This window comes from Taudactylus pleione, unplaced genomic scaffold (genome assembly GCF_031769625.1).
Source record: "Taudactylus pleione unplaced genomic scaffold, aTauple2 ptg000195l, whole genome shotgun sequence".
Taxonomy (NCBI): Eukaryota; Metazoa; Chordata; class Amphibia; order Anura; family Myobatrachidae; genus Taudactylus; species Taudactylus pleione.
In genome coordinates this window covers 680,483-824,661 of record NW_028284597.1, presented here as the reverse complement: position 1 = coordinate 824,661, position 144,179 = coordinate 680,483, and positions in this window count along the sequence as shown.

Genomic DNA, 144,179 nt, shown 5'->3' with positions numbered 1-144,179 from the left:
ATTCGGACTTGTTCCAGGTTGCGGAGGAGAAGCAAGAAGGCTGGTTGTTCCCTAGAGAGGTAAATATATATGTGTTGTTTTGTGTGGTTTTCTCAGGCCTGTTGCTAGGAAACTAGAATGCCGGGCTGCTGCTCCACAAGGTCTTCCTACCTGACTGTTCTGTCTCCACCTCCCTGTGCTGAATGGATCCTGCATCGCTTAAAGTTACAGCTAGCCCTTTACTCAATGCCGGCTATAGCGTTTGGTGTGGCTTCCGGTTCCAGTGAGAGGTTATCCTTCTGTGTGTTCCAGATCCTCATGTTCAGTGTCTGTGATCTCCCTTCAAGTTACATCTAAGCAGTGGCTGTCACTTACTAGCGTGTGTGTGATTTACCTGCAAGTGACAACAGAGCAGTACCTGCCACACCTCAGTGTCCGTGTGTAGCCCCAGCAAGTAAGCAGTGTCAGCTGTACTTCAGTATTCTGAACTTTTGTTCATTCATTCCAGCACTCTCAGCATTCTCTGTGTCTGTGTGGCCAATCAGCTAATAACACCCAGCTGTCTGTACTTTTTTCAGTGCTATGTGCACAATCTCCAATTTACAACTCTTCAATTTCAGTTGCAATTCATTGTCTGGCAATTCATTGTCAAGCAAGCAATAACTTTAACAGCAATTCCTGATATCCCTCAGTGCATACCAGCTATTCAGGCTGCAACTATCCAAGTGCATACCAGTCCTCAAGACTGCAACTAGTCAAGTGCATACCAGCTATCCAGGCTGCAACCACCCAAGAGCATACCAGTCCTCAAGACTGCAACTTGCCAAGTGCATACCTGCTATTCAGGCTGCAACTAGCCAAATGCATACCAGTCCTCAATACTGCAACTAGTCAAGTGCATACCAGCTATTAAGGCTGCAACTAGTCAAGTGCATACCAGTCCTCAAGACTGCAACCTGCCAAGTACATTTCAACTAGGAGCCATCTTGTCCTCACAATTCCTTATCAATTGACTATTTTATCAATTGACTCTTGATCAACTCAATACATCTTAATGAGCTTCCTCTTCCTGATAATGGTTCCACAGTGAATCTTCTCAGAGGTTCATAACACACCATTTACCGTTACACGGCTCTAAAAACCCTTTCAGACAGCCGGAAAACCATGTCTGATCTGGGAAAAACACCGGTAAATCCCTGGGTAAAATGCCTGGGATTTTTGACCTGGGTTGACCTTTTCAACAGAAAAATTATCCGGGTTGACACAGCCCATGCTGGAAAGTTACTGGGTCATTTTGTCTGTCTGAAAGGGGTATTATTTGTCTTTTTTTGGTCTAGATAGGAGCTGCTTTCTTACATTTGCATATTATATTAATCACTGTAACCCTCTGTTATATAAGAATGTACAGTAGTTCACTGTCAGGATATTTTGGAAATGTAAATAAATAACAAAACCAGCACTAAGTCCCCTGGTAGTTCACCAGGTGTAAAAACATTGTATGTGTTTGTCTGTGTGCTTATTATATTGTGTGCTAGAAATTAAACATTTTTGAGTGATGGCCTAGGTTAATGGTGATTGCAGTTAGAAAAAAGAAGCAGGTATTGTCAGAGATGCAGATGTCTAAATGAAGGGAAGGGTGTAGAACCTCCCAAAAAATTAATAAAAAACAGATAAGATTGTGCATGTGTCTCCCCAGGTGGACAAAAAGGGTTCATATGTCTGAAATGTTCATACTCAAGCTAGTTTATTAAAAACACATCAGTTTAGGGTGATTTGGAGACTTAAAGATTCAGAGGCTGATGCAAGGTTGAATGGAACTTCACAAAGAAGCACAATTGAAGTAAGAAAAATATTGGACCCTCTTGTGGGTGCTCTAGAAGCATTGTGAGTTAAAGATTACAGGTGGAAAAAACAAACAATGCAAACTGTACTAAAAAAGCACCTATAGCTAAGGGTCTGATTCAGAGATGGACACAATGTCAATGTTTACACAGTTGAGCAATTATTGTTGGTCTGTGCATGCGTCTGAGTTGCACTGCTCATGCATTAAGTTTAGAGATGAGCGGGTTCCGGTTCTCCGAGAAACTGGCCCACCCGAACATAGTGGATCTGAGTCAGGCTCGGGTTTTACCGCCTGACTTGGAGTCCAACACGAGGCAAAACATCATCCTCCCGCTGTGAGATTCTCGCGGGTTGTGGATTGTCCCTTCCCACGGTGATTGGCACCATTTCTTTGCTGTGTCCCAGACTGTCAGGCTGTGCTGTGCTCTGTCCAAGGGGTACTGTGTGACAAGGAAGCTGTTGTTCAATCAGGGGCTTTGTGTCCAATCCAGGGGTGTGCTGTCACTTTGCTCTGGCAGTGCTGTTGTCCAAAACAGGGGTGTGCTGTCACTGTGCTCTGTCCAGGGGGCTGTTAAACAGAGGTGTGCTGTGCTCTTCCCAGGGTAGGGGGCTTTTCAATCAGGAGTTGTGTGTCCAATCCAGGGATGTGCTGTCACTGTGCTCTGGCAGCACTGTTGTCCAAAACAGGGGTGTGCTGTCTCTATGCTCTGTCCAGGGGGCTTTTAAACAGGGATGTGCTTTGCTCTGCCCATGGGGGGTGTTCAATCAGGGGCTGTGTGTCTAATTCAGAGGTGTGCTGTCCACGGGCTGTTAAAGAAAATTAACTGAAAGTAAAAATATATTTTTTTAAATAATAATTAAAGTAAAATGTAAAGTAAAAAAGATTTTTTTGTTGTTGTACCCCAGTGTATCCATATAAGCAACGTGATGCTGTATGCTATACTCCCCCCCCCAGTGTACCCATATATAAGTACTGTGATGCTGCTGGCCATAGCACAGTGTAATATTCATACAAATATTGTGATGCTGCCATCCGTACTGCAGTGTAAAATTCATAAAGTATTGTGAGTGATGCTGTAGGTTCATCATACCGCAGAGTAACATTCAAACAAGTTGTCACAAGCCCCTGCATTGTGAGCATGGGATGAGGTGAACACTGGGCGATCGTTTGCTGAACTCCTCCTACCAGCTGTTCATCATCCCTGCTCCGATCTGGATTGGCACCTGTAGCTATTTCCTGCTGGTGCGAAGGCTGCTCTGATGCCGGTGATAGCATTTCACGTTTTTCCGGTTCTGGCTTGGTCTCCTGTTTTCAGTAGAGTACCCAGTTCTTCTGTTTGCTTATTATTTGTGCCGTTTGTGTCATCCAGGCGGCATGGTCTGCAAACCAACCTCCTGCTGCTTGTGTCAATCCGGTGGCACTGGCTGCACTCCTGCGTCCAGAGTATGCAATCAAGCATCCTGCTGCTTGTGTCAACCTGGCGGTACAGGCTGCACTCCTGCGTCAAGAGTACGCAATCAAGCTTACTGTTGCTTGTGTCAACCTGGCAACACAGGCTGCACTCCTGCATCCAGAGTACGCAATCAAGCGTCCTCCTGCTTGTGTCAACCTGGCAGCACCAGCCCCAAAGGCCACAACTAGCCAAGGCTTTCCAGCCCTCAAGGCTGCTACACAGCCCAAAGGCTGCATCTTGTTCAATGGCCCAAAGGCCACAACTTGCCAAGGCTTTCCAGCCCTCAAGGCTGCTACATGGCCCAAAGGCTGCATCTTGTTCTATGGCCTAAAGGCCACAGCTAGCCAAGACTTTCCAGCCCTCAAGGATGCTACAAGGCCTCAGCTTGCCAAGCATTCTAGCCCTCAAGGCTGTTGTGGTACCGTGGAGGTACCTTTATCCATAACACAAGTATTGTGAGAAACCTCCTTCCACCATTTGTGTGCCCTCTGCAAATGAGGGGGTGAGCAGCACAAGTCAACATACTGACATGTAAATTGAGGATGCTGCTTTGGAAGTACACCAGGAAGAGGAGGATATTTGTGTAGCTGACGATAATAAGGATGTTGATGATGAGGATGTTGTTGATGAGGATGTTGTTTATGTAAATCAGGCACCAGTGGCAACAGTTGTTGCCCATGATATTGAAAAACCCATTGTCATGCCTGGGCATGAGACAAAAAAATCCAATTCTTATATGTGGAATTATGTCTACCCAAATCCAGATGACAATTGTCGAGCTATCTGTTCCCTTTTTAAAGCCAGAGTAAGCAGAGGTAGGGACCTTAACCATCTAGGAACCTCCTCCCTGTTACATCATTTGCAGGGAGTTCATGGAAAATGTTTGGGACAATCAGAAACTGGTGCTAAAAAAATCACAACAGTCAGTCCAGCATCAGTTAGCTCCCTTCCCTCAGCTAGATCCCAGCACCTGCAATATCCACCGCCAACACCTTCATCATTAATATCCTTACTAATTATTGGAGGGAGTTCTGCATCCAGGATAAGGCTAGGTGACTTCTCCCTTATCCAATATTCCTCAGAAGAATCCTTGAGCGCTAGGCTAGTACTAGTTCAGCCAGCTATGTGCAGCCATCTACTATACCAGGACCCTATTGTCAAGCTTGTGAGTGTCCATTAAGGGTGTATTCCATAAACCGCTGCTGTTACTTTACCCACATTGACACTCACCATCAATGACTAGTATGCTTGTATACTTTATTCACTCTTTGTGATATTTGGAAATTATATTTCTTTGTTTATTTAATAAATTCATTATTGCTTTTATCTCTCAGTCGATTTTATATTATGTTCAGCGCCCAGGTCACTATACACTGTATTTCGAAATTTGCATTGTTGGGAGAAGGGTACCCCTAGTAGTGACTACAGGCAGCGGATCCAGTTTGCGCTCAGAGCCCACCATTTGTTCCATTTACCATTAATATACTGTAGTGTCCAAATAATTAACACATAGGACTGCAGCAAGTGTTGAAAATGGTAACACTTTATCTTAATCAATAGACATTTTCACATAAATACCAAACATATATTGAAGTAGCTATAACAGAAAATACAGAGTAATACAAAACACTAAGTAAATATTTTAAGAGATTGGTTGTTAAAAGTCCCGGATATATTAACATGTCAGTTCTCTTATATATTTATTGTCATTCATCCGGAATGAAAAAGATGTAAGGTGAACATTAAAGTTTATTTATCATAGATAATAAAATGTCAATACCTTATACAGGTGAATCAGGTAATCTGTGTTGGCGTTCCAGCCAAGATAGATACTGACTTTGGCCCTCATTCAGAGCCGCTCGTAAGCGGCAGTACGCTCGTTCTGAGCGATGTTCGCACATCTGCGCATGCGTATGGTTTTTAGTAAGCATGCGCAAACCAGTCAGTGCGGCCGAAAATCGTTTGTTCGCTATATAGCGAGGGCCTGCAAATTTGAGTGACAGAATGAGGCGTATGTGGGTGGTAACGGGAAGGTGCTTGAAAACGGGGAGTGGAGATCAGAATGCAGGCGTGCTTAAAGGTCAAAGTGGGCGTTTTATGGGTGTGCATAATTAAAACAGCAGCGTCATTGACCACGTCACTTGGTTGATTTATAGTCAGAACTGCTCGCAAAACTGTGGTAGGAAAAACCAACCATAAGAATAGCGAGCAGTTCAGACGCTGTTCGATGTACTCGATTAATCAAATAAATAGCGGACATGACATATGATGCGAGTGGCCAGGGGGCGTTTTTAACAAAATTTCGACCGCAAGCTTTGCTCGCTCGTTCAGACTTATAGGCGTGAACAGACCGCAAAGAGCGAACGGGTCATTTGAATAGCCACCCCTTTTTATTAAACGAACGACCGCAAATAGCGAGCGGCTCTGAATGAGGGCCTTTGTCCGGCGTTTGTGGATGGTAATGTACTCTCCACTCCAGCTTCCACATGTCCTGTCAGTGTAATTCACCACCGCCTGGGCATTCGGAATTGCAGTGTGTTGTGACTCTCATATACTCACTAGTAATGAGGAGATGGACGCTTCTATCTGCTTCAGCTCATACTGAGCAGATCGCGGTGGTGCTGCAGGTGGTCTGGCTAGGCACGGGGGTGGTCACTGCTGGGTTTTTCCGGGGAAAGGGTACTATGAATGAGCTTACCATTCCAGGTATTCCGGATAGTACTATTAGGTAAAAAGTAGCTATCTCTGACATCAATGCGTTTCGTCTCAATTCAAACAGAGACCACACGTAACACCACTGCGATCTGCTCAGTAAGAGCTGAAGGCTGATACCCAGCATAGTATAATCAACTTTCTGTCTACCTTAGGATTTTTTTCCTTTTTGAAGTTTACACTAAACGTCGTATACTTGCGGCTGGTTCTCCTTAAAGCCGATTTCTGATTAAATCAGCAAAAGCGCCGGGAGTGTGGTAGTTAATTCTACCTTTGTGTTGTTGTAATGTTTCATAGATGACCTATATTTTTTTAAACTGCCGTGCATTTGTGCCGCTGCTCTGTTGCTTACTTTAGCCAGCCAGCTTGCTGCAGCCTTTGGCCTATATTGGTGAAAAGTAGTGAAAACATTATTGTGAGCTGTGACTCTGTGAGGTGGTTAATAATGTCTGAATATGCCTGAAAATTATTGTTATTAAGGTTAGTAATACTGTAGGAACAAAAACAGGCCCAAATTATGTGGTTTTAGCTGTTTTTATAATTTTTGGATAAAAATACAGATCAAAACCAAAACCAAAACATGCAAGGGCGGTTTTGCAAAACCAAAACCAGATCAAAAACACGAAGGAGGTACAGATCTAAAACCAAAACCAAAACACGGGGTCGGCGCACATCTCTAGTTAAGTTTCATTACCGATGTCATCTCAGTAAGGATATATTTCACAAAGTGACTGACAGATGGGAACAATTTGTGGGAAGCAACTGGGAGGTGGAAACATAAAAGCTGGCATGTCGTGTTTTCAGGGCATTTCTCTGCCTGTGACTGCTATCCCAAATGCAGTCAAAATTGCTCTGGCTTCTCAGTTCTCTCGGCCATTCTGAGTGAATACATGGCTACTCAGAAGTCTGATAATCGAGTAATCTGCGATCAAGCTGTACAGTATCTTTGCTTGCAGTTGTTTTATATTTGTGAAGCCACCAGTGGGCATCTTAATACGAATCCTGGAGGCTGCAACAATTTAACATTTTAGCACAACTGCTGCGTACAAATTCACAGCATTGATGGCATCAGCGTACATCAGGCTCTAAATCATTACATTATATTATCTAGCATTATTGAAATTATTATTACTCAGTCTATTCACATGCTGAATATTTCATAGTATTTAATAGAGCAATAAAAATCCATGGCAACAATTATGTTTAAGTTTATGTCTTAAAAATTTTGTTTACAATTTATTTCTGTTAAATTATAGTTAGAACACATCTATAAGAGCCACAGGTAAATACTGCAGGCATAGGGACTATCAGGGTATTTCTAGAGAGGAGGGGGCCCGTGTGCAGTCTCCATCATGGGCCCCCTCCTCTCTGTCCAGCGGCTAGCAGTGCACTGAGCACAGCGCTACCTGCTCCGCACTGATAGACTTTATAGTGCATGCGCAGGTCACCAGAAAAATGACCACGGTGGCCAATTTCCCTGTACTGTCCATTTTCCAGTTGTTCTACAGCACTGACACTGGTGCTGACGTGGGACTCCAGAGAGGTAAGTATCATATGGGTGCAAGATGTGCGGTGCGGGACCCCTCTGGACCCAGGGGCCCATGTGCACCGCACACCCTGCACCAATTACAAATATGCCCCTGGGGATCATTGACTGCTATACTTACATTTCAGACCTACAACAGCAATGAAAAATAGAACAAAATAGCATGTCCAATTTTTCTACATATCAGCGTAAATGGGTGACTCTGAGGTTTATTAGCACCTGATTGGTTGATATTACATGTTAGTACCTCCACAAATGTACTATTTGTAAATAAGGATTGATTGAAGGCCACATGGGCCTGGAGCTGGAAATGTTCAACAGCCTATTGAGAGAAGGGGTTGGGCCTGGCATGCAGCACTCAGGATCCTGGCAGTCAGAATCCCAACACTTGCATCCCGACCAGTAACCTAACCCTCACCCTCCCTCCTGCTTCGTAAACCAAACCTAACCTCCCCGCATGGTGTAAATGTAACCCTCCCCCCCTAGTGCCTAACCCTCATCTTAGTGCGTAACTCTAACCCCTAACCCTCTCCCTAACCCCACTACTTACCATCAGGATGCCGGATTCTGACAGGTGTTGGGATTCTGGCACCAGCTTTCTAAGCACCAGCATCCCGACTGTCTTATTATAACTACATCCCATGAGAAGCTGTAAAGCTGTGTGGGTGTAGCCAGTGCTACTGTATGTGGTCATGTACACCCTCTGCACTATAAAAAATTGCATTCTTTTGTGAGGAAAATAAAAATACAAGTTTAATATTTATGATTTATGGCTGTGTGCCCAGGTGGATGGCTTGTCTCCTCACTGTGCATACATGCTTGGCACTAGGACCCAGAGTCTTCAGGGGTGTCCGACCTCCAACCTGATGTGCTACTGCACATGTGACTGCAGCTATCTCTACTGTGCAGAGTGACATGGTGGAAGACAAGAGTCTCCTATTTAGCTCATATGAGAGTCCTGATTATTACCTGCTATAATGCTGTTCCAGCATCCCTGCACTGCTACCCAATTGCACCATACACTTACCGGCTGGTGAGCTGTATTGAACCCCGCTTCACTCAAGCTCCTCTTGATTAACAGTGTGCATGTAACATATAATACTTATTTATTATACTTTAATAAACCAACACCATTGGTTAAATAACTGGGCTGGTCAAAGTTTGAGTCAACCATTGGTGTGTGCCTACATAACTCTGCAATGTCAACACCTGCAAACTCATCCTTTCCAACACCATCACCATGCTGTCAAGACTGATGGGCCTATTTTTATGTGGTGGCCTGGGTCTGTAGTTCTATATGCCCCATTGCTAATCAGGCCCTGTTTGTGAGAATGTGTTTTAAAACCGAGGGGATTGTTGCAGCAAAGTATGGAAAACAAACAGTTTAAAAGTACAATAGGTGAGTATGTTCCAGCAAATCTTTTAAAGATGTTTCTGTGTGAAGCTTATTTTGCAGATCCTAGTAAGAGAAAGCATGTTTTTCAATTACTGCCCAAAGCTAAGCACCAGTGACCCAACTATGAAAAAAGTCTTCAATCAAACGGATAAAACAAATAATTTCTGGTTGACATAATGCAACAATAATAAAAGAAAAGCTTTATCTTTTTCAGAATGTCTGACATTTTACAAATCTTCTACAGAAACTTCAAGGCTGGTGTTATATAATTCTCAGAGCAGAGGAACATGGAAAATATACATATATTGTGCTAGTGAATACTTGCTGAAGACAATAGTTGCTAATGCAAGCTTCGAAATCAGATGTCTCTGCATGGAGAGTGAGTAATAAGGGGATGACAAATCCCGAAGTGAGTGGAAGATATTGTTGAACTGATTAGCAAACGTGGGTTTAGTTATAGAGGGAGCACATTTTAGTCTCCATCAAACTCCCAAGAGGCTTTGTAAGATCACAGTCATGTCATGATCATTTTATTTAAAGAATGAACCTTTTTTGTGCATCTTCTATGATCACTAAGGGGGACTAAAGTGAGAGTTTTTGAAGTGGAGATGTTGCCCATAGCAACCCATCCGTTTCTAGCTCTTAACTTCTAGAAGGTGCTAGATAAATGTTAAATAGAATCTGATTGGTTGCTATGGGCAACATCTCCACTTCTAAAAACCCACTCTTTAGTAAATATACCCTTTAGAATACATTGACACTTTGGAATTAATTTTCTAAGCGGTGGCTTGCAAAGCAGACGTGTTTAAGAAGGAAATTTAAAACGGCAATACCATTCAAAGTAAACCATGCCACACTTTTATTTGAACAATATTGCCATTTTAAAAGTTCTGCTTATACTGTACATGCAAAGAAGCTGTGGAGAGGTGTGAAGAGTGTCATGCAGGTGTAGTTGTGCACTTACCTCCTTCCACCCATTCTCATTTTCAGGCTGCTGATGTATTGCAAATGGACCTGGAATGTATTAGTTGACTCTATAAGGAAGAATAATATGTGAGTAATGGGCAGTCACATCCTGTTAAGACATAGGCAACATGGAGGAGACCACCAATTCCTGTTTCCAGATCTAGTGAATGGTCTTCACTGACACAATTTCCTCAAATCCTGGTTTTCATCTATAAGTGCACTCACACTAGAGGGAAACCATTGTCAGTAGCAACCACCTGATGACCCAACCAGTCCCTGAGTCTGTTCTAGCACCCACATGCATCAGACAGAACAAACCTACAAGAAAACAAACATGTAATGTAAACTTTTCTTACTATGGCCACTCTAGTCACCTTGATGGATGTGTTACTCTATCTCAGCTCCTGTAAGGAACAAACATATGAGCCCTCTCTCACGTCAGCACTACATCTATGTAACAGGATAGAGTATTCCACCCACACTAGCCTAACTAACAACACACAGGCTCTACAACTGACCCCTTAGTGTGGAACACAACTGCCGGATATGTGTGTGCACTATCCATTATAAGACAACCTATGCTTACAAAGCAAATAACAGCATCATACAACAATACAGTATAATACAACAGACATATAACCAGTGTTATAAGTCTAGGAGGGGTTATATAGAAAAATATTTTTTTCCTACAGAAACAGTATGTATTTTCAATTCACTGTACATATATTATATACATATAAGGAGCCAGGGTGGAGTGCATTTATATGGCACATGTCAGAGTAAGTGCAAGAAAACCCAAACACATTGCTGAGTGTGCGGAAGTGAGAGTGAATGTAAGGACTGCATCAGCAGAACAGGGAATCCTGAGGAGAGGAGTGAATCCGCTAGGAGCCCTCCCTTGGATGTCTCTGGAAGGGCAGTGACAAGCAAAACAAGTCTGCCCCTGTGCTGGAGAGCTGTCTAATGCTGGCCATACACCTGCACGATTTTGGGCCGATTGCCCGATTTTCGATGAGTCATAAGATGGATCTTGTGAAAAACATGTATTATTTTAGGAAGATAAGATCCAATGCGCACTCCCGCAGCTCCTATAATCGGATCGTATGATCAGATGTGCAGCACATATGTTCCATTGTATCGTGTGCAGATCGTGCAGCAATTCAAGTAATTTCCATGACTGTTTCCCTTATGAGCCTGTGAGACACAGGATCGATCTTACGACAGATCCTGTGCTAAGAAAAACAACAAACATGCTGCTGGGACTGCTGGTCGTGTAGGTGTATGCCCAGGTAGGATTGCAGGAGATGCTGTCCAGTGCTGAACGGTTGTGTGCAGGAAATGGGGAGAGATCTGTAATATTAATACCCTAATTATTAGAAGGGCAGGAGAAAATAGTTGTTATACCACAGTTCATCCCTTGCAGTCTCATTACCTTGGATCTATATTTCAAATAATTATTACCAGCCATCTTCAAGAAAAGAATGATACAATTCATTACTATTTTTCAGTTAAGTCTAAATGGTATATACCTGCCATTAGGAGATCAGAGTGGTAGTAAATTTGAGTTGCGATTCTGATATCTTGAGGAGATTCGCGTAAATCTGAGTCGCGGTTTTGATCTTTTCGCGGTTCGGAATTTGGATTTTAAATCCGAATTTCAGGGTTTTAGATTGCATAAATTACATGATTTTAGCTGTTTTAAAAACTTTTCATCTATTTTTTTTAATCCGGATCCACAACCAAAACACTTGCAAAAACAAAAACTAAAACACAAAGATGAATCCAGATCCGAAACTAAAACACGGGGGTCATTGCGCATCTCTACTTTAAAGATTTTAAGTAATAGTTATAGGGAGACTTACTGTAGCTAAGTGCATATACAGTATATTTAAACTTGATTAGGAATTATCGTCAAATAGTTGCAGTACCTATTATAAGAGATGGATGAGTATGATACTGGTATAGGCGGGAGTAGGGGATTTTATTATAGTATATAATAGAGAACAGAGGGAGAGAATAAGACTCCTGTAGATACCTGAGACTAGACAAGTACACAAGGAATCCAGGGAAGGAAGAGAGACAAAAAGGGTTGCGTGAGTAAGAACATATAAAAAGGGGAGATAGAGAGCGTGATTGGTTTAATATTATTGGATATGACTTAATAGGGAATTTTGCCAAATTATTTCTGTTATATTACTTTATAAGTTAGTTGCCCTTTGAATAACACATATTTACTGTATGGAACTATAAGTTTTGTTTGTCTATATTGACTGTTGTCCATCAATCAGTATAAATGGTTGGATGTTGCACTATCCAGAAAGCAGTTCTTAAGGCTTAATGCTTATACGTATTATTAATATTTGGTATGAACACTGTGTATTCTAGTTACCAATACCAATTTGGATGAGTACCTTCAAAACCCTAGGGAGTACCCAGACCAATCCCTGGTGGATCATTGCCAACCGAGAGGCCTGGCTGCAGGGAATGAGTAAAGAGGAGATGGAATGTAGGACTATCAGAAGCCTACATTTATCGGGTCCTCTGAATTCTGGGAGGACTTGTGACTGGGGACAGAGGGCCTGATTCTGCTTTGGGAATAGAGCAAGATAAAACAAGTACTGTAACTGTGAACCTGGACAACCCACACTGTAATGCATGGGATGCAAATGCATAATATTTTTGGCATGTAGGGTAAATATTGGCTGCTTTTGCATGTAGCCCACAAATACTGCACAGCTTTATTTTTACACTGCAATTTAGATGTCAGTTTGGACACGGCCCTCCCAAATCTTAATCTCTCTGCACATTTTAAATCTGCCCCACCTGCAGTGCAGCATGGTTCTACCAAGATGAGTAATTACTTGCTATATCTTACTCTATTCCCAAAGCTGAATCAGGCCCAGAGTAACCCTGGATGTAGTGGTGTGCTGTGTCTAACGCACATTGTACAGAAAGAAGTCACCACCTATCAGGGCATGGCCTGCCTAATGTCTGGGTGGCAAGCCTAATGCTAACCACACCCTGTTGTTATACTACGGAGAGGACCGGGGAACAGTTCTCACAGACCCCCAGAGCCTAATTATGTCAGGAGCGATAATCACACAACACCCATCCACACATTCACACAGGGCCTGCTTGTAACCTGTAGTGTCATGTGGTGATTGCACCAGGTTCTATTGCACTAGTCTACAAGGGGCCTTATGCCCTCACAACTACCTGGGCCTTGAGCCTGACTATAGAATGCTTAAGGGCCTAATGCCAGATCAATTTTGTCCATGACCTAGTGCCCAGCTAGCAAGGTACTATGCCTACAATCATCTCTTGGGCTTAGTGCCCACTCTGTAACATTGACCTACTGTAGTGCCTGAGTAACAAAGGAGAAGAGGTCAATAGACTTTCTTCAATATTAGGGTATTATGCCTAATGTCACCACAGGCCTGGTGCACAGATAATGTATATCCCCATGGGCTTAGTGCTCCATTAAACAATGAGGCCGGTACTCTGGTTGTCCAGTATTATTAATATTCAACAGGTACCACACAGGGACCTTACACAAACAGCTGGCTCTGCAGGACACAGAGGGGATTCCCTTGTGCTGACCCTTCCCTGTAGCTCTCAGCAATAATCCTCCTTGTGACCAGCAATGGATCATCTATTGATCTCTTAGATTTTTGATCCCAGAGTCTTCACCAAGCGGGAAAAATAGTAGTACGCATTAGCTCTTTTTGGAGGGGCCCCTTGTGGTATTGGAGGCCCATCTTCTTTTTCTATTGCTGCAGCATCTTCTGTCTCTCATCCGCTGTGTTCTTTCTACTTTTCTTTTGTGCATTGTCTTCTTTCCTCTCGTGATTTGGGAGGTCTTCTCTCTACCCTCCACCACCATATTATACCTTCCCCACTCACAGCAGTTAATACAAGGTGGATGGGAGGGGGAGGGTGGTGGTGGGGTAGTTGAGCTATAAAATGGAAAGTCATGATTGGCTCATCGCAACTGCTACTGTGTGACCAGCCACCAAACATTTGCTCCTCTTTCTTCACCTGTAATAGATGTTTGCATGCACGTTGCTTGGGAAGATCTGTACAAACATTATGGGGTCTATTTACTAAGCAGTTTTAGGAGACAGAGTGAAAAGTGATAAGAAAGCGATAAGGTGCCAGCCAATCAGCTCCCAACTGTCATTTTTCAAAGTGCCTGTGAGATGACAGTTGGGAGCTGATTGGCTGTCACCTTATCACTTTCTTAACACTTTTCACTCTGTCTCCTAAAACTGCTTAGTAAATAGACCCCTATTTCAGTTATCCTGCAGAAATACCTCACACCATGATGCAGTTTCAGATTTTGGGCCTGATTCACTACCATACGCAACTGTGAATGCAATAGCGATTATGCAGGCAGTTCAAACGCGATAGTATGCTAATCCTTTGCGATCGCTATTCCCTCCCAGTATAACATAAGGATGCCCACTTTACTTAACACACATCCGGTATGTTTAGCAAGACTGTGAAACCATCGGTACAATTGAGTACCATTGTAGCCTCATGCACACATGCACAAGCCCTGACCTTACTCAGAAATTGCTAACAACCATGCACGCTATCAGGCCTCAGGCTACGTAAGCCATCGCAGTGGATGATTTATGCACGCCCCTGCAATGGCGTTGAAACGTACTGGCACGCCTGCGTTCAACCGACCACTCCCCCGTTACCACCCACAAACGGAACTTCCTGTCAATCACTCTGCCATGGGTCTGCCTAGTAATTGCTATGACAGTCTCGATCGCAATGGTTAGTTTGCGCAAGTGCACTGCGATGCGTACGCATGTGCAGTACACAACAATAGACCGATTGCGTGCGTAATCGCAGTTGAGTATGGTAGTGAATTAGGCACACAGTGTTTGTTATAAAAGTGCTTATTTCTATTAGCCTGTATAGGCTGCCCCATCACATACAGGTACTACACAAAGGCTGCATTAACAGAACTATTGTCTCACTAAATACCTACTTCTTCTGATTCAGTCCAGTCATTTTCTTGCAATTCATATATCCATATTTCCCATAGCACAAAACTACACATCTGCCTCCTGCTGTTCATCTGATTGACATCTCTCCCAATTAATATTATTTTTATCTTAATTTTGAAATGTGCTAATACAAGTGAGTCTACTGTTTGCTGTTTTATCTACAATGTTTGAGGATTAGGGGTTTGCAAACAAACATATACTGCATCAGTTTGATGGTGCATACACACGTAACGATTTTTCTAATGATTTGTTGTCAACGACATTGTTATCGTTAAGTCGTTCAAAAAATCGTTCAGTTTCTGAGTTATAACTATGAATGAAAATCACAAATGTGCGCTCCCGTTTGTAGTTTATAGTTTTCGTTCATCGTTCCTTCTGACTGTCCAACGTTCAGAAAATCGTTCTTGTTTGACAGAATGAACGATGAATGATGGCCGCTCCCTGAACTGATTTTCTATTTCAACTTCATTTTACATTTTTTTTTGTTCATCGTTCATCGTTCAGGAAAACGTTGAAAAAATCGTCCATTATATATTAAAAAATCATTCATTCAACTGGGAGGGTTAGTGCGCTGGATATATTGTGTTTGTGTTTACCTATTACTGAGGGAGGATAGACACCCCCTCATTCAGCAGCACATCCCACCTCACAGCAGTATCTCCAGTGCACAGTGTTTCACTTGTTCTATATTAAAAAATTGTTAACTTTTTCAAGGGAAAATGTGAACGAAAATTGTTAACGAAAATCGTCGGTTACCAAAATCGTTACGTGTGTATGCACCGATGGTATTTATCCTCCAAATTGCCAAATAGTAATGGGTATAATTACTAAAGTACAGGTTTTTAGAACTGGAGATGTTGCCCATAGCAACCATTCAGATTCTAGCTATTATCTTCTATAAAGTGCTAGATAAATGTTAATTAGAATCTGATTGGTTGCTATGGGCAACATCTCCACTTCTAAAAACCCGCACTTTAGTAAATGTACCCCTGAGACTGGCGGTTTACCCCTGAAAAGGCATTCGATGTGTGGACGATTGCAAACAGTGTAAAACCTACTTAGTAATTTTCGCCCTTCCTCTCACTCATGAGATTTAGTAGCACACTGACAACAACCTGGCAGCTCAGTCACTCTTTTTTTTTTTTATTTCACTGTGTTTCCATGTCCATAGAGCTGCCCAGCAGTGTTAATTGTTTTCCCCAAATCAATAGCAATCCCGAAGTTTTTAATCAAGTGGTTGAATCATTTGTCATCAATTTAATAATGCTTGTTTTTAAACGTTTACTACGATTTTATTATCGTAATTGCAGTGGGATCTTTCAATATTCAGCATAATCACATAGTGTTAGCAAATGACAATTAGCCACTCAAATAAAGATGTGAGGAAAAGTCAATTCCGCTACTGGAGATTCCAGGTACATCGAACCACACAAATAAAAAAATTTAATAAATACAAGAAATGCAAGTCGATTTGGAATACACCTAACAACTCAGGGTAGGGTATCCAAATGACTAACTACACAGAGCTGTAACTAGGGTGATGCGACGTGCGATCCGAGTCCACCTGAACCGCGGCTCGGGTTTTCCTACCTGACTCGGATCCCACTGCAAGGCCGAACGCCATTCTCCTGACGTTGGATTCTAGCGAGAGTTCGCCTCTACATAAGGTGCCAAGTCCGGGCCATTTCGCTCCCACGCTCCGCACACTGCGCACTGCTCTGCTTATACTCACTGGCTGTGTACAGAGACTCACAGGTGGCTGTGCTGGTAAAATGACTGTACTATAGGGGGTCACATTGCATGCTGATGTATGCTGTGCTATACTCTGCTAATTAAAGTGACTGTGTTCAGACTTACAAGTGGCTGTGCTGGCAAAGTGACTGTGTATAGGGGGCACACTGCACGTTGATGTATGCTGCAAAATACTCTGCTGATTAAAGTGGTTGTGTCCAGAAACTCACAAGTGGCTGTGCATACAGAAAAAAAGTTTAAAAAAGTAAAAAAAACTTTCAAGAAAGTTAAAAGTTTAAAGTAAAAAAAAATTAAAAACATATTTTTGGATGCTGTACCCCACTGTGTATACAGACACCGTGACTCATTGGGCTGTACCCCACTGTGTATACAATTGCTGTGACTCCTAGGGCAGTAGCCCCACTGCATATACTATTACTGTGACTCTGTTGGCCGTAGCCCACTGTGTATACAAGCACAGTGACTCCATGGGCTGTAGCCCGCTGTGCTTACAAGCACTGTAACTCCTTGAGCCATAGCCCTCTGTGTATACAAGCACTGTGACTCCTTGTGCCTTAACCCTCTGTGTATACAAGCACCGTGACTCCTTCCCTCTGTGTATACAAGCACCGTGACTCCTTCCCTCTGTGTATACAAGAACTGTGACTCCTTCCCTCTGTTTATATAAGAACTGTGACTCCTTGGTCCTTATCCCTCTGTGTATACAAGCATGTGACTCCATGGGCCTTAGCACTCTGTGTATACAAGTACTGTGACTCTTTGGGCAGTACCCACTGCATATACAAGCACTGTGACTCTTCAGGCTGTAGCCCACTGTGTATACAAGAACTGTGACTCATTGGGCTGTAGCCCACTGTGCATTCATAGCACACAAGTACTGTGACAAGTTAATGCAAGAAGAGTTAAAAAAAAGTAAAAAAAGTTAATAAAAGTAAAAAAAAACTGGTGTTTTGTGCTGTACCCCATTGTGTACTGTATACAAGTACTGTGACTCTGCAGACCTTAGCCCTCTGTGTATAAAAGCACCGTAACTCCTTGGACTTTAACCCTCTGTGTATACTAGCACTGTGACTCCTTGGGCCTTAGTCCTCTGTATACAAGTACTGTGATTCATTGGGCCTTAGCCCTCTGTATATACCAGCACTGTAACTCCTTGGGCCTTAGCTTTCTGTGTATACAAGCACCGTGACTCCTTGGGCCTTAGCCCTCTGTGTATAAAAGCACTGACTCCTTGGGCAGTAGCCCTCTGTGTTTACAAGCACTGTGACTCCTTGGGCTGTAGCCCTCTGTGCTTACAAGCACTGTAACTCCTTGGGCCTTAGCCCTCTGTGTATACAAGCACCGTGACTCCTTGGGCCTTAACCCTCTGTGTATACAAGCACCGTGACTCCTTCCCTTTGTGTATACAAGAACTGTAACTCCTTCCCTCTGTGTATACAAGAACTGTGACTCCTTTGTCCTTATCCCTCTGTGTATACAAGCATGTGACTCCTTGGGCCTTAGCCCTCTGTGTTTACAAGCACTGTGACTCCTTGGGCGGTAGCCCACTGTGCAAACAAGTACTGTGACTCTGCTGGCCATACCCCACTGTGTATACTAGCACTGTGATTCCTTGGGCCTAGCCCACTGTGTATACAAGTCCTGTGACTCTGCTGCCCATACCCCACTGGGTGGGTGGGAGGTACCAAGTACAATTCTATTTTGCACTACCTTTCATTTCTGCCACTGCTGTCTTTGGCAATGTTTCATAGATGTGCTTTAAACTGCAGTGTCTGTGCCGCTGCTCTGTCACTTAGTAACCAGCCAGCTCACTGCAGCCTTTGGCCAATAATGGTGAAATCAATATTGTAAGCTGTGAGGTGGTCTAAATTGACTATAAATGACTGGAAATTAATGTTATTGATGTTAATAATACTATAGGAACAAAAAAAGCCCTCATTATGTGATTTTAGCTTTTTTGGCAATTTTTGTAAAAAATCCTAAACCAGTCACGGCAGGTTTGGCAAATCCAAATCCAAAGCTGGATGATGAATCAGAGCCAAATCCAATTCCAAATCCAGCAAAATGGTCAGGCACACATCCCTAATAATCATTCACACTTGTAGTTTCCATTTCTTTAATCCCCAGCATTTATTGGCTGCCCCTATCTCCTCCACGGGGCCAGCTCCCCTAGTACCTTCAGTTACATCCTCTTTTTTTTAACACATATATTTGAAAATACTGTCATACTGTCTGCCCCACAATTCCTGATGGCAATCCTGAGCACAGTCACCGATTACTGACCCAGGTGTTACCAGCACATCTAGAGTACCCTTGCTGGTGAGTTTAGCTGATATTTGCTGCATATACACTACAAATAGCATTCTTTCTATAATTCAGGGCCTGATTCAGACCCACATGTGAGCGCACAAGATGGTCCCCGACTGAGCATGCACCGCCTCCGACGTGCACATGCGCGAGACCTGTACTGCAACGGCAGCTTTGTTGCAACGGGTCTCGCTACAAGACGGGGCAGCTGTCGATGTTAATTGAAAGCTTGGCCAGTTTTGTAGGTGGGGAGGGGGGGTGCTGCACAAACGCAGGCATTCCCTTAAGCATGCCTGGCGTTTGTGGGCTGCCCTACTGACATCACTCATGATGTCAGTAGTGGACTTCCTGCTCTATTAGAGCTGGAAGACCACTCGGGCTTGCGAGAGCTGAGACCCTACCACAGGGTCTCCTCGCAAGCCCGATGGTTGCGACCATCGCCAGGCCACTTTCAAAAGCTGTGGGTGGTCACCCACAGCTTAGCGAGCGGCCTGGTGGAGGCCGAAAAAAAAAATTCCTGCCCTGATTCAGAGCGAGCGCTCGAAAACTGTGAGTGGCTCTGAATCAGGCCCTCAGTCTGTTACCTACACTGCAAGCTCCAGACTTGTGCACGACTGTTCTGACAGACAAATCCTCCTGCAGATGCAGCTTCATTAGCGCTCTCCTACATCTAGAGCTGGTGAGGGGATGTAGTTGGCATCCCAGCGTGCGGGATGCCGCCGGTCTTAATACCAGCGCTGAAATCCCAACAGGTCAATCCTTGCACCAGTATCTGGACCATCGGCATCCCAAAGGTAAGTATCGGGGTGCAGGGGGAGAGTAGCATTAGCTTCCGAGGTTAGGGTTAGGCACTAGGGGAAAGGTTAGGGTTAGGCACCAGGCGGGGAAGGTTAGGATTAGGGTATGGGGAGGGGGAGGTTAGGTTTAGGCACTAGGGGGGAGGTTAGGTTTAGTCACCGGGGAGGGGGTGTTAGGTATAGGGTGCAGGGAGGGGGGGTTAGGTTTAGGCACCGAGGAGGGTGGGTTATGGTCAGGTTCTTAAGGTGTCGGGATCCTGGCTGTCAGTATTCTGAACAGCAGGGATACCCAACCCCTGGTGAGTTATACTGCATAATTATAGTGTATTATCACTGCAACCATTGGCCATATGGCACTTAAACTAGAGGGTAAATTTACTAAAGTGAGAGTTTTTAGAAGTGGAGATGTTACCCATAGCAACCAATCAGATTCTAGCCATTAGCTTCTAGAAGGTGCTAGTTAAATGTTAAGTAGGATCTGGCTAATTGCTATGGGCAACATGTTCACTTCCAAAAACTCTCACTTTAGTAAATATACCCCAACAGATCTCTCCATATACAACTCAATATGCCATACGGTGCTACTGAGCACCTCTGAGACGCTTATGTCTTTTTCTTTAAATTTCGCGTCTTATTTGCATTGCAGATGGATAGTGAAACACCATTCAGAGTGAACAATACATGCTGGGCTGTGACTTTAACTGCATGTTAATTAGTTTAATACATATACAAAGTTGCAGATGAATCACAACAGAACTTGGCGTGAGGAAAAGTCGCGACATCTGCATTGCAGCACATCATACACAGATTCAGACTCATTTGCACACAGATACAAATGTGGCACATAAAATAGATCTAGCAGAGTACTTTTGTTGCTTCCAGTTGTTTTATTTATGTGAATAAGATGCACATTTTAAATGAGAAAGACACTCAGAGCGTCTGAATCGCCCGGCACCTGGCGCACTGAGAGGGGCTGTTTGGCCTACAACCAGTCAATTGAATAATAGTGGTGGAACTTCAGGTGTAAAGCAGGAGAGGGTGGGCATTCACAGGCACACACCATGCAGGGCAGTCTGTGTAAGTGGCAGTGTGCTGCCTCTCTAACGCTTCAGGCAGCTCATGTGCTGGACTACAAGGATGTCGGCCCAAGACCCGGTACAGTTTTATTTTGTAACCAATTTCTCTTGGGCCTGATTAAACATGGATCACAACTGCAACCGCGCAAAGGTGCCCCGGAAAGGCAGACAACCCTCCCAGCATCCACCAACCCTACCTACCTCCAGCAGCAGGGGGGGGGGTGACGCGATTCGCCTGAATTGCGTCATCGTGGCATACAATGTATCATAACTGTTTGGACACGCCCCCCGCAGATATAAAGCCATCGCAGATTGAGGGATGGAACGTCAACGCTTGGGGGTGGTGATGGGGGAGTGGTTATAGAAATGCAGGCGTGCCTGTCAGTTTGAACGCCGTTTCCTGGGTGTGCATAAATTAGCCACTGCAATGTCATACGCAGCTTAAATACTCACTGCGTGCCATGACAGTTGCAATTTCCGAGTAAGGTCAGACTTGTAATTGTCTGTGAGGGGCTGATGTTACTTGATATATATACAGGTCGGCGAAGCCTTACGGATGTGCGATAGTGGTAGTGGGCGTCTCTATGCGGGCTTTGCAATTGCAAACATTAGAATATTTTCTAAGCAGATCAGAATGCGCATATCAATAGGATAGCGATCCGTAGTGAATCAGACCCGCCTCTTTGTACCCCTTTCTTCCCTCGACACACACCTTTTGCCCAGAGATGAACATCTCCATTGCCTCCTGGAGTTATGCCACTATTGAATAGTAATAACTAGGGGTGAGCAGGTTCGGATTTCTGAAATCCGAACCCGCCACGAGCACCCCTGATCCGAGGCCGATCCGAGTCAGGCTCCACTTTTCCTGCCTGACTCGGATCAGAAATCGAGGCAAAACGTCATCATCCCGCCTTCCGGGTCTCGCGGGTTTTGGATCCTATATAAGGTACCCACGTCTGCACCATTTTCTCACTCGGCTGTGGACAGTGAAGAGTCAGGGGTGCTCCCCCCAAGTGCTAAAAAAAAAATATTTTTTCTGTGTTTGTGAATTGTGTGCACTGTGGCTGTACGTGCATCAGCAAAGGAGCAGCGCCAAGCGTGCGTCTGTGTCCCATAAGTAAAAGGCTGGCTGGCTTGTCCGTTAAAGGGTGCTGTAATCCCCAAAGGGCACTCCAAACAAAATAAAAAAATATATTTTTTTGTGTTTGTGAATTGTGTGCGCAGTAGCCACACGTGCATCAACAAAGTAGTGCCAAGCATGCGCCTGTGTCCCATAAATAAAGGGCCGGCTGGATTGACCGCTAAAGGGTGCTGTAACCCCAAAAGGGCACTCCAAACAAAATTAAAAAATTTTTTTTTTTGTGTTTGTGAATTGTGTGCGCAGTAGCCGCACGTGCATCAACAAAGTAGTGCCAAGTGTGCGCCTGGGTCCCATAAATTAAGGGCCGGCTGGATTGACCGCTAAAGGGTGCTGTAACCCCCAAAGGGCACTCCAAACAAAATAAAAAAATATATTTTTTGTGTTTGTGAATTGTGTGCGCAGTAGCCGCACGTGCATCAACAAAGTAGTGCCAAGCGTGCGCCTGTGTCCCATAAATAAAGGGCCGGCTGGATTGACCGCTAAAGGGTGCTGTAACCCCCAAAGGGCACTCCAAACAAAATAATTTTTTTTTTCTGTGTTTGTGAATTGTGTGCACTGTGGCTGCACGTGCATCAACAAAGGAGCAGCGCCAAGTGTGCGACTGTGTCCCATAAGTAAAGGGCCGGCTGGCTAATTTCTTAAAGGGTGATGTAACACACAAAGTGCACTAGTCTCCAACAAAAATAAAAAATTATTTTCTGTGTTTGTGTGTGCCTTAGCCACACGTATATATCAATATAACATAAATGGAGGACCAAACTTTCTCCGATAAAAATAAAATAGGGAAAGATCAAGAACCACTTCCACCTAGTGCTGAAGCTGCTGCCACTAGTCATGACATAGACGATAACATGCCATCAACGTCGTCTGCCATGGCCGATGCCCAATGTCATAGTAGAGGGCACATACAATCCCAAATGACAAAGTTCAGGAAATTACCTTGAAAAAAACATTTAAATAATCTGAAGAGAAACGTAAACTTGCCAATATGCCATTTACGACACGGAGTGGCAAGGAATGGCTAAGGTCTTTCCCTATGTTCATGACTAGTGGTTCAGCTTCACATGACGATGGAAGCCCTCCTCCCACTAAAAAAATCAAACGAGTTAAGCTGGCAAAAGCACAGTGAAGAACTGTGCGTTATAGGAAGATATCACAAATCCCCAAGGAGAGTCCAAGTGTGGTGGTGGTTGCGATGCCTGACCTTCCCAGCACTGGACGGGAAGAGGTGGCTCTTTCCACCATTTGTACGCCCCCTGCAAGTGCTGAAAGGAGCACCCACAGTCCACTTGCTGATATGCAAATTGAAGATGTCACTGTTGAAGTACAACAGGATGAGGATACTGGTGTAGCTGGCGCTGAGGAGGAAGTTGGCGAGGAGGATTCTGATGGTGATGTGGTTTGTTTAAATCAGGCTCCGGGGGAGACAGTTGTTGTCCGTGGGATGAAAAAGCCCATCACAGTCATGCCTGGGCAGAAGACCAAACATTCCACCTCTTTGGTCTGGCAATATTTCTATCCAAATCCGGACAACAACTGCCTTGACATATGTACCATATGTAAAGTTGAAACAAGTAGGGGTAGGGACGTTAACCACCTAGGGACATCCTCCCTTATACGGCATCTGCAGCGCGTTCATAAAAAGTTACTGTCAAGTTCAGAAACTTTGGCTAAGACCTTAAGCAGTCCAGGGACACCTAAATGCCGTTGTCCTGTTGTATCCAAGCGCCTGCAAACCACACCGTCAACTCCCTCCTCATCAATTTCCTCCTTAGTCAGGATCGGAAGTAGTCCTGCAGGCCATGTCACTGGCATGACTGACTCTCCTATCCGGGATTCCTCCGGAGGATCCTGCATTGCTACGCCTCCTGCTGCCGCTGCTGCTGTTGCTGCTGCTGGGAGTCGTTCATCATCCCAGAGAGGAAGTAGGAACACCACTACTTTTACTAAACAATTGACCCTCCAACAGTCCTTAGCGAGGAGGATGAAGTACGACAGCAGTTATCCTGAAGCAAAACGTATAACTGAGGCCTTGACTGCTATGTTGGTGTTAGACGTGTGTCCGGTATCCGCCATTAGAGCAGTGGAATTTAGACAATTGATGGAGTTAGTGTGTCCCCGGTTCCAAATCCCGTCTAGATTCCACTTCACTAGTCAGGCGATACCGAGACTGTACAGAAACGTCAGAAAAAGTGTCCTCAGTGTCCTGAAAAATGCCGTTGTACCCAATGTCCACTTAACCACGGACATGTGGACAAGTGGAACAGGGCAGACTAAGGACTATATGACTGTGACAGCCCACTGGGTAGATGTATCACCTTACGCAGCAACAGCAGTAGCGTCACCAGTAGCAGCATCTCCGAAACGCCAGCTCGTTCCAAGGCAGGCTACACTGTGTATCACCGGTTTCAGTAAGAGGCACACCGCCGACAACCTCTTAGAGAAACTGAGGGAAATCATCACCCAGTGGCTTAACCCACTTAGACTCTCCTGGGGATTTGTGATATCTGACAACGCCACCAATATTGTGCGGGCATTACATCTGGGCAAATTCCAGCACATCCCATGTTTTGCTCACACAATAAACTTGGTGGTGCAGAATTTTCTGTAAAGCGACAGGGGCGTGCAGGAGACGCTTTGGGTGGGCCGAAAAATTTCTGGCCACTTTCGCCATTCAGCGACTGCGTGCTGAAGACTGGAGCACCAGCAAACACTCTTGAACCTGCCCCGCCATCACCTGAAGTAAGAGGTTGTGACGCGGTGGAACTCAACCCTCTATATGCTTCAGAGGATGGAGGAGCAGCAAAAGGCCATTCAAGCCTATACATCCACCTATGACATAGGCAAAGGAGGGGGTATGCACCTGACTCAAGCGCAGTGGAGAATGATTTCCGTGTTGTGCAAGGTTCTCTAGCCGTTTGAACTTGCCACACGTGAAGTCAGTTCAGACTCTGCCAGCTTGAGTCAGGTCATTCCCCTCATCAGGCTTTTGCAGAAGCAGCTGGAGAAAGTGAAGGAGGAGCTAAGATGGAGCGATTCTGCTTGGCATGTGGGACTTGTGGATGAAGCCCTTCATTCGTTTTGCCAGGATTCCAGGGTGGTCAATCTGTTGAAATCAGACCACTACATTTTGGCCACCGTGCTCAATCCTAGGTTTAAAGCCTATGTGGTGTCTCTCTTTCCGGCCGACACAAGCCTGCAGAGGTGCAGAGACCTGCTGGTGAAAACACTGTCAGCTGAAGCGGAACGTGACACGTCAACAGCTCCTTCTTCATTTTCTCCCGCAACTGGGGCTGCCAGGAAAAAACTTAGGTATCCTAAGCAACCCGCTGGCGGTGATGCAGGGCAGGCAGGACCAAGTTTGAACATCTGGTCTGGACTGAAGGACCTGGCAACAATTTCTGACATGTCTACTGTCACTGCATATGATACTGTCACCATTGACAGAATGGTGGAGGATTACATCGGTGACAGCATCCAAGTAGGCATGTCAGACAGTCCGTACCCATACTGGCAGGAAAAAGAGGCAATTTGGAGGCCCCTGTACAAACTGGCTCTATTTTACCTGAGATGCCCCCCCTCCAGTGTGTACTCCGAAAGAGTGTTTAGTGCAGCCGGGAACCTTGTCAGCAAAAGGCGTAGGAGGTTGCTTCCACAAAATGTGGAGAAGATGATGTTTATAAAAATGAATTATCAACTCTTCCAGGGAGACCAGCCTCCAGAACATACAGAGAGACCTGTGGTGGTGGATTCCAGCGGGACGAGTTAATTCTCTGTGAGGAAGAAGATGTACCAAGTTTGGACATCTGGGGGGGCATCTCAGGTAAAATAGAGCCAGATTGTACAGAACACTGAAGAGGGTGAGGAATCGGTGGATGAGGAGGATGAGGACAACATCTTGCCTCCGTAGAGCCAGTTTGTGCAGGGACAGATTAATTGCCAGCTTGTTTTGTGGGGGCCCAAACGAACCATTCATTTCAGCCACAGTCGTGTGGCAGACCCTGGCGCTGAAATGATTGGTTTGTTAAAGTGTGCATGTCCTGTTTATACAACATAAGGGTGGGTGGGAGGGCCCAAGGACAATTCCATCTTGCACCTCTTTTTTTTCTTTGCATTTGCATTATTTACAGTTTGGGGCCTAGTTTTTCAAACTGCCATCCTGTCTGCCACTGCAGTGCCACTCCTAGATGGGCCACGTGTTTGTGCCACCCATTCGTATCGCTTAGCATAGTCATCCAGCTACCTCGGTGCAACCTTTTGGACATAAAAACACTATTGTGAGGTGTGAGGTGTTCAGAATAGACTGGAAATTAGTGGAAATTAAGGTTATTGAGGTTAATAATAGCATAGGAGCAGAAAAACCCACAAATTCTGTGATTTTAGCTGTTTTTATGCTCTTTTAAAAAAAAAATACAGATCCAAAACACAAAACCCAGAAACCAAAACATGGAAGGGTGGTTTTGGCAAAACCAATCCAGATCCAAAACACGAAGAAAGATCCAAATCCAAAAATAAAACACAAAACACGAAAAGTGGCCGGTGCACACCCCTAGTAATAACTCCTCCTCCCCCATAGACAGAGCTCTTCCCAGTAATTTCTATGCACCAATTAATTTCAGTTTGGACATGTAACACACATATTCAGATGATTGATCACAGAGCCGTAACTAGACTTTTTGGTGCCCTGTGCCAGAAAGAGCATTGGCACCCCCCTCATTTTTCAAAGGGACATAATGCACCCAATAAAGGGGAATGGCTTCATGGGGAAGGGCCAGGGAAGAGATAGGAGAGGCCAGGAGATGCTGGGGATGAAATAAGAGAAAGCTACAAGCAAGAATGATAATAAACAGAAATTTGACAGGCCCAAACAGCGCCCCCTTGCTTTGTGGTTCCCTGTGCGATGGCGCCGGCCGCACTACCCTAGCTTTGGCCCTGATTGATCACACAGAAATGAATGGGAGCTTTTCCAAGATGTGTAATCATCGCTGGTGAATTCATCTTTTTTAAATCACAATCATGGAGATGTTCATAGTAGAAAGGGATCTGTCCAGATTCACAAAATTCGGGTGGAACCGAACCCATCATCTCTAGAATAAATGGTAGATAAGTGACTTGATTTATATAATGCTGCTATGATGCCAATAAGTCAACAACTAATTATCAGCTGGAGATCAGTCCACAAACATCCAATGTAAGCACTAACGAGCACTAATGAGCAGGGCCCTCTACTTTCTTGTGTAATCCTTATTATGTATTACTTTCATCTACTCCTCACCAGGTCACCTAACACCTGATTGCTTATGCCCCATTGCTTATTTGAGTGTTATATTCGCTAATGCAGCAATGTGTATAAACCTTGTCCTTGTCCCACATTGTATTGTACTTTAAGTCACTAGTTTCTTGTTCACTTACTTGTCTATGTACTTTGTAAGATGCTGCAGAACACTTGTGGCGCCATATAAATAAAGGTTAATAATAATAATAATAATATTACCAGTAGAAGTGGTTAGATACAGTGCGACTGATTGTCATCAATAGCACTGAGTATATTTAGACCAACCCTCTGCTGTAGCATGTGTAAGAGATAGACGTCTAGAAAGGCATGTCTACGTACAGCAGGGGTGGGGAAAAAATTTTCTGCCGAGGGCCATTTTGATATATATAACATTATTCGCGGGCTGGTGCAGGCCATGCCCGGTCCGCATGACATCACACGAGGGTGAGGTTACAATCGCCGGTGATTACAGCAGTGCCCAGAGCATCCTGAGAATGTGCCGGGGAGCTGTAAGGGCAGCAGTGTGACCGTCTGAAGGGTATGCAATCTGGAAGCTGACTGCCTAAATACCGGCAGCCGGCTTCCCGACTGTCATATCCCGGCATTTCAGGGTGAAATGCCGGGCGTCTAGATGTAGACCGGCGTCCGGCATCCCAATCGTAGCGATGCCGGGCACCGCGAGCAGACAGCCGCAGGGGGGGAGGATTAGGTTTAGGGCTCTCGGGGGGGACTTAGGGTTAGGCACCCCCCCGGCAGGGTTAGGGTTAGGCTAGGGGGAGGGAGGGTTAGGGTTAGGCACCCCCGGGGGGGATTTAGGGTTAGGCACCCCCCCGGGGGACTTAGGTTTAGGCAGCGGGGAAGGGGGTGGTTAGGGTTAGGCACTTAGAGGGGGGATTAGGGCTAGCAACCCCTAAGGAGGGTTAGGGTTAGGGGGGTTAGGTTAGTAGATACTCACCTATACACGATCGGCATTTCCAGCGCTGTCGGGCTTGCGCTGCTCGGAACTCTGCTGATGTTGGGCTGCCGCTGCCGGGAATGCGGCCGGCGATATTTCATACCGATTCCGTCTGAAGAGCCATAAGGATGCTCCAGGCGGCACTGCTGCATAGATTCTGGCTGCAGTGTGCCATTCTAGGCACCCAGCTACCCACATGAGGCTTACAGAAAAAAGCTCAGAGGACCAGACCAGATGATTCCGAGGGCCTGAGTTTCCCCATCCCTGATATACAGTATGCATCCATGTCTGATTAAGACCTAAGCAAAATGTTACTTTGGGCCCCAGTACTACCTATATTTGTCAAGAAAAATAATGACAGGGCAACATGTGAGGGTAATCTGGGTCCCAGTGCCCTCTGGACCTTTTGCACTAGCTTAGGCTGATGATTGTGGATGATCCAGCTCTATTGCACCAGTACTGGGGCTGGAAAAAACTCTCCGCAGCTCTAAGCAAAGCTGCAAACATGTACTACTTGGCTCCTGCTTCCTGTATACAGGTTATGAACCTGAACTAGCTGATTAAATGTTGTGGTAAATGAATGATGATAGAAAATTATCAGGGGTAGAATCATGAACAAGTTTGTTTTCCCTATTTCTGCCCATATCAGGAAAAAAATCACTGTATGGAAGAAAGCAATAAAAGAATTGCTTTGGTAGAGTAAGAAATGAAAAATAAAAATATCCTCTGTGAAATTGATTTTTATATTTATCCATAATTGTGTCCCTTTAAAATTGTGATGTTAGGCCACCATCATCTCCTCTGCTGGCAAGATACAGCATCAGGCCCTGCTGAATATTGAACCTCTGACCTTAGAATGAGTGACATGAATATTAACCAGTCCCATCAAACATTCTTATCAGGGCATATTGTGACAGTATCTCTTCGTACTTCATTATCGCAGCTGTATCTGTGAAGAATGGCCAATCTGTTAAATAAGTTACCTTTGCTCATTTGAACATATCTTTAAAACATGGATTGTTGGAGGCGGCGGTCTCAGATGTCTCAGCAGCATTAACACCGTGCTCTCCAGCCAGTAGCTTCTTCAGTTCAGACTCTCATTTTGCAAGAACGTGCAAATGTGAGAAATTAGTTATGTCTTCCAAGCATTCATGTAGTGTGAAAAGAGCCTCTTTAATCACTGATTTTCGCAAGGCTACAGATCCTGTGCCTAATCAGCCATGCCCATGCATTTGAAACTGAACAATCAGCCTGCAGAACAAGGCATTCTACACAAAATCCACACACGTGTCCTGGCTTTAAAAATTGTTTGTTTTTTTGTACGTGCTGGAAAAAGCAATTTATAACTTTTATAGGCTTTCAAGAGCAGCATATACATTTATCATTAAGCTGAAGTTTTGTTAGGTAAAACAGAAAAGAAACACAATACTCTTATGGAGGAGATTAGTTAAAAAAAAAAATCGTTGTTTGAATAAATTGGAGAGACAATGGATTTTCTCCCAGAGATGTCGATCATTACTTTAATTTTAGCTAGGGCTGTCAAATTTATTTTCCTTCAAGAGGAAATTACAAGCTCAGATATGTTCATCTAGCGTTTGAGGCATTGTGGTAGTTTTCTTTGTTGTTCACTGATTTCATATTTTATTTCTGTACTCCTTCATTGAGAACAAGCAAATCCCCAGTCATTAAAGCTCTCAAGATGTCGCTAAGTACTTTAATTTGACTAATACACCTGTCAACTGTTTTGTGGCTGTACTAACCTTCACGTTGATGTTTACTATGCATGACTATTTATAACCAAAGATGACAATCAAAGTATGAACTGGAGAAGAAAGCATTTTAAAGAAATACGAAACTCAAATGTTTTTTGTTTTTTCATTTTTCAGCAGAAGTTAAACCATATTGTTTTCCTCTATGTGAGTGACAAATTAGTGCCGTTCCATATAATATGATATAATATAAATAATAATGCTGCATGTTGCTATGATACAACTGGGTCTGACAGGAGCCAATGGAAGTTGCAATATACAAGGCTGCCACCAGCTGGAGCTGTTACATGCCAAAACTGAGACAAGTCAGCAACAGAACAGTGTGTTTGTGGGTTGCACAGTTGAGACCTGGAGATGCTTAGGAGTGGAGTGCAGAGATATAAGAGGTTGAGCTAAGCTTTATCGCTGAAGTGGTGAAGTGACAGAAACCACTGAATGTGCTGAGTGACCGCTACAGAGGTGCCAGATGAGACTGAAAGCCAGAGACAGTGTGACAGCATTGGGAGCTCAGTTGATATCAGTGGAGACTATGAGTGAGTAAAAGAGCTGAAAAAGGGAGACATCCCTACTGAGCTGCGGTGCTACTGAAAATTGTATAGAAGCTATTGAGAACTGTTTGAGATCTACTGAGAACTGTTACAGAGCTATTGCAAGAGTGTATGAGAGATATTGAGAATTACTGCCAGATACTTAGAATTGCTAAGAGATACTGACATCTGTGTAATCAATGTTTTTGCAAGAAACTGAGTTTGAGTAAACAGAGTGGTATTTGAGCTACTACAAAAACAGTGCCTGAGTTTGTCAGTGTAAAGAGCTACAGCCATTTTGTATGAATACTGAGCTAAGTTAAAGAGCTTTTTGGGACTGAGTTATTGCTACAGTGCTTTGCTGAAGACAATTGAGATATATTGGGATATATTGCAAATGGAACTGTGGGCCTGATTCAGACCCGGTCGCAAGTGCTGAGCGCTCGCAACCAGGTCGATGGTGGCCCACAGCGCATGCGCACGATGGAGCCGGCTCCGTCCTGCGCATGCGCGAGACCCAGCTAGTGATGGGAAATCCGTTGCCCCGGGTCTCGCACCAAATGGGGCGAGCTGTCGATGTTGATTGACAGTTCGCCCCCTTTGGTGGGCGGGCCAGGGGGGTGGCTGCCTGAACTGAGGCATTCCCGTGGGAACACTTGCCATTTGGGGGCGGCCCCACTGACATCACAAGTGATGTCAGTGGAGAGCTTCTGGCTCTGTTAGAGCCGAAAGATCTCTGGGGCTTGCGATGAATGAGACCCTACCACAAGGGTCTCATCACAAGCCTGATGGTCACGATGGTCTTGACCATCGCGACCATCATCGTGGCCACTCACTATAGCTGTGGGTGATCACCCACAGCTATGCGAGCGGCCAAGAGGCTGCTCCAAAAAAAAAAAGCCCGGCCCTGATTCAGAGCGAGCGCTCTGTCAGAGCGAGATGCTCTGAATCAGGCCCTGTTTTTGTTGTGCCATATCTTTGGAAGCCAAAGTTATTGTTCTCTGGAATCAGGAAAGAACAGCATTAGATGCTGAACTTATTGTTATGACCAATTGTGGATTATAAGTCAGTGATCACCCAGCAACAGAGTACTCCAACAACAGAACTTTGTGTGCATTTTGGAGTAAAATACTAAACAGTTTTGAGGTTTTTGCTAAATAATAATTAATGTTGCTATTACTGTATAAATGTTTTTGCAGAGGTTAAATATACAGTAGTATATTGAAACAACTGAGTAATTGCTCTTTTCCTAGTTATAGCCAAAGAGATGCTGCAGCAGCAAAAATAAAGAAAACCATTTAAATATTTGCATTATCTTCCCCCTCTAAACATTTGAAAGTCACAAGGGAGGAGACTGGTGCAGTAGCCGAGGATGGTGGAGTGCTGCTGGCAGCATGGGACTGGGGCTCTGACAACTGTTCTTCCTAGTCCCCTGTGTACTCTGCACCATCTGCAGCATCCAACACACACAGCCCTGAGCCCCCACACTCAGGACAGGAGCAGAGCAGCCTCATTGGAGAGCAGCACCAGCAATAGGCGGAGTCTCATTGTAGGCTGCTGGGACTCCTGGACAGCCATGACACCAGAGAGTATGTGGGACTGCATCATGATGCAGACACAGCTCAGCTGCCGGTTGCATTGTATCATCCATGGCAAGCCAGCAAAAGTAAGTTGAAGGGAGGGAGGAGAGGGTAGCCCCCTGAACATAAAATTGTACCAATGCCCCTGGTTATACATGACCATAGTGTTTCCACCTCATCCCTTTAATAAGGGGCACATATGAATTATACCCCTTTCAGACTAGCATCAAAATCCTGGGTTATTGCATGCTTAACACAGGTTCCTGCTAGGTGTGAAAAGGGTAAGGGTTGACCCGGCTATTTAAACCGGAAAGCTTTCAGTGTTGAAAATAGGAATGACCCGTGTAACCCTGCAGTGTAAATGGGTAACCCGGGTCATCCGAACTAGGTCCCGTTTACAGCATGGGGACTTCCTGGTTTCTCCAAGTGCTGGCAGACCCATGTACAGCGTGAATGGCGCCGTGGTCTGAAGTGCCATGGTCTGAAGGGGGTACAGTATGTCTCGGGTCTGACCCGGTTTGTAACTTTGTTCCAAATACCTTGTCAAACCCAAGACATTAGTGTAGAAGGAGTATTACCCAGATTATTTGTCTGGCTGACTACAAATCTCCATTGTGCCTGTTATTAATCAGCCATGGAACCTGTGTAATTCATATGTGTCCCTTATTAAAGGGATGATCTGGCAATCCTACACGATTGGCCAAAAGTTTTAGAACAAGATCATATATTCCAGTGTTTTCTGGAAATAAAATATTATGTTAATTTTAAGCAATTAAAGGCCAGTCAATAACCTGAAATAGTACAAAGGTAAGCAGCAAACTGCTAAATGATAATTAAAAAAAAAAATGTAGGTCAGAGAAAACAGTTAAAAAGGCCTTTTTCATGTAACATGTAATGGGTTAAGAACTTACTGTACTGCTGAAGTAGATTAAGCCTTGAAAGTTCATGCAAACAATTCCTACAGGTGTCCCAATTTCTATTGATTACTTAATAGAGCCCTCCTGTATGTATAAAAACTGTGTGGAAGCAGACTGTTATTATAACACCCTCTGAGCCATTGTGCGGAGAATTGCACTACAGGAAGTACTATATTTCTGTCACAATGGAGAGAAAGAGGTAATTAACAAAGGAAGGCAGACACACCATTCTAACCCTTAAAAGGGCAGGTCTTTCCTTTAGAGAAATTACAAAGAGAGCCGAGGTATCAGTGACTACAATTTCCCATAACATCAAAAGGCACTCGGAAACTGGAGTATATTATGATAGGAAAAGGTCTGGCAGAACCAAAGTCACTACATAATCTGAGATTCAACAGCTGGCATGATAGGCGGCTCACAGGATAACAGCTTCAAGCACAGCTTAGCTGTAGTTGAAGCAGGCAAGTCTCAGTATCCACTGTGAAGGAAAAGCTTTGAACTGCAGATTTGAGAGGTCGAGTGGCAGTTAGAAAGTCATTGCTAAAATGGCAAAATAAGAAATCACAAAATTTTTCAATACCCTCTGGTCTGCGCATAGTTGGTCATGTCATATCTACCTTCAAGGAAAGGTGCACAATGATAGGCGTCAAATCTTGGAATGGTCATCACAGTCTCCAGACTTAAATTCCATCAAGTTAGTTTGGGATGAACTGGACCGAAGAGTGAAAGCAGAGCAACCTGCAATACAATATATTTGTGAGAAATTCTGCAACAGTGTTTGATTTCCGTTGTCGAAAAAATGGCACCAGTGTGTTCGGCAGTTATATGTGTAAAAGGTGGATATTTTGAGTCAAAAATGTTATTCTATAGTGTAATAGTGTTGGGTATGTTTAGGATCCTTAATACCAAATGAGCATTATATAAATTCCACAGCATACTTGATCATTGTTGCTTTCCTACTGTTGTCTTTATTTCCTCACCCTACCATCTGCATGGTGTAATTGAAAATGTGATTTATCAGGCTACATAACCCAATTCCAGAATTTACTGCCCAATTCCTGTGTTATTCTGCAAACTGGAGGTGCTTCACCCTGTTTGTAGAGGATAACAATGGTGCATGGACAGGCCTTTTGCTTCTGTAGCCTAATTTATATAACTGGGATGGGTAGAGGATGCAGGCTCTTAGGATCCGATGGTCAGAATCCCGATGCCGGCATCATGACAGGGTTAGAATGCCCTCCCTCCCCGATGCCTGACCCTAACAACCCCACCTAGTGCCTAAACCTAACCTCGCCCTCCCCGCACCCTAAACCTAACCCTCTCCCTTAGTGCCTAGCCCTAACCCTCCCCCTAGTGCCTAACCCTAACTCCTAACCATAATGCTAACCCTTCCCCCAACCACACTACTTACCTTCAGGATTACGGTGGTCAGGATGCTGGCGTCGGGATTCTGACAAGTGTCGGGATTCTGGTACCGGCATTCTGAGTGCCGGAATCCCAGCAGTCAGGATATTGACCATATCCCAATGTAATATGCAGCATGCTGTTTGTTAAGAGACCATCTGAATTGGTCCCTTTATCTGTAAGATGCACTATTGCCTGTCTGTGGGACTGAAGCAGTCTGCCAACTCTGTGTTCCCCTCAGACATACAGTGACCATTTAAGACCATAGGCCTTGTGCCCAGAACCAGTTTTTGATCTGCTGGTCCACTCTGTGTACACTATAACAACAACCGCCCTCAAACAATTTACCTGTGCAGGTATTTTGCAGCAGCCAGTGCCAACAATCATTCCATGTTCAAATTGTTCCCATTATTTCATGAGAGATACACTTCTTTAGTCTCCGCATACCTTCTGTTCTTACACAGATTCAGACATCCTACATCAACATTATCTGTGGAATAGCTACTTTCAGTGTCGGACTGGTAAATGAAGGACCCACCAGGAAATGCAATGGTGGTAGGGACCCAAGCTTAAGGGTGTGGCCAGCCACCAGAGGGGGCGTGGCCAGCCAAAACAGATGGACTTGGCCAACTATTAGAGAGGACAATCAAAAACCATGGCCCCTTTATAAAAGAGGGGACAGAGGTGTGTCAGCACCACCCACTTTGATTGGCAGGAGGGATAATCTTGGTATAGTTTTCATAGAAACAAATCGGGCATCCAAGTTCATCCATGATCCTGCTCCACTCCTAGAGGAGGGGGTGTGGCTCTCAGGCAATGGGGCCCATCGGGGATTTCCCCTGTACCCTTGTGAGCCAGTCTATCCCTGGCTACTTTCCATAAAATCGCCTGGTGGTCATAATAATTTGACCGCTCAGTGTATATTGTGTACCATGCACACCTAAAAGATTATGCTTACAATGTAACCTGTAAAAACAATGTAATACAATCTGTATTATGCAAGGATGGTAGAAAACCTCCCTATAAATAAAACCATTTATTTTTGATGAATCCTAGCACTAAAACTATTAGTTCTGTGAGCTGGTGCAGCACTGATTGCTCCTACAAATGATAAGGCAGCATTGTTATGCTGGTTCCATGCAAAATTCTATAGCATCAGGGTCTCTCCCAGCAAGGCAGGCCTGAGCTTCTGTCTTGAACACATTATCTTTTGCTACCTTTATTCTTGGGTTTTCCATGTGTTTTTTAAGTTAGTAGCATAATAGGCAGGGTAAACCAAAACCAACTCATTGCAGTTCATGAAATTGTTGTACTCCACCGGTGGCTGTGACTCCATTTTTATCTAAAATCTGCTACTGTATTCAAAATTTTAATTCACTCTCTCTCTCTGTATATATATATATATATATATATATATATATATATATAACAGCAAAGAGTCCAAGGCGCAAATCAGTTCCTTTGTGTACTGAAAAAAGTATCTCTCCCGACCAGCTCTAAATCTGTATATTTAATTGGGATATATTGCAGCTCTCCTCCTTAGCTCTCCACCAGAGCTGTATTAGATCTATGGCACAAAGAAAAGGGAGAGCACCAGTGCCCAAAATAGTTTCGTCACAATGGGACTTCGTTAGTAGGACTACTGATGAAGTCCCATTGTGACGAAATGCTTGGTATTGACATGACGCTTGGTATTGGTCCCGCCAGCACGAATGAGAAAGAGCTGGTTACCCGCATCTACCATTAGTGGTCAGACGGATTAGAGTATATCCGCCCTGCGGTCTTCACCTGGATTCTTTGTGATATGCTTGCTCATTTTAGACAAAATGTGAGTGTTCCTATTTAGAAATCAGTAAACTCTTTGTGATTTATTTCACGATGGTGCTCTCCCTTTTCTTTGTGCCATATATATATATATATATATATATATATATTTATATACACTGAGTTGCCAAAAGTCAAGGTATAGATGCCTAGTATCATGGAGGACCCCCTCTAGCCTGGCCAAATGAAGAAACTCGACATGGTATCACTTCCACTAGTGGATGGAAGACCTCTGGAGAGATGTTGACCCATGCCATCTGTTTAGCTTCCCACAGCTCCCTGATATTTGCAGGTGAAGGATCTTGGTTGCAAATGGATCTCTCCACCACATTCCATAAATGCTTAATTGGGTTCATGTACATTAGGTAGAACATTGTGGCCACACCATTCGTCAAACTCCCCAGAATGCTCCTTGAACCTATTCTGGACAAATTAGGACTGATGACATGGTGTAATAACCTGCTGGAATATTCAATTTTTGTGGGGGTACTTGAAGTCCATGAAGGGCTGCAAATACTTATCAAGCAAAGCAATGTAGCAGTTATTGGTCAATGACATGTTCAGGTGGACCAGCGGACCCAACCCATGCCACTTGAACACACCCCACACCATTATGGAGCCACTACCAGCCTGAACAGCCCATTGTTGACCCTTGGTGTCCATGGCCTCATGGTGTTTGCTCCACAACCGAACACTACCATCAACCCGAAACAACTGGAACCATGACTCATCAAACCACTCCACATGTTGCCAGTACTCCAGGTTCCAATTAGCAATGTCAGTGATTGACAGTCTGCTGCCTTTTCTGGGCTGGGAGGGTGTGGCGACGGCTTCCGTTTCCTAAAACAGCGGTGTGTCGCCGCCATATGGGATGAGTGGAGAGGCTATGAATGACTGATGGAGATTTACTCATCTCTTCTACTCATCTGGGGCTGCCGGCTTGTGTGACCCCATGGTCACTTAGCCGGCCGAAAGGATCGCAGCTGATTTGATGCTGCATCCATGGATGCAGCTCTGTTCAGTTATTCATGCAGGAGGCATGATGCCTCCTGCTGTAGTACCATATAACAGCTATAGCAGCTGAGAGCATATCCGCCCGCAGCTGAATCACCCCCTCTGTTCTGCAGTGATTTCTGAAACTCAAGTGATTTTGGAAGCTATACTGATTTCTTTTGTGTAAATCAGTCTGATAGACCTCATTCTAAATGGTATGAGAATACGCCTGCCTGCACTGTAATTTACTCCTAATTTGCATAGTATAGTTATGAGAGAGAGAGAGAGAGAGAGAGAGAGAGAGGGAGAGAGAGAGAGAGAGAGAGGGAGAGAGAGAGAATACTTATGGACTGTTGACTTCTTGTATTAGTGTCTTGTTATGAACATGTGGCGGTAATGTAGTGTTGAACTGCTTACTTGTACTTGCCCTCCATCTTCACCAAACATCTCAGTATAGGTGGTATGAAATTTCCGTAATGCTTGGTTAATAGAAATACCAAACAGTCTGTGCAGATACACTGAAATCACTAATGCAGGGTATTGACTGCACGCTACTGCACCTTTTGCTGCTTTACAAGTTGCAGCTTGGCAGAGCCACCCTGTGCCTGAAAGAGCATTGGCGCCCACTCCCTCCCATATTTTAAATAGGGACAGTGCGCGCAGGGGGGCACACAGCCAGAAAAAGACATGTTCTTACAGGGAAAGGGTGGGGCCACCAAACAATAGTAGCCCCAATTCAAATTATGCCACACAATAGTGCCCCTTACACATATTGCCACACAGTAATGGCCCTTACACATTATGCCACACACTAATGCTTCTAGGCACCTACAGACCCCAGATACCACTGACAATTATAATGATCCTGTATTAGGAATAAATATAAGTTTTACTATAAAACACTAGTCCTGCTGCTAGATCAGGTTTAGGGAATCTGTTGCTGCTAAACAAAATCTGCCTAAGCCTGATCTAGCTGCAGGCCAGGGAGCTCTTCTGCCATGCAGAGCTGCATATGCAATTGTAGTGGCTAATTTATGCATGCCCACATAATGCCATTCAAACAGCCAGGCATGCCTGCGTTTTGCTAACCACCCCCCTGTCAACACCCCCAAACTGTCACTTCCTGTCAATCAATCTGCAATGGGCCTCCGTGGTCTGTGTGAACTCTGCTGCTTTCACGCACGTGCAGATGCATACGCATGCGCAATGGCAAACAATCGCTCGATCTGCGTGTAACTTGCAGTTGCGTTCTTCTCTGAACCAGGCCCTTTGTCAAGCGCTGAACAATTATGCTTGATCTCTGCTATGGGTTAATAGAATCCTAGTTTCCTGGGAGACCATCATATTAACTTGAAGAGAGAATAAAGGTCGAAATACCTCATATAGTATAACCACCTTGTGAGTTTTTTTCCATGCAAGGCATATATTTATTGCACAATAAAGTGTTACCAGCTTTGTATATAATCATAAGTATATATCCATATCGTATTGCGTTACTTCAGATTTCTTTGTCCCCAAAAACTGCCTGTGCCCCTCTTATGAAGGGTCGCATCTGCTACCTGTAATACTGGAATTATGATGGTGTTTGGCAAGATTTAATGAGGATCACGATAACACCATGGCATAATTTATAAAGGCTCAAAAACTAGAACACAATAAATTATGTTGATCATTGTAGATGTGACCTTATTTTGGAAGCTTTAACATAAATTCAGTAATATGGGGTTTTGCGAGATTGGCATTTCTACACTAGGTCCTGGAGGAGCTTCCCATATCATCTCACAGATGCCTTCTGTGAATCTGCACATAGTGTAAATGTTCCAGGAACTCACATCCTGCTATATCAGATCTTGCTGCCATCTGCTTAAAAGATATTTTTTTTTACTTTACAAATGTGGTATTTTAGCAAATCATTAGAATTTAAAGTTTATTTAGTAAAACTGGGGCAACAGAAGGGATAAAACATGCTCTTCTTTTATGTACCAATAGTCAAAATGAAATCTCTTTTTAGCACATTAGATAACAAAGTTGGTAATTTTAATGTATTCTTTTCATTGTTGAAAGGCTAATTTGGAAGACACAAATGTCAAGTTGTTCTGAAAGTAATGGTTCTGAGAAGGCCAAGTATAAAATGAACCTTAATTGTATAAAAAAAAGGGTAAATTATACAAGAAAATGCGATTAAAAAAAAAGGAATAAACATCAGATGCCCATTGTACTGCATGGGAATAAGGTGCCCTAGCAAGACCAATGGGACCTATACACACTATAATGCAGCTGCCAATTGCTACATTTGTATGCTTATGAAATATATATATATATATATTAGGGGTGAGCGAGTTCGGATTTCTGAAATCCGAACCCCCCGAGCCCCCCCGATCCGAGGCCGATCCGAGTCAGGCTCGACTTTTCCCGCCTGACTCGGATCTGAAATCGAGGCAAAACGTCATCATCCCGCCTTCCGAGTCTCGCGGGTTTTGGATCCTATATAAGGTACCTGCGTCGGCGCCATTTTCTCACTCGGCTGTGGACAGTGAAGAGGGAGGGTGGGAGTTAGGGCTGGCTGGGCTGTGTAGTGTAGTGTAGTGTAGTGCAGAGTAGTGTTGTGCTGCGCTGTGCTGCTGTTGTCCACTACTTCAAAGTCCATAGGGGCTGGCTGTGTTGTGCTGTGCTGCTGTTGTTAATATGGGCTGTGTCCACTACTTCAAAGTCCATAGGGGCTGGCTGGACTGTGTTGTGCAGTCAGTTCTCCATAGGGGCTGTGTCCACTCCAAAGTCCTGTGCAGTGTCCCAGTCCTAAAGGGGTGCTGTAGTGTTGTCCAGGGGGTGCTCTGTCCATCAGGGTTGCTCCCCTCAAGTGCTAAAAAAATAATATTTTTTGTGTGTTTGTGAATTGTGTGCGCAGTAGCCACACGTGCATCAACAAAGTAGTGCCAAGAGTGCGCCTGTGTCATAAGTAAAGGGCCAGCTGGCTTGACCATTAAAGGGTGCTGTAACCCCCAAAGTACACTCCAGTCCAAACCAAAAAAAAAATTATTTTCTGTGTTTGTGAATTGTGTGCGCAGTAGCCGCACGTGCATCAACAAAGTAGTGCCAAGCGTGCGCCTGTGTCATAAGTAAAGGGCCAGCTGGCTTGACCGTTAAAGGGTGCTGTAACCCTCCAAGGTACACTCCAGTCCAAACCAAAAAAAAAAATATTTTCTGTGTTTGTGAATTGTGTGCGCAGTAGCCGCATGTGCATCAACAAAGTAGTGCCAAGCGTGCACCTGTGTCATAAGTAAAGGGCCGGCTGGCTTGACCGTTAAAGGGTGCTGTAACCCCCAAAGTACACTCCAGTCCAAACCAAAAAAAAAATTATTTTCTGTGTTTGTGAATTGTGTGCGCAGTAGCCGCACTTGCATCCTCAAAGCAGCAGCGACAAGCGTGCGTCTGTCTGTTAAAGGGTGGTGTAACCCTCAAAATGCGCTCCACAAACAATAAAAATATTCTATTTTTTTTTCTGTCTTCGTGAATTGTGTAGGCTGTAGCCGCACTTGCATCCTCAAAGCAGCAGCGACAAGCGTGCATCTGTCTGTTAAAGGATTACATCGGTGACAGCATCCAAGTAGGCATGCCAGACAGTCCGTACCTGTACTGGCAGGAAAAAGAAGCAATTTGGAGGTCCCTGTACAAACTGGCTCTATTTTACCTGAGTTGCCCCCCCTCCAGTGTGTACTCCGAAAGAGTGCTTAGTGCAGCCGGGAACCTTGTCAGCGAAAGGCGTAGGAGGTTGCTTCCACAAAATGTGGAGAAGATGATGTTCATAAAATGAATTATCAACTCTTCCAGGGAGACCAGCCTCCAGAACGTACAGAGGGACCTGTGGTTCAAGTGGGGACGAATTAATACTCTGTGAGGATGAGGATGTATTACACTGAAGAGGGTGAGGAATCGGTGGATGAGGAGGATGAGGATGACATCTTGCCTCCGTAGAGCCAGTTTGTGCAGGGACAGATTAATTGCCAGCTTGTTTTGTGGGGGCCCAAACGAACCAATCATTTCAGCCACAGTTGTGTGGCAGACCCAAGCGCTGAAATGATTGGTTTGTTAAAGTGTGCATGTCCTGTTTATACAACATAAGGGTGGGTGGGAGGGCCCAAGGACAATTCCATCTTGCACCTCTTTTTTTTCTTTGCATTATGTACAGTTTGGGGCCTAGTTTTTCAAACTGCCATCCTGTCTGCCACTGCAGTTTCACGCCTAGATGGGTCACGTGTTTGTGCCGCCCACTCGTGTCGCTTAGCATAGTCATCCAGCTACCTCGGTGCAACCTTTTGGACATTAAAAACACTATTGTGAGGTGTGAGGTGTTCAGAATAGACTGGAAATGAGTGGAAATTAAGGTTATTGAGGTTAATAATAGCATAGGCGCAGAAAAACCTACAAATTCTGTGATTTTAGCTGTTTTTATGCTTTTTTTCAAAAAAATACAGATCCAAAACACAACACCCAGAACCCAAAACACGGAAGGGTGGTTTTGGCAAAACCAATCCAGATCCAAAACACGAAGAAAGATCCAGATCCAAAACCAAAACACAAAACACGAAAAGTGGCCGGTGCACACCCCTAATATATATATATATATACTGTATATATAAAATAAGTTTCTATGTTTGTTTGTAGGTGAATATCTTCCACAGCTCTCAAGGTAAAGCTGTCACATCTTACATTATTTTGTATCAAAAAAGTAAGCTATTATACCACATAGCGGCAACGCGATAATTGGACAAAGTGACAGAGTGACAAATCTTATATATAAAATTAATTGGACTGTTTGTTTGTCTGTCCGGTTATGCATTTGAACACCCCTGCAACAATTGAGATCAAACTAATGCGAGGTGGTACAGTTGGATCCTGGGCAGGTGTTAGTAGAATTAGGGTCCCGTCAGACCTCCTGTTGGTATACACTGGGCAGAACTTTGACCCAGGGAGCCTGTTCTGAGCCCTATAATGGTTGGATTTGAACAAAAACGTCACAGAGTAGTAACATTGGATCCCAGAAAACATATTAGCAGGTTGAGGTTCCGATTGGACCTCCCATTGGTGTACACTGGTCAGAACTTTGACCCAGGGATGCTGGGCAGAATTTTGACCAAGGAAGACTGTTCTGGGCCTTCCATTGGATGGATTTGGTTGAAAACTTCACAGAGGGGTGGTAATTGGTCTGGGATGCCTACCTGGTCGGACCTCACGTCATTGTGCAACAAGCAGAACTTTTACCCAGGGAGCATGTTCAGACCCAGGGAGCCTGGTATGAGCCTTCCACTGGATGGATTTGGATGAAAATTATACAGAGTGGTAACATAGGATCCCCAAAGACATACTATGGACTTCAGGTCCCGGTCGGACCTCATGTTGGTGTATACTGGGCATAACTTTGATTCGGGGATGCTGGGCAGAATTTTGAACCAGGGAGCCTGTTCTGGGCCTTTCACTGGATGGATTTGGATGACAACACATAATAAACTTAATAACTTGAACATTTAAACCCGGGCAACACTGGGTACTTCAGCTAGTAGAAACAAATTGGATTTTACTATAAATTACTACACTAGTGGCAACCTGTTACATCTTATCTCTTATCTCTCCATATTCTATGCACCTAACCAGAATAACATGTATTAGGATAATGGCAGCCTTATTACTATATCCAGGATATTAATTCATATGAAATGCAATTACTTGGCATTTCACTTTTGGGATATTGAATGAATTGAACAGAACTTCAATTCAACATTAGAAAATTAGCACAACTTATAATTTTGCTTTGTTGAATATATATATATATATATATATACACTGTATATATATATATATATATATATATATATATATATAAAAATATATATGCATAAATCATATTTCCTTGTTTACTATTAATTGTAAACTATTGACATTTTACTGTCAAGCTCTATATAAAATCTTGGTGTAAAAATTCTGATATTGTCCACATTGTGCTAGAACATAATACAAAACATTGTACTCTTCTTCCGTGACCATTATTAATCTGTAAATAATATGAAAGAGGCAGTTGCATGTGGGCTCTGTAGATCATGTAAATGTTTTTGAAGCAACATAATGCAGTGGTACCCAAAATGGGTGCTGTGGGGTATTTGCAAGGGTGCCATGGGTTGGTGGTCCAGTACCAAAAAAAACTATTTATAGTCAATATGTTAGGCAAAACTAGTGCTGGTGGCTGCCTATCATAAAACATCTGGACAAACAAAAGCACAACCCTGTCCACCACCACATAACTGAACCTAAGGGCGTCAGGTAAACACAATTTATTTAATTTATTATTTTTTCTGAATTTATCAATGAGGGTGCCATCATTCAAGAACGCTTAGGAACCACTGACAAAGTATTTATAAAAGGCAGTCAGATATATTCAGTTTTGACTCTAGTGGTGATTCAATTTAGAAATGAGCGGTTCGGTGTTTTAAAAAACCAAACACACCCGAATGTAGGGGTTCCGAGTCAAACCAAGTCCCGGTTCTAAATCACTTTCGGGTTCCAAGTAGAACAGAGTCCTAATTCAGGTCTACTCATAATTCAGAAGTCGGATCTATAAACCCGATCTCACATATTTTGTATTGCATTTAAATCTCTCCCTCGTGATTTCAGGTGCTGTATGGTGGTCCAAATTGACTTCAAATAATTGGAAATTAATGGTATTGATGTTAATAATGCTATATAAACAATAACAGATTCAAATTACTTGATTTTTGTTGTTTTTAGTATTTTTTAAAGAAATCCAAAACTAAAACCAAAACCGAACCAAAACACTTGAGGGTAGTTTTGGCAAAATCAAAGCCTTTGAGGGTGGTTTTGGCAAAATCAAAACCAATACCAAAACATGGGGGTCTGCGCACATCTGTAGTTTAGATTATAATGAACTACAAGGATCATTTTGCTGTTGCTTTTTATTATATTATGTATGCTCAAAATCATCTGAATGAAGGGTACATCTGTTGTGTTAATGTTATATTTCAAACACTATATACAGCTGTTTCCTCATACACTGCACTGGAGACATTGCAGTAGGGCACTAATTACATCTGTTTTCGGATGTTTCTTTTGCAGCAAAAATAGGACTAGAGCAAGTGCACACTGATATTATTGATGGCTATGGGGCTGTTTCCGTGTCAGATAGATCTTTTTGTATGGACCTAAATATCATGTTTTTTTAACATATAGAACTTGTGCAGAAGCAAATTTACGCAATCAAATGGATCCTTGCATTTTAGGGAAGGAACGGGGTGGCGACAATGCATGGAAATGTTCTGTCTTCTGAGATTGTGATGGGAGTGCTGTGGCATATATCTAAAACTCCCTACTGACCCCTCTACTTACCCTCACTTCATATTTTGGTCTCTCTCAATGAACCCCCTTACACTCCCATGTAAGTGGACACTCACTTGATCTGGTCTACACTCACTCTTGTGATGTTACTGATTTCACCAGTTCCCCATTCCCTCTCTCTGACCATCATATTCTCTCTTTTAACTTATCGTACATCTGAGTAACCCTCAGGTTATCATTATCATCCTTTAATTATATGGCCTTACAACAGTTCCATAGTACCTAACAAAGTACATAAACAAATAAGCAAAAACAAAAAAACAGTGACTTACAGGGGTGTGGCTTGAAAGATCTACAGTAAAATGGTAGGACTGTGAGGTACTGAATATGTGGTTTTAGGGCAAGGAAGGAGTCTAGAATAACTCCAAGACAATGCACTTGGGTCTAAAGGGGCTGGTTTTGCTGTCAATAGATAATTAGATTGTGGGAGGGTGGGAAGATGACCAGTTCAGTCTTAGACGTGTTAAGTTTAAGAAAGCGCTGGGACATCCAGGAAGAGATAGCAGATAGACAGTTGGAAATACAAGTGAGGAGAGAGATAAAGAGGTCAGGGGAGGAATGGTAGATCTGTCATCAGCATAGAGATGGTATTGGAGGTCAAAAGAGCTGATATGTTCACCTAAAGAAGACATATAGAAAATAATAGAAGAGGTCCAATATTTGAACCTTGGGAGACACCTACTATTAGTAGAAGTGGGGGGGGGGGAAATTGGAGTCATGAGAGAAGATAGGGAATGAACAATCAGAGAGGTAGGAGGACAGTAGGAGAGTGCAGTATCACATACTCATTATGTCCAGTGTAATCAAGCTGCCTGAGCCAGTAAAGCTGCAGCTAGCTTCAGCACACCTAGAAAACTGGGCTAACCCACCCCCATGTTCTTAAACACTGCCTGTGGCTGCCCCCAAATGCTAGCAGCATGTTAATCATGCTGTGGCCTAGAGGGAACTGCAAGTGACATTTGCACATGAGCAGTGCAGCTCCTGCACATATGCAGATCCGCAACCATCATCCAACTGCGAAAAAACTTGGAATAGGGTCCACCTCTGTATCAGCCCCTCAGACAGCCTTCCTCATTGCCCAGCTGGGATGGGTATGGGGTGCCTGCGCATGGGATCCTGGCCATCAAAAACCCAACGCCGACATCCCAACAGGGTTAGGATACCCAAATCTGTCGGTAGGTATCCTAACCCTCCCGCTCTCCATACCCTAACCCTAACCCTCCCTCTCCAATGCCTGAACCTAACCTCCCCCTAGTGCCTAAACCTAACCCTCCCCCCTTAATGTCTAACCCTAACGCTCCCCCTAGTGCCTAACATTAACACTATCCCTCCCCCGAACCCCGCTACTTACCTTCTGAATTCCGGCGGTTGAGGTGCCAGTGCCGAGATTCTGACAAGTGTCAGGGTTCCAGTGCTGGCATTCTAAGTGTCGGCATGCCCTGCACCAGATACTGAACGTATCCCACCCAGTTTATTACAGTTGCTCATTTTTTGAACTAGTGTACAGTACTGTATGTTACTAAACAAAGAAATGTTTTTCTTGTCATCCTCGTCTGATCTGGTGTGTGCAGCTGTTGCTTTTTTAGTAGATTCACAGTCATTTGATCTTCTACATAACAATAGTGTAAAAACAGGTTTGGCACATAATGGATGATCTGTCTAATTGCAAGTAATTGTACGGTTTAATTAAACTGACGGTAAATAAGCATAAGAACATTTCATTAGTCTGTCATTCGGTTTTTTTCTTCACCACTTGACTTTGAATATCATTTTGTAGGCACATTGTCAAAAATACTGATAGCAAATGCAACGTTTGAGTTTTATAATGCAAATCATCATTTTGTAGTCATCAGAGTTTGTAATTCCATCAATTCTTTAATATGTTCTGTCCAATTGATTTTTTTGTATAAATAGACTGTTACATTGTCATTTAGTGGCACAAGCAGATGGAAGATATATTTTTTTCCAGTTTATATAAGTAATTCAGTGTTGATGGAGTGATATAACAACATTTAAGTGTCCATTCAATAAAGTGAAAATAGCTGCATTGCATTTTGATTAAGTACATTGCTTGGACATTCCAGTTCAAACTTCCAGAGATAATTCATCTTTTTTGATGGTGAATTTCATTATGCGCCTACAGGAGCTGGTCCTGTTTTGATGGCAGAAGCAGTTGAAATTCCAAAATATTAGTAAGTCTAGTGACACACTGGTTATTTGTAGAGTAAGTAAAAGTATATTTTACATACCGCAGAGTTTAAATACAAAATAATGAATAGATTTGATCAAAACCCAAAGCCCTGCTATTTGTAGGATAGACACAATTCCCATAGTCAAAAAGTGGTGGTGCCTCATTATTTGTGACATCATTTGAGCAATTCATAGGTGTCGATGTTGAAGTTGTCCTAACATTTTCAAGTTTTCCTACCTGAAATAATAATAATAATAATAATAATAATAATAGTAATGAGTAATATACTATTATTATTATTATTATTATTATTATTTAATTTTTACCCATTTTGTACATGGAAATATTAAGCTGCATGGCAATGTTAATTCCATATATGTATACAAAAATATAAAGACTTTTAATTTTGGCACTAACACTAGTACTGTAAGTCTGTGTGCATCTAGCAGGGTATACAATCAGGAAACCGGCTGCCTTAATACCGGCAGCCGGCTTCCCGACTGTCATATCCCGGCGAGGGTGAAATGCCGGGCGTCTAGATGTAGCCGTCTGACATTTCCCCGACACCGGGAGACAGGCGCCCGGCATCCCGATCGAAGGGATGCCGGGCGCCGCAAGCGGACAGCAGTGGGGGGGAGGGTTAGGTTTAGGGCACTTGGGGGGACTTAGGGTTAGGCACCCCCTGGGAGGGTTAGGGTTAGGAGAGGGGGAGGGAGGGTTAGGCACCCACTGGGGGGACCTAGGGTTAGGCACCCCCCTGGGGGACTTAGGTGTAGGCAGCAGGAAAGGGGGGGGTTAGGATTAGGCACTTAGAGGGAGGATTAGGGTTAGGCATTTGGGGGGGAGGTTAGGGTTAGGCACCCCTAAGTAGGGTTAGGGATAAGGGGGTTGGTTAGGTTAGTAAGTACTTGCCTTAGGGACGATCGGGATTTCCAGCGCTGTCGGGCTTCCGCTGCTGGGCTCTGCTCATCTGTCGGCCAGGCACTGCTGGGAACCGATTCCATCTAGCAGATACAAAAAGCTTGGCAATTTTGTTCATATTTTGATAAAAAAATTTAATATTGCAGTATTTGCAGTTATAATACACGAAGAAGCAGCACCGATGTCGTTGATGGCAGTGGAGAGGAAATGGGAAGGAAAAGCCCATGATGGAAAAGAGAGATCTTATCATCTAAAGGAGAGGGGCAGACACAGAGGGGAGTGACAGTGAGCAAGATGGATGGAATGTTGGGTTAGGTTGAGAGCTGGAAGACTGCGTGAAGTTAAATATTATACTAATTGAACAAGGTGATTCTGTATAAAGGTGAGAGGCACAGTATACTGTATATCTTTTCTTCTTCCAAAATCATGATAGACAGGCTACAGGATGGAGATCCAGAAATGAATATTGAAGATAAAAATAAAGGTGTGCAGTAAAGTAGCTCTGACTGCCAAGACTGTTGGGTGCACTAAGCCAGTGCCGCCACATCATCAGCTGGTCACAAGGAAGAGTTGTGTGGGCTGAGTTGTGGGTGTGGCTGTCTGGGCTATGCCACACACACCCCTAATATAGACTGTGTGCACATCCATGAATACCACCATACAGATGTGCCCAGCTGCATCCTTGTCCATAGTGCAGCGTCTCGCGCCATGTGTGGCGCGAGATGGACTCCTACGAAAGGAGATGCACATTCACGTCTCAATAGGCTTCAATGGAGATGCACTTCCGTGATCGGAGACGTGCTAAAGCATAGCGTGACACATAGCGTGGCACATAGCATGATTTGCGGGTATGTTTGTGACATGATCAGCCACAATGAACTTGGGCGCATCTGTAGATCAGTATTTATTTCCCGACACCTAATGCCGCTGACTTGCTTGCAGCTCTGAACCAAGCTCATAGTATACAATATAGACTGAGCTAAGAAAGTAATGGTAAGTTTATTCTGGTGTGTGATGGGATTGGGACTGAGAACAGATAAGGCCAAATTTATCCAGTGCAGCATGTGAAATTCAGCCAACACATAAGGAACAAGACAAATTTTCCATGGAACGACTTCTGAAAATTACACTCATCTCTACAATGCAGTTAGCTTAGCCTAGTTACATAGAATATCAATGTACTGAATTCTCTATTCTTTTTACACTTTCCTGGTCTCACAGTATATTACTTCTTTTAGACAAAAAGGTAAAATGAAGGGAAAATTGCATCAAATTAAACTGTTCTTCAAGCATAGAGCACAGGAAAGATACAAGATCGGAACATGTTATTACAAGGTAGAGATAATTTACAATCTTTTCTAGATATGATTTAAAAAAAATAAATGAGATGCACTATAGTCAGTTATCTTTCTAAATGGATGTAACTATAGACTAAATAGATGTCCTATAGACAGGTCTTACCATTAATTTGCAGTTTGCCAGTTATTTTCATAAGGAAACTAATGTGTAATGATCTGAGATGTTATACAGTTTCCTAGGAAAATAATGTCAGGAGTTTCCTTTGTATGCTGAGTTTACCCTGTTTTTAGAGATGAGTAATATTGCAACAAAATTCAGAGTGAATCGAATGTGTGACAGAAAAAGCCTCTATGCACAGAATACTGGGGCCACAATGTCTGAGTTTAAGTCTATCCTTTGCTTCATCACTAAGGGGTCTATTTATTAAGCAGTGTTAGGAGACAGAGTGAAAAGTGATAAAGTGCCAGCCAATCAGCTCCCAAGTGTCATTTTTCAAACACAGCCTGTGAGATGACAGTTAGGAGCTGATTGGCTGGTACCTTATCACTTTTCACTCTGTCTCCTAACACTGCTTAGTAAATAGAACCCTCAATTAGAATGCCAATCTGTATTGAGTTATTCATTTACATTTGAATTTATAGCACATGACTAGGGGTCGTGTCAAAATGTCAACACTAGAATGTAGACATGGGGCTTATGTAATAGGGTGTGAGCTGCAGCCGCTGCAGGCAGGGGTCCAGAGAGGGGAGGGGGAGCGGGTACTAATTAACTGGGCCCGGGCTTATTGGAGGGTCCTCGTTTTGCCTTTTAAGTTATCGACGCTTTAAAACAGTGAGAAGATTCGCCAGAATTGCCCAGATTCATGCAACTTGTAGGCTATTATACTTCTCCCATTATCATTTATACAATAGTGTACACTACTATTTTGCATTACAGTATATTTACATTTGATAAGAAAATAGGCCCATGTCACCCTGACCTGCATTTATCAGGGGACCAGCTGCCTGTCAACATAAGTGCACTCTATGAATAAAAGAAGAACAAAGGGCTAATTCAGAGATGTGCGCTAACCCCGATTGTGCCGGACTGCACTGGTGCAACACCCATACTCTGCACTTACAGTTCACATGCAGAGTGGCAGCAGACTGTTTCCCCAAATGGAGGTGTGTCACCGAGTGCGAGGGAAGAGGCCAGGATGTCCATCGGCTGTCTGGGGTTTCCTGGCTTCTTTTGAGTAACTGCGTTTGCTGTTTTGAGTGACCCCATGGTCACACAGCCCTGCAGAGGCATGGTGCCTCCTGCTGCAATACCATAATAGTGCTATCTTAGCTGCTACGATGGTAGCAGCTACAACAGCAATACTGTTGGACCTTTAATCAACCCCTATCTTTAAAAAATGAGCAGTCTTGATGATGGGTGCAAGTTTAAATATTTTAATAAAAATATGAGCCAGTACCTCGTCCTCTATCTGTTATTATTATGTGCTTGCTATCTTCAGATTTGTGCTGGCAAAGGGAAACAAAAAACACCTATTAATCCTTAATGCTAGTATTAGTTTGTGCAAGAGATTAGTCTATACTAGTTTTATTCATTTATATATTAGTTTATTCACTTTTATTAGTTTGCTCAATAGAGCGGGAGGCGATCAACTGTACTGTTCCCCTGTTTTTAAAGAGTTGGCCATTTGATGCTGTATTGATTTGTGTAATCACTTTAATTCTGTGAATGAATCACTATGACACATCCAAGACACGTTATGTAATCAAGTACACAGAGAAATAGGTACTTTCGGTGCACAACGCCTTATCCCTCTGTGGTTTACAGAGCATTTATAGGTGGATAAATAAAATAAATCTATTTTATAAACCAATTAGTTTGTCACTTTAACCCAGGCTCAGATACGCAGCACACAGTTGGACGTGAGGATGGTGATAATCCCATTTTTAGTGAATACATCTTATTATAATGCACATAGCAATATTTACTTCTTCACCCTTTGGCTACAATAGTTTGTATTTTCAGTTTGCTGAAAGCTGTCTCTTCCTATATAACTACACAACTCAAATCTATATGCATGGTCACTCTTTCTGACATGGGAACAAGTCTTTTGCGAGCATTCCTCTTGGCCTACGGCATCCTCCTTTGTGACCTGCTCGACCTGCTTCTACTGTATTAATGGCATATGATGGCCGAAGAGAGACAGCTTGACCTGTCTAGTCTGCCCTTTCTCTATCTGCATTAAAACCCATGACCTATTTTGATCCCTGACCTTCTTTAATAATTAAGACACTGTTTTGACTTTTTTAAACTTTCCAGACATGTTCAAGCATTTTCCAACTCCTTTGAGAATCGATCAGCCAAACTTTATCTAAAAATGTTTTCTCTCTAAGGTTTCCACAACTAGGGGTAAACTTACTAAGTGAGAGTATTTAGAAGTGGAGATGTTGCCCACAGCAACCAATCAGATTGTAGCTATTGTCTTCTAGAAGGTGCTAGTTAAATGTTAAGTAGAATCTGATTGGTTGCTAAGGGCAACATCTCCACTTCTAAAAACTCTCACTTTAGTAAATATAGCCCCTAGTCTCAAGCTAGCACAGGTAACATAAAGAATAACTAACCACAAAAATCTAAATGCTACTAGGTTACTAGACATAACTTAGTGATGCCACTTACCTTTTGTGAGATGTTAATGCTGCTCGATTGTTGAGAATTTTTAATGTTTGGTTTCATATTACCATAATTAAAATAATGTAGCTTATTGCCAGCTTTTTCTCCATATAATTAGCATATTCATTGACCATCAGAAAGCCTGAGCCTATAAAGCAAATATACAGTATATAGCAGGCTCTCTGAGATCTTTATTCGGAATCTGGGTTCATTATTCTGACCAAGGCCATTGAGTCATCCATACGGGCCTGTGTACTGAGAGGGCATGGCCTAATCTGGGAGGTAAGGCCACGCCCCTTCCCACACACAAGAAAAATCACTGTTAAGTGCTTCACAACAAAGGGGGATATTTGCTCTCTCAGCAGCTACCTCCGTCTCTCGCTGGGCCCCTCCAGCAGGTCTGGGTAATTAATAGCTACCCCCTCAGCACCCCTGCCTCTGACCAATCATATTGAAGCATACCACTATAAAGAAGCAATATTTATTGCAACAGCTGTAGTGGGGATGATTCTGAGATGAAAGCGAGTCCGCTTTCAGATGGATCTTGTGTCTATAGCTGAGCATACGCAATTATAAGCCACTGCTGGTGATTCAAAGTCATACTCATCTCAATCACATTTACACTTGCAGCTGAATGGGAGCAACTGGGTGGAAAGTTGGCACTGGCACATAGTATAAGTGTTTTGAGGGCAAGTTTTGGATCTGTAGGCAGAATTGTCTGATTTTGCTCAGATCTCTTATATATCAGACATATGGCTGGTGCAAATGTGTGCTGGTAGTGATGACTACAAGTGGACAGGTAGGGCAGTGCAGCAGCATAGATGAATGCAACTCTGCAATATCCGCAGTTAGTTCTGTGGATGCAGTGCGGCCGCACTTGTGGTCTGCTTGTGTGCAGCTCTGAGTATAATGATAGGTTAACAATCTACATTTGAATCGGTATGATATACTGGTGGACAGGATGTCGGCATCCCAATGGTGAAGATCCTGACAGTGTCCGGTAAGCGCTGGATTGAGGGACTCACGTACTGGGGCTACTGAGGCTTCCCCACAATGACCACTGCATAGGATCAATGTGGCCCCATCCTCACAAACTCCGCACATTTAGAGCCATGGTTGGAATTTAACCCCTGGCAGTAAGTAATGCATAACACTCCATTCTAGCATTGTGCCAGTAAATACTGGGAAGTATAGAGATTGCATGTACACTGTCTAGTAAAGTTATTCAAACATATGACCAGTTATTGCAGCTAAAAACTGAAATTTAAAAATGTTGATCTCGTAAAAATTTTTATTTCAGACCACTGAAAATATGTTTTTAAACAATGACAAATTTGCCTGTATTGGCTGCACTGGTGAATCATTCACATAACTTCTGCACCTTCTGGACAAACACCCACTATGAATGGATAATTGCTCTGGTTGTAAGCCTGAAGTACTGTACCATTGAATAAAGAGAAAACTAAAGAAGTAATGCTGGGCAAACACTATTATCTAATCTAAACTACAATTATCTGTCAGATATCTGTGGAAATCTGGCTGGTTGGAGTGAAAACCTGGTAATGTATGGGAGCAAATGACAATCGTCCATTTGCTCACAAACACTGGAAAACAGACAAAAATGGTCGTTCAGACAAATCGGTTAAAACACACAAATTTAACCAATTTGAACAAATGTATTTGCCTGTTTTCCAGTGTTTAAAACCATATGATCGACTGTCATTTGCTCCCATACATTATCCGGTTTTCATTCCAACCAGCCAGATTGAACGGATATCATAATTGTGTAAATTTAACGTATTAGAGATGTTAGGGACCCATGTTATGGGGTTTACCTTGACAGGGTGGATGGGCAAACAATTTGGCCAAACATATACTAAGAACCTCACTTATACTCCATGTTAATTGTAGAGTTTTTTCAGGATTATTTTGTCTATCATTGTTCTTAGGGCCTGATTCAGACTTGGGAATAGAGCGAGATATCTCTCTCAACTGATCATCTTGGTGAAACCATGCTGCACTGCAGGTGGGGCAGATGTAAAATGTGCAGAGAGATTTAGATTTGGGAGGAAGGTGTCCAAACTGACATCTAAATTGTAGAGTAATAATAAAGCTGTGCAGTATTTGTGGGCTACATGCAAAAGCAGCCAGTATTTACCCCACATGTAAAAAAAAAATATGTATTTACACCCCTTGCATTGCAATATAGTTTGTTCAGGTTCACAATTGAGAGAGATATCTCTCTCTATTCCCAAGTCTGAATCAGGCCCTTAGTACCTAGAGTGTGTGCCTGCACTCTTTGTCCCCTGCATTGTACTACAAGTCTCAGCATGGCAGCACCTCCTATTATGTTTAAAATTAGGTTGTGCAGTCCAAGCCCCCCCCCCTTACTAGATAATTGTATAGTGTGTGCCCAGCACTACAGATAAACTAGAAAAGATAGTCACTCAAAATGAGATTGTCTGAGAAGCCACTTAGAGGGTAACAATCAATGTGCGGGGGAGGGGGTAGATTTATTAAAGCTCCTAAAACAGGCAAGTGGTTGTGTTACCCATAGCAACCAATCAGATTCTGTCTATAATTTTCTAGAATGCATCAGGGAAATGATAGCTAGAATCTAATTGGTTATTTCAAGAATCCCTGGTGTTCCTACTAATAGAAGAATAAGAGGTTAGTCCTAGCAGAGTGCAATATGGCCAATGCAAATACCATAATTTAACCTAATTCTTTAGCTGTATTAGAAAAGACACTTGGCTACATTTGCCATCTAATGGATTATTAAAGACTTGAGGTAGGTACAAAAGTATAGATAGAAGTCCCTTTCAGTTAAGTGGAAATATATTTCATTAGTAGGTAAAACTGAATATACAGCTTTGACTATTGCTCCTATTCTAGGACAATGTTTTAGAAAGTAATTCAACCAGAAACAAAACAATCACAGGTATCTGGATAACTTTGTTGGCATTTTGATTTGAATGTTTTAACTTGTTTTAATAATATTTAGTATTTGTATCAATTTTTTATATTTTGAAACTATTATACTCAATTTCCTAGGATATTAGTCCAATAGTAAGCAATCAGGTTCTAATCCTCTAATCTCAACATGGATTTGTCAGTCCAAAAATTAACTAGAGTGTACAGACTTTAAATGATGAATATACAGTAGCAACAAAACATAATGCGACTGAGCAACATTAAACAATATTAAACCATTGATCTCCCTGCTCATTGCTTAGGTCAGTTGAGTGTGTGCCTGAGTATATAGTAAATGCATGCGTGGGCGGATATCTCAGCGCAACGATGTCACTAACATGTAGCTCCAGATAATTTGTTTAAAAACATTATAAATAACTATAATTGTTAAAATGAATCCTTTATCTACAGTTTATCTACAGGAAGTGGCACCCCAACTGACTCAATAAGTCATCTATTCTTGATAAGCCTATTTGTAGATTACACTATTTTCCTAATACTTGCTAACATTAACTATGATGATTTATGCAATTATTTCCATCTTCTAAGCTCTCAACTCTAAAATGTTCTTTATCTTTATGTCTGAAATATCTCTCTGTACATTCACATAAGTGGAGCACTTTATCCACAAGCTCTGTCCAGTAATAACTTACAAGATCTCCCGCTGCCTCTTCATATCACCCACCATACTACAATTTTCCAGGAAGAGTTGTGTCCTGCTGTTTGTGAATTAAAGCTTATTTAGGAAAAAAAATGTGCATACTGTATATCTGGTACTAGTGGTTTTGAAATTTCAGATTTCATATTAGTTTCATGCACTCCAAGTCATTTTTGTCTTTTGTATCATTTTATAATTTAGAGTTAAAATGCTGAAAATGACACCTATCTGTATATCCTTCTTTCTATCTATCTATCTATCTATCTATCTATCTATCTATCTATCTATCTATCTATCTATCTATCTATCTATCTATCTATCTATCTATCTGTCTGTCTGTCTGTCTCTATGTAAAATCTATCTATCTATCTATCTATCTATCTATCTATCTATCTATCCATCTATCTATCTATCTATCTAATATCTATCTATCTAATGTGATGGGTACAGGATGCCTGCGTTCAAGATTCTGGTGGTCAGAATCCCGACACCATCATCCTGACAGGGTTAGAATACAGACACTTTGTTGGTAGGTATACTAACCCTTTCCCTACCCTAACCCTCCCTCCCGCCCTGGTGTCTAAGCCTAACCTTCCCCCCTCTAGTGCCTAAACCTAATCTCCCCCTTTCCACACCATAAACCTAACTCTCCTCCCTTAGTGCCTAATGCTAACCCTCCCCCTAACCCTGGTACTTACCTTTTGGATCCCGGCGGTTGGAATGCCGACTTCGGTATTCTGACTAGTGTCAGGAATCCAGTATCGGCATGCTGACTGCTGGAATCCGTGCTGATGGGATATTGACCGCATCCCCTATCTATCTATCTATCTATCTATCTATCTATCTATCTATCCATCTATCTATCTATCTATCTAATATCTATCTATCTAATGTGATGGGTACAGGATGCCTGCGTTCGAGATTCTGGTGGTCAGAATCCCGACACCATCATCCTGACAGGGTTAGAATACAGACACTTTGTTGGTAGGTATACTAACCCTTTCCCTACCCTAACCCTCCCTCCCGCCCTGGTGTCTATCTATCTATCTATCTATCTATTTATCTACTGAGCTAACTATCTATCTATCTATCTCATATCTATCTATCTATCTATCTATCTATCTATCTCATATCTATCTATCTATCTATCTATCTATCTATCATCTATCTACATATAGATCTATCTATCTATCTATCTATCTATCTCATATCTGTCTATCTATCATCTATCTACATATGGATCTGTCTATCTATCTATCTATCTATCTATCTATCTATCATCTGTCTACATATGGATCTATCTATATATCTATCTATCTATCTATCTATCTACCTATCTATCTTTCATAAGTGAGTTACAAAGATTATCAATTACACATATAATATTATTTTATTATTGAATTCATACAGTATTATATATCAATTATCATACCTTGGTTAACTAATAATTATCTATAAAGTGCATGCTATTATTTTCAGCTTATGTATAGTTACTGTGAACCTGAGGGACTTCTAACATCCTTATAGACAACTGATTTTACTACAAGATGTGTTCTTCACTCTTACACCAGTTTTGGCTTGTGTTTTATGAATTCTAAAGAGGGAGCGTGCTGGAGTCGGTATGTAATGCGGCTGTCAGGATGCCTCCTGTCAAAATACTGACAGCGGCATCCCGATGGTTGTTATCTCGACAGGGGTCATGTAAGTATATTTACCCTCCCCACTTCTCCCCCTAACCCTCCCCACCCCATACACCACACCCTAACTCTTCCCGTTAGTGCCTAAACATGTCTCCCCCTTTCGTGCCTAAACCTAACCCTCCCCCCTTAGTGCCTAACTCTAACCCCTCCCCACAGTGGTGCCTAACCCTAACCCTCCCCCATAGTCGTGCCTAACCCTAACCCCCCAATAAAAACCTAATCCTAACCTGGGCCTGATTCAGCACAAGCTATCGTAGCTGCTAATATAGTAGCAGGTGTGATAGCACTAATATGGTAATGCAGCAGGAGGTGCCCTGTCTCCTGTGAGCTTTACTGAACCGAGTTGTGTTCTTGAACACAAAATTGGATCATCTGCAATGTCCTTGGCCAGATAAGTGACTCATGGGGTCATGAAAGCCGGCCGCTGCAGCTGCTAAGAAGAGGCCAGGAAATCTCTGCGAGCTGACGGAGCTCCTGGCCTCGTCACTCCCCCACAACAGCGGCGGCACGCCTCCACAGGGCCGCCATCAGGGGGTTACAGCCGGTACTAAACAACTGGGCCCGGGGTCAGAGGGGACCCACAGCACATCACTAATCCCACCTCCAAACTGCTTCTGCTTCACAGTCAGATATCTGCATGTCACAAAGAAGCAGTTTGGGGATAGGATTATCAGCACTGCGGGTCCCCCACTGTCTGACACTAATCAGCAGCATGTGAATAACCGGATTCATATGGTAGCACTGAAGTAGGGTGGCTTCATCTGGACTTATGAGTAAGGCAGTCTTAGCTCCTCATATTCTCCGCCCCCAACTCTGCTCCATCCAGATTCTCTTTCTTCCACCTGCTTAGTTCTTCTCCGTTTTACCTCCGTCGCTGCCCTGCCATACTGCTGCTGTGCTGCCAGAGCAATGGTATGCATGCAGAATTTCCTAAGTGTGCCTCTACCTGTGTGCTTTTCTCCTCAAACCTCTCCAATTGTGCCTTTGTCCCCTCCCTCCATAAGAATGCCTCTGCCCAGCACCTTTCCCACTGACTACCCCTCCAAAAGTCTGCCTCTGACCACTCTCCAAAGTTGTGCCTCTGACCCCCCCCCTCAAATGGTGTGCCACTGACTCCCCCTACCCAAAGGTGCCTCTGTCCTCCTCCCCAAGTGTGCCTCTCTCTTCCCATAAGTGCCTCTAACCCCCCTTACCTTCCCCAACTCTGACCCTACAAACCCCCCACCCCCCCAGGCACAGCTGGTGGCTACAATCAGGATCCATACTGCACATGTGCACGTTCTGCATAAAAAGCCTCCCAGTGTCCTCTGCTGAATCAGGCCCTATGCTTATTAATTAAAGCAAATTAGGAAAGCAAATAAATACATTAAAAAGTGTAAATTCTGTCTTAATATGGTTATGGTGTTTTATTATCAGTGAGATTCTCCATTGTATATAAAACATCATGAATAGCTGTAGACAGATGATAGGATAAAACTTCTGACTGAATGAACATTTATTTTATTTGTATTTTGGACTGTGCTCTGTAATAATTGAAACTAGTGTAAAGCAATGCTATCCATCCTTTATCTAGTAAATATATCTCTTTGATGAGTACGGAAGAGAATAATGAAGAGTGAAAAATACTGTACTTATTTGCTGTAGATTTCTCTAAGCTTTCTACGGAAATAGTTTGATATGTGGTGTTGTTATTCATTAGGATTAATGAAAGGGGGCATTTTTCTTAAAAGCTTTCAACCTACATAAAGGGAGAAAGGAAAAATGATTTGTTCTTAAAGTGTATCTACCAGCAGTAGGTACAATTATTATTAGACTGTACATTTGTCTTTATCGAAAAAAATTTTAAAACACTATAATGCAATTGCAAAGCCACAACCAAACAGCGATTCTAATACAAAATGAGATGAGTTATATTAAGTCAAAACATTATGTTATTTGTCTTATTCAAAGGACAATCGAAATACGAGAATTACATTTAAAATGTTTTGAATAATTGTGGAAAACAACAAAACAACAAAAACCAAGAGAAAAGAACATAGGGCAGAGGAGAATGATAAAAAGGGGCACATTCATAATAAATAGAGCAGGGTTTGAATTTTGAAAGGATATTAAATTAGAGGAGGGGTATCCTTCCTGATCAAAAAGGAACACAGTTGACCAACCCTAAGTACCTTAGATCATGACCAGCTCTGAGAGGTAAGATAGATAACTGGTTATCTGTCAGCAAATATATGATTTAACCCTCTAAATTCACTGCAAGAACAGAGTTGGTCCATTCCTGGGATGTATATATGTTGTGAGACCTTTGAGAGTCAGAGAACAAAGGGCCAGATTATGAGATGTACACTAACCCGATGGTTAGCGCACGTCTCCAATGGTGGGAGGACTGCACGTGTGTCCGTACTGCATATGTGCAGCCCTTAGTCTGTGAGTTCAGCGTTTAGAAGGTGGAGCGGTGTATATATTATGTGTGTGTTTGCAGAATTATGAACTAGTTAGAGTTCAGCATACAGGGCCTGATTCAGAGCTGCTTGCTCTGACAGACCACTCGCTCTGAATCAGGGCCGGGCTTTTTTTTTTTTTGGAGCGGCCTCTTGACCGCTCGCATAGCTGTGGGTGACCACCCACAGCTATTGCGAGCGGCCAGGATGATGGTCGCGATGGTGAAGACCATTGCGACCATCGGCCTTGCGACGAGACCCTTGTGGAAGAATCTCGCCCATCGCAAGCCCCAGAGAGCTTTCGGCTCTAACAGAGCCTGAAGCTCTCCACTGACATCACTTGTGATGTCTGTGGGGCCACCCCCAAACAGCAGGCATTCTCATGGGAACACCTCCATTTGGGCAGCAACCCCCCAGGCCCGCCCACCAAATGGAGCAAGCTGTCACTCAACATCGATAGCTCGCCCCCTTTGGTGCGAGACCCGGAGCGAAGGAGCTCCCATCGCTAGCCAGGTCTCGCGCATGCGCATGAAGGAGTCGGCTCCGTCATGAGCATGCACTGTGGGCCACCATCGACCCAGTTGTGAGCGCTCAGCGCTTGCGACCAGGTCTGAATCAGGCCCACAGTCTGCAGAGTTCCATCTGATTTAAGTCACATCTCTAGCATCAGGTGCAGGGCTGGTACAAATGTGTGCCGATAGTCATACATGGCTACTTTACCTAGTGGATGGACATGGGCGGTGCAGCCACTTAGATGTGGCTAACCCTGAATACAGGTTATGATCTGTATATTTTTTGAGTGTGTAATGGGGTTGAATCTGCATCCCACTTGTCTGCAACTCTGAGTGAGGCCCAGTGTATGTGCACTTTAAAAGTCAGTAGTAGAAGTGAATATCTGCATACTGTAGTTAGATGCTATAATTTACAGCAGCATCAATGTTTCAGTCCTTCAGTCAGACAGACAGACAGACAGACAGACAGATAGATAGATAGATAGATAGATAGATAGATAGATAGATAGATAGATAGATAGATAGATAATAGTGCCACAGCCTGAGGGGTCTATTTACTAAGCAGTGTTAGGAGACAGAGTGAAAAGTGATAAGAAAGTGATAAGGTGCCAGCCAATCAGCTCCCAACTGTCATTTTTCAAACACAGCCTGTGAGATGACAGTTGGGAGCTGATTGGCTGGCACCTTATCACTTTCTTATCACTTTTCACTCTGTCTCCTAACACTGCTTAGTAAATAGACCCCTCAGACTGAAGTCTGAGACACACACAGTCTCGCGAGATGATGACATCTCATGAGACTGTGTGTGTGTCTCTCAGTCAGACTAAGGACAATGAGCTCCTCAGCGGCAGCAATAAATGGAACGGCTGTTTTGCGCTTCATTAATGTAGTAATTGTGGTGACTGTGTGCGGGCCCCCTACGTGTGGGGGTCCCGGGACGACCGCCTCTGCCCCTTGCCTATAATACGGCCATGGGTAGCAGAGTAATAGAAATGGTAGAACGTCGAAAAATAGAAACTGGGTAAGTTAGGTACATACTGTAAATATGTGTGCAACTGTCTTTATATTTATTTGTTCATTAGAGTTGTCTGTACATATGAATGTAATTGGACTTTGGGGAGCTTATGTAAGGTGGACATAGGGAACAATGTAATACGTATAACTACATTGCAATATGGCTAATCATTTTGAAGGAGTACAATGGCAGAAAATAAAGGGAAATCTAGCTGGATATTGGGCCTGATTCACATTCTGATGTTCACGCAGTTGAGCGTCTATCGGTAATTTGCGCATGCATCACAGCCGTATTGTGCATGCACTGCTAATGAATTGCGATTGCGCTGGCTGTGAGGATTCACTTGCATTTGATTGACAGGAAGAGACCGTTTTGTGGGTGGTTACAGGGAGTTTCAGCCTAAACGCAGGCGTGTTGGGGCCATTTCTTGGGCGTCTGCAATCACGCATGCAGAGAACAAAGCTATACTGACTCAGTTACCGTGGCCATTCGGATTGACCATAGACTCACTTGAGGAGTCAATGTTTTGAGGATCTGCATCCAGTGCTGTGTTTGTGTACGCAGTTGCGGGCAGCTATGAGGGCTACTGTGGGCGTCTCAATACAAATTCTGCTGACTGATGCATTAGCATATTTAAGCAATTGCTAAGTGGCAAAATTCGCAAATGTGTTGGCATAGTGTACAACTCTGACTCTGGCCCATTGGATGGATTAAATAATATGTGTGGATTTGGGTAAGATTGGGGCTAATTGAAATCGGTAGATATGCAGAACTCTGTAGCTTGATATTGGGGTCATATAGTCATATAAGTCCTGGGTGGATAAGCAGATGTATATTAATGGACTTTGGCAGCTTGATCTGTTACTGAGCTATAGTATTGCCTGTTTGTGGTGTGTGGGGATAAAACAGTACTGCATGCTGTGTACATTTCTCTGCATTTATCATTCATAGAAATTTAAGCAGCGTTACTTAGATTTGACTGGGGGATATACTGTATAATATAACTGGATGTATATAATATGTGTTACTGTGTTGGTAAATAATATAACCGGACATGGAATGTTAAGTTGGAAAAGATGATTGGTAAATACATTCACTTTGCCTGTTCCCGCTATCACTGTCAAATATGAAACCAAGGTGTCAATTCAATGAGATGCAAGTTTAAGAAAGCAACTTTGCATCATGAAACTCACATACATTGTGGCAATTTGTGCACCAACAAAATGTGAGATTCAAGCAGAAATGCTGATTTTCAGGACTTGCTGTGAAGTTGTGCAACTTTCCTGCACAAAGCCACCTTGGGGAAGTGCATGAAAAAGTGGATGTAGTCACAATCCCAGCACATGGAATGCTGGCACTATGAATACCGGAATCTTAAAACCTGTCAGAATGCCGGCGCTGGTATCCCGACCGCCGGCATACCAAAGGTAAGCAGTGGGGGGACAGGGAGAGCTAGGGTTAGGGGTTATGGTTAGGCACTAGGGGGAGGGTTAGGCACTAGCAGGGAGGGTTAGTGTTAGGCACTATGGAGGAGGTTAGGTTTAGGCTGCGGGGAGGGAGGATTAGGGTTAGGGGTAGGGATACCTACCGACAGGATACCTACCGACAGGATACCTACTGACAGGATTCCTACCGACAGGTGTCAGTATCCTATCCCTGTCAGGATGCAAACATAGAGATTTTGGCTGCCGGGATCCTGAGCACTGGCATCCCGTACCCAACCCTGAACAAGGGGTTAAATTATCCTGGACACCAAAAAAGAGGCAAAAAAGAGGTAACGTATGGAAGTAACTGATGATCAGCAATTTGCTCCTAAATGGCAGAAAACAGATGAAAATGGTCGTCAGACAAGTTTGTTAAATGTTTGATCTAAACAATTTGTTCAAACAACAGTTTTTGACCATTTCCGGCATTTGGGAGCAAACTGCTGATTGTCATTTGCTTTCGTACCTTACCAGGTTTTCATTCCAACCAATCAACTAGTTGGACGGTTGGACAGACAATCTTTATGTGTGTATGCACCTTTGGAATAAAGCTTTTCTCTACCTTTTCATCAGTTCAGGGATGTTTGCACAAAACAAATAAACATGAATTTGCTGGGAAAATGCAATGTGAGTGTATGTATTTGTGTGTGTGTATATAGACAGACAGACAGACAGACAGACAGACAGACAGCAGACAGACAGACAGACAGACAGACAGACAGACAGACAGATAGATAGATAGATAGATAGATAGATAGATAGATAGATAGATAGATAGATAGATAGATAGATATTGCAATTCACATTGTTAAGCTACTTACTTTCTTTTTGCTTTCCTTTTTTTGAAAATATGAAAAAGAGCTAACTGACCTACATATTGCTACAGATAGACTTTTATATTGATTAGTGAAAGATACAAATAAAGTTTGCAACCACTTGGTAAGTTTGTAACACAAAAATAAAAATGTTTGTATAATAGATTTTGCTCAGGGAGAACATTTTTTTTTAGAGACATGAATAGGGATGGGAAAGAATATAAAAACTTACATGACACAAAGTAAATAGGATAAAATAATCTATGTTACCTTTGTCCGTTATTGAAAGCAAACTAAAGTCATTTGGGCAGGTGTGAAAAAATAAAATAAAAGCACTAACAGCAAATAAAATTTTGAAAAGGTCAAGAGAGAAAAATGAGAAGGGAGAACGATGACTATAGTGCAGCCTATTTTAGGAGGTTTTGGGAAGGTGATACAAGTGCCTGTGATTTCCCACTGGAAAACACATACTGCTTTGATTTTGGAAAAATAACTGTGTAATACTAAACATGTTCAACAGGTGATGCAAAGTCCTCAATCATTTTTATCCATTTGCTTGACATTGTAGTTTGTAGGCTACTCAAGGCCAGAACTTCTATATATTGGACAAATGCTGTGAGTTTGGTATTTATCTTTGTGCACTATTATATAAATGTTATAATGTACATTAAATTATACATTCTGTATACTACATAAATTACTTTAGCTGAATTAAATTAAATGATCTTGATCCTTTTAACTGAAAATAGATACAGTTGTAGTGAGTTATAAAATTAAGACCAGATGAGAATACATATATATATATATATATATATATATATATATGCAAAGATTTCCTTTAGCGATGCATGGGAGAACCGCAGATATAAGGAAAAATGAGGCAGCACTCCTAAATTCAATGGTGTTCAAATATATTTAAATGAACAAAAGCATAGGTACAGATATAGTCACTTACTTTATATATATATATATATATGTATATATATATATATATATATATACACTATATACAGTATATATATATATATATATATATTTAAATATATATATATATATTTATATATATTTATATATATTTATATACATATATATATTAGTGGCATGTATGACAGCATAAAGTTAGTGTTGATGGCCTAACTTAGGGTGGGTACACAACAGAAGATATGTGTCCAATCCTGTGGAGCGACATATCGTACCCATCATCTAATGTGTATGCATTACCGCATGCTCCCACCCACTGATATTGGAGTCTTCCCATCTGCTGTGCTGCACAGCAGATGGGACAACCTGGGGGCCGCTGTATGCCGCTGTATGCGGCAATGACCGATATAGCGCGCAATCATGCGCTAGGTGATTCCAGTGCGTACGGCCGACCAACATCTCGTCCAGTCGGTCATGCCGTCGGCCAAGATACACATCATTCTAATGTGTACCCGGCTTTAGATAAAAGTCATATGCATAGATTTAACTTATTTTCCATGCATGAAATGACAGCTTTGAATCACAACCCCAAATTATCCAAATGTTTTCCTATAAGATCTCTTGCCTTTTGGACTTTTTAAACTAATAATTTGCTCTATTGCTTTATTGTCTTTGGATTGGCACATTTCTGTGACAGTTCATGTAGAGCATCTCACACAGAACTAAACCCAAAATTGTAATGATTTTTGGTCTATTCCATTTCTTCTGAAGCCATTTTTGTCCACCATTACGCTATGGATTCCTGAACTTGATCATGCATTAATACGCCTCTTGTTGTTGTTCGGTGTTTGGTCCTTTACAGAAAACCCAGTCCTCCTGTACTTCTGTACTAACAGTACCATGGACAGAGGAAGTATTTTTATCAGAGTTGATGCATAGGGCAGAATAAGCCAGAGCAAAAATTAAATGTGATTGTCAGTGTGGGGCCACTTTAAGATGTTAGTGATTTCCCTTTTATATGTTAATGTAATAAGGAGGATTTGTAATGGCAGCCTACCACAAAATAGGGCATGGTTTTGTTGGTCCATTTTCCCTTCTCTAGCCTGCTGAAAATCTTTGCTGCTATTTTTAAAAGTGTTTTCTGTTTCATTGTGGTGGCGGTAGGATTGGCTGTTTAGATATGTTGTCGGTTATTCTTTAGTTGGGTGCACAATCCTCAAACAATAATAAAGGAATATGAGGTCTATTTACTAAGCAGTGTTAAGTGAAAAGTGATAAGAAAGTGATAAGGTGCCAGCCAATCAGCTCCCAACTGTCATTTTTCAAACAAAGCCTGAGAGATGGCAGTTGGGAGGTGATTGGCTGGCACCTTATCACAGACTTATCACTTTTCACTCTGTCTCATAACACTGCTTAGTAACTAGACCCCTATGTCCTGTCGGCGCATTTGTCACCCCCCGTCTGGGTGTCTAACAATGGAGAGTTGCACACCAATGATTGAGTTTAGAATGAATGACTGTATTGTTTTATGCTGTCTGTTCTTGTTGTCTGCTGCCATACTAACTTTAATCACTTCTAGATAATTAAATAGAGAATATATTTAGCAGTCAAATAATAGTGACCAATTTGCAGCAAACGACTGTTGTCATGAGTTCTAATTAATTAGATAAAGATGTTATATAATTGTTAATGGATATAAATGCTTTATATCAACCATGCAGCATTAGAGTATTAAAATGGGTTCATGGTGTGCGATTCACATGGGCCACTGGGTCCGGGACTGCCTGCACTGCACACACTGCACCCAGAGTATACTTACCAGGGCCACAGAGTGTAAAGCCAGGCCTGGGTACTGTAGGGAGCGTGATCTAATCATGCCAAACAAAAATATAAGGAAAAAAGGCAGAGCGGTGCACAAGGGGGAACCATGTGCCCCTCAGCCATAGGTAGATACAGGGTGAGGGATATCAGTACGATTACTACACCCACACATCATGTAGGCACAGGAGACTGCTGCTGCTCACCGTCAGCAACCTCCTTGGATGAATCGCAGACCAGCACACAGCAGCTTACAGGTTAAAAAGACTGGCCCGCCAGGCCTCTCCAACGATCCCCTCTTGCCGCCCCTGATACTTGCCTTTTGCCAGAAAAATGGTCCCTCCTCCACGGCGCATCTTCCCAGTGAAATCTTAGGAAAGATGGTGCCGTGCAGTGGAATCAAAGGCACTGGCACTGTACCAGGGACTTTGCGCATGAGCCATCTTCCTGAATACCACAAGGAAGATGGCACCACAGAGGAGGAAGGACCCGCTTGCCGGCAAAAAGTAAGATGGGACTGGGGTAGGCTCGTGGCTCAGAGGAGGAGGCCCACTACACTCAGACCTTCTCATGCATTAATAATCACCTGCTTGCATTGGAGCCATTATTTTCTCTGAAAAGATTAGGGGCTCTGAGAATCTGATGGACAGTAAATTGTACAAAGGGTGCAGCTTTGCTAAAATGCAAGAGAGAAAAAAAGCAGATGTTAAAACCCAGAGGGTTCTGTAAATATGCCACAAATAGGCAGAAAGGATAGTTAAATTTGTTTTGTTGTTTAGACAGCAGAGTTGTTTACAATTGCTTCCATTAACTGCATTTAACAACTTTTTAATGAATTTCATAAGTAAATTATCAGTTTACAACATCTTTCACTATTATTAATATCAGTTTTTATAAACTTGTCGCTTTTGAAACAACGATAATATTCTAATCAGTTATATAATAAACAGTTTTATTATAGAATGCTTTCTTTCTTTTAATGTATGCGTAATAAACTATCTTTGATAAACAGTTGGTCGGTGGAAAAGACAAAACTGTCAAAGTGTCACTTTCAATAAATTATATTTTCCATTTTAAACAATTGCACAGGAAGTAATGTGTGTAGTCATTCTGCTTTAGACATTATTATTTAATATTTATGCCTTTAGTTGTAATGGAGTGTCTGAGCTGTTCAATATATTATTCAACTTTTTTCTCTTTTCAGAACAGTTTTATCTTACTTTGGGTATTAAACCTTTAACACGGATGATTCCTGCAGTATAATGGGGTTTTTGAAATGTTTGCACATTATTTGAATGCAGTTCATCTGCACAAAATATTTAACAAATGTGGTGAAATGGGTTTTCGAGACAACCTGAACAATGGAAAATTAATCAAAGGTTTCATACTGTTTGTGGATCAAAATGAAATGGCAAGTAATTGATTCTCAGACAAGGGACGGCTGTTGTTAAAATCTCACTTTTACGGCCGTCAGTGCTCATTGTAGATTTAAAATAAATTGCTAAGAAAACCTTTAGCCATAATGAGTATACAGAGTCTCCAGGATAACTAAACAAGCTGCATGCACAGTGTATGTAATCTGTAAAGCTCAACACAGCTGCCAATTTTATTCAGAGAAAATCGTATTGTATATTACCGTAGAAACGTTTCCCTGGCATGCTTATTGTGCTACGAAGTCCATTGTGTTGTAGAATTACCTTTGTAATCCTGATACACCTTACAAAAGAAAAAAAATATATTTAGAAATTACAAATGTGACTGCTATGAAAGCCAATCTTACCTGGAAAGGGATTGGTAATGTGGTAACTCTGTTATAAAAATCAAAGCTTTATTGTTGCATCATAGTTTATACCAGTGTTTCCCAACTCAAGTCCTGAGGGAACTCTAACAGGGCATGTTTTCCATGTCTCTTCACAAAATCCCAAGTGAGGATTGAATCCAGGAAACACTGCCTTATACTGTTGCAGATGAGTGAAGTCTTGTCTCTGGAGTTTGTGCTGTCCTTGTTTAAGGCTCTCTCCTGATGACTTACCCCCCTTCTTAGCTCCATTGGGAGGAGACAACCCCAAATATGTATTTGATTAGGCACAGTGCTTGTTAATGGTTATAAAATCACCTATGCCAGCAATATGATGAAACAACATCACAGAGAAAGCTTATAGCCATGAGTTCCAGAGAGCTACAGTATGTCTACCTAACATTAGTCTTGGTGCCTTTACTCCATTGCTGGCAAGGCACTGACTAAACCAACTGCCACTCCTCCTTTGACAGGCACACAGGGGGAGATATATCAACCCTTACAAAGAGATAAAGTGGAAAAGTTGGCCAAAGCAACCAATCATCTTATAACTGTCATTTAAAAGACTGTGCTAGATAAATGACAGTTAGACACCGATTGGTAGCTTTGGGCAACTTTTCCACTTTATCTCTCTCCAAGGCTTGATGAATCTCCCCAACAGAAAAGTAGAGTCAACTGAGTTTTACAGTCACATTCAGGTATCAATATGTGTAATCCTGACCGGTCCAATAGTAGCTGTAACTTCTAGTCAGAACTGGCAAGTGTAGGGGTTGATGTATCAGGTTGGGTACGGGATCCCTGCAGTCAGGATTTTAATGGTCTGAATACCAGCAATGGTATCCTAAAAGAATTTGGTAAGTAATGCTAACTCGTACCCAATCCCCCTCCTAACCCTAAACCACCTTTCCTACAGCCTAACCCTAACCCTCTCTGACTTTTCAGCAGGTTAAATGTTTTTTCAGTCTCTTGAATACAGGGAGGGACCCATTTTATGGTCAGTGAGGTTCCCACAGTTGTTGCAGGGAGAAAGAAAGATAACTATTCCTGGCAGGATTAGTAGCTGATTATTAGAGCTGACTCTACTACCTCACTCTTCATGTTTGTAGCTGCCCATTTTCAGTATTCTGCACTTGGGTATCTAGAAGAACTCAAAAAAAGACAGTAGGGACATACATGTCCTTACAAAGGGTCATGATCAATCAGATATTAGGGAATAGGGAAGCTCTTCTTGCTTTGACCCCATTCTATTCTGAAAAATATTACTGACTGATAGCTGAAGAAGTACCACAAAAATCAGTGCCAGTGATCAGTAATGATAATCTTGGAGAAGCTGATATCCTGTGGACCCCTGTAAATTATTGTAGTTAATTATTGTAGTCCTTTTAGAAGAAATGCACAGTTTGCATTTGGAGAAATTAAATTCACAAAACGACATTTAGGGATTTATTCATTAAGCAATGCAGAGTGATAGCACTAATTTTATATCCAATTCCAACTCACTGTGAGTTTTAAAGCTGGATACTAAAATATCAGTGCAATTCTACATCAGCTGTCCTCACTATCCTTGTAACTGCTATTTCTATATTAAAGAAACTTACTGCTGCCACATCAGACTTGTCAGTGTTAGTGCACATGCGTGAAATGGGTCCACACATGCTTAAGGAGATATCCAGCGGGGTGAGGAGGGTTCCGAACAGGAGCAAAGGGATCCAAAAGGATCATTCGTCACAACCAGGTTCTTCTTTCGACAAGAAGGAGCAGGGTTCCAGGAACTCTGTCATCACTTCAAGATGATGCCTGTTCCTGCGGTAAAAATAAAAAAAGAAGTATTTTCAGAGCTTCATGTACTGTATGGGGATGCCGGGTTATATTGGAACTGAAATGTTGGTAGGAAATATTTGTGAGATTCCCTGCATCACCTTTGTAATGAATGGCCCCATTACTTAAGTTCTACAAAAGTAGGTGAAATCTTTCCCCTACTTTTATTTAAAATTATGGGATAATGAATATGCCCTTTAAAAACAATAGTGAATTAAATAAAGAAGAAACTTAAAACATATGTCTTTCTGATTAGGAAAATTGGAGATCCATTAGTCACTGTGAGATAAAACAAGGAGTCTCTCCAAAAGCACACCAAAATGAATCCAAAGTTTAGGGCAAAATTAGACATTAAAAAAACACAAAAATAAGAAATATACAGTGTATCATCCAAATGAGAGAAGTGTAAAAAGTATGTGAAAATAAATTCACCTGGATAAGGTGTTTGATGGCATTTTATAAATCACTATTGAATCTGGATTTGTAGTATATTAAAGCACTATATGGATAACAGAAGAAAACAAAAGGAAACCACAATAGTGTACACTGGGCCGGATTGAGCAGAAAACGCAACTGCGATTACTCATGCAATCGGCCAATTGTTGCGTTCTGTGCATGCGTATACATTGCAGTGCATGTGTGCAAACACTCCACTGTGATCGGGACTGCAATCGCAGTGACTACGCAGACCCATCGCAGAGTGACTGACAGGAGGCACCATTTGGGGTGGTGACGGGGGGTGGTAGGCAAAATACAGGCATGCCAGTGCATTTGAACGCTGTTGCAGGGGTGTGCATAAATTATCCAATGCGATGAGGTTAGCAATCTCTGAGTATGGTCAGAGCTTGTGCAAGTGTACGTGAGGCTGCGAATGTACTCGGTGTTACCGATGGTGTTGCAGTCTTGCTAACTATTACGGATGTGTGTAAAGTGAGCGTCCTTATTTTAGACTGTGTATGGCATAGCGATCGCAGACATTAGCATATCTTTGCAGTGAGGCTGCGTGCGTAATCACTAATGCGATTGCTATTGCTTGCCGTACTGAATCAGGCCCACTGAGTTTATGTAATCATTAAGCTAGTTGTAATATTATTCACCTTTTAAAGATGAGGCAGCTTTATTCATCGTAATAGTTCATATTAAATATTGTGCTCCAATGTATTTTTTTTTTAAAAGTACATTGTGTGATGTGTAGTATTTAGGGGTTTTAGTTTTGGATCTGGATCTTTCTTCGTGTTTTGGATCTGGATTGGTTTTGCCAAAACCACCCTTCCGTGTTTTGGGTTCTAGGTTTTGTTTTGGATCTGTATTTTTTTGGAAAAAATAATAAAAACAGCTAAAATTACAGAATTTTTTTTTTTTTTTGTTCCTACGCTATTATTAACCTCAATAACCTTAATTTCCACTCATTTCCAGTCTATTCTGAACACCTCACACCTTACAATAGTGTTTTTAGGCCAAAAGGTTGCACCGAGGTAGCTGGATGACTATGCTAAGCAACACAAATGGGCAACACAAACATGTGTCCCATCTAGGGGTGACACTGCAGTGGCAGACAGGATGGTAGTTTGAAAAACTAGACCCCAAAGACAACATACTGCAAAAAAAAAAAAGAGGTGCAAGATGGTATTATCCTTGGGAAATGTCGAATAAACAGGACATGCACACTTTAACAAACCAATCATTTCAGCACCAGGGTCTGCCACACGACTGTGGCTGAAATGATTGGTTCATTTGGGCCCCCACAACACAAGCTGGCAATTAATCTGTCCCTGCACAAACTGGCTCTACAGAGGCGAGGTGTCACCCTCATCCTTTGTTGATGCACGTGCAACTAACGCGCACACAAACATAGAAAAATAAACACTTTTTAAATGTTTTAATTTTTTGGGGCACTTTGGGGGTTACACCACCCTTCAACAGACCAGCCGGCCCTTGACTTATGACACAGGTGCATGCTTGGCACTGCTACTTTGTTGATGCACGTGTGGCTAACGTGCACACAAACGCATAACATATTAAATTTTTTTGCACTTGGGGGAGCACCCCTGATGGACAGAGCACCCCCTGGACAACACTATAGCACCCCTTTAGGACTACAGTGACACAGAAGCCACTGAAGCCCCCCCTCTTCTGTCTGCACAGAGCTCTTATGGACAACACAGCCTTTATGGGACAACAGCCCTGCACAACACAGCCCAGCCAGCCCCTATGGACTTTGGACACAGCCCCTATGGACAACAGTGGCACCAGCACAGCAACCTCCTCCCTCTATGGACAACACAGCCTTTATGGATAACATCACTGCACAACACAGTCCAGCCAGCCCCTATGGACTTTGGACACAGCCCCTATGGACAACAAGCACCAGCACAGCAACCCCCACCCTCCCTCTTCACTGTCCACAGCCGGAGTGAAAATTGGCACCAACGTGGAGACCTTTTATAGAATCCAAAACCTGCGAGAATCCGACAGCGAAAGGATGACATTTTGCCTCATTCCAGGAACCGAGCCTGGTGGGAAAACTCGAGCTGGACTCGGTTCCCGGCTCAGAGGGGGGGGGGGGGGCGGATTTCTGAAATCCGAACCCGCTCATGCCTAGTAGTATTTCGTATAAATTCTCTCAATTTCAAATCCCAGCTACCCAGTTGGGGTGTTCAAAGTGCATATTATAGAAATGATTCAAAATCCATTTTGCAAAAGGAAAACTATTTTACTATATGTTTGAAGCAATAAGAACAAATTCTGCAGTATATTCAACTTATTAAAAAAAAACTGGGAATGCACTTGCAACTTAAAAAATGACAAATCACACTGAATATTGATTCCAAGAGTAAGTGAAAATATCAGGTCTTTTCTCAGTCTCAACTTCTACGTGTTTCACAAGTAACAACTTGCTTCATCAGGCAAGTCTTAGACATACAATTTTCATCATATAAAAGCATACATACTGTATATTTCAGATAATGTAAAATCAACAGCTCTGAAACTGATATATGATCTAAAGTATATATCCAAATACTTTTAAAGTTTTCTCAAGTACGGTTTTTCTTATTAATACTGTAGCTTCAAAGTCTTCTCCATAAGGGCAATTCATTAGATTTCTCTATGTAAATTTCTGGTCTTGTGATGCGATTTTTATCACTGTTTCTGCTTAATCGCCAAGTGTGCACAACTACTATCAACTGCAGGTGATTGAGAATCCTACTCCTCTCAGTTACATCTCCACTTGAGGCTGAAAGAGCGTAACTGGGTGTGGTATTCTGCTAAATGTGACAGAATGTACCATGCTTTCCAAATATATGTTACCCAACTAATGCTGGCCATACACGCTACAATTATCTGGGTGATCCGCCCAATATCCGCAAATCGCCCCGATAATTGTAGCGTGTGTGCGGGTGACCGAGGGATAAATATACTAAAATGAGAAGCCATGTTTGCAGGAAGAGAGTGGTGTGGCACAAATATTCTTAGACTACTGCAGACCGATTTCAGCCAGGGGCGCCGAGAGGGGGGGCGGGTACAGATTACCCGGGCTTCCTCAGGGGCCCGGCGGGGGCCCGGGTCCAACGCCGCCCCCCCTCCCTCACAGCAGCCCAGCACACAGCAGCCACAGCAGTCTCCTATGTCTGTGCGGGGGAGCGATCACACTGAATGTGCCTCCCCTGGGTTTGCGCCGGGCTGAGGGGGCTCAGAGTGCCCCCCTCCCCGGCGAGCAGCGCCAGGAAGCGGCGCTGCAAATCTTATTTATTTATTTTTTTTGGCAAGGGGGCGTGGACACGCCTCCAGAGATTAGGCCATGCCCCCTATTACCGGGGTCCGCCTTGGCTCTTGGCGGCCCTGATTTCAGCCACTCGGTCAGATAATCTCACAGTGTGCTCACAGCACCCAGGGCCAATAAGCATTACAAAAGCTGTCATATCGGATGATTTGATCTGACCTGTTACACTAGGGCTGTCAAGGGTGTAACTATAGGCATAGCAGTCTAAACAAATAGAGTGGCAAATACAAATGTAAAATCCATTAACTTAAAGTACCCCAAACAGCTGTCTATATATTGCATACTCCTTCATCATCTCTTTATTCCTTCAGCAAGTATAGTACTTGGTATAAAAACATGTGTATGTAAGCGTCTGGCGACTCAGATTTCTGAAACTGATGTGAAGTGAAAACCCTTTGTTTTTCAGATACTCAACACATCGGTCACTCTGCCACAGAAAATGTACTCCACAGCAGAGCGCTCTCATTTGCCATGAGCTCTGATATATATATATATATATATATATATATATATATATGTATATATATATATATATATATATATATATGTATATATATATATACATATATATATATATATATAAGCTGGGATACCCAGGTTGAAGACTGGGCCATGAAGTACACCTGCAGCCTTTATTTGTTTAGATTGTCCTCACCTATAACCCCATTCTATTGTTCCTGAAAAGGCCCCCATTGTTTGCAAACATGCATGCAAACAGTGGCGTAACTACTGTGAGTGCAAAGGGTGTGACTGCTATGGTGCTTGAGCTGCCTCTGTGGTCCACCGCTTTCCTTTCAACCCAATCATGCACACAAGGTAGGCCCATCCAGTCAAAGCAGCTTAGGTGTTGATTTGGTGCTGGCCCACCAGCTGATTACAGCAGCTTAGGTGTTGATTTGGTGCTGGCCCACCAGCTGATTACAGCTAGTGCACCAACAGGCAGACATGGAATGACAGCACTACCGGGCATGAGGCAATCTTAGCTTGCGGACCAGAAGCCAATCAGCAGTGGTGGCTCCTGATTGGTTACTGGTGTGCGAGCTGCGATCGCGTCAGATTCAAATTGTGCTGGTGCTGTCTCTCCATGTTTGCCTCTACCTGCTGGTGTACCAGCTGTACTTAGCTGGTGGCCCGGCACCAAATTCTCACATGCTGGCTGCTGGTGGCACACAGGGGAGGCAAGAGGCTGCTGGAGGGACAAAGGGTGGTGAGTTGCTGGCTGGGCATAATCTGTAAGGGACATTACTGTGTAGCATAATGTTATAAGGGCATTTCCATTTGGAATAATGTGTAAGGGGCACTAAAATTGTGTTGAATAATGTGGTTATATGGAGCACTTCTACTATGTGGCATAATCTGTAAAGGGCATTACTGTGTGCTATAATGTGTAAGAGGCATTACTGTGTAGTGTAAGGGGCATTACTGTGTGGCATAATGTATAAGGGGCACTACTACTGCATGGCATAACCTGAATTGGCTCTGTGCGGCAGAACATGAATTGGCTCTGTGTTTGGGCAAATATGTGTTTTTTTTTACCTCTGGGAGGAGGTCCTTTTAAGATTTTGCTATGTGACCCACAAAGTTCTAGTTACACCCTTGGCTATGCCCTGGCATGCAAACAAAGAGGGCTGATTAGTATATATGTTCACAAAGGACTAACTGGATTTAATATGTACATGCATGAGTTATAAAGTTTGACACTTGCTCAGGCTGTGAAGTTAAAAAGATACATTTATAACTTTCACACAGGGTTTTGGCAGACTGCCAATTTCCACAGGAGCCAGCCCTGGAACCTGTGTAATTTAAAAGTGACCCCATTTTTACGTATAGTCTGACAGTGTGTGGCCCTGACTAAGTTCAAACCTAGGCAAAAAGCTAATCCCAGTCAGCTACACCACCATGCTAAATTTGATGGAGCTAGGTCCATAACTATGCATAAAGGGCAAACTGACATGTTTTCTCATTTATTATATATATATATATATATATATATATATATCTGTCTATAAGTGTATGTATATACAGTATATATATATATATATATATATATATATATGTATATAAAAAATCTGAGGGCGCTGGAAAGGTGCAGATGCATAAATGTAGGCACGGTTTCTTAACTGCACAATTAGTCAATTAGTTCCTTGTTGTGGTGAACACATCAATTCTGGTTTCTGGGACCAATGAGGGTGGATTCTTCTTGTGTCAGTTCTAGGGATACCCCATCAATGGGTTAAATGAAACTTCCTGGAATTAGACCCTCTCACCAAATATTCACCCGAAAAATGGCCTCTTGTTTGCAACATACCAATTTGCTTATTTTTGATAAAAATAGTTTTGAAATTTGCTTACATCCAATAAAATGGTGACCAATACCCAACACCTATGTGGGGCAGATGTAACCACACCACCACCCTAAAGGGTGTGAGCTCTATGGTTGAAAACCCCACTGATGGCGGATGGATTTTGGCCCCAAAACACACCCTCTGCGTTCCGTCCCCAGCATGGGACTTCTTCAGGGGTACAATCAAAATTGGACAAATTACTGCACAGATTCGTACAGCAAACAATGCACCAAAAACATGGGCAATAATACAGTGTATCAGAATGAGAGAATTGCTCCACAAATTCATGTAAAGACTAAAGCTCCAAATGGAGCTTCAAATCCACATCAATTGTGTGCCCAGGAGAAATCTTCCATATATATGTGTTAGAGATGAGCATGCTCGCTTCTCAGAGAAACCGAGTTCATCTGAACTTCTGGGATCCGAGACACAGCTTGGATCTCCCTGCCTGACCTGGATCCTTATCCATAGCAAACCTTATGATCCTGCTGTCGGATCTTGCGGTTTTGCCTTGGGTGCCAATTTTCAAAGTCCCATTGAAGTCAATGGGCTTGCTGCTGATTGGCTGAGAGAGCCAATGGGCTTCATTGGGCACAGGAAGGAAGATATTGGCCACCACTCCGACATCGCCACCTCCTGCTGCCGCCAGCCCCATTCTGATGACAGTGCCGGCACCTCCTCACTGCCAGCACCCCTGCACTGAGTACACCGCCAACGCCCCTCACTGCTGCCCTCCCGCACTGAGGACACCATCAGCACCCTGCAATGCTGATACTGCTGGCACACCCGCACTGAAGACACCACAGGCACCCCTGCTCTGCTGACATCGCCGGCACCCCTGCACTGCCAACATCACCAGCACCCACATGCTGAGAACACCGCCAGCAACCCCGTTCTGAGGACACGGACAGCACCACGCACTGAGTACACCACCGGCATCCCGACACCGCCAACACACCACACTGCCAGCAACCCCACACTGAGGACACTGCAGGCACCTCTGCATTGAGGACAGCAATGGTACCCCTACACTGAGGACACCACCATCACATCGCCAGCACCCACATGCTGAGAACACCGCCAGCAACCCCGTTCTGAGGACACGGACAGCACCACGCACTGAGTACACCACCGGCATCCCGACACCGCCAACACACCACACTGCCAGCACTGCAGGCACCTCTGCATTGAGGACAGCAATGGTACCCCTGCACTGAGGACACCACCATCACAGCAAGTGCACTTTTGGTGTATCCAACCACACTGTATCTGACCTGCACTGTGTCTGTCCTGCACTGTATCCAACCCACACTATACAACCCCTACTGTATACAACCCTCACTGTATCTGACCTGCACTGTATCCAACCCACACCTTATTCCGCACTGTATTTGACCTGCACTGTATCCAAACCACACTGTATACAACCCACACTGTATCCAACCTGCACTATAAACTGCACTGTATATATCCCACACTGTATCCAACCCAAACTGTATCCCACACTGTAACCGACTTGCACTGTATCCAACCCACACTGTATCCAACCCACACTGTATCCAACCCACACTGTATCCAACCCACACTATAGCCAACCCACACTGTATTCTGCACTGTATCCAACCCACACTGTATCCTGCACTGTTTCCAACCTACACTGTATCTGACCTGCACTGTATCCAACTCACACTATTTCCTGCACTGTATCCAACCCGCACTGTATCCGACCCGCACTGTATCCAACTTGCACTTTATTCGACCCACAATGTGGCCCTCATTCAGAGGCGGTCGGAGGATGCAAGCAGTCGCTCAGGAACTGGGCGGGTGCTTGCACCCTGACCGGCTGCCTCTGTTTCGGTCATTAGTCTGTGGGTTTACACCCACAGCTCTAACGACCGCTAGGGATATGGTCGCGATGGCCATAGACCATCGCGACCATTGGGGCTTACGACGAGACCCTAGGGTAGGGTCTCACTTGTCATAAGCCCCGGAGAGCTTCTGGCTCTGTCAGAGCCGGAAGCTCTCCACTGACATCACTAGTGATGTCAGTGGGGCCTCCCCCAAATGGCAGGTGTTCCTATGGGAACGCCTCCATTTGGGCTGCCACCCCCCCGGCCCGCCTTCCAAACGGGGCGAGCTGTCAATCAACATCGACAGCTCGCCCACTTTGGAAAGAGACCCGCTACGACCGGCGCTGTCGGTCGTAACGGTTCTCACGCATGTGCACGAAGGAGCCGGCTCCCTCGTGCGCATGCACACTGGAAAAATATCGAGGCAGCCATGCGGTCGTAGACAGTACGGCCGCCTCTGAATGAAGCCCAGTACCCTGCATTGTATCCCACACTGTATCTGACCTGCACTGTATCCGATCTGCACTGTATCTGATCCGAACTGTATCCCACATTGTATCCTGCACTGTTTCTGACCTGCACTGTATTCAACCCGCACTGTAACCTGCTCTGAATCCAACTTGAACTGTATCCCACATTGTAGCCTGCACTGTATCTGACCTGCACTGTATCCAACCCGCAATGTATCCCGTACTGTATCCCACACTGTATCTGATCTGCACAGTAACTGACCTGCAATGTATCTGACCCAACCTGTAACCTGCACTGTTTCTGACCCGCAGGTATAGAATGCTGTTTTTATGGCTGGGGAGATTTTGGGAAACTGCTTAACAAAAAGGCTGATTGATGGGGCTTTACATGGGCACAAAGTGCCAGTCATTAATGGCTTAGTGCCCCCAGGAGGGAAATACAGATTGGGCACTGAGAATATGCATGTGCTGGGGGCATGTACACTCATTTAAGGGGCATTCACATCTGCTGTTACTATTTACCTATGTTTAGTGTTTTTTCTTTGCTGATTGCTAACTATGACTACTTTTGTTTTGACTGGTGTCAAAGATAAAACCAATCATGGATCAGTCAACAGAAGAGCAGGAGCAGCAACCCTGTACTAGTGATAGTCTTGGTACATCAATATCTTCTAAAGGTGGTCAGGGGGAAAGAATGTTTAAGAAAGGGCACCTGAAATCTAAACATTTCATAATGTTAAATAAAAAATTATCACATTAGTGCCAAAAAACATAGAATTGCCAGCATGCCATATACCACTTGCAGTGGCAAGGAAAGCCTCAAACCATGGCCTTCCTTTGTGAGTGGTAGTCCTGCTACTACTGTTTTATCCCCTACAATACCAATTGTGGATGCCGGGACCATACACAGCATCTACTATAATAACCTCATATGCAACACCTACTCACCCTGAGTCTAGAGGTGTCACTATTCAAACAGGCAAAATAGGGCATGAGAAAAACACAAAGTCTGTAGAACAAACTGTGTGTTTTGCAAACTTCACAGATCCCTGAGGAGACTCTAAGGATGTCCACGAGTGCTTTTTGTCTGACATTTCTGAAAATGTAATTGTATAGAAGCCTATTTCCACCATTTCTGCACCCTCTGCAAATGTTGAGGATGAGTAGCAGTTAAAATAAAGATTGTGACATATAAATTGAGGATGCTACTGTGTAAGTGCAAAATGATGAGCAGGATTTGGAAAATACAAATGGATATGCCAATGCGCACACTATGGGCTGCACATGCACATGGGTTTTATGCAGGTCACCCACTTTACAAAAATGTAATTAAAAAACAAACCAGAAACACAATCTTCACATTGCGCTCACATATATAAAAACTTATTAAAAAGTCTATATACTCAGATACATAGATCATAGATGTGTTCAGGAAAAAAGGTAAGTTCATGATTGCCAATTTCCACTGTATTGGTTCTATGAATGGTTTTCACCCGATCCCTTGGTGCATATAAAAGAAAAAAAATATAAAGAAAAACAACATTGGTATGGTACCTTTCTTTCAAAGTTGGTGTTACAGTCTATAGTTGTATTATTCCATTTTTAAGTGTCAAAGTTTCTCGAACTGTACTCACATCACAAGGGTATATGTTCCACCCGTAAAGGTTTCTTTTCTTTCTCCATTCCTACTTCCGTTGTTGTTTAGGTATAATGGAATGTGGTCACATGCATAGAATTTTTGTGGTTCTTCCAATGTGAGTTCATCACATGGGATTAAAAAAAAAGTATAGAATGTGTAGTACATTCATGAACATAAATCAAGAACCCCTCTAATGATCCAAATAGTGGTAATCTAGTTATTCAATCCCTGGGGCGTATCTAGCAAACTGTGTACCTTACTCACATAGTAGTGGTGCTTATTCCACCTTTAACAGTTTCTTTCAATACAGTATTCTGCCATTTCAACAATGTAGTAAATTTCCCCTACTTCCTTTAGAAATAATTCACAAATAGCGTACCCATTCACATGGTATAGCTGCTTATTCCTCATATAGGGGTAAATTTATCAACATCTGTGTCAGTCCAGATTTGCATTTTCGGGTGATAATATCACTTTTTTACAAATCGGGAATTTACTATCATTAAACTCGTGTGATTTCTTCATTTTTTCAGCTTGAAATCAGGTGGTTTAATGCTGCAAATTCAGCCGTTTTGTGCAATAGAAATGATATCACCATCGGCTCAATTCAGAAGTACTTTTCACTTATTTCATACAAATTGGGAATTTACCATTATTCGTTTTGCTATAGTCACCCATTTTACACTGAAATCGGGGACTCAATAGAAATTTTCAATGCACCACCTCCTGAGCTGCGAGTTGTCATTCAACATACACAAATCAGTGTTATTTGTGTATGTTTCTGAATGGAACGTATGTTGTAAGAGTTAATTAAAGGGTCCGGGGCTAGTTTCAATTATAGGGGGACCCCTACTCAATTTTTCCCCCCTATAATTATAAATTTTTTTTGTTTACACATTCAATTTTTAACAGATGCGTAGATGGACCTCACTGCTGCATTCGTGCATCTGTGACTTATTGATTTGATTTACTCAGGTGCATACGCACTACCAGTGAGCTCTCTGTCACCCACTGATGTCCCCTTTGCACTGCACTGCTGCCACTGCTCTGCACCACCGCTGCTGCCACTACCCCACACGCCTACGGCCGCCTCGCACTCTGCACCTCCCAAACCAACCTCCTGTGTGCTGTCCCCTCTTCCACCTGCATTAGAGTACCATTTTGTTGCTCTTCTCCCCTGCAGGTAGCCCGGTTTGCTCATCCAAACCCTGATAGTTAATAAATTTTAAAAAAGCTATGAAATTCCATAGACAAAAAACCTTACTGTTTCACATGTCCCATTAAGTCTGCTTAGACATGATCTGAAAATTCACAAAAGCTATTGATTTTCTGCCATTCAAACTTCAAAAAGCAATGAATTTACGATCATTAAGGCTGACGCCTTAATGGACATGTTCCTTGCGCAATACAGATATGGTATGCCATCACACCCTGTGGTTAACGGCAGATTCAGCACTCTCACAGAATGAGATTGCTGTCACTCACATAATTGTGGAGCTGCTAATTCACAGAATTGTGTGCTCATTGGAATACACACATGCAGTCTATGCAACTGAGGTCAAAGTAGAAAATAGAGCTTGGGCAGATGAGATAAAAGTGGTGTGGATGGGGGGAGGAGATACAGCAGTGTGGATAGGTGAGACACAAAGGCATGTAGCGGAGGGAAGGTTAAGTAGTACAGAGGGAGGGGGATAGCCAAAGTAATGCAGATGGGTGGAAAACAGTGGTGCGGATGGGGGGAAACAGAGTGGCACGGTTTGGGGGGACAGCGATGTGGATAAGGTAGAGAGTGGCATGGACAAGGGAATACAGAGTAGAGCAGATGGTTAAAGACAGATTAGTGCGGATAAGGGAATACAGACTAGCACAAATAGGAGAACACACAACAGTAGGGATTGGGGAAGACAGATTAATGTGGATGGGTAGGAAGACAGAGTAGTGTGGGTGGGGGAAGGAGACAGAGTTGCACAGTTGGGGGGACAGAGTGGTGCAGATGGAGGAAGAAGGAGTGCCACAGAGGAAAGGAAGACAGCAGCATAGCTTAGGGGAAGGCAGTGGTGCAGAAGGAAACAGAGTGGCACGGATGCAGAGTGGTGCAGATGGAGAAAGACAGATTGGTGTGGATGAGAGACCACAGACTACCATAGTTTGGAGACCACACAGCAGTAGGGATTGGGGAAGACAGATTGGAGTGGATGGTGAGGAAGACAGAGTAGTGCGGGTGGTGGGGGGAGACAGAGTTGCATGGTTGGGGGACCAGAGTAGTACAGATGGAGGAAGAAAGAGTGCCACAGATGAGAGAAAGACAGCAGCGTGGCTGTGGAGAAGGCACAGATGCAGGGCGGTGTGGCTGGGGAAAAACATTGGTGCGGATGAGGGAACAAAGACTATCACAGTTGGGAGACCACACAGCAGTAGAAATTGGGGAATATATAGCAACATGGAGGCATATAGGGGAAGAAAGTGTACATACATATACAGAGTATGATATTTTTAAAAATAAGGGAGCTGAACGTGTATTCTAAATGAGATAAATGTATGCAGTGAGAAGGATGTTGGAAGCCAGTGAGATTGTTTTGGTGATCAAATGGGAAGATTGTGGGCACTGAGTGGGATGTGGGAGCCACATATCTGCTCAAACCTCAGTTGCATAGACTGCATGTGTGTATTCCAATGAGCACACAATTCTGTGAATTAGCAGCTCCACCATTTTGTGAGTGACAGCAATCTCATTCTGTGAGAGTGCTGAATCTGCAGTTAACCACAGGGTGTGATGGCATACCATATCTGTATTGCGCAAGGAACACATCCATTAAGGTGTCAGCCTTAATGATTGTAATTTAATTGCTATTTTTAAGTTTGAGTGGCAGAAAATCAATAGCTTTTGAGAATTTTCTGATCATGTCTAAGCAGCATTAATGGGACATGTGAAACCACAAGGTTTTTTCGTCTATGGAATATATATATATATATATATATATGTGTGTGTGTGTATATATATCCTTTATTTAAGCAAAGTGGCAATATCATGACAAGATTATAAATATGTTACTTTTTTGTTTTTCGAGTGCTAAGCAACAAGGCAGCAGTCATATTAATTACTTTCAGACTTTTAAGAGAAAAAAATGACAGGGATGAATAAAGACCATCTCTGCGGATGACAACTGGATAGCTTGATATAACTGCCACAAGGCATTTGCGTATTTAATGCTTTTTCATTCTAAAATGCACTTAATCATAATTAAAACCACGCTATGTTTTTTTCCAAAGCAGCCCGTTATTAATATGATTGGCATTTTCTGTGATGTTGAAAACATTTAATAATACATTTAAAGGCGGTATACTACATTAAGGAATCTTAACTAGAATTTCTGAATTCATGATTATGTTATGTTAAGATGTTTTTTTTTATCTGAAGTGTTTGAAAGCCACAAGTTATGCAAGGGTGATGAAGGTCACTTACATATAGAACCATTTTGTTTGCATATTCCTTTTTTATGTTTTATATTACAGTCACTATCTGCATGTTTATTGTTGATTGAATCACTGTTAAATACTCTCACAAAGACCTACATGGTAAAGGGCTAAACAATCAGATTGGTAACTCAGGAGCATATTGCATTTATCATATAAACTCTAGATAATAACTTGATCTCAGAAGAGATTATTTAACTATGCATGTAAAAAAGTTGTATGTGTTCTTTTTTCCATTTGCAAAATGATTAGGCTTAAAGACATAGCGGCATATCTGATTAACTGTGGGTTTTTTTTCAACAAACTTTACGCTACAAAAATCCTTGTGCTAACCAATAGCACTAAAACCCACGCAGGTGAATAAAAATGCTCAAAACAAAAACCACTCAAAAAGAAGTACGAGCATTGCTTATAGCATTGCTTTTCTAATGGAAAAGAATGGTACATAGCTTTTCAGTTGATTATGCAGTCGAGTTAACACGCAAGATTTTTCAAACTTAACATGAGAATTAACAAGTGCAATAGATAAGAATTGATGAGAATTGATAAAGCTGGGTACACACTTAAGCAACCAAGTGGCTGACCAGCTATCGCACACACCAACTGAGTGGCCAATTTGGTGAGCTATACACAATTACCAATTGGCCGCTTGATTTGTTTTTCAAGACATCACAACTGGGTTGGTATTTAAATTTGTCTGCCCAGTTGTGATGTCATTGTTGGCGGTTCCTGCGGCAGTGTCCCTGCAGTCAGCGGGTCGTCTGTACAGCGTACACACAGCCAAATGAACCAATATACAGTATCTGCATGATATTTCAGCATCGTCTATACTGCAGGGCTGTCCTGATATGTCTGTGAATGACGTCGTTCGCTGACACCTACTGATTCACTACCAATATATTGTTAACCAAACAAATGATATATTGACAAGTGTGTACCCAGCATAACAGTCAAATAAACAGGTAGAGCAGGGTATGGGAGAGTCAGGTCAAGAACAGCATATATTGGTTGCTACTGGCAGCTCCTCCAATATTCATCTCCCCAATAGCAACAAAACATTAAGGGGCATATCCAATTGTTTTTTTACCTTGCCAAACCTTGCTCCCACTTTTGGTTTACCACGGTTATGCGCTCTCCCGATACCCGATGTATCCAATAAAATAATGTGGTTATGGGATTTTCAGAGATGAAAATCTCACACTGCGCAAAAAACAAAAATGACAATTACCTGCCCGGGGGTCTCCAGTGGTCTCTGCAGCTCCTGGTGGCCTCCCCTCCATCTTGTCACTGGGGAGGGGGATTCTGGGAGTCTCAGGGGCTGCTGGGATGAACTGGGGGCTGGTGGGAGGTGCAAGGGATCCAATATGTCTGAATGACCATTTTTCTCTGTCTTCCATTGTTTGGGAGAAAATGGTCAATTGTCATTTGCCCTCATACATCACCAGATTTTCATGCCAACCAGCCAGATTGGACAGATGGTCTGACAGATAATTGTATAGTGTGTATCTAGCTTTAGTCGCATGTAATTCAAATGCAACACCATATAGCTGCTGCAAACGAATGCTAAAGTGAATATATGCAGAAGTGGTATGCATCTATGCAATCGCACCGGCTAATACTTCTGTCACAAATATTACCATCACAAGCACTTACAACTATCTCTTGTTAGGGCAGGAGAGTTTGTTATTGACAGTGTATACTCATGAATCAGAATAGCAAGTGCAGAAACTCTGGCAACATGCCCATAACACACCCTGAGACACCCACAAAATGGTTCTCTCGCTTGTACTCTTATTGTTGCCACCTCAACCATTCAGCAGCCGCAGAGAATTAGCTGGGATGCGTATGAATCGGAATGGCTGATAGGTCCACAAATTTGCATATGGAACTTGCAATGCATGCACAGTATGCCAATAAGTGCTAGCTGAGGCTGCATTCGAACTTTCCTGTTACACATATTGAGGCCTTTGGAGTCTATAGCGGTATATTTGTGAACCTCCTTTTTGATACATGAGCATCAGTCTGTAGACTCAGATAATATAGGTATGTCTCACACAAGGGGAGATGTATCAAGCCTTGGCAAAAGATAAAGAGGTGAAGTTGCCAAAAACACCCACTTCTAACCTTCATTTCATTGACTGGGCTAGATAAGTAACAGTTAGAAGCTGATTGGATGCTTTGGGAAACTCCTCCACTTTAGCTATTACCAAGGCTGGATACATTTCCCCCACAATATGTGGATTAGCTCTGACAAACTAAATTCAGATTACTCATTCAACCTTCTTTAAATTACTACTACAAATTTAATTGGGCACTTGATAGTGACAATGGTGACTTCCTATTTCTGGAGAGAGAAAGTTGCCAAATCCAATGCAGTAAGAAGGAAGCCCAAGCCAGAAAGACCAAATAATTATACACACTTAAAGGATTATCTAAAGGAAGGATGGTACTGGTAGGGATTAGACAGGAATGGGATTGAAATACCGGCTTCGGTTCAAATCCCGACTGCGGAAGCCCAACAGGAGGAGATCCTGACTGGGGCTGGCAAGTATCCTAACCCTCCCCTCTCCCTCCCCTAACCCTCCTTTTGGTGGTGCATAACCCTAAAACTCCCGGAGTGGTGCCTAAATCTAAGTCCCCCCGGAAGTGCCAAAACCTAACCCACCCTTCTGGCACCCTAAACCTAACCCTTCCGGGGGATGCCTAATCCTAACCTCTCCCAGTGGTGCCTAATCCTAACCCCCCTCACAACAGCCTAACCCTAACCCTCCCCAGGGGTTGCCTAACTGTAAATCCCCCCCAGGGGTGTCTAAATTAACCCACGGCTAACTGCTAAAATGCCCCAGACTTAACTCGTTCAAGATGGCATCCTTCTGCATTCCAGCATCAGGATTAAGATAGGTGTCAGTATTTCAACGCCTATTTTAAGGCCCGTGTCAGGCTTGAGTCATCGGGATTTAAACTGGTGGCATCCTGGCCGCCGGTCTAATAACTACATCCCGATTTGACATATGGATTGAAAGGATACACTGCATAATACTGAATGAATTACACAACAAAAATAAGGGGTCTATTTATGAATCCCTTTTTTCCAAAATCTTTTTTTGCCAAAATCCCTTTTTGCCGAAGGAATGGGTTATCACTGCTTCCGTCTTTTTAGCAATAGGGCTACCAGTGTATCACAGTCCCTCTAATTTCACCTGATACTGCAGTTCCCATTGCCGGTTATGTGGAATGCAAAGAGGCTCAATTTATTTTGGGATAATGGGCATTAGTCTTTGTGTACCCAGAATAGACATGTTGACATTTCTGGGAAATTGTATAACCTTTAAAATAATATAAATGTCAACTGTCCAAAATTCTTGGCAACTAAAAGTGGTGCAATCTACCAAAAATAGAGTAATTGCTTGAAATGCACATGGTTTGTACATATATGGCTCTAACATTCTGGATTTGGGTGTGGCCTAATTTGTTTGGAAGGTGTGTAATTAGCTTGAGGCTGTAATCTAAAAACTGAGGGCCTGATTTAGACCCGCTCGCTAGATGTGTTCGACACAACCAAAGTTTGTAAATCCTGCGAGCGCACGGCAAGGCATTAGCACGCCCACTATGTCTTGGCGTGCGATTATGGTGTGTATTTAGATGACCACCAGCCTGTCTTAAGATGCGCACGTCATCTCCAGGAAGTTTATGCAACAATTGTTAACATCGAGTAGCATCGGACCCATACGCAGCACTTGTGGCTGACCATATCCTACCGCAAGCACTGCGAGTGCTTCAGTGTGTAATTCAGCTATGTGACGTGTATTATGATGCTCCATTTTAATTATGCACGCCGCTGAAACAGCGTTACTACGCTCCGACGCGCCTGCATTCACACCACCATTTTCATCGACCATCCCGTCATCACCCATCAACGGCTCGTCCTGTCACTCATTCTAGTGCAGTGAGTGAATGCTTTCCGATTGCATGGACTAGTTGGTGCACGCGCACTACGAATTGAACGCAGCCTAGCGGTCGGGTCTGAATCAGGTCCAGAGTTCCAAATTAAAAAAAAAATCATGTAAATTAACAATGAAGGAATATATATCTCCCCAAATCTGAGACTTTTTTGTTGATAAATATTCACATGAAAATTAGAAATCAAGGGTCAGATATATGAACCCTTCTAAAGACAAAATGTGTATTTTATCATTCTAGCTATAACTTAAGTTGCCCATACTGTAGCTATCATTTTAGTTATCATTTACTGTATTTAGCACATTCTTTAAAGTGACAGAAGCTGATTGGATGCTTTGGACAACGTATCCAGTTTTTGGTCTGGATGTATCAAATATCACAAATACTTTGCAATACACCTGCCCCTGTTTGCATTCATGCCAACATTTTTTAACGCTGGTATGCATGATGACTTACCTGCTGGGACAGCTCTTCTAACATACAGTAGAGATATCCCGGTGAAGAAGTGACATCAGTCAGAGACATGTGCAAGCTGCAGGGGAATGGGCATAGCTGCTTCAGATACCTCTCTGGGGACTTTAACAAGCCAATATTCTCCTATAGGCAACACCATCTATAGATGGTGTTAGCTATTGAGCAGAATCTCTGGAAAGTTATGCTTTCAGGAGCTTATTGCCTATGGGATCATCACAGCCCAATAGATTCTTATTTGATCTTCAGTATATTTATTGCAGTAAACCTCGGAAAATAGAGGTTTTCTTCATTATTTAGGATTGATACATCCCACCTGTTCGGTTTAGAAGCTTTGATACGTACTGTAACCCTCTAGAGTGGCCATACTCTACTGTTCTTTAAGAGTTATCACAGATTTTTTCTGATATGATACAGTAGTGCCCAGATACAGATGTGTCCAGTAACGTCCTTCCCCGCGATGTCACCCATTGTGGGGAGGGATGCTGTGAGCGTGGGAAAAGGGGGCATGACCATGCCATGTGGGAAGGGGGTGTGGTCATGCGGGAAGGGAAGGGGGCGTGGTAACACAGGCCGTACTCCCATGTCTATTATTTGGGGGGGAAGGGGGGTGCAGGAGGTCCCTGTGTGGAGTGCTGGCCAGCTCCCTCAGTGACAGGAGCCAAGTGATGGACATAATGCTACAGTGCAGCACCCGGCTCCTGTCAGTGAGGGGGAGTCTGCACCTTGGTGTCACCCCTCAGCGGGTGACACCTGGGTACAGACCACACCCCCCCGCACTCCCATTGTGATGCCACTTGATGTGTCCATTTACATCATTGCCACTGATGCTGACGGATCGTGCCACGTGATTTGCCGTGCACTCACATGGCACAATACACCACGCTGCGGGATCATTTGCACCAAACAATCCTATGGATCACAGATGGGAACATAGGGCCTGATTCAGAGCCGGACGCTCTGACCAGAGTGCTCGCTCTGAATCAGTGCCCTCCTACCTAAAAATGTCCACTCGCATAGCTGTGAGTGACCACCCACAGCATATGCGAGCGGCCAAAAAGATGGTCGCGATGGTCAAGACCATCGAGACCATCGGGCTTGCGATGAGACCCTGCAGTAGGGTCTCGGTGACCGCAAGCCCTGGAGTGATTTTGGCTCTATCAGAGCCAAAATCACTCCCACTGACATCACTAGTGATGTCAGTGGGGCCGGACCCAGACGGTAGGCGTTCCCATGGGAACGCCTCTGTCTGGCAGCCACGCCCCCGGAACGCCCACCAAAGGGGGCATGCTGTCAGTCACCATCGACAGCACGCCCCCTTTGGTGCGAGACCCGGAGTGACAGCTTTGCTGTTGCTGTCCAGGTCTCGCGCATGCGCACGACGGAGCTCCCTCCATCGTGCGCATGCACATTGGGGTAACATTGACCCGCTTGCGAGCATCCTGCGCTCGCAAGCGGGTCTGTATGACCCCATAGCACACATACCCGATAGCAGGCAAATTTTTGCACTATTTCTGCTACGATTTGCCATAGCAGTGGCAAGGATACAAGAGGACACATCTGTATAGTATATAACCATTCTTTGTGTTAGGATTTTCTTTTGTATTTTCTCAAAGTTCCAGCGAAACAATCTCTAGTGCTCCTCTTTGAGTCTTCAAGTTCCAAATGCCAGTTAGAACTGTATTTATAAATTCTAACTTTGTTGTCTGCGAATAGGTCATGGTGGTGATAATGATGAGTTTATTCTGGTGTGGGACTAGCAACACAAAGTCAAATTCTGCTGGCTAAATCTGCAACACTTTGTGGACAAAGATGTGAATATTTCACAGACCAATTTTGAACTTTAATTCATCTCTAGCCTGAAAAGCTAACAATTCATGTATGTATTGTAATCATACAGAAATAAACATATAATCTACAGTATCTTACTGAAGGGAGCATGAAGCCTTTTTCAGTGCCTAAAAAATAACATAATCTCATATTCCCTACATAAGTGATTCTCAACCTCGGTCCTCAAGGCACACTAATACCCCTTTTACACCAGAGCTAAAACCCGGGTTATTGCTGGGTCTACCAGTGTAACTGGGTCCCTGAAAAATAGCCTGGGTCAAGTGACCCGGCAATCCAACCCAGGTAGCTACCAGGGTCTGATCCAGGATGGACCTGGGTAATGGTGCAGTGTAAATGGCGCAACCCGGGTTCTCTAACCTGGGTCAAGCCTAAAATGAGCTGATTGATGGTTGTGCAGCACTCACCTCACACTTTATATGACCTCACACGTTTAGCAGGGCAGAGCCAGGTTCTGTGTGAATGGGGCTGACCTGAGAATAACCCAGATCGATGGTGCTGTGTAGATGGTGTCTGACCTGGGACGGACCTGGGTTGGACCCATGTCTGAACACCCAGGTGGGACTCGGGTTTTTGGTGGAAAAGTGGTATATCAGTCCTGGTTTTAGTGATATCCATGATTGTGCACAGATGGTTAATTCAAAATAACTGAGGTACTAATTAAGGCCCTCATTCAGAGCCACTTGTAAGCAGCAGCTCGTTCGCTCTGAGCGATGTTTGCCAAACTGCGCATGCGTACGGATCGTTATACTCATGCGCGAACCAGTCAGTGCTGCCGAAATTCATGTGCTCGCAAAATAGCGAATGCCTGCTAATTTGAGTGACAGGATGAGGTGTATGTGGGTGGTAACAGGGGAAGGTGCTTGAAAACGGGGAGTGGAGATCCGATCACAGGCGTGCTTAAAGGTCAAAACGGGCGTTTTATGGGTGTGCATATTTAAAACAGCAGCGTCATTGACCACGTCACTGGGTTATTTTATAGCCAGAACTGCTCGCAAAATTGTGGTAGCAAAAACCAACCACAAGAATAGCGAGCAGCTCATACCCTGTTCGATGTACTCGATTAATCTAATAAATAGCGGACATGACGTAGGATGCGAGCGGACAGGGGGCATAGTTTCCCAAAATACGACCGCAAGTTTTGTTTGCTCATTCAGACCTAGAGGCGTGAACAGACCGCAAACAGCGAACGGTTCGTTTGAATAGCCACCCCTATTTTCTGGACGAGCGAGCGCAAATAGCGACCGGCTCTGAATCAGGCCCTAAGTCACTTGTGCTCAAGTATTGCTATCCTTAAAACCTGGACTGTTAGTGTGCCTTGAGGACCGTGGTTAGGAACCCCTGCCCTACATGGAAAAATGATGTGCAATTTAAAATCTAACATGACTTGAAATATATTTGTAAATGGGTCTCTTCATCTGGATAAACTTATTTTTTAAGTTTAGAAGTGCTCCAGTTGTTTTTTTGGTGATGTTTAGTAGAGATGTGCGGTTCGGTTCTCCAGAAATCCGAATCCACCCGAATTTCGTGAATCCGGATAAATCCAAGTCGCGTTTCTAATCTCCTGAGGAGATCCAGGTAAATCCTGGTCGCGGTTCTGATCGTTTTGCGGTTCGGAATTCGGATTTTAAATCCGAATTTCGGCTTTTGGATTGCATAAATTACATGATTTTAGCTGTTTTTAAAACTTTTTATCTATTTTTTTTTTTAAATCCAGATCCAAAAGCAAAACACTTGAGGGTGGTTTGCAAAACCAAATTCAGATCCAAAACCTTGATGGAGATACAGATCCAATACCAAAACCAAAACACGGCGGTCGGCGCACATCCCTAGTGTTTACCTTCCCTTTCATTCTGACAGAAAGACACTTTAATATACACTCTTGGTGTTTTTGCTTCATCTCATAACCATGCCAAATGACTTTATTGATTACACAATGACTAAAGTAATATAAGTTAGGATAATTCATAGGATCTCTTTTGTGTTTTATGAAATGCTGTACAATTTACTTCTGCAGAGCAAATAACATCTCCCATCCAGCAATGTCTAGCCGAGCGCAGTCCGATAGAAATCAAAATTGCTTAATCATACAATTTGCTGGCTTTCAGATTGCCGATAGATTTTCATTATGCAGCTGAATCCAACAGCCTCTCCAATCTCACTTAATCAAACACCCTTGTTGTAAATCTTCTAAAATTCGAGAAGTGAGTGATAAATATTTTCAGTAACATTAAAGAGATAATAAACAGACAGTGGTGTGAGTTAATATCATCTGCACAGCCTAGCGTCTGGCAGTACTGCCTTTATTGTAGCAAGACAAGTGAAAAGATTAATTAAATACACCTCTGATGCTAAAAGTATTCAATATATGCTTTCTTGGTTAACTATCTGTAAGGTACATAAATCTCACTACTCATATATATTTCCCTTTCACAGTGTGCAGTTTTCAAAGTGTATTTCTTAACCACCTGCCTGGCATGGTCCCATTGTCCATGCCAGGCTGTGCGGTATCTGACATTGTCACAAACACTGCAACCAGTCAGAAACGTACAGTGGACAGAGGGCCTGATTCAGAGCCGGACGCTATTTGCGGACAGTCGTTCCAAAAAAGGGGGCGGCTATTTAAATTGAGCGCTCGCTCTTTGCGGTTTGTTGACGCCTCTATGTCTGAGCAAGCGAACGAAAAATGCGCTCTCTATTTTGTAAAAACGCCCCTTTGCCATTCACAACACACGTCATCTCCGGTATTTTTTTGATTAATCGGGTACATCGAAAGGCATCTGAACTGCTCGCAGTGCTTGTGGTAGGTTTTTCTTACCGCTATCACTGCGAGCAGTTCAGGCTAAAAGTCAACCAAGTGACGTGGCCGATGACGCTCCTTTACTAATTATGCACTCCCATTAAACGCCCTTTTGACCGTTAGGCATGCCTGCGTTCGGATCTCCACTCCCCCGTTTTCAAGCACCTTCCCCTGTTACCACCCACAAACGGTACATTCTGTCAATCACATTAGCAGCCCCTCGCTGTTTTGCGAGCGCACGATTTCTGACCGCAATGACTGGTTTGCACATGCGCATTACGACCCATACGCATGCGCAGTTGTGCGAACATCGCTCAGTGTGAATGAGTGGCCGCTTACCAGCAGCTCTGAATCAGGCCCAGAGGCCAGAAGATATTTTTCCAGCAGCAACCAATGGCAGTGGGAGTTCCCTGCCTCTCTGCATCCCTGCACTCTCCCTCAGTGTCGGCCATGCTGTGGATCACTGCTGTTTGGGCAGCACGGCAGGACCACCCACCAGGTGGCTGCAGAGAGGAACAGCTGCCAGGAAAATGTAAACGAGCCAGCCCTCACCTCCCCAGTTTATACCAGGCGATTGCTCAGAGAAGCAGTCACCAGGTAAATGCAAAAGTCGTGATGTCATGTTGTACTAATCAGTGATAGCCCGATATATCAATGACCGATATTTTAAAAATCGATATTTATGTTATTTGTTTCAAAACACTGAGGGCCTGATTCAGACCTGCTCGGTGTGCGCACTGCGCGTGCACGAGCCCCGGCGCTTGCATCCAAAAGGGGCGGCCGTCGATGTTGATTGACAGCACCCTCCATTTTGAAGGCAGGGTAGAGGGGTGGCTGGGCAAATGGAGGCTTTCCTGCAGGAACGCCTGCCATTTGTGGGCGGCCCTACTGACATCACTCATGATGTCAGTAGGTGGACTTCCTGCTCTATTAGAGCAGGAAGTCCACTGGGGCTTGTGGCAACGAGACCCTACCGCAAGGGTCTCGTTGCAAGCCCAATGGTCATGATGGTGTTGACCATCGCGACCATCACCTGGCCGCTCGCATAAGCTGTAACCCACACACCTATGCGAGGGGCCAAGAGGCCGCAACTAAAAAAAAAGCACCCGTCCTGATTCAGAGCGAGCGCTCGCTTTTTGCGAGCTCCTCTGAATCAGGGCCAAAGATTTAATAAAATTGTGATGGATAAGTGTATAAGTTATAAAGATGTTTGTAATTCAGTCATAAAAAAGTGTTTTTTGGGAAAAATATTAGCCAGTTAGGTGGTTCAAAGTTAATGGTTGTTTGGAGTTATTGTTTAATGAGAATAAAATATTCACCCTTTGGAACCATTTTGGGCCTTTTCGGGCAATTTCGGATATTCTCATTTAAGGACTTTGGAGGAGATTTATCAAAGACAAGTGGAGGTGTTACCCATAGCAGCCAATCAGATTAAGGCTATCATTATCTTGTATTCTCTATAAAATGATAACCATAATCTGATTGGTTGCTATGGACAACTTCTCTACTTATACTCTTACGAAGTTTTGATACATCTCCCTCTCAGTCCACCCTCATCAAATATCATCAGAGCAGAATAGCATGGCCTTTTTTTTAGACCTCCTGCAATGCATACACCCAAAATAGTAGACTCACAAAGTTTCCCCATTGACAATCACAATGATTAGCAATATACACACCTTCACTGTAGCCATGGTTACCAGAACGGAAATCAAAAACTAATGGCTCTGCTGGGCTATCAGTTGGAAGATGAATGGATGAGCTATAGCACCCCCCCTTCCCCTCTCTTGTCATCTAGCACTGATACTTCTGACTGAGAGATCACCAGCAGCACAGACTTTTGACAGACAGAACTGGACGCGAATGACACTGCCGGGCGTTACCGGCACCCCCCCACCGGCCGGTGCCCCTGGGGAGCGCCATCCTGGCCAATAGGAAGATACACCACTGTTAATCAGCACAGTCTCCTGGTGTGTCCTAGTTGCATCATAATGAGATTAAGAGGGCTATTCAATATGAAACGTTAACTTCACTGCCGAAGTTAACGTTTCATATCTGAGTTTTTTTTCTGCGGTAAGTCTGGTGCGCGCTCCCGCTTATCCCCGTATTCAAAATAAAATTAACGAAAACGGGAAACTCCGAAGTTGGATTTGCGTAAAGTTACGAATTTTCCTGAAAATAATTGTAAGACCCCCCTAATGTTGTAAAAACATGGGGGAACACTATGGGTACCCCCGTTTTAGCCTTTAATTGAAAGTCGGGGATTTAAATAGCCGCAGCAGGTGTTTTTTTCCCGACATTGAAGAAGTGATGCAGAAGAGCACTTAGGTTATTTTTTTCGTTTTTTTAAGTGGTCCCATCAAATTTGGGGTACATGAAAATGGGTACTAGCATATTTTGGTGTCCCTAAAGTAATTTTTTAAAAATTCTGCATTTGTGCACCTGCCACTATAATTCTATTCTAGAAAACATCTGCCGCATACTTGCAGAATAGCCCTGAACCTATTTCCCTATTGTTTAACAATTTTTCCCATTTTTTTTTTGCACCCCATTTTTTAAATTAATTTTTTGGGGTGTCCCTATTTTTTTTTTAAACTTTTTTTGACACAGTTCTTTTTTAAATGTCAATCTCAGGGGTGCAGGCTATTTTTTTTAAGCCTGCACCCCTAAACCCCAATTCTGCACTTTTTTTCGACACCTATTCAATGGTGAAAAGTTATCCCCGTTTTTATCAAAGACTTTTCAAAACTGCGATAAGTCTTTGAAATTGAATAGGGTGTAAAAGTAAAACAAGTGATATTAACGCAAAAATGTTAAAAAGTGCGATATTAACGCAAAAAACACCCATATTGAATACCCCTCTTACACACATTTTCTGCAAAAATAGATGTCTGACGCTAACAGAGTTGCACGGGACCTGGCGGCTCATTCACACCAAGCATGTTGCAGTGTGTGTTGTATTGAGGCTAGATACAGTTTATGAGGACACATCTGTAACTGCACCGTTTCATTGCATCATCCTGTGGTTGGAATTCCTGGAAGGTAACAGGAGGGTGGCCAGCAAGACATGGGCATTTTGCAGCCAGCGACTGCTTCCTAAGACGTAGTTGCAATGGCACCAACTACTATATTCCGACCGATATTCTAAAGCTGGCCACACACCAGACAAAATTTCATCCAACCATCCAACTAGTTGATTGGTTGGAATGAAAATCTGGTAATGTATGGGAGTAACTGATGATCAGCAATTTGCTCCTAAATGCCAGAAAACAGATGAAAATGGTCGTCAGAAAAGTTTGTTAAATGTTTGATCTAAACAATTTGTTCAAACAACAGTTTTTGTCCATTTTCCAGGGTTTGGGAGCAAATTGCTGATTGTCATTTGCTTTCATACCTTACCAGATTTTTATTCCAACCAATCAACTAGTTGGATGGTTGGATGTAAGTTGGTCCAGTGTGTGGCCTGCTTAAGCAACCATAGGACCTCTATAATGTCCGATGTGCATTCACTTGTATGCACACAGCAGATTAAAGACGCAGATGGTGGGCATCTTGGGAGGAAGCCATTCGGCTGCAGCATTAGTATACAAAAGATGCAGTCTCGGCTGCATTAGCACCCACCTCTAAAGCAGGCCCAATGGGAGCATTAAAGTAACATTCTTCTCTGTCCAGAAAATTGGCCTGTTCTGAAAAGCCCTTGGTAGAATATGATGAAACAAGCACATATATGTTAGTTTAGACTAGTACCTGACCTCTCAGTTGGCAGACAAAGTATCACCGGGAAAACTATGCAATAAGAAACCAATGACATATTGTTTGTCAGGAAGATAAAGGGGCTTACATAATAGTGTGCCAGCTGCAGCTGCTGCAGGAACTGCTGCAAGGCATCGTGTATTTTTAAAGTGGCAATCATTTCAAAGGCAAAAGCAAGTTGGTTTTGCCTTTAAAATGATTGCCGTTTTAAATATACCGGAAGACTCGCAGGAGTTTCTGCAGCTCGCAACCTACGGTATTACATAAACCCCATGGAGTGGTCCACTTATTAATGTTCAGTAGTGAAATCACACAACATTAAAATCATCAGGTATGAAAATGAAATATACAATTATAATATATGTTAGTCACATCTCCTTATGTTTCCTAAATACTTGTATTAATCCTGTCCCTGCTGTAGAGAGTTGTAATACATTGCAAAACAAAATAATATGTATCCCTCTGGAAGGCAAACTCAAAAATAAAAGATTCAAACTTTGCCATTTCATGTTTATAACAAGAGAACATAATTACTAATCTGTTTAAGTGTCACACTGTATAAATAAAATCCCGGAATAAGACGTTTATGATAGCTATAATTGTACTTACATTTGCAGTAATTAAAAATGTTTTGACTAAATAAATTGGAGCTTTAAAACATATAAGCGGTTAGTGGTGGATAAGGTGTTGTAGAAATGAAACTGTATTCCAGCAACAAGTATTGGTGTATGTGTTTGTTGTATAGTTTGTGAAAGTTTTTTCTACTTATTTTTAATATATTAAATTCATAAATTAAAGATGCCAACCAGTGACAGGTGCTTAAAGAACTTTGGACCTCATTAAGAGTCGGTCGTTGCGGCCGCTCAGTCGTACGCCACCGATGTTCGCTAAACTGCGCATGCATAAAATTTGCAATGCGCGTGCGCAAACTAGCTATTACGATCAGAAATTGCTCTCTCCTTGAACACAGGCAGGTCGTTAGTTTGAGTGACAGGATGAGGCGTTTGTGGGTGGTAACAGGGGAAGGTGCTTGTGAAAGGGGGAGGGGAGATCCGAACGCAGGCGTGCCTGACTATGCAAACGGCGTTTTATGGGAGTGCATAATTAACTAAGTAGTGTCATGGCACATGTGACATGGGAGGTTTTTACACTGACTTGATCGTAGTGCTTAAGAGAGGTTATGGTCAACCTTAAGCTCTACGACCAGCTCCGATGGTTCCTGATGGTCTCGATTAATCCTTATATGCCCAGAGATGACGTGTAATGCGAACAAGAAGGGGGCGTATTTTTAGTCTTACAGCCGCATCCTCCCCTCGCTCGTCCAGCTAACGATCCCATCTTAACGACGCCACTTGCGAGCGCTTCATTTGCATATCCAGCACCTTTTACCTTATGACCGAGCGGCCGCAACGACCGACTCTGAATGAGGTCCTTAGTTCTCCATTTCAACCTATTATTATTTTCTTTGTTAAGCTGGGTACACACCTACAGTAAACAATCATCGGGACGTTCACCAAATATCGAGAGAACGGGTATTGGATTGTGTAGGTGTGTGCGCTGTCCCGATGCTGGAATGTTAGCCAATAAACGGCTTTTAACGCTCCTACTAGAGTCGGAAGGTCGCATCTTATGTGCTGTTTAATATATATCAGTTCGACCTCCCGATCCCATGGAAGCCCGTACACACTGTGCTATGTCTGCAAAGTGTGTACATGGCTGACAGGGGGTCACACTGGGGACAGACTGCACGGCTGATCGGGACAGTTTTACCCGTTCAGCCTACAATTGAAAAAGTGTGTACCCAGCTTAAGTGTAGACAGAAAAAATACTTTGTTAAATGACAAGGAAGTTTATATTTGCCTGCAGATTGTTTTTACAGAGGTTAGGTAACACATTTTTACATTGATAAAAATTATATTTTCCAGCTACTGTACTGTATACAAATTAGAGGATAATATCTCTATTTACCTGTGCTGTGAGGTTGCTGCTGTCTACAGTACACACTGCGGGATGTAGTTTATATCCGGGCATGCGGTATACTGGTGCTCAGAATGCCGACTCCGGAATATTGATACCAGTTAGAATCCTGACATTGGCATCCTGACGGTAAGTAGTAGGGTTAGGGGGAGGGTTAGGGATTAGGGTTGGCACTATTGGGGAAGGGTTAGGCACTAGGAAGGAGGGTTAGGTTTAATCACTAGTGTGAGGTTAGGTTTAGGGATAGGGTTAAAATACTTACCAACAGCTGTCGGTATCTTAGGGGTCTATTTACTAAGTAGTGTTAGGAGACAGAGTGAAAAGTGATAAGAAAGTGATAAGGTGCTAGCCAATCAGCTCACAGGCTGTGTTTGAAAAATGACAGTTGGGAGCTGATTGGCTGGCACCTTATCACTGTCTTATCACTTTTCACTCTGTCTCCTAACACTGCTTAGTAAATAGACCCCTTAATCCTGTTGAGATTCTGACCACCAGTATCCCATGCACTGGCATCCCATACCAAAACCCCACCCTGTCATTGCGCTGTTCCATAATAGTTATAGTAATATATCTATAAATTGCTTTTAGACAATGGGCATGATTCAGGGGGTTATGCTGTTAGCATCACTGATACGTCTTTGGACACAGCAGCAATTCTATAATATTCTAATGCCGCAGGAGGCATCTTGTGTAATATAAGGCGCTCCTGCTAGCTCCTGTGATGCGCTGTTACATCCAAGGATGCAGTTTCGGATCACCGTCCGACTGCCATCACCTATTTGACTAAGCCTAAGTTTACTCAGAATGGCCACTTTAAGATGTAAACCCTGGCAAGCCATGCCAAGACAACAGGGCTGACATGCCTTCCATGCCCCTTGGACACAGGCTGTCTCCGTCCTGTGTAGACCCCCAAATGGACGCAGCCTGTCTATCAGACTGCAGCTTCTCTGACACTGCGTCCGTAGCTGCACTACAGCACATGCACACTGCAGCTCCGGGGCATGTCCAGTCACTATCTAGTTGTTGTACATATCTGAATGAGGCTCAGTGTTCACCATGCTGAAAATTTCTGGTTTACTTAAGTCGAACATGCCTCGAGCTGGCCTTGCACCACATTGTTCTAGTCTACAAGAACTGGGCTGTTTCCTTCCCTTCCCGGTCTTTTTTCCCTTAGTCAGTAAGTGCTTTCTCATTTACTGACTGCCGCAGATGGTGCATTATGATTTTGTGGTGCAGAATCACTGAATGCCTCCTCTCAGTCAGCAAAAGGGAAATCACAGACTGACTGTAGGAGGAAGTTTATGATGCAGGGCCAGCTCGAGGCATGTTCGATCAGTGCGGTCGTACAGGGGCACCACCCCATAGAAGGCACTAGCCTTTCCTGGTTTCAGTGGGACAGTCCCATTTTTTGGGCACTGCCCCACTGTTCCGAAGTGTCCCGTGGGTGGTCGGGAGGTTGGGAACCTCCACTGCTGTGCGGCAGTGAGGGCCCCAGAGAAGAAGAATGGATGCCGCATGCATACATTCAGTGCAGGAAGAGGGCTGGGAGCAGCCCAGCTACTGACATACAGGCATGCCCCCAAATAACATCATTTAGGGAGCGTGGCCTATGGTAATTAGGCCACACTCCCATTTTCAGTTGCATGCAGGGCAACGATTACCCATCCTGCACAGGGAGTGGCTCCCCCTGCCGGCCCTATTATGGTGCCAAAGTACTGATAGTAGATCAAGACAAAATGGATATAAACAAATGCCCCGGCTCTAATGTAGACTCTTTGCCATGGTATTCAGTGGTTTTATAGAGAAAAAGTTTGTGTTGCCCAGAGAACGCCTCCACAATCAGGTCACTTTCTAAACCCAATGTATTTCCAGTTCTTTTCAGTGTTACAAGTGGTATTTTTAAGTGTAAAATTCATGGGGCTATTTTAATTTTTGATACCAGTAGCGGCTCCTCCTCCAACAGTGGGGTTTGCCATATTTTGGTCCATGTGGTACTGTGGTCTGGACTGTCATGTCAACAAGACGAGCATTTCCCCAGCATGTCTGCTTTTTCAATTGAGCCTCTGGAAGCCACTACCAGTAAAGTCAGGGCATGGACACCAACTGGCTCATTGGGGGTGTTTATTTTACTTGCGGGAAAGGAAGGGGGGGTTGCAGTCCTGCAGCCTCTAGGTAACGTACACCACTGGTTGCTACCAAATGTATAAAGAGAAATGTAACTAAACTATTGGTTGTAATGTGAATTCAGTTTTGATAAAATGTAGGTGTCCTGATGATTATCCAACAAGTTGCAAATTGCCCACAATGTAATAGAGTAAAACTTGCCACAAAATTTCCAGAAAGCTGTCATTTTAAACAAACTGTTGCTGCAAGTCCCCGTCCCATATGTAATAATCACTAAGTTCACAAATTTCCCAAAACATGCTAAAAAACACACCTAACAATAGAGACCCTTCTTCTGGTTCGTGAGATAGTTGCAGTCACAGCTCTCCTGCCAGTGCTATTGAGTGAGAGAAAAAAACAGATGTGTTCCCCCTCCCCTCTGTTGTTCAATAGGGCAACACTCTCCAAAAGTCTGATTGCATGTGTTTTATCTTGAAGATATGACACAGCCCCTGATTGGCTGTCCAGTTATTAACTAAGGGCCTGATTCAGAGCTGAACGCTCTGACCAGAGCGCTCGCTCTGAATCAGGGCCCTCCTACCTTTTTTTGGAGCGTCCTCATGGACGCTTGCATAGCTGTGGGTTACCACCCACAGCTATAGCGAGCGTCCATGATGATGGTCGCGATGGTCTTGACCATCGTGACCATCGGGCTTGCGACAGAGACCCTGCGGTAGGGTCTCGCTGCCGCAAGCCCTGGAGTGATATTGGCTCTATCAGAGCCAAAATCACTCCCACTGACATCACTAGTGATGTCAGTAAGGCCGGCTTGAGACGGTAGGCGTTCCCATGGGAACGCCTCCGTCTGGCAGGCACGCCCCCGGCACGGCCACCAAAGGGGGCGTGCTGTTAATCAACATCGACAGCACGCCCCCTTTGGTGCGAGACCCGGAGCGATGGTGAGCCCGTCGCTCGCCGGGTCTCATGCACGCGCACGACGGAGCTCCCTCCGTCGTGCGCATGCGCAGTGGGGAACATCGACCCGCTTGCGAGCATCCTGCCGCTTGCGAGCGGGTCTGAATGACCCCCTAAGTTCATTGGGACATCAGTTTTTTTTTTGTTTGTTTTTTTCACTATCCCTTTGGACTTCATCAGATAAAGACAGAAACAAGAGTATATGTAAGTATGAAGTTATGAAATTACTTTTTTTCATCAAAAGGGGACAATACTTGAAGATTATTGCATAGGGCTTTACTTTTATTTATGTATTAGACTAAGGGAGCATATATATATATTATTGAGTTTATCACTGGCCCTTCTCACTTTTCTCCAGCATGTCTGCGTGAAATCAGTTTGAAGTGTGAATACTACAAGAGCCTTGGGGTAAATTTACTAAGATGGGAGTTCTATTTAAGAAATGATGTTGCCCATAGCAACCAATCAGATTCTACTGCTCATTTATCTAGCACCTTCTAGAAGATAATACCTGGAACCTGATTGGTTGCTATGGGCAAATAGAACTCCCATCTTAGTAAATTTAGCCCTTGATCTAAGTGAAATGCACCTAAGAACATGGGTTTCTATTAATTATAAGTAAAATCAAAATTCCTCTTGAAAATAATCCACAAAGCTATACTTCACCAATGGTTATCACATGAGACTGCATAGATTTGTGAATTTTAATTTCAGTCTGGATTTTTCTGGGATAAAAATGATGCATACTGTAAGTAAAAACACATGTTGGAGATGCAGCAGTTTTATACAATTGTCTGTAAAAACTCAATCTAAATAAACAACCTTGCAAATTATTGAGCTGAAGTAGAAAAACACACAGCAGGCATATTGTAAGGGTTCCCTGTTTAGTATGTTAGACCTTCTAATAAGCACACTGTACAGTGTATGGCCACAATCTCCAAATATAGTTTCTGTTATGTTTTCACTGCAAACTGCTATAGACAGGTACTGTATCTACTAAACAAAACACTTTTCCTAATAGGGTGCTAGAATGGGTTCAGTGCACCTTGGCGTAGATTGTTCAGTTGTCTGGAACACTTTTGGAGCCATGTGACCCTGTTGTTCCAAAAACAAAATCCCATCAGTTGATGTTTTGTTAATGACACTTGAAAACACTATTTCAGGCATCACTGCAGAATCTCTTTCGGTCATAGATGTCCCTAGTTGATGATGTCTTTCCCTTTGACTTTCGTGCCAACAACATCTAAGATCACTGTTTCTCATGAAACATCAATGAATATAAAAGTTTTCATCACTGCTCTTGTCAAACTTTCTCAGGCAATCAGCTCCCTTTTAAAATAAATCAGGTACAGTATCTTCCTCTAGCCATAATTGATACAATGGGGCTGATTCCAGGTTGGGTTCAGCGGCGTTCATACCTGCTCCCTTTTGGCGGTCGCGTCTTTATGCAAATGTTACTACAATGCCCTTCGCTGGTGTACATCAGTGCGTATGAATGTGCAGGGACTAAGATGCCCACTTTTAGTGTCTATAGACATTGTAATACCTCCTGGTGTCATATATTTTATCTGAATATTGGCTCCAATGTAAGCGATTGTGCATCTGCATAGGAAAATACTTTACTGACATGCCCACAATACTCCCATAACACACCAATAAGATGGACAATCTCTGTGAAGCCAGGATCTCTGCAGCATTGCCACCTGGATCATCCATAAGATGCTTCAGACATGCACAACGCTGCCCTTACATGGCCCCAAGAGCATCCTGAGGATGCTCAAGGCATTGCTGTAATTCTCTGAGTTTGTAGCCCCGCCCCCTCCAAGTGACATCATATGGAGGGGGCGTGATCTGCAGTTGGTGCCGTGAGCCATGATTATGGCTCTGCTTGCAACTGCACCTCTGTGAGTTCACACACTGTAACATATGCGCCGTATAAGATTTTCATGCCCGCGTAGTAGGAAAAAATCACTTATCTCTGTAAACCTTGGCATTACATATGACTCTGATACAGGACTGGTATTGGGAAGCTGAGCATAACCGTAAGCATGATATAATGCTAGAGGCTTATTAAACCCTTGTGTGGAGAACCTGCTTTCCTTATACTTATTTACTGAAGTGTGTATATTATTATTGGAAAGTGTATTTTTGTTTAAATAAAAAGGTATGGCGGCAAATCATAGTATAACTGTATACATTGCCTTTAAGATTAAAGTTTTACCTTACAAAAGGTATTATACAGAAAATACTAGAGATGTGCGCTGACCCCCGTGTTTTGGTTTTGGTTTTGGATCTGGATCAATCTTTGTGTTTTGGTTTTGCAAAACCACCCTCATGTATTTTGGTTTTGGTTTTGTATCTTTTTTTTTTTAATGATAAAAAGTTTTTCAAAACAGCTAAAATCGTGTATTTTTGAATTCCAAAACCCAAAATTCAGATTTAAAATACAAATTCTGAACTGCGGGAAGATCAGAACCGTGACTCAGATATGTCCAGGGTCATGAAATATTCGGATTTCTGGAAAACCAAACCGCACATTTCTAGAAGATACCAATCCTACTTTATTTTATTTATATTCATCTGTACAATGTTGTACAAAATGTCCCAGTAGCCTATAACACAGATTAAGCCATAAAGAATATATCTTCCAAAATGTCTGATTTGAAAATTGGGACACATTAGTTTTCACCTGTGCCACCCACAATCAATGACCCAAATTGTCAGACTAAACTCATTTTCCTGCAGAGCAATTAGACTGTTGGGGAGGTATCTAAGAAATCTCTTTGACCATAGTGTGACCCGTTATTCATCTGTTATGTTATATTAGTAAACTATGAAGCAATATACAAAATAATTTTCTCCACAATGAAATGAATTAATTTTATGTAGAATGTGTTTAATAATATGTGTTTGACTTTGAATTTTGTTTTTCATATCCTTTAGGCCAGTTTCCTATGTGGTGCCTTTGAATTGTTATTGAAACGTTATTTTTCTCTCAGTTTGTTATGTCTTCTACAGCAAGCACCTGATTTAATGATTAATTATTAATTCAAATTTTCATGCATTTATTTTAGAGCTGAGTATTAAATGAAGTTTCATTTAGCTGATTAAGTTCAGATGTAATTGGTAAACGTACAATTATTTAATGAATATCATTAATAATAAACAACTAAATAAAAGTAATCAATTCATGAATTGTAATTAGTAGGTTTTTAACTCTGGCCGCCATTCTCAAATGTATTTAAATTTTTATTAGTGCGGATGGTGTCTGAAAATGACTCCAGAAAGAATTATTACACAGTATAATAAGATGTTAAACACCCTTGATGACCTGTATCAAAGATAGCATTATTCTACATTAAAGGGCAATCCACCTTCAGATGACTTTGTTTATGATGGTGTACAAATGTCTTCTACAATTTTTTTAACAAGTTTTTGCTTGGGGCCAGATTCAGAGATGGATGTTACTGATGGTACAACTGCATTTTTTTGTGGAGCAGCAGTGATAATATGTAAATGTTAGTTTCAGCCTCCCCCTTATGTACTAACATGCGCCAGACACCCACTTTCAATGCCCATGGACAAGGAAAACCTACTAGTGGTTTAAAACAATCCACCTTCAGCGCACCATTGAATTCACCATCGACAATTGCACCAGCGGGTTGCCGGTGCTTGGGATCCCGGTGGTCAAAACCGGATGCTAACACTCCAACAAGGTTAGGATGCCGACACCAGTCGGTAGGTATTCTAACCCTCCTCCTATCCCCAACCCTATTCCTCCCTGGTGCCTAAACCTAACCTCCCCCCTAGTGCCTTAACCTAACCTCCCCCTCCCCGTACCCTAAGCCTAACCCTTGCCCCTTAGTGCCTAACCCTAACCCTCTCCCTAGAGTTTAACCCTATCCTCGAATGCCAAACCTACTCCTAACCCTGCTACTTACGTTGTGTACTGGGAGGCCTGTGGTCAGGTGCTGGCACTGGAATTCTGACAGGTGTCAGGGTTCCAGCACCAGTATTCTAAGCACCGGCATCCCCTTTACCAAGATTTTGACTGTATCCCTCACCAACCTATGGCAGGAGTAGTATCTCCTTCTGAAATTCTTCTAAACATGGCCTCTGTGGCATTAACTCTGCATTTGAGAACGCAGCCAAATTTACTGACACGCCTCCAACATTCTTATAACATGTCCATGAGGCCCCACTTCATCCCACCTCCCAGTCACCACCCAGGAATGCCAATGGTTTTGCCTCGCTGTTCCTATTGCCAGAGCTCCCATGCACAACAGCATATGTAGCTATATACCCAGGGTTAACCAATGCGCAATAGGGGTTTTCAGGTTTATTTGCATATGTGTACTACCAAATAATCTTTTAACTGTGCAAACATCGGCACTACGTCCATCTCTGAACTAATGTCTTTAAATTAGCACAGTTGGCTAATTTTACTGTTCTTTAAAATAAACCATAACTACTTCCAGTAAAAACTTAAATCCAATCCAAAGAGCACAGCATAGCTGAGGTGTATCCAGGGAATACCTACCTGACTGCCCTCCAAAAAAACAGAAAAAGCAAAGTACAATTTTAGTAAAAATTGATATAAGCAAAATTCTAAAATAAGGTTCATATAAATGTGGACAATTGCTTTGTCAAATTATATTACAAATCTATCAAATTAATCATAGAAATCAGTGACAAGAATGAAACCCGTTTCACACATAAGCCAAAAACCTGGCTATTTGCGCATGAACGTGCATCAACCCGTGTCTGGCATATGTGTGAAAGCACAAACCTGGGTTGACAGTCCTGGGTCTATGACATTAGTCGCTATCACGGTTTTCCCGGGACTTGACCAATCATAAATCTGAAAGGTGCGACCCGGGTCTTGGTGACCTGGGTCATGCCTACAAGAAACTGATTGGCCAGGGACATTAGCGCTTGGAGATGACATTATCTCCAAGCAACCACTGAATGCCGGAAGCCCTAGGTTATTGTGAGACCTGGATCCGGTGTGTAGGGTGACGACCCAGATAACCTGGGTCATCACCTTTGTGTGAAAGGGGTAGCTGAGCTTCAACCCATGCTCAGTGACCTGTGTCCATGCCAGGATGAAGCCATATTTTATATAAGAACAAGGTAATAGTAATATATTTACAGTTCCTGATGTATTATGTGTCACTGAGCAAACTACAGAATAAGTTTTACTGCAGCAGCAAGTGACTCACATACTGTATGCTACATGAAGGTACTTCCTAATATTGTGTTGTTCCCATCTAGATCTGCAATAATTCATTATGGGAAAGATGCCAGGTTCATCAATTTATTAAATATGATTTTACATTCTAAATATCTATATTTCATTCGCCCCTACCTACAAGAAAAATGTAATGAATATGATGTTGGTCAACCTTCATTCTCCTTCATATCAATGATGTACAGTAAGTACCAGGAGCTTGAATGTTAAAGAATACTACAGAGCTCATATAATGAAAATCTTAATCATGCTCTGAGACAAGATATCAATGTTAAATGAATAAGATTAGACATTCCATAGCTAGTCTCTTCACAGAGTTGGGCCCTGTAAAGTATTGTGTTACCATAAAACACAATAGAAAATGGACCAGTGCTTCACATAAACAATTCAGGCTGCAAAGAACTACATAGGAGAAGTCTCTATACCTCCAGATAAAAGTCACACAAATATATAGAGATATAATTCTTGCACCACTAGATAAAGTCACCAAGTTTTCCTCTGTAAAATATGGGGAATAGATCCGATGATGTCAGTCACCAACGTTTCTTGTACAATTTTACTGTCTCAAATCTTCTTATGGCCCAGGATAACACTTTAATGAATATTCTAAGGATCATGTGAACGAGAAGAAAATAAAGTTTCTGTATAGTGAAGTACGTTCAAACAAACTTTATTCCCACATCAACATATAAAAACACAATCCACAGGATAGGGTAAAAAATTAGCCGTGTACCGTATTTTAGGGGTGTAGTCTCCTAACACCCAAGCAAGCATAAGATGGTAAAAATCCACTATGTCTCCCGGGAATGACTCGTGGACTTGCTTCAGTCTTGGAGACGTCCCCCCACGGTACCAGTCACACACCAACGCGTTTCGACTCACCAATAATAAGAGTCTTCCTCAGGGTATGTGTGTACTGTATGCCACTCACTTATTTCCCCCTTACTGGCTTCTCATTGGGTAGGACAATAACATTTCAATTCTTTCCTAATCCTAATCTGTCAGGTCAATCCTTATCCTTTATCCACTAGATCCTTTATCAGTTAACCTGTATGTATTCATTTATACATAATATAACCAAACATTCAATATGTAATCCGCAAATATACTTAATTGCGTTCCACAGCCGGAATGCATGGTACTTCCTATTTTCTGATTCCCCATCGTCCACTGAGATCCGGTCCGGAGGGCACGTGATACCATATCGTGCTATCAATTTAAGGTCACCATAGTGACGGCATCAACATCCTGACGCCGCCATACCTCCATGGTCCTTCCCCCCTACTGTAGCTATCGGGGGTGGACATCCGATAGCGCTAGTCGCGCCTTCCGCATTACGCTAGTCGCGCCCTCCACGTGACAGAAATACGTCACGTCCAGCATCCCGGATGTGCTTGCTGTTGACCTCTACCAACTTCCTTGGAATGCAAATACAGGAAATTGCAATCCACATACAGAGTAGGTAACAGGATCAATATACTTATGGGCAACATTAACGTGCAAATCGCAAAATAAATAGTTGTATAATTAGACCTGGCTAAAAGTACAATCCATAAGAAGCTGCTTCTGCTAAAATCAATTTCAATCCCATAGGGGACACATCAACATAACCAAATAGGTAGCCTCAACGTGCAGCACATAATAAGTAAATATATACATTAAAATGAATAAATATATACATAGAAAATCCCTACAATCAAAAGTTAAAAAAAAGTTAAAAAAGTAAAAAGTCCATAAACGATTCATAAAAATTAAAGGAACCACTTAAGCTCAAAGTCAGTATACAATCCATTAGGAGACAAGGTACATAGGTCATAAATCCATTTCATTTCAACCTTGGCCAAATTATCACCTATATTTTTCTTTCGCCAATGATTAGTGACCTGACTGATGCCCATAACCAATTTAAGACTTTTAGCAGAACATTCATGCGATTCTTTAAAGTGGTTAGAGACCGAATGTTTCTCAAACCCTTTATTTATATTTCTTAGATGTTCTGCCCAACATTCCCTTAATGGTCTTGAAGTGCGACCAACATATTGGAGTCCGCACTGGCACTCCAAAAGGTATACACAGTTCTTGCTGTTAAAAGTAATAAAATCTTTGATCTTATACCTGACCTTGGTCACATTCAAAATAAAACTTTCAACTTTACTTGATTGTACCCTATGGTTTTTGCACATCAGACACAGTCCACATCTGTGGAACCCTATCGTTTTAATTCTGCCCTCTCTCTTGGGTGGTACCGCACTCTTAACCAGCTTATTTCTTATATTGGGTGCCCTTCTATACACAAACTTTGGCTTCTCTGATATAATGGATTTTAACAAGACATCTTTCCCCAAAAGGTGCCAATGTCTCTTAATTATTTTCTCCACTTCCTTATATTGACTACTGAATGTGGTAATAAATGGCAAATCACTGTTATTTCCCAACTTTTTCTCTCTTTCCCTAATCGGTAATAATTCTTCTCTATTAACCTTTATCATCTCCTTGATAGGGCCTTCTATATCAGCACTTTTGTAACCTTTAGAGAGAAATTTATTTTTTAAGGTTTCCCATTGTTCTTTAAAAACTTGCAAATCTGTGCAATTCTGATGGACCCATCTTATTTGTCCTTTCGGGATATTCTTCAACCATAATGGGTGATGATTGCTGCTCCAGTCAATATAGGAATTGCTATCCATTTGTTTATTAAAAGTTTTCGTTTTAAGAACTTTTTCTTCTACATATAAGACTAAATCTAAAAAATGGACTCTCAAGGCACTACTATTAAAAGTGAGAACAATATGAAAAGTATTATCATTAAGATTAAAAAAGACACCCAAATCTGACTCACTACCTCTCCATATAAATAAAACTATTATTATTCCAAATTTTCTGGTTCTCCCAGTACCCCATGAAAAGATTAGCGTAAGACGGGGCAAACCGAGTACCCATGGCAGTACCTTTACATTGTTCATAAAATTTCCCACCATGCCAGAAAAAATTATTATTAAGTATAAATTGTATACCTTCAATTAAAAAATTCACCTTCTCATTCCCCAGGTCCCCCATATTCAAAAAATACTTTGTTGCATCCAACCCTTGGGAATGTTTAATAATGGTATACAGACTTGTCACGTCTGCAGTGACCAAAATGAAATCATCCTCCCAATTAATGTCTCTTAATTTATTTAAAACATCACTAGTATCCTTGATATAGGACTTCAATTTCCCAACCTCTGGTTGTAAGTGATAGTAAATAAAGTGGGACAAGTTGGATGTAATCCCCTCCGTCCCAACAACTATCGGGCGACCCGGAGGGTTTTCTAGATTTTTATGAACCTTGGGTAATATGTAAAATACTGGAAGGCTTGGATTCTCTATCAAAATATATTGTTCCTCCTTTTCTGAAATAATCTCTTTATCTCTACATTTAGTGAAAAAGGGTTTTCCTCCTCCCTAAAAAATCCTCCTCTCCCAATACTTGAAATCTATTTTTCGTGTTTCCTGTGAACTTGAAAAATAGATTTCAAGTGTTGGGAGAGGAGGATTTTTTAGGGAGGAGGAAATGGAACTCCAGACTGTAATTACATTTTTGAATATGGGGGACCTGGGGAATGAGAAGGTGGATTTTTTAATTGAAGGTATACAATTTATACTTAATAATAATTTTTTCTGGCATGGTGGGAAATTTTATGAACAATGTAAAGGTACTGCCATGGGTACTCGGTTTGCCCCGTCTTACGCTAATCTTTTCCTGGGGTACTGGGAGAACAAGACAATTTGGAATAATAATATTTTTATTTATATGGAGAGGTAGTGAGTCAGATTTGGGTGTCTTTTTTAACTATCTTAATGATAATACTTTTAATATTGTTCTCACTTTTAATAGAAGTGCCTTGAGATTCCACCCAAATCTGACTCACTACCTCTCCATATAAATAAAATATCGTCTATATAACGATACCATCTCAAAATATTTGGGGCAGAACTATAATTATTCCAAATTTTCCGGTTCTCCCAGTACCCCATGAAAAGATTAGCGTAAGACGGGGTAAACAGAGTACCCATGGCAGTACCTTTACATTGTTCATAACATTTCCCACCATGCCAGAAAAAATTATTATTAAGTATAAATTGTATACCTTCAATTAAAAAATCCACCTTCTCATTCCCCAGGTCCCCCATATTCAAAAATTTAATTACAGTCTGGAGTTCCATTTCCTCCTCCCTAAAAAATCCTCCTCTCCCAACACTTGAAATCTATTTTTCAAGTTCACAGGAAACACGAAAAATAGATTTCAAGTATTGGGAGAGGAGGATTTTTTAGGGAGGAGGCAAACCCTTTTGACTAAATATAGAGATAAAGAGATTATTTCAGAAAAGGAGGAACAATATATTTTGATAGAGAATCCAAGCCTTCCAGTATTTTACATATTACCCAAGGTTCATAAAAATCTAGAAAACCCTCCGGGTCTCCCGATAGTCGCTGGGACGGAGGGGATTACATCCAACTTGTCCCACTTTATTGACTATCACTTACAACCAGAGGTTTGGAAATTGAAGTCCTATATCAAGGATACTAGTGATGTTTTAAATAAATTAAGAGACATTAATTGGGAGGATGATTTCATTTTGGTCACTGCAGACATGACCAGTCTGTATACCATTATTAAACATTCCCAAGGGTTGGATGCAACAAAGTATTTTTTGAATATGGGGGAACTGGGGAATGAGAAGGTGGATTTTTTAATTGAAGGTATACAATTTATACATAATAATAATTTTTTCTGGCATGGTGGGAAATTTTATGAACAAAGTAAAGGTACTGCCATGGGTACTCGGTTTGCCCCGTCTTACGCTAATCTTTTCATGGGGTACTGGGAGAACCAGAAAATTTGGAATAATAATAGTTTTATTTATATGGAGAGGTAGTGAGTCAGATTTGGGTGTCTTTTTTAACTATCTTAATGATAATACTTTTCATATTGTTCTCACTTTTAATAGTAGTGCCTTGAGTGTTAATTTTTTAGATTTAGTCTTATATGTAGAAGAAAAAGTCCTTAAAACAAAAACTTTTAATAAACCAACGGATAGCAATTCCTATATTGACTGGAGTAGCAATCATCACCCGTTATGGTTGAAGAATATCCCAAATGGACAAATAAGAAGGGTCCGTCAGAATTGCACAGATTTGCAAGTTTTTAAAGAACAATCGGAAACCTTAAAAAATAAATTTCTCTCTAAAGGTTACAAAAGTGCTGATAAAGAAGGCCCTATCAAGGAGATGATAGAGGTTAATAGAGAAGAATTATTACCGATTAGGGAAAGAGAGAAAAAGTTGGTAAATAACAGTGATTTGCCATTTATTACCACATTCAGTAGTCAATATAAGGAAGTGGAGAAAATAATTAAGAGACATTGGCACCTTTTGGGGAAAGATGTCTTGTTAAAATCCATTATATCAGAGAAGCCAAAGTTTGTGTATAGAAGGGCACCCAATATAAGAAATAAGCTGGTTAAGAGTGCGGTGCCACCCAAGAGAGAGGGCAGAATTAAAACGATAGGGTTCCACAGATGTGGACTGTGTCTGATGTGCAAAAACCATAGGGTACAATCAAGTAAAGTTGAAACTTTTATTTCGAATGTGACCAAGGTCAGGTATAAGATCAAAGATTTTATTACTTGTAACAGCAAGAACTGTGTATACCTTTTGGAGTGCCAGTGCGGACTCCAATATGTTGGTCGCACTTCAAGACCATTAAGGGAACGTTGGGCAGAACATCTAAGAAATATAAATAAAGGGTTTGAGAAACATTCAGTCTCTAACCACTTTAAAGAATCGCATGAATGTTCTGCTAAAAGTCTTAAATTGGTTATGGGCATCAGTCAGGTCACTAATCATTGGCGAAAGAAAAATCTAGGTGATAATTTGGCCAAGGTTGAAATGAAATGGATTTATGACCTATGTACCTTGTCTCCTAATGGATTGTATACTGACTTAGAGCTTAAGTGGTTCCTTTAATTTTTATGAATCGTTTATGGACTTTTTACTTTTTTAACTTTTTTTTAACTTTTGATTGTAGGGATTTTCTATGTATATATTTATTCATTTTAATGTATATATTTACTTATTCTGTGCTGCACGTTGAGGCTACCTATTTGGTTATGTTGATGTGTCCCCTATTGGATTGAAATTGATTTTAGCAGAAGCAGCTTCTTATGGATTGTACTTTTAGCCAGGTCTAATTATACAACTATTTATTTTGCGATTTGCACGTTAATGTTGCCCATAAGTATATTGATCCTGTTACCTACTCTGTATGTGGAACGCAATTTCCTGTGTTTGCGTTCAAAGGAAGTTGGAAGAGGTCAACAGCAAGTACATCCGGGATGCTGGACGTGACATATTTCTGTCACATGGAGGGCGCGACTAGCGTCATGCGGAAGGCACGACTAGCGCTATCGGATGTCCACCCCCGATAGCTACAGAAGGAGGGAAGGACCATGGAGGTATGGTGGCATCAGGATGTTGATGCTGTCACTATGGTGACCTTAAATTGATAGCACGATATGGTATCACGTGCGCTCCGGACCGGATGTCAGTGGACGATAGGGAATCAGGAAATAGGAAGAACCATGCGTTCCGGCTGTGGAACGCAATTAAGTATATTTGCGAATTACATATTTAATGTTTGGTTATATTATGTATAAATGAATACATACAGGTTAACTGATAAAGGATCTAGTGGATAAAGGATAAGGATTGACCTGACAGATTAAGAATAGGAAAGAATTGAAATGTTATTGTCCTACCCAATGAGATGCCAGTAAGGGGGAAATAAGTGAGTGGCATACAGTACACACATACCCTGTGGAAGACTCTTATTATTGGTGAGTTGAAACGCGTTGGTGTGTGACTGGTACCGTGGGGGGACGTCTCCAAGACTGAAGCAAGTCCACGAGTCATTCCCGGGAGACATAGTGGATTTTTACCATCTTATGCTTGCTTGGGTGTTAGGAGACTACACCCCTAAAATACGGTACACGGCTAATTTTTTACCCTATCCTGTGGATTGTGTTTTTATATGTTGATGTGGGAATAAAGTTTGTTTGAACGTACTTCACTATACAGAAACTTTATTTTCTTCTCGTTCATATGATCTTTGGAATATTCATTAAAGTGTTATCCTGGGCCATAAGAAGATTTGAGACAGTAAAATTGTACAAGAAATGTTGGTGACTGACATCATCGGATCTATTCCCCATATTTTACAGAGGAAAACTTGGTGACTTTATCTAGTGGTGCAAGAATTATATCTCTATATATTTATTGTGTTACCATACCTGTCATACTGTCAAAGAGCAAAAGGTTTGACTGTTGCAATTTAGTATGTGTCAAGTTCAGACCACTACAGATCAAAAAGTGATTTATTATATGACAAATAAGTTATCCAGCCTTTGATCCAGGTTTTACACACATCTCTAACCCATCCTTCCTCCAACCTCTGATCCGGCATCTACGTTAATCTCTGACCCATCCTTCCTCCAAACTTTAATCCTGCATCTACATGCCTCTTGGCCATACTTCCTCCAACCTGTGATCCTTGCTCTACGTTCATCTCTGACCCAAGCTTCTTCCAACCTCTGATCCTGCATCTGCATTCATCTCTGACTCATCCTTTCTCCAAGCTCTGATCCTGCATCTATGTTCATCTCTGACTCATCCTTCCTCCAAGCTCTCATCCTGCATCTACGTTTATCTCTGACTCATCCTTCCTCTAACCTCTGATCCTGCATCTACGTTCATCTCTGATCTATCCTTCCTCCAACCTCTAATCCTTGATCTACATTCATCTTTAACCCATCCTTCCTCCAACCTCTGATCCTGCATCTACGTTCATCTCTGACCCATCCTTCCTCCAACCTCTGATCCTGCATCTATGTTCATCTCTGAAACATCCTTCCTCCAAACTCTAATCTTGCATCTACATGCCTCTGTGGCCCATACTTCCTCCAACCTCTGATCCTGCATCTCATTCATCTCTGACTCATCCTTCCTCCAACCTCTGATCCTGCATCTCATTCATCTCTGATTCAACCTTCCCCCAACCTCTGATTCTGCATCTACATTTATCTCTGACTCATCCATCCTCCAACTTCTGATCCTGCATCTCATTAATCTCTTACTCAACCTTTCTCCAAGCTCTGATCCTGCCTCTCATTCATCTCTGACTCATCCTTCCTCCAACCTCTGATCCTGCATCTACGTTCATCTCTGATCTATCCTTCCTCCAAACTCTAATCCTTTATCTACATGCATCTCTAACCCATCCTTCCTCCAACCTCTGATCCTGCATCTAAGTTCATCTCTGACCCATCCTTCCTCCAACCTCTAATCCTGCATCTACATGCCTCTCTGACCCATCCTTCCTCCAAACTCTGATTCTGCATCTACATTCATCTCTGACCAATCCTTAAACCAAACTCTAATCCTGCATCTATGTTCATCTCTGACCTATCTTTTCTCTAACCTCTGATCCTGCATCTACATTCATCTCTGACCCATCCTTCCCCCAACCTCTAATCCTGCATCTACATTCATCTCTGACCTATCCTTTCTCCAACCTCTGATCCTGCATCTACGTTCATCTCTGATCTATTCTTTCTCCAACCTCTAATCCTGCATCTACATGCATCTCTAACCCATCCTTCCTCCAACCTCTGATCCTGCATCTACGTTCATCTCTGACCCATCCTTCCTCCAACCTCTAATCCCGCATCTACATGCCTCTCTGACTTATCCTTCCTCCAAACTCAAATCCTGCATCTACGTTCATCTCTGACCTATCCTTTCTCTAACCTCTGATCCTGCATCTACATTCATCTCTGACCCATCCTTCCCCCAACCTCTAATCCTGCATCTACATTCATCTCTGACCTATCCTTTCTCCAACCTCTGATCCTGCATCTACATTCATCTCTGATCTATTCTTTCTCCAACCTCTAATCCTGCATCTACATGCATCTCTAACCCACCCTTCCTCCAATGTCTGACCCTGCATCTACTGATGTGTCCAGTAACATAGTGGCTGATCGCACCACAAATGTGTGCACGCATTGTGCCATGCAATTCCCGCGCCTACATATGCTACGGCTCATGACCAGGGTTGAAATGCTGGGTCGCTTGACCCGGGTTATTTCAACCTTGCCCTTTCACACTGCACAGTAACTTGGGTTGCTTCATGTTCACATGCAATAACCCAGGCTATTGCTTGTATGATGAAAGGAGTATTAACCTTCCTTCATCCTCTGCTAATGCTTTTACATGCATCTCTAACCCATCCTTCCTCCAACCTTTTCTAGTGTTTCTATGTGCATCACTATCCTATCCTTCCTCCAACAACTGATTTTTTTTTATATGCTTCAGAACTCCAATTTTGTGTAATATCATTTTATTATGCCTTTTTAGTTTCCATTTACACTTTTTTATTATTATTATTATTATTATTATTATTATTATTACCAATGTTGATGTGTGTGGTGCCACAGTGCTGTGCGAACCTGGACAGTGGAAAATATGCCATGCATGAAAAAGGAGCATACAAAGTAGACAACATAAATGCAGCCATGAAAACAAATAGTAGGAAGGAGATTTGCTTATAAGTTATCTCACAATCTAATGGGAAAAGTGCATTGCTTACACGTGAGAAGCAAGTATGTCTCAGAGAGGAGTAGTATTGGGTGCTTACCAGTGTGGTTAGAATACAGAACAGAATAATATTTAAAAGTGTCCTTGGAGCTAAGTCAAACCTGCTTTTATAATGATTTGAAGTGACACAGTGGTGAAGTTTCCTTCAATCATATACTGTAGATCACTTCCATGTATAAAGCAATGAGAGGTGCAATAGTCAAATATTGGATCTGCTAGTGAAGTTAAAAAGTTCCACACAAAAAGGGTATACTGCAGAGGTTCCTGATCCTGGTCTTCAAGGCTCCCCAACAGTTCAAGTTTTAGAGATATCCATGGTTGAGCACAGGTGATTTAATTAGTACTTCAGTCAATTTGATTTAAACACCTGTGCTTCAACATGGATATCTCTAAAACCTGAACTGTTGGGGAGCCTTGAGGACTGCGTTTGGGAACCTCTGGTATACTGTATTCTTCCTCTAAACCAGTGGTCTTCAACCACAACCCTCAAGTTTTCCCAACAGGTCATGTTTTGAGAATCTCTGTCTGTAGAAACAGGTGGGATATATATTGACCCAGCAAAATAGATTAACTCAATTATAGGTTGCACAATTAAAGACATACAGGTAACATGACCTGTTGGTGGTACTTGTGGAATAGAGTTGAGAAACACTGCTCTAAATGAATCCCACAGCCATCCTGGAAATACGTATTACAATACTGCAAATCTTGTCTCAGTATTAGCGCAATACAATGTCAGGCTGGGGTATTAAGGTCCCACTATGGAAATGCAGAGGCAGGGGCCTGCTGAAGGGGTGTGAACAACCATTGGATAGGTGTGGTCATTAATGGGAGGGACGCGACCATCCCACAAAGGAAACAGCATAATAGTAAGCATTCTAAGACAGTGCAGTGCCCCATTTTTAGTCAAATACATTTTTTCGGTGCTCCCTTTAGTCTAATAATATTTATCAGTTGCAGCATTAGTAGAGTAATAATATTAATAATCTGTGCCACCTTTGCCCTTGGTTAAAGTGGGCAGAGCTTCAAAGAACGAGGGACCAGCGCTCATTCTACAGGATGCTATGGGTGGGACACCAAGCTCAGTGCTGATAGGTATACACTGGATGATACTGCTGGTGCTGAAGTCGGGAAGGGGTGGAGTGGGAGCGCTGCTGCCGGCGCCAAGGATGGGGGCTTCTCTGTCACTTTGTGCTGCCCCATACATGCAGCCCGTAACCCCCTGATGGCGGACCTGCCCATAAAACCAATCTGCCCCTGCATGCCCCCCCCCCCTTCCCGGTTAAAGTCGGCGGAGCTTCAAAGTACGAGGGCCCACCGGGGATTTACCCGACTCCCCAGTGGCTCAGTCCAAGCCTGGCGCAATACAATTGAAAGTTATTTAGCATCAAACAAATAGCACTAATAGTTTACTGATACAGGATTTTGCAGCTTTATAATACCTACAATATCACTGTGATAGCCATGGGATATCTTCAGAGAAAGCCTATACCCCAGTTGTTTGGAACTTTTTAAATTAACTAGCAGATCCAATATTTTGATTATTGCACCCCTCCTTGTTTTTTTCATAAATGGGATTTATATGAAGAAACTTGAACACTTTATCACTTCAACCTTTATAAAATCTGAGAGTTTGCATTAGCACCAAGTAGATCTTTGAATATTATCGTGTTCATTTTATTTCCAACAGTGGGGTAGCACTATTCTGATTTCATCTGTGAAGGCAATAAATACCAAGGTGAGCCAATTACACTGTGGCCACTATTTATTTAATCAGTTGGGCAGTATATCTGGGAATAAGGCAAGCATTAACCACTTAACTGACAAGTTTTTTTTTTTTTTTTTGAAAAATCGCTCTGAAATTGTCAGTATTTATATGATTGAATTAGGTCAAGAACATTTTATTAAAACTTTTCCACCAAAATTATATAAAAAAATTTTTTTTTAAACACTGTATACCATAAAAATAGCAATTTTAATGGTATACTGTAGTGATGGCCATTGACAGCTGTATCAGCGATTGCTGATGGGTTCAACCATCGATAATAACCATCTATTGTTTGAGATTGCAGCTGCCTATGTTTCCTTAACATCGGTTGGGGGGCTGCCATTGTTGGTGTAGCAATGCTGCCCACTTGTCATAGACTATCGATAGTTTGAAAACCATCGATGGTCAGTGACCATTCCTAGTATACTGTATAGTATACCATCCATCGTAGACACCGTATCAAGTCTTGATCGATACAGGACTGCCATAATAATATACATATATATAGACACATCTATGCACATATATATATATATATATATTTGTATATATAAAATACATATATACAGGTATATATATATATATATAAAAATATCTCTTACACAATCCACAGCTCAATCACTATGTCCAGCAGAGATCTGGACTGAGATGGAGCTTGAACAGGAGGGAGGGGGTATGAATGCCGCTGGATGCTGTACTCACGCAAGCAGCTTTGCCGGGGACACATGGAGCACTTACTGGCAGCCAGACCAAGAGGAGAAGGAGGCGTGGCTGGACACAAAGCAGCAACCGCTGGGCTGAGAGGAAAAGGAGAGGTGGGCCAGCATGAGGACACAGCAGCAGTGGGAGAAAGTGGTGAAGGGTGGGACGGACCGGGGACACAGTAGAATTGGGAAGAGGGGGTGGAGTGTGGGCAGGCCTGGGGACACAGCAGTGTTGGGAGAAGGGGCCCAGGGATGCAGCAGCAGGCAGCCGCACAGGGAGTAGATAATGTGGCACCAGTTGCCCAGGGGGAACAGCAGGAGCCATGACTACTGCTTACAAATAAACAAGGGAGCATTCTGCCCTATCACCGCTGGAGCCAGTAGCCACGCCGATAGGGGTGTGCCGCCAGATGCCCGATCACTGTGGCCACCAGTGATCAGGATACATTGGAGGGGAGCCACGGGTGCAGAGGGACCAGCAAATTTAGGCGGCAGTGGGAAAATTTGCTTCCCACAGCAGTCTAGTGTGCACTTCTGAGTAGTCGCATTAGATGTGACCATGTCATGGAAAGCACAGCCTGGTGTTGACACATGTGAACATGCCAGGCAAGTGGTTAATAAATAGATGGGTTTTAAAGATTGTTTAAACATTTGAATGCTGAGGAAAGTCTGTTTGGCTATGGTAGGAAATTCCATAAAAGAGTAGTGGCATGGGAGAAGTGTTTTTGGCAAGAGTGAGAGATGGCTGTCAGAGATGAGGTGCAGGTCAGGACATGAGTTATTCAAGTGTAAGGGAGAGTCTTTTGAGATGAAATTTAAATGTATGAACTGAAAGGATTGCCATTAATTGTAATTTAATTAGTGAAGAAATGGGGATCTAGTGTATGCATTTGTAGAGTGTTACAGTGGTTGCAAGTCAGGAAGATAAGTCTTGCTGCAGCATTTAAGATGGATAAAAGAGTTAACGGCAGGCTGCAGTAGTCTATGTGGGAGATGATGAGAGAATGCATAAAAGTTTTGGTTTCATCTTGGGTGCAGGTGATGCCCGGGTGGGAACAGCAGGATAAAGCAGAATATGAAGTCAAACATGACCTCAATTTAGTTGGCTTTGTCATACTTCCTTTGCATAATATTTCCCTAAGTTTCACTGGCCAAACATTGATACCACCATTAATTCCACCATTAATAAAGGGCAAAAAAAAAATTCTCATCACTCATCATGTTCCACTCACTGACATTGGCTCTCTGTTGATTATGTTATCTTAAGATTCTTTATCAAGCCCCATTTCATTTGTGTGGCTCCACAACCAACCCAGTCTGGCTTTCAGCCTAATCCCCTGGTCTCTGCTCACCAACAGCCCTTCCATCCTCACACTTCTGTCTGTTGATTGCCTTCTCCACCACTACTCATGGCTCCATGCTGAAGGCCAAAAATCCTCCCCTACATGGATCTCCTACATTTCAAGGATAAAAAGGTCTCAAATCACCTCTTCAGAACATATATGTGAAATGGCTGATTAAAACCTTCTTTGCCAGTTAGATATTAATAGTTGCAGATGCCAATTGGAAACAATTCAAAATAGAATACTGTAGATACACCTATCACTACAAGGCATTTGGCACTGATATATTTTAAACCTGTAGATTAAGGTTTAAGAATGACAACAGGTTTTAATTCTAGAAAGAAACATAAGAGCAGGTGCCCCCACATTCACTTACACTGAGGGATCAGAAATGACAAATACCACCTGTGCAATGAACAGCAATGTTACTGAGCCTACCGAGACCATCAAAAAGATGCAGTGAGCTTGTGGAGGTGGCTCCCTAATGGAATCAGTTTAAAGATAATGACAAGCAGCTTTATCAGGTATGTGTGCATGCCTCCACATAGCAAGAGGTGCGATAAGGAACATATGTGGCCATCTTACCATACTTTCTTTCCTCTGCAGCATGTTAATTGTATAAAAAATTGATGATGTTGGTCAAAAAAGGGCCTGATATAGAGTTGTACGCTGTTCCTGCCACAGCTGTGGATGTGCAACAATATGCTAGTTCAACAAGTGCAGAAACTTGTATTGAGACTCCAACTGGAGCCTTTGTAAAGTAACTGCAGACCCTCCAACATGACCCATTCCATTAGGTACAAAATGCTCTGCTCCTGGACTTTCCTCTTAATTTATGATTGTAGACACCTGTGCTGAAACACCTGTCTCATCAATTACCTAGTTCAACACAGGTGACTGCAATCATACATTAGGTGGGAAGTCCAGGAGCAGAGTGTTTTGTACCTAATGGAACGGGTCATGTTGGACGGTAGGTAACTGTCCACAACTGCATACACATACGCAGCATCGGACACAGATTAGGCAAACATCGATTATGTGAGTGAGTCTATGGTCAAAAAGCATTGTCACCGTACCCACTGGAGCCAAGTTCTCTGTGTACAGGATTGCAGACACTGCCGGAAACACACCCCGAAAATGGATGGAGCCCACCTCCGTTTCAGCTGTCTCTCCCCGTTACTGCCCCCAAACAGTCCCTGACTGTCAATCACTTTGCCAGGTAATCCTCACTATGAGCAGGATCACAAAGGAACCTTGGCACGTGTGCAGTGCGATCGTGACCCATGTACATTCGACCAATAATCGCTCAACTACATAAATATTGGAATAGTGTACATCTCTGATTCAGGCCAATAATTTAGCCTATGCTTAAAAGTTTGTGGCCAGTTGATGAAGCAAAAGTGTGTCTTTGCCAGAGAAGATGGAGACTTTTGTGATCTTATATAAAAAGGACTTGTACACCTGGGTACAACTAGGAAGATTATGGGCCTGATTCATGTTTGTATGCAATTGCATTTGCAATAGCGATTTTCTAGGCTACGGAACTGCTAATGTTTGCAAGTGAAGCTTCAGCCACAAATAAATAGGCACCCACCAGAGCTAAAATAAATCACAAATGCGTACACATGTGCAGTCTAGATGCAGCAACGAGCAACATTGAGGTTCAGGGTAGACCTACAGCTGTGCACTGGACAAGGCAGTAGCGATCCAGGTGCCATGTTTTTGCAAGTGTGATCTCTCAGCTGATGGCGGATACATGTCCCGAAAATGGCCATGACACACCAGAGTTTTTTCTAACCACTCCCCGTTAACACCTCCAAATGGTCCCTTTCTGTCAATCACTTTGCGATTACATCCTCACTGCGACCAAGATTACGTGCGCAGTTGGACGATAATCACTCAGTTGCATGAACATCTGCATTGTGTACAAACAGGAATCAGGCCCTATATACTGTAGGCTCTAGGCAGCGGTGGCTCCTACCTTCTTAGATGAGGGAGGCTGCCGCCGCTGAAGACGGGCGGGAGAGTGCAATTACTTGCCCCAGTCACTTGCTCCTCTTGGCGGGGTCCCGGCGCCTGCGCAAATCGATCTGTCAGGCACTGGCAGGGTCAGTGCTAGGTAACTCGGCACCCAGCGCTGTCACGTGCACCGCCTCCGCCCCTTCCCCTCACTGCACCCTCCCCCATAATATTATCAGAGCCGTAGCTGGGTGGAGGGTGGGGAGATTTTCCAGCCAACTCCCGGCACCCCTGTGCCCGCAGAACATGCCAGGAGCCGGCCCTGGGCGCCGGGACCGGCGCATGTGCACTTGCGGCGGGGAGCTGCGCAAGGGCTGCTTCATCTGCAGCATCTAGGAGCTGGTTACGGCTGGCGTAAAAGGCAGAGTAGCGGCTTCCTCCTGGAAGCCGCTCTCTGCTAATAGCAGCCTGGACTGGCAGTCCCAGGGGGAGCAGACACCTACAACTGGGGCTGCCTGTGGTGTATGTGACTGGCAGGTGGCGCTTCCAATGGGAAGCCACCTTCAGTCCCACAGTGTAGCTACACTGAGGTGGTGGATTTTACAGGGGGGGGGCTGCAGCCTCGCAGCCCCTAGGCAAAATCTGCCACTGGCTACAGGCATTACTAACTCTCTTATGTACTCACATATAATAAAATGAGGGAATGTCTATAAATAAAATTGAAGTTTTTTTTAAATGTAATAAATTGCACTGCTCCATTTTTTTAATTTGATAGATTTTGGTGATAATCTTTCCCTAAGCACATTTTTTTATTGCTCTTTTATAAATAAAACTATGTGTGCATTTAAGCAATATATACATTTAAACCCATAATGTATAATTTAATGAGCCCTATTAAAGTACTGTAGTTCATTTTCCATATAATTAATTTGTTATTGCAATTACAGTTGGGAAAGTAGTTTTATTTATAAAACTGTCATGAAATATACAGTTATAGTTCTCAACTCCAGATCAGTCATTAGTGTCTTTGTACAGGACATACTGTACACTATTTTGAACATTACCCCGTTATAGCACAAGTGCTTATGCCAAAGTTAATAATATGTGAGATATATTTTTACTTAGACAAAGATATCCATACAATCTCAAGCTGCATACACATGGGACGATTCGATCCATGAACGACAGCGTCCCGCATGTCCCCGGCAGGGGTGTGCTCAGTGTCATTAACGACACTGAGCAGAAACACTGAATGATATCAAGAACGATATCGTTCAGTGCCGGGGTCCCTCCCTCATCCCCGAACATGCTACAACATGACAATATTGTCAGGTTGGACATCAGGTTTGGCCGATGAACGGCAACGACCAACGACCAGCGAGAGCGCGCATTGGTCGTTATCATTCATCGTTTTGGAGCATAAACTGAACAATATTTTGGACGACTGAACGATAACGATATTGTTATCGTTCAATCGTCCAAAATATCGCTGCGTGTGTATGCAGCTTAAACTGATTTATTTGAAGGGGAGAATTCACACCAGCTGAAATTCATTGTTAGAGAACATTTATCATGCTTATATGGTAGAGTACAGTTGAATCCACTATTTCTAATCCTTAAAAACTGATTTATTGATCACTATGAGGAATGCACAATCAGTACACATTCACCAATGAGACTTCAAATGACTGATAGAATAACTGATCTCTTATGCCACATACACACTAAATGATAAGTTGATCAATATAAACAATAACGGTATTGTTATCGTTCATCACATTCAATATAGTCCACTGTGTATGCAAGACATCGCTAACAATGCGCACTCCCGCATCAGGTTCTGCAAGTACGGGGATGAGAGAGGGTGTCGTCACTGAATGATATCATTAACGATATCGTTCAGTGTGTATGCTCAATGTCATTAATGATATTGAGCCCGGCAGTGCAGGGGAAACACTTAACGATATTGCTCATGGAGTGTGTATGCGGCATTACAATGTCAATGGCCTCCTGAGGTGAGGAAACATCTGCAAAGACTCACTGTGCAAAATAATAAATCAAAATAAATAATGACAATGTGTAAGTAAAGGGCAGCATGGTAGCTCTGTGGTTAGCATTGGTGCCAAAGATCACTGTGGTCAGGAGTTTAATTCCTGACCAGTGCCCTATCAGCGTGAAGTTTGTATGTTCTCCTCTAATTTGGTTAATGTTATTCCCTATAGCAGTGCCCTAATTAATTGTATGCCCCACGTACTGTAGTGCACTAGTTCACATTATGCCACACAGTGGCCTCAGTTAATATTATGTGACAGTGTAGTGCTGCCTGTACAGGTTATGCCACACAGTGCCCCCTATTTACATTATGCAGTACTGTGTCCCCAGGACATATTATACTGCACTGCAGTTCCTCCAGTTCATACTGTGCAACACTACAGTGATGTGTTTAATTATACCACATTATAATGATCCCAATTCATATTATGCCACTTTACAGTGTCCGCAGTACTTAATATGCCACACTATAGTGCATCCACTACATATTGTTTTACATTACAGTACTCCAGTTCACATGATGTAAAATTACAGTGCCCTCCAGTTCATAAATTCCAATGCTCCCAGTACGTTAAAACATCCAGTCCAAACCACTACCAGTATAACATCCACTATGCTGTCCCCCCCCCACTTTTATAATAATATACATTACACACACTCACACACCACTTACTGAAAAAAGACTATCAATTATTAGGCAGCCTTCAGCTGCGTGCACAGTAGGATGATGGATCAGCCATTTGGCCAATCCATTGTCCTATCTGACGATTGGTAAGTGCATATACACTTACCAATCATCGTTCACAGACATATCACTGATAGACACCCGATAACGCAATTGAACAGCCGATATGTCGGCCATTGTGTACCCAGCACTAGACTACATACAAGTCTGGTAGCATTGACCTCTTATCTCATCTTATTTGCTAATGACAATACCTCAAGTGCACCTTCCACTATTGGCAGCCTTGTAAGATTCTCCACATCGGCAGGGCTGAGAAGATTTTAGTTTCAAGTGAGGGTGAAGACAGAGGAGAAAGGGCAGGGACCAACCAGCTCCTACCTAAGAGGGATACTTCCTAATGCTGCAAATTCCACTTTAAGTAGAAATCTTCTTAATTTCAGCACACTGTCCCTTTCAGGGACAGTCCTAATCTCAGAGCTCATTTCCCAGCACCCAACTCACTTCACAAAGGCTGTAATCAAGCAGAAGCCTATTCTATGGCAGTGCCAGGCTCACTGATTAGCTCAGCTGTGTCTGTGAAGATGAATGAGAGAACAGGAGGTGGATCATATCAATGTGGAGCTTTACTGGAGGTAAAAACAGAGACTATTTCTTATATGAGAATTTATCAGGCAAAGGGTCAAACCCAATTGCTTAGTAGGCAATTCTGGGAACTTGGGAGACAGCTATATGCCCTGATTCTGGGGTCTTTCAAAGTCTCTTAGCCCCATATCAACAGCACCACCTGCAGCCACTATAGCTATATCCATGATTATAATACAATATGTAAATATCGTCATATTAATCCCACTCAAACCACTTTAGAATCTTCTTCTTACTTGTTTGAAGATGAAACAGTTTTGTTTCTAAAATAGTCTTTGTTTTAGAAGGTCTTGTGGCTAATATGTGTGCATGAAGCTTTTTATTATCACTCTCATAGTGTGCATAGAAATATGTTCAAACTACAGTACTACCCCTCGCAATGTCATCATCTTGCTCTGAGATGGTGGACATCTAGGGACGGAGATGGACAAGAGCTGATTCTGCATCTTGGAGTAGCCATTTGCTCTGTATAAATTACCTCTTTTGACTCCCAAAAAGTAGCTAGCAAACAGTATATAATTTTAGTACAAACCTCCTGAGGAGTGTACCTGGTACTTCCAAATTGCTAAGCTGCCCCCAAACTCTCTCCCCTATAATAGCTTAGAATTGTTTCAATTGAGGCAGATGAGTAATGCACTGTGTTAAAGTAGTGTATCACCTATCTAGCTGTATGTCGGACTGTGAAGCCAACATGTATCAAAAGAACCTGATACTACCACTACAACACATTTGGGCTAGTGAATTTTATATAGAGGTATATATATATATATGTATATATATATATAAATATATGCAGTATATGTATATACAGTATATATATATATATATATATATATATATATGTATGTGTGTGCGTATAATTTTTTATATATAATTAATTAAGTAATTTATAATACTGCTAATCATGCAAATTAGTTTACACTTTTTGTTACAGAGATGGAGAAATGGTTTTTATTCAACATTATAAAAAAATCTACTTACAATATTAAGTACACATTCACCTTGTGTGTTCAAGTCTCGTCACATTGCGCCTAAGATGCATTTTCGGGTGAAAAAAATGCAAAAAAAACACTCTGTGCTAGCTATATATATAAATGTCCTAGACTGCACTATATTTGACAATATTTACACAATGAAAGAATATACAGATTAGTAGCTTCCCTCTGGGTGGTCCGTTGTTGGTCAGAAGAGCCATGGGTGTATCTATAATGGGTGCAGGGTGTGCAGGGAACATGGGACCCTGAGTTCAGGGGGGCCCTGAACTGCACACCCTGCACCCATAATATTACTTACATCTCCGGAGTCCCACGTTGACGCGGGGGTCCGGCGCTGTAAAACGACTGGAAAATGGCCGTGGCAGCCATTGTCCTGTCATTTGTGCATGCACAGTACAGGGAAAATGGCCACCACGGCCATTTTCCCGGTGACCTGTGCATACACTATAGACTCTGGGCACACTCTAGTGCCCAGAGTCTATAACTCCAGTGCTGGCTGTGCACAGCTCATTTCGCTGCCGGGTAGAGAGGAGGGGGCCCATGTCGGAGACTGCACATGGGCCCCCTCCTCTCTAGAAACGCCTCTGAGAACAACCCAAATGTCCAAAAACAAATTTTTTAAAAAAGTTCCCTTGGAGCGCTTATTATAAATATTGTCCAGTGGTGCTCCTTACTTTTTTAAACACAGTTATATCTCCTTTAATAAGGTGTAGGATTCTGCGTAAGCAGGATGGTTAGGTCTTCTTCTTCTGAAATACTGTAGAAATCTATCACCAAGATCACCTGACAAATATTAATCAGCCTTTAAGTCTTTGTAAAACCAATAAAATGTATTTATAAAAAGTTTAAAACTCTGTTCTTACATTAATAGTAATACAGCTGTCTGTTGAAAATCACTTCTAATTTCAAAATACGTTTCATCAATATTTTGACTTCATCAGGGGTGAAGTTACTGTATGCCAACCTGTTCTTGTCCTTCTGGGGGGAACAAGTTGTGTGGCAACAAAATCAACTGTGGGTAGGTCTGGTGTCCTGGCAGTGTTTTATCAACAACATTGGATTTGTATGGAGAGTCACAGAAGAGGAATTATATAGCTTCCGTGAAACACTGATTAAAAATTCTCTGAATATCAAATTATCCTTTCAAATAAGTAGAACTGAAATAGTTTTTTTTATCTAAACATCTACATTAAAGAAGGTGTTATAAATACTAAGAATCATAGAAAACCAACAGATTCTAACACCATCAAAATTGGCTTGAAGGGATACCAAACACCAATGTAAAGAGTGTTACATTAAGTCATTTTGGGCTATCCAACAAATAAATCCTAAATAGGGATACAGAGGTGACTTTGTCCCGATATGAAATGAGATGGATTCATATATTAAAAACACTTGCCCCTAATGGCTTACATGAGGTTTTCGAGTTAAAGTGGTTTTTATGAAAGTACCTTTTTATAGCCTCTTTTTTAGTCAATGCTACTGTATATAATTATATTGTATTTTTATACTCTAAAATTGCTGCTTTATTATGTATTTTAATATATGATGTTATTTCATTTTTTTTTCTCAGGTGGATATTTATGAACTTTATGGACCTCTACATACCCCGATGAACATTGAAAGCCAATTACCATATGTGAGGAAACACAAATAATAAGGGTAACAAGCAAGTTCGTTCCCCCTCATTGAAATGTATTGTGGAATGCAATGGAATGCAAATGGACTGCATTTGAATACAAACAGGAAGTGCTTCCGTGGAATCGGAGGACATTAGATCAGGCGCACAGACAGCACATGTATCCACAGGTGTCTCCAGTGTGGGCGTCATTAGAGGCGTAAGGACAGTGCTTCACCACAGGAGGCTGCATCCACAACTGCCTCCAGTTTGGTCATCATTAGAGGGTGTATATTTAGAAGTAAGAGGTCCTGGGTCACTATGCCTCTGAGGAAGGTCTTGACAGACTGAATGCATTAGGCTGGTGACACAGTACCCCGGGGAAAGTTGACATAAGGACTGATCAACACTCTCCTGACTGTGTGGAATTCGGCTGCCGGCACCTGAACCACGCTTCCTACTACCATCTGGGCCAGGAGAAGTGTGTGGTCCTAGCAAGTTACCCCTGGAAAAAAAAACACTAATGTGTCGTGATATGCTTGTTTTTATCTTATTAAATGTGAGTGCACTATATAAATGAATTGTTACAATTTACCTTGGAGATTACACTAACGTGGCGATTGTTTCTGCTATTACTATGTGTCATTTGGAATGGTTATGAAGTATTCTGTTTATGAAACATATTGGTAAATAAGAGGGTATTCATGCAGTGTTGAACACACGCAAGACACAGAGTGAGAAGTTGTCTGACTTTTGAAGTGTGATGACTTAGCTTTTGGACCTATTCACATTTGAGAATCAATATATGCAATTCACATTAGCGCCACAGTGATACAATTTTTATTGGTTCAAGAGATTAGTCCGAACGAACAGGCATACTCCTAAACCAGGAGCTTCATATACATAAATATATATATATATATATATATATACATACACATATAGATAGATATATGTATATATATATATATATATATATATATATATATTCATGTGGAATATTAGCCCAAATTCGATGAACTAGATCTCCATAACAGCTAACTGGGGAGAGGACAAACCAAACTGTAAACTATTAATTACAAACTAGATGGCTGGTGCAGAATTGGTGCTCTATTTGTAACTACTGTTAGATCTCCATAACCTTTGCCTCCACCAACCTGAAGAGTCTTGGTGATAAATAGAATCCATGCTTTTGTACTGTTGTCTCCATATCCTGATCCATCAGACCACTACATTTTCTGTCCAATGTCTGTTTTCCTAAACAAACTGTCATCATGTTAACATTCTTAATGTTGACATCATAATGATTACATGGTTGTAATGTTGACATGCAGCATGACGACATTGACCACATCAACATTGAACACTTATGCTTAGAATGTCGACAATACATCCCTGGTTATCTAGTGGTGACTTTCCTGGGTACGGCGGGTATGGTGGCTCCAGCGGTGTCTTCCGGGGTGTGTTGTGTAGTCCTGATAACTTCCAGTGGATCCTTTGGGACTTCTGGAGGAGTATAACTAATCCTAGCCCCTAACCCTCCCCCTAGAACCTAATCCTAACCTCCCCTCCCATAGCCTAACCCTCAACTTAGTGTCTAACCCTAACATCCCCTCCCACAGCCTAACCCTATCCCTCTGCTGCCGGTCCATGCAGATTGCCAACATTTCACATGTCAACATTGTGAGCATATCGACATTCTGCACATTCCAACATGTCTGATGTTGACATAATAACTGTCGACATTGTGGTGTCGACAGGGTTGGGTACGGGATCCTTAACCCTCTACCTAGTGCCTAACCCCTAACCCTAAACCTAACCCTCCCCCTAACCCTAATACTTACCGTCAGGATACTGGCGGGCAGGATTCTGGCACCATGATTTCGACTGCTGTTGGGATTTCGGCACCAGTATTCTGATAGCCGGCATCCCGACGGCCTAGATGCTAACTACATCCCTGTCGACATTATGACTAAATTCCAATGAGATGGATATGTGACAAACTTATCCAGAATCAACTTTTTAAACTTTCCTCTTCCACAAAGTACTGTTCAGTGTTCAAATCATATAATTTTACCAAACAAGGTCCATTGTAATCATTGCCTTAGATGAAGACAAAGAGCATTATGAATGGCTCTAGAACATTCATATACTGCAGTAAACAGTAGTAATTAAGCAACACATTAACTTTTGTATTTGGCAGTTGTCACATAAAATACTTGGAATTATTTGAAACAGAACCTCAGAACGTTTACACAATGTTAAGCATAAGGCACATCTCTCTGAGGAAATATTATCATTTAAACTGCTTTTGACTAGACTTTGCTTCCTGCTGAGAGGCTGATGCTATATGGCATCAGCTCTCGCACAAAGCAGTTTTGAGGATTAAATGGTTCTGTAGGTTAATATACTAGCTGTTCAATCCTTTAAATCTCAGTTTCAATGTATGCCGGGATGACAGGAGCATCTCTTTTACATGTAATGGAAGTGTGGCTACATTGCTGCACTACTGGTTACCTAATATGTAACATTATTATATCAATGTGGAAGAAATAAGAAAGAAACTAGTAATATATGTATAACATACATGTGACAGAAGGTGTTAGTGATTTTGACGGACAGAATATACATGATTGATGTTGCCAACACTGAAATATTACAGAATATCTTCTTCTTTCAGACAAGGCTGCTGAGAGATGTAAAAGTGAAAATGTTGCATATAATAAACCTGAATAGACTAAGGGTCTGATTCAGAGCCGCTCATAAGCGGCCGCTCGTTCGTTCCGAGCGATGTTTGCCCAACTGCGCATGCGTATGGATCGTAATACGCATGCGCGAACCAGTCAGTGCGGCCGAAAATCGTTTGTTCGCTAAATAGCGAATGCCTGCTAATATGAGTGACAGGAGGAGGCGTATGTGGGTGGTAACAGGGGAAGGTGCTTGAAAACGGGGAGTGGAGATCAGAACGCAGGCGTGCTTAAAGGTCAAAACGGGCGTTTTATGGGTGTGCATAATTAATACAGCAGCGTCACTGACCACGTCACTGGGTTATTTTATAGTCAGAACTGCTCGGAAATTTGTGGTAGGAAAAACCAACCAAAAGAATAGCGAGCAGTTCATACGCTGGTCGATGTACTCGATTAATCTAATAAATAGCGGACTTGACGTAGGATGCGAGCGGCCAGGGGGCGTAGTTATCCAAAAAATGACCGCAAGTTTTGTTCGCTCGTTCAGACATAGAGGCGTGAATAGACCACAAAGATCGAACGGTTCATTTGAATAGCCACCCCTTTTTTTGGAACGAACGACCGCAAATAGCGACCGGCTCTGAATCAGGGCCTAAGTTCTTTGCTCATTATAAGGGTTTAGCAAATAAAGGAGCTCATTCAGACCCGTACGCTCAGCTGCGCTCTCACGCAGCTAAAAGAGGCCGGTTATGCAAATTCTGCGATCGCACTGTCTGGTGTAAGGATGCCCTCTATGTCTTAGAGAGTGATGACAGAGTGATGGCACGCCGGTATAAAGCCGGCCACTTCACTCTCTTAACACACGTCATCTACAGGAAATGTCTCAACAATCGGAACCATCGAGAGCCATCGGAGCTGCACGCAGTGCTTGAGGTAGACCTTACACCACCGCAAGCACTGCGATCACTGCAGGCTGAAAAACAACCAAGTGACATGTACAATTACGGATCTTTGCTAATTATGCACACCCATAAAACTCAGTTTTGACGGCAAGACACGCCTGCGTTCGCAGCACCACTCCCCCGTTCACAAGCACCTTCCCCTGTTACCACCCACAAACGGCGCTGTCACTAAGAATAGCGTCCAGTCTGTGTACTATGAGAACAGGATTCCTGGCTGCAGTGACTGATTCGTGCATGTGCAAACGTGCGATAATTGCCCATAGCATGCGTTCGCAGCTTAGAGAACGGGTCTGAATCAAGCACAAATTGCAGTGCAGAATAATTAAGGCAAGTTCTGCTCTAATTAATGTGCTTGTCCACTCTGACCAGTTGGCTACCTAGTCATGTAGCCATCAATGTGCTAACACTCCTGAAACTCCCACCTTTGCCTCTACTTAAGTTGTGTAGATAGGATTCCTGTCAGCATGTTAAATTTGAAAACGTCGACAGGTTCTGAATGACGACACTCAGAATGTCTTCATGAACATTAGGTCGGCAAGCAAAATGTTGGTATACACAAATGTTCATAATGTCGATGCCAGAATGTCGACAGTACATTTTTGTGTTATTTTTAGAGTTAGGTTTAGGGTTAAGTTTAGGTTTAGGATTAATTGTAGGGTTAGGGTTCAGTTTATGGATAGAGTTAGGCTCTTGAATAGGGTTAGACTTAGGGGTTAAGTTTAGGTTTAGAGTTAGGCTAAAATTTAGCAAAAGAACTGTATGTCAATATTCTGTTTTTGACGTATTAAATGTCGACATTATGAACATGTTGACATGTAACCAGGTCAATACCTGTGAATGCTGACATATTGATTGTTGACCTATTGTCAGTGTTGATATTTTGGATGTCAACATTCAGAACCTGTCACATTCTGGCGTTGACAAACCACACACTTCTAGAATGCAGTGATGTATCTATAATGGGTGCTAAATGAGTAATGGACAAGGGGATTCACATTCCTCACATCCTGCATCCAGAGCAGACCCCACAGTGTGCCATCTAGTGGGTTACTCCTAAGAAATCTGCTACCAGCACAATAATTTGGATGATGTTTTTGGAAAGATGATGCCTGAACAGGTTCTGCACACAATCCATCTTCCTGAAAATATAGCTAGAAGAAAGGGTTGGACTGGCCCACAAGTGTACATGGGATATCCCCAGCAGTCTCCACTGCCTGAGGGGCCCACCCCCTCCTCTAGTGATCAATAACTTGGTGGAGCAGGATCTAGTATAAACTTGGATGCTTGGTTTGTTTCTGTGGATACACTAAGATTAGTCCTCCTGCCAATCAAAGTGGGTGGTTCTGACACAACTCTGTTCACTCATTTATAAAGGAGGTCTGTCCCTTTTATGTTCTCTCTAATGGTTGAGCAACTACCTCGGTGGTAGATGGCCACAGGGCTATACCTAGGGGTTGACTTGGATGGCACACACTAGGGCACTGGTCAAGGGGGGCACCACCTGGCTCATCCTGCCAACTTATAAGGCTCCAAATGACGCATTCTAAACTTTTTTTTATATTTATTACATTGAGCTTCACTTGCTCTGTTCAGCTGTGTCTGTATTCTTGACAATGAGAGGGAGGGAATGGCTGCAGCCTCTGTATCATAGTGGACAAATGTTGTTGCTGTATTCAGACAGCATACTGCAGGTAGGTCAGGCTCTGTCAATGATGGTAAAATTAACATCTGCCCTGAATATTCAGAAATAAGAAGCCCACATCTTGCAATCTGAGACATTGTCACTGCTAGAACTGGACAGTGGATACCAGGAGCTGCGCCCTGTCACCACTGTGGAGGTGAATTCCTTACATACCTTTTTGCACTGGCATTGTTAGTATAGTGAGAGCTCATATCATTCTGCAGAACATTGTTAAAGGGGAGTATAAAATGGTATAACATAATTTGTTCTCTTAGGTGATGAAGGGATGTGACTCTTGCTTTAGAAGATCCCATTTCCCTCCAAAGCAATACTAGTATGTATAGGACTGCTTAGTTCTGTGCTGCCATCATGTTGCTTGGAGCTGATCATGATGTCCACAAGGTTATGCCTTCTCTCTTTTTGATTCTGCTTCAGGTCATGCCCCCTTTTTATACTCTAAGGTCATGCCTTCTGCATATATCCTACAAGGCCTCACATCTTGCCCATCAGTCATCCCCCTCTTCTCCCCCTTATCCTACCATACCTCTTTTGTTCCCCCTTTTTCCATTCTCCCTGCCTGATGCCCCTATTCTACTGCCACTGTTACTGCACAGTCTCATCCTACTCAGTATCGTAAGGACTACTAAGTCCATTGTCCCACATACCCTTAATTTATCTTACCTCTCCTTCTACATTTTAAGCTTTTACAGTCAGGGTCTTCAATAATATGCACATACAGTATAGGCTGCAGTTATAAGCAATAATTAATATTTGGATGATGGGTTGGTTGTTTGGGGGGTCAAGTCTTTCTCTTTGACAGGGGTGTACAGGCCAATACAGTAGGTATGGCCCTGGCTGGCCATACTCCTTAAGTTTGGGCGTCTACCACTGCATTCCCTGGTGGGCCATTCATGCACCAGTCTGACACTGACTAGAAAGATTGTGCCACTGGCAGAAGGTAGGGGAACCCTCTGAATGGATGGTGGAGAACGGCTGTGCACAAGCCTTTCCAGATCTCTGGTAGAAGGCCAGGCCTGTTTGATCAGTTGCTGTTTACATAGACAGTGGTGGATCTCCTGGCGGTACTGATTTACCCTCGGGGAAAATGCTATTTAATTGAATAGCATTTTTCTGTGTGGCACGATGATTTAGCTGTGGTGGATATCCCGTGGCTAACTGGGTTCCCCCCTAAGTGTGATAACAAAGTTAATGTGCATTATAAAAGTGTCATAAACTGTATCCTATGCCCTTTCTACATTTATTTTCTACATGCAAAGTAACCACAATTAGCCAAAACAACTTCCAGTAGGGTGTACCCAAGCTTTTCTGATGTAAAAATGTACTAAATTGTCATATATAGCCTGATAGTCATTTCAATACAGATATGTTCTTCTGATGCACAATACCTAATAGAAACTGCCTGCTATGCAGTGACGCATTCCACCACTACCACAACTATATACAATGCACAAGACTAAGGAGACTGCAGGAGAAATATACAATTCACAAAATTCATGGCCACTGTAAGACCTGTAAGACTGTAAAACACAAGTCAAGTAAATAACAAGTAGGATCACAAGACAGATAAGGTCAATGCACCAGAAGGACCACAAGTGACAGCACACATGCACATCTAGTTGTATCTATCATAGGCACCACCTTGGATTTATATAGGTATATAACACCTATCCATAACTCATGAGCACATCTAAAGTAAAAGTAAGTTGAAATGTCACTAGTTGCTAGTGAATTCATAGGCATTTTTCAGAACATTAGTTCACTCTACAAAAATGCTGCCTCAGTTGTCAGTGGGTGACAGCTTTACTTTAAATTTAGCTTCTTTGTGGCAAAAAAAGACAATTTGGAGAAGGTAGGATCAAAATATATTCTGTCTACATTACATTAAAGCACACTTAGTTTAAAAAGTATTTTGAAAACACTACATGACCATATGCTCTCTCAAGTTTTATAGAACTATCAGCGTTCTTTAAAGCATACACATGTTAAAAAGTTGTTCTATACTCAAACTAAAAGCTTTATATTGTAATATTTAAACAGCTTAGACATCATATAGCTACAAGCCTCTGCTGCCTGCGCTGTAATCTGTGACAGGGATGATGTCATTTGTGACATCCAAGGTAACTGTAAATTGTCATTAATGCCACCAAACCAACACATTTGTCAGATTAATAAATGCAAATTCTTTATGTGCAGCTCGGAATTTTCTTCTGTTAATCTGAAGTAGATGACAGGTGCTTAATGCAACAATTCTATTGCCATATTATACGATGAATAATAAAACTGGCAGCGAATTTAGTAAGGTACAATAAATGAATTATTCATGGCTTTCAAATATCTATATACTTCTAATTACCAGTATCTAATAAATTTCAGATGTGCTCAAATGAATGAATTTTTTTGCAGAACACCTGCTCATTTTTCATAGTTTGAAGCATAAAACTGCTGCAAAACATATTCTTTCTCTGAGAAAAAATTAATTTCAGTCATTTTTCCTCTGCACAAAAAGAGCATCATATGCAGACAATCCTAATTAGAAGGTACAGTTTTGCTCTTTGGCAAAACCATGTTGTGCTGGAAGGGGAAGATATTTAAAATATATGAAGAGATTAAGGGGTCTAATTATCAAATAATATAGCCTTGGAAAAGTTCTGTTTGCTAATGTTGCTTATTGCGGCAACAGAAAATACATTTTTTTGGAGCTATTTATTAATATTAATAATTACCAGTGTAGTTGTGCAATGCCCATTTTTACTGGTGGCACTGGCCAGCAGCAGTAAGCAGTAACTTACTGATCTGCCGACCAATCAGATTTATTTCTGAGGATGTGTGACCCGGAAATGATGGGTCACACATGTACCACTGAACCTAGGTTCTGACTTTGGGCTTTCATGTGCAGTTAATTCAAAAATTAAAAAAATATTTTAAAAATAATAATAATAATAAAAAAAAATTATATAAAAAAGAATTACTTTATTATATTTTTTACTAGACAAAAATTGCTGTCGCTGTCCTTGATTAATCTTTAATAAGAAGTTCCATATGGGGAAGTTATCACGGGTAAGCTGGAGATACCCTTTGACAGTCAGTGCAGGCTACAAAGAAGGGTAGATTCAGACAATCTCTAAATTTGGCAATAACTGTAATCTCTGTAAGATTTAGGGCTCTATTTAGTAAACATAAAAAAACGATTTTCTCCAGCACTTTTATTTTCTCTTCTCCTGCAGTTTGGTTGACGATTTCACAAGTTTTGTCTTTTCTTTTGCTAGTGATACAACCCCCATAGCCTTCAATGGGGAGTGATCAGTTATACTATTTATGGAGTAGAGAAACTTTTCTTTTCTCCAAAGTTTTTTGCAAAAGTTAATACATTTTGTATGTGGTGTTACGGTAGGAGAAAGCAGAAAAACAAGAAATCAAAAAAATTATTTGTGCAGGCAGATAAAAAAAATATTAATAAAAAGTAATGGGATATTAAAAATGGATTTTACACTGAGAGGAGAAGCGGTGAGCCACAATGAGCTGAAGCCTAGGTGTTATGCTGATGTGAGTCTGGATATTGCATAGCAAAGTTTTTTATGATATACATCACTATTGTAAGTGGAAAGAACATCATTCAAGATAAACTGGCCACGACCAGGTGCTCCTCGCAAGATTTCTGACAGAGGAGTGAAAAGAATTATCAGAAGAGTTGTTCAAGGACCACTTGTGGAGAGCATCAGAAAGACCTGGAACTAGCAGGTACAATTATTTCAAAGAAAACAATAACTAATGCAGTCAACCGGCATGTCCTGTATGCACACTCACCATACAAGACTCCATTGCTGAAGAAAAAGCATGTTGAAGCTTATTTAAAGTTTGCTGCACAAAATTTGGAAAATCCTGTGAAATATTAGGAGAATATTTGGCCTGATTCAGAGCCGGACGCTCTGACAGAGCGATCGCTCTGAATTAGGGCCGGCCCTTTGGTTTTTTGAGCGGCCTCACGGCCGCTCGCATTGCTGTGGGCTTGCGACGAGACCCTTGTGGTAGGGTCTCGCTGCTGCAAGCCCAGGAGTGCTTTTGGCTCAAACAGAGCCGAAAGCACTCCCACTGACATCACTTGTGATGTCAGTGGGGCCGGCCCCAGACGGTAGGCGTTCCCATGGGAACGCCTCCATCTGGCCAGCCATGCCCCTGGCCCGCCCACCAAAGGGGGCGTGCTGTCACTCAACATTGACAGCACGCCCCCTTTGGTACGAGGCCCGGAGTGACGGCTTGCCCGTTGCTATCCGGGTCTCGCGCGTGCGCATGCGCACTGGGCCAACATGACCCGCTTGCGAGCGGGTCTGAATCAGGCTCATAGTCTGGTCAGATGAGATCAAAATGGAACTCTTTGTATGTCATAATACACACGATGTTTGGAGGAGAAATGGCCCTGCACATCACCCCAAAAACACCATATCAACAGTGAAGATTGGAGATGGGAATATCATGGTGTTGGGCTGTTTTTCAGCATATGGTACTGGCATACTTCATATGATTGAAGAAAGGATGAATGGAAAAATGTACCGAGACATTCTTGATAAAAATCTGCTGCCATCTACCAGGATGCTGAAGATGAACAAGGGTGGACATTTCATCAAGACAATGATCCCAAACACACAGCCAAGGACATTCTTAATTGCTTTCAGAGAAGGAAAATAAAGCTGCTAGAATGGCCCAGCCAATCACTTGACTTGAATCCAATTGAAAATCTATGGAAAGAACTAAAGAGTTCATAGAAGAGGCCCACGGAACCTTCAAGATTTGAAGTCTGTTTGTGTTGAAGAATGAGCCAAAATCACACCTGAGCAATGGATGCGAATAGTTTCTCCATACAAGAGGCGTCTTGAAGCTGTCATTACCAACAAAGGCTTTTGTACAAAGTACAGTATTAAATTAATTTCATTAAGTGTGTTCAATACATTTTCCCTGTGTCACTTCACATTATTACACATAACTTAATTTATGGACATCTATGGTTTGATCTTTGTATGTGTGGATTGCATGGGTTGTTGCTGACATTTGATGAAAATTTTATTACAATAGCCCCATTACAATTATATTTACTGAGAAAAATGTAGATGAGTTCAATAATTATTGTACTCAATGTAAGTAGGTGAGTTCGGAGTTTGTATGATTTTTTTTATTTAAATAGTGTGGTCACATACGGGTTGAACTTTGGTCCTGATGCAGATCCACTCGCAAGTGCATTGCGCTCACAAGCGGTCGATGGTGGCCCAGTGCGCATGCACGGCGTGTGCACTGCGAGTGCGTGAGCCCTGGAGTGAGCACAAAAAGCGCTCGCTCCGGGACTCACTACAAAAGGGGCGGCTGTCGATGTTGATTGACAACTTGCCCCATTTTGTAGGCGCGGCGAACGCCTGCCATTTGTGGGTGGCCCCACTGACTTCACCAGTGATGTCAGTGAGAGAGCTTCCGGCTCTATTTGGGCCAGAAGCTCTCTGGGGCTTGCGGCCACAAGACCCTACCACAAGAGTCTCGTCGCAAGCCCAATGGTCGTAACCCACAGCTATGCGAGCGGCCAAGAGGCCGCAACTAAAAAACCTGCACCCGCCCTGATTCGGAGCAAGTGCTTGCTTTGTGCGAGCGCCTCTGAGTCAGGCCCTTAGTCCTGAGCTCGGATCACTTTGGGGTTCTGAGTAGAACCGAGTCCCTAAAAGGGTCTTCTTGCCAAGTTTGAAATTTGGATATGAAAACCGGATCTCATGTGTTTTGGATTTGTTTCTAACTGATAAATGTAGGAACGTTGGGCACCCTCTCACATGTAGGCCCCCATCTGAGGCTCCCCACCAGATAAGCTTTACTTCTTCAGCTCTGCCTTCACAGACACCCTAACACCAGCTCTCCTCTTCTCTTCCTCTCCTCCCCTCCCCTCTGCTCACTACCTAGTGCACACTGTAGACTACCTTTAATATATAGCTGTAAATGGATTATTGAAATGTGAGAAAAGACAGCAGCTTTGGTGCACAGAAGTACTCAAAAGTTCCCTGGGTGTGCCATTGCCCTTCTTTTCTATACAGATTTTCACTGTCCTATTTACCATTTCCTCTACCTACTCCACATCTGTGCCACTGCCCCCTGAATTTGTACCTCTGCCCCTCCCCATCTGTGCCTTTGCAAATTTACCCATATGTGCTTCTCCCCGTGTGTTCCTCTGCCCCTTTTAACCATGTCTGCCTCTGTGCCTCATCTCAAGTGTGTCTGCCCCCTCACTGTATGACTGGTGGTTTCCATCTATCTATCCAGGGCTGCCATCAGAAATTGTGGGGCCCGGTACTGGCAAAATAGGCAGGGCCCCCCATGATGGATGGAGCAGACGTGGGAGGGCGGGACATCAATTGATGCGTAAACCAGTTTAAAAACTGCTGTAAAACTCACACACACATAAAACCAAAATTTAAATATATAGGGAAATCAGCATTGATTCTGGCTGGACTAGGGGGGGATAGTGCAGGGAAGGCTGGCAGGACATGAAAGGCTGGCTGAACTAGGGGAAGGCACAGGGTAAAGAAGGCTGGCAGGACCTGGGGGGAAGAGACTAGGCAGGGAAGGCTGGCTGGACTGGCGGGTGACAGAGAAGGCTGGCTGATCTATGGGGGGGTACAGGGTAGAGATGGTTGTAATGGGGGGCAGTGCAAAGAAGGCTGACTGGACAAGGGAGGGAGAAATAGGGCATTGAAGGATGGCTGGAACAGGGGGGGGTAGCACATGTCAAGGTCAGGGAGTACCTGGTTAGTGGTGTGTTCATCTGGCTGTGCTGGTGCAGCCAGCCAGGTAGAATCCACACTGGCTGTTTTTGAAGTATGGAGAGAGATGGGGCCCCAGGTGGCAGCGGTGCTGCAGTGGCAGCCTGGAAGGCAGGGAGAGAATTGATAGAATAGGATGCTGACATTTGCTGAGCCGCTTATTGCACTGGGCTTGCACCGGCAGCCAATCAAGAGAGGCCACTACGGCAGCTCCTGATTGGCTGCCATTCCACAATCTCAGGCTGGCTTGCGCCCGCCCTGCTTGTATCTTCTGCCTGCCATCACTTGCTGCTGCTGCAGTGGCCCTACTACCTGGGCCCCCCTTTCTCTCCCCTCCCTCTGGGCCTGGGACTCGAGGCCCAGCTGTCCCCCCTGATGGCAGCCCTTTATCTATCTATCTATCTATCTATCTATCTATCCACACACATACACACATATATGTCATGTGGGCAGGTCTGATGGCTTTAGGGGGGTATCGAGGAGGTGAGGGGCCCTGCATTTTTCACTTGTACTAGGCCCCATGATTTCTAATGGTAGCCCTGACTTAATGGGTGAATATTAGAGATGAGCGGGTCTGGTTCTCAGAGAACTGGACCCACCCAAACATTGCAATTCCGAGTTGGATCCAAGACCGGCTCAGGTTTTCCCGCCTGACTTGGATCTCAAATCGAGGCAAAACTTCACCCTCCTGCTGTCAAATTCTCACGGGTTTTGGATTCTGTAAAGGTCCTGGTGATCTGCGCCATTTTCACTCTGGGTGTGGATGGTGAACTGAACAGATGTCTTGCTGTTACTGTCATTGTCAGCGTGTTGCCCAACTTGTCATGTCGGTTTCTGGGGCTGAAGTCTGCTGCTGTGTTGTCCATAAAGGGGCTGTTTATATAAAGGGGGGCTGAAGTCTGCTGCTGTGTTGTCCATAAAGGGACTGTTTATATAAAGGGGGGCTTCAGTTGGTGCTGTAGCTGCTGTGTCACTTGTCCTGTCAATCAAGGGGCTGCTGTTGTGTTATACAGTCAGGTGCATAAATATTGGGACATTGACAGAATTTTCATATTTTGGCCTCTATTCACCAGCACAATGGCTTTGAAATGAAACAAACAATATGAGCTTTAACTGCAGACTTTCAGATTTAATTTGAGGGTAATTACATCCAAATCAGGTGAATGGTGTAGGAATTACAACGGATTCTATATGTGCCTCCCACTTTTTAAGGGGCCAAAAGTAATGGGACTATCAACTCAAAAGCTATTTCATGGACAGGTGTGGGCTATTCCCTTGTTATTTCATTATCAATAAAGCAGGTAAAAGGTCTGGAGTTGATTCTAGGTGTGACATTTGCATTTGGAATCAGTTGCTCTCGACTCTCAATATGAGATCCAAAGAGCTGTCACTATCAGTGAAGCAAGCCATCATTAGGCTGAAAAATCAAAACAAACCCTTAAGAGAGATAGCAAAAACATTAGGTGTGGCCAGATCAACTGTTTGGAACATTCTTAAAAAGAAAGAACGCACCGGAGAGCTCAGCAACACCAAAAGACCAAGAAGACCACGGAAAACAACTGTGGTAGATGACAGAAGAATTATTTCCCTGGTGAAGAAAAACCCCTTCACAACAGTTGGCCAAATCAGGAACACTCTCCAGGAGGTAGGTGTAAATGTGTTAAAGTCAAAAATCAAGAGAAGACTTCACAAGAGTGAATATAGAGGGTTCACCACAAGATGTAAACCATTGGTGACCCACAAAAACAAGAAGACCAGATTAGAGTTTGCCAAACAACATCTAAAAAGACATTACAGTTCTGGAACAACATCCTATGGACAGATGATACAAAGATCAACTTGTACCAGAGTGATGGGAAGAGAAGAGTATGGAGATGGAAAGGAACAGCTCATGATCCAAAACATACCACCTCATCAGTGAAGCATGGTGGTGGTAGTGTCATGGCGTGGGTATGTATGGCTGCCAATGGAACTGGTTCCCTTGTATTTATTGATGATGTGACTGCTGACAAAAGCAGCAGAATGAATTCTGAAGTGTTTCGGGCAATATTATATGCTCATATTCAGTCAAATGCTTCAGAACTCATTGGACGGCGCTTCACAGTGCAGATGGACAATGACCCGAAGCATACTGCAAAAGCAACCAAAGAGATTTTTAAGGCTAAAAAGTGGAATGTTATGCAATGGCCAAGTCAATCCCCTGACCTGAATCCGATTGAGCATGCATTTCACTTGATGAAGACAAAACTGAAGGGAAAATGCCCCAAGAACAAACAGGAACTGAACACATTTGCAGTAGAGGCCTGGCACAGCATCACCAGGGATGAAACCCAGCGTCTGGTGATGTCTATGCATTCCAGACTTTAGGCTGTAATTGCCTGCAAAGGATTTGCAACAAAGTATTAAAAAGTGAAAGTTATATTTAGGATTGTTTAGTTTGTCCCATTACTTTTGGCCCCTTAAAAAGTGGGAGGCACATATAGAAACAGTTGTAATTCCTACACCGTTCACCTGATTTGGATGTAATTACCCTCAAATTAAATCTGAAAGTCGGCAGTTAAAGCACATCTTGTTTGTTTCATTCAAAGCCATTGTGGTGGTGAATAGAGACCAAAATATGAAATGCTGTCAAATTCTGTCAATGTCCCAATATTTATGCACCTGACTGTACATAAGGGCTACTTCTGTGTTGTTGTCCTGTCCATCAAGGGACTAGGGCTGCAGTCCATAAAGAGCTGCAGTGTTGTCCAGGGGGATGCTCTGTCAATCAGGGGTGCTCTTCCCCAGTGTAAAAAAAATAAAAGTGCTTTTTTTGTGTGCGTTAGCAATCTAGCTGCGCTATTATTGTTTGGTGACACTGCCAGCCAGACCGAAGTTTATCATCCACGTATTTGTGACTCTCCAGGTGGTCTGTTTGCTCTCGGCAGGGGTGCTTTGTTGTCCATAAAAAAGGGGTGCTGTCTTTGTTGTTCATCAAAGGGCTGCTGTCTCATTCAGGAGTATTCTTCCTAAGTGTAAAGAAAATTAAAGTGCTTTTTTTTGTGTGTGAGTGCGTTAGCAGCTTAGCTGCGCTATTATTGTTTGGTGACACTGCCGGCCAGACCGTGGTTTATCGTCCACAAATTTGTGACTCTGTACTGCAGGTGGGCTGTCTGCACTCAGCAGGGGTGCTTTGTTGTCCATAAAGAAGGAATGCTGTCTGTGTACTTCATCAAGCGGCTGCTGCCTCGTTCAGGGGTGAACTTCCCCAGTGTAAAAAAAATATTGTTCGGTGACACTGCTGGTCAGACTGCAGTGTAAGTTTGTTGATATGGAAGATGATCAAATGAGAGGAGAGCAGGAACCACAGCTGTCATGATGACGATGCAAGGACATCAACGTCATCTATGAAGGCTGATGCGCAAGGGCTTAAGTCAGGGCATTTAAAATCAAACAAGCAATGTTTTACAGTATTAAAGACAAAAAAAATAAAAAGCTCAGTTCAGGTGCAGAGAAACACAAAATGGGCAATATTCCATTTACTACACAAAGTGGCAAGGAAAATATAAGGCCTTGGCCTTTATTTATGACTGGTGGTTCTGCATCTTATGATTATGTAAAGCCCTTCTCCCTGTAGAAGTGTCAAAAAAATTAAAATCGCTAATGCACATGAACCAAGAGAGTCCAAGTGTGTCCACGGTTGCATGTGTGAGCCTGACCATTCTAATTCTGTACTTGAAGAGGATCCTCCTTATACCATTTGTGTGCCCTTTGCAAATGCAGGGATGAGCAGCTCAAGTCAACATGCTGACGTAGAAATTGAAGATGCTTCTGTGGAATTGCACCAAGAGGATGAGGAGGATATTTCTGTAGTTAGTGCTAACAAAGATGTTGATGAAGAGGATGTTGGTAACAAGGATGTTGTTTGTGTAAATCAGGCAACAGTTATTGCCCATGGTATGAAAATGTCCATTGTCTTGCCGAGGCAAAAGACAGAAAAATCCACTTCTCATGTGTGGAATTATTTCCACCCAAATACGGACAACAGTTGTCGAGCCATCTGTAAAGTTTGCCAAGCAAGAGTGAGTAGAGGTAAGGACCTTAACCATCTAGGAACCTCCACCCTCTTACGTCACTTGCAGTGTATTCATCAAATTCCAAAGTGTTTGCAAAATTCAGAAACTTTGGCTAAAAACGTAACAATCAGTCCTGCGTCACCTAGCTGCTCCAGTTTCT